The sequence below is a fragment of the Ovis aries genome, chromosome 20 (genome assembly GCF_016772045.2).
Source record: "Ovis aries strain OAR_USU_Benz2616 breed Rambouillet chromosome 20, ARS-UI_Ramb_v3.0, whole genome shotgun sequence".
NCBI lineage: Eukaryota > Metazoa > Chordata > Mammalia > Artiodactyla > Bovidae > Ovis > Ovis aries.
In genome coordinates this window covers 47,676,757-47,796,463 of record NC_056073.1, presented here as the reverse complement: position 1 = coordinate 47,796,463, position 119,707 = coordinate 47,676,757, and the positions used below count along the sequence as shown (strand labels likewise).

The 119,707-nt window shown below is 47.2% G+C and overlaps 1 protein-coding gene, 3 long non-coding RNA genes and 2 other non-coding genes across 7 annotated transcripts; 3 read left to right on the top strand and 3 right to left on the bottom strand.

Annotated features, from left to right (window-relative positions):
* Positions 1 to 16,573: 16,573 nt before the first annotated feature.
* LOC114109530 (uncharacterized) lies at positions 16,574 to 24,350 on the bottom strand. The gene is made up of 2 exons (XR_003586196.3): positions 24,299 to 24,350; positions 16,574 to 17,568 (listed from the first exon to the last, which is right to left on the bottom strand). It is a non-coding gene; the product is annotated as an uncharacterized LOC114109530 (long non-coding RNA).
* A 9,710-nt stretch (positions 24,351 to 34,060) lies between these two features.
* On the top strand, positions 34,061 to 34,132 carry TRNAC-GCA (transfer RNA cysteine (anticodon GCA)). Its single transcript has one exon. It is a non-coding gene; the product is annotated as a tRNA-Cys (tRNA).
* A 23,202-nt stretch (positions 34,133 to 57,334) lies between these two features.
* TRNAY-GUA (transfer RNA tyrosine (anticodon GUA)) lies at positions 57,335 to 57,407 on the top strand. The gene has a single exon. It is a non-coding gene; the product is annotated as a tRNA-Tyr (tRNA).
* A 6,424-nt stretch (positions 57,408 to 63,831) lies between these two features.
* On the bottom strand, positions 63,832 to 72,007 carry LOC121817373 (uncharacterized). Its single transcript, XR_006057241.2, has 2 exons — positions 67,947 to 72,007; positions 63,832 to 64,730 (listed from the first exon to the last, which is right to left on the bottom strand). It is a non-coding gene; the product is annotated as an uncharacterized LOC121817373 (long non-coding RNA).
* Positions 72,008 to 75,668: 3,661 nt separating this feature from the next.
* LY86 (lymphocyte antigen 86) lies at positions 75,669 to 116,763 on the top strand. Of its 2 annotated transcripts, XM_012101335.5 has the most exons (5): positions 75,669 to 75,847; positions 101,765 to 101,851; positions 103,054 to 103,182; positions 112,429 to 112,481; positions 116,373 to 116,763. In XM_012101335.5, exons 1-5 carry the CDS (start codon positions 75,721 to 75,723, stop codon positions 116,454 to 116,456), a joined length of 480 nt encoding a protein of 159 aa, XP_011956725.2. In that variant the 5' UTR covers positions 75,669 to 75,720; the 3' UTR covers positions 116,457 to 116,763. The 2 variants fall into 2 exon arrangements, with proteins under 2 accessions (XP_011956725.2, XP_060259776.1); XM_060403793.1 differs by lacking the exon at positions 112,429 to 112,481.
* On the bottom strand, positions 98,492 to 109,676 carry LOC132658320 (uncharacterized). The gene is made up of 2 exons (XR_009597762.1): positions 104,460 to 109,676; positions 98,492 to 103,819 (listed from the first exon to the last, which is right to left on the bottom strand). It is a non-coding gene; the product is annotated as an uncharacterized LOC132658320 (long non-coding RNA).
* Positions 116,764 to 119,707: the final 2,944 nt, after the last annotated feature.

Here is a 119,707-nt window from a genome sequence, read left to right as displayed (position 1 = left end):
CAGAAGGAAATTAAAAGGTCTAAACATATAAAGTCTCATGAGAACAGAACATAGTTTGAAATATTTAATGAATATATTCAAAGATATTTGAGAAGATGTCTTATTCATAAAACACAATTAGTGCGATTAGAAAGGGATCAGCTAGAGAACAGGGAAAATTCTTATAAAATAGAAATATAATACTTAAAACATGAAGTTTAATAGAAGGGATAAAATATAAAGCCCCAAAACTCCCTTAATGTTTAAAGCAAATGGCAAAGAAATAGCTAATTTGAGGAATAAGATTCATAGATGATTAGTGGCAGAAGTTGTGGAGGTCTACCAGCTAGCCAAGAGAAACTGCAGGAAAAGGGATTAGAGACTATGGACGGAGTAGGGTTTTTTGTGTTTTTTTTAAGAAACAATAGAACATTTCCTTGAACTGAAGAAAGGCAAATCGTCACATCTGATAAGTCTATCGAGTTCTGAGCAGGATGAACTTGAAAATAGCTGCATGACTAGCAGCGGATCCTCTTGAAATCTCAGAAAGCCAATGATACAGAAAAAATCACAGAGGCTTCCAAAGGGAAATGCAAGGGAACCACCCAAACTCTTCATTAGTCACATTAGATTCAGAAGATAATAAATCAATGCTCTAAAAGAAGCAAAAAAACAACAACAACAACAAAAACATTCTGAGCCCATAATTCTATACCCAGGCAAACTAGCAATGCATTTTGAAAGTAAGATAAAAATATTTTCAGACATACAAAGACCCGCTTTAGATACCATTTTGTCTGTCTAAAGTCTTCTGAGTATATTTTCCTATAAAATCAACAGGACCAAAAAGATGACACAGAGTCAGACTGGCCTTTCATCCAGGAGGTCAGTGAAGAGAAGCCCAAGGCTGATGAAGGTATGCAGGTCTGGAAAGCAACAGGCCCAGATTAGGGCACCCTGAAAGAAAGAAAAAGAAAGAAAGAGAAGTCGTTCAGTCATGTCTGGCTCTTTGCAACCCCACGGACTATAGCTGACCAGGCTCCTCCATCCATGGGATTTTCCAGAAAAGAGTACTGGAGTGGGTTGCCGTTTCCTTCTCCAGGGTATCTTCCCAATCCAGGGATCGAACCCAGGTCTCCTGCACTGCAGGCAGACTCTTTAACCTCTGAGCCACCAGGGAAGTGACTATTGGAAACCTGGATACCTATGAAGTTATGGTGGAGACCCCAGATTCTTTTTAAGTAAGAAAAAAAGAACTCCAATTAGAAGCACCCAGTAGACATAAAGAAAAAAAAGTCAGAAGTCCCAAACTGAGGGCAAGAAAAACGTGACTTCATTTTGAACAAAAAGTGTAAGAACAGAAAAATCCGTATGACCTTGAAGCTGAGAACATTCTGTTTCAAGTGCACAGAAAGCAGGACACTGGACCTACAGGGCAGAAAATGCAATCATGAGCTTTCCCCTCATCTCTGAAGTCAACATTTATAGAGTCTTAATAATGTCAGTGCTGCTTATTAGCTTCCCAGTTTTAGAATCCACCGAGAGATAAAGCACACAGATTTAATTCTGATTATAGAATAGAATTGAAATATCAGCTTGGACAAAGTAAAAACACAGCTGCAGCTGAGGGAAGAAGGGAGGAAAAAGGGTGATAAGAGATAGAGGGAAGGGTCATTTCAGTTCAGTCACTCAGTCGTGTCTGACTCCTTGTGACTCCATGGTCTGCAGCAGGCCAGACTTCTCTGTCCCTCACCAGACTGACCCAGACTTGCCCGAGAGTGTCCAGGAGCCTCTGGCAGAGATGTGGGTCGGCGGTGGCCTGGTGCCGGGTTGGGGGCGTGGAGTGCAGCGTGTGCACCCTTTTGAAGGGGGTCTCCGTTATCTTCATTACCTCCACCATAGTTTGGCCTCAGGTCAAACAACAGGAAAGGAACACAGTCCCACCCATCAACAGAAAATTGGATTAAAGATTTACTGAGCACGGCCCCACCCATCAGAACAAGACCCAGTTTCCCCTCAATCAGTCTCTCCCATCAGGAAGCTTCCATAAGCTTCTTATCCTTATCCATCAGACAGAATGAAAACCACAGTCACAGAAAACTAATCAAACTGATCACATGGACCACAGCCTTGTCTAACTCAATGAAACTGTGAGCCATGCTGTGTAGGGCCACCCAAGACGGACGGGTTATGGTGGAGAGTTCTGAAAACATGTGGTCCACTGGAGCAGGGAACGGCAAATGACTTCGGTGTTCCTGCCTTGAGAATCCCAGAAACAGTATGAAGAGGGAGTGGTGGGAGAGCTGAATCAAGAGGTAACGCTGATGAGAGACCTGGTGGTGTTACCAGTGGCTGGGGTGGGGGCCATATTGATCAAAGAGTACAGACTTTCACTTCCAAGATGAGTAGCTTCTGGGGAGCCAGTGCACGGCACAGGAGCTGTGATTAGTACTTGTAGTTTAATCATTTAGTCGTGCCTGACTCTTTGCAACCTCATGGACTGTAGCCTGCCACGCTCCTCTGTCCATGGATTTCCCAGGCAAGGGTCCTGGAGTGGGTTGCCACATCCTTCTCCAGGGCATTTTCACAACCCAGGGATCAAACCCGGGTCTCCTGCATTGCAGGTGGATTCTTTCACCATCTGAGCTACTAAGAAAAGTCCTTAAAACATCCACCTTTTTAAAAGTCTGTATTGAATTTGTTACAATATTGCTTCTGGTTTGTGTTCTGGTGTTTTGGCTGTGGGGCTTATGGGATCTTATCTCTCCGACCAGGGGTCAGACTGACACCCCCTGCGTTGGAAGGCGAAGTCTTAGCCCCTGGACCACCAGGGCAGTTCCTCGATTTTATTTCACACATGCCTGTGTCATTTGGATGAAGATCTAAACTTTTGATATTAAACCTCACCCTTGATATAAATTCGCTTCAACAATGATATAAATTCAAAAGTACCCAAAACCCTACCAGTGTTAACTGCCACACACAAATTTCTACTTAAAAAACAAAAAAAGTTTTCTTATATTTATACATTACCCAAATGCAATTTGGTACTGAACTTATCAGAAACCTTTTCTTCTCCCATAAATGCTGATTTTCTTTTATTTCAGAAGAATTTTGCGTAACCTGTTGTCCTGAAGGAACTACAGGTGAATGTAAGGCATCCTGGCAAATGGTGCTGAAGCCGGGAAGGTTCTTTCGTGAGTCAGCAGCTTATTAGAGTAGCATGAGAGCCTGACCTGCAAGAACAGGGCGGGGAGCCCAGCAAGCTCTGCTCCGTAGAAAGCTGTCTCCCAGGTTCCCAAGCAGTGCAGACCACTTCCTGCTTCCTGCATCTTCCCTGATACGTTTCCAAAGAGTCTATCGAGAAACCAAACTGATGCTATCTGACTTTCCTTCCCATTTTTCTGCTTTGCTGTGCGTTAGAGCTGTGAAAAAGTCATAGCTAGATTTCTCGTGAGCCATCATTACCCAGGCAACTTTTCATCCTTTCTTTCCTTTATTCATTTATTCAGCCAAGCTACTGAGCCCCTGCTGTGTGCCAGACAGTGTGCTAAGTCCTGGGAGTGCAGCAATGAGCAATACACACTGACCTCCTGTGAGCACTGCAGCTGTGCAGGACACCCCCGTGGTTAAGCCTAAGACCGCAAGAGGGAGACCCTCGTGTTCAAGACCCACGCTGTCGCTAATGAGTTGACTGACTTTTAAACTGCTTACCTCACTTCTGTTCTTCGGTGTCCTTGTTCTGAAATGGGAGTATTATTTCTCTCAAGGGATTGTTGTGAGGATTAGATGACACAGATGTAAACAGTTGGTGTGCATTATTTCAGCGAGGGGCAGGGACTGTCTGTTAGGACAGAGTTATACAGCAATGAGCTCGAGAACAGGTCATAAACGGGATCCACAGAGGCCACCTATTTTGGTCTGGGTCAGTCAAAGAAGGCGCCCCAGAGGGAGCAGGATGTAAGAGAAGGATGGACACGCGAGGATGACTATTAGGCAAGAAACGGAGGAGAATGTTCCAGCTGGAGAGAACAGGGCCAAGAGGGTTTCTTAAAATATGAGGCTTTCAATTACATTCATCGTGGTTGCACATGGGCCACGAGTCAAAGACTAGCCAGAAAAAGATGCAGAAACCAAATCAGAGACCTGTAGACATTTTAAAGGTTTATCTTTCTTCTAAGAGCCCTGGGGAACCATGAAAGGGTATTCAACAGGGAAGTATTTTGATCAGATCTGCTTGTAGAAATATCACTCAGGTTGCAATGCAAACTGCAGACAGGAATGAGGAAGAGGCTTGACACGAGGAGACTCCTGAGAAGGCTTATACTGACCTAGAAAAAAAAATGAATAATTGTGGCAGGTACAAAGTGTATTAGTGGAGACACAGGGAGGGAGAAACCGCAGGTCTGGTGAAAGATTTAGTGTGAGGGCGAAGGAACACAAAGGGGTCAGGATGATTCAATTAGGTGGACAAGGACATATTCACTGAGTCAGACAGCACAGTAAGAGGGGCGTGTTTGCGGGGAAAGAAGCGATTTTAAATTTGCACCTCTGGTGTCTGGGGTGCCAGTGAGACAGCCAAGTGAAGCAGGCAATCAAAGATGTGTTCAAAGCCCAACAGAGACCTGAGCTGGAGACAGAGGCACCCTAAGAGCATCAGTCACCAGAGGCTTTTCTTTTCCCTGATGAGATGAGTTGCCAGCAACTTCATGGTCCTGGGACAAAGAGAAAGTCATCTTAAGGCAGATCTTTCCTGTTCAGTGGAGAATATTTTGGTTGGTTCTCTCTTTAGTTAGGTTAGTGTGGACCTCACCATCTTATTAGAGGGGTATAATGCATTCTTTGTGTTTAAATATCTCTTAAAAGTTGCCTACATGATTCAAGAGTATGTGCCTGAGTGGGAAGGGTCTGTATTAGTCAGGATAAGCTAGGTTCTGCTGTGGTAACAAGCAGGGAATAAAGCCAGCAAAGATTCTGTTTCACTCTGGCTGTGTGTCCATTATAGGTCAGCAGAGGGCTCTGCTCTCATGTATCCATAGCAACAGAGCAAGCACATCACTAGCCTTGTCACTGCCCACGACAGGGAAGAGAGAGCTCTGGAGGATCCAGGACCCAAGGACCCACCCCTAGAAGCAACCCCTAGTGACTTCTGCTCACACGCCATTGGTCAAAACTAGTCACATAACCCCACTGGACAGAAAAGGACCAGGGAGTATGACAACGACCTTTGTCTCATAGTGGAGAAGAAGAACCGAGTTGAGTACCATCAACTTTCAGAGGGGAAGAAGGAGGCAAGACACCAGAGATTGAGAAGCATCCACAGAGGGCGAAGGAACTATCAGTGTTCTTCAAAGCCAAAGGAAGGAATGCTCCACGATAGTGAAAGCGGTCAGTACTCCTGAGACGCCTCCTAAGACAAGGAGTGATCTAGCAGCAGACGGTGCTGTGATCTGGGCACAGCGCTTCAGTGGAAGGATGGAGGTGGGCCCCACGTAAGAGGATATGGAAGGTAACAGGGAGATGAGGCAGGAGAGATGGAAAGGCGACCAGTATATTCTGCGTAACCTCAGCTGGGGACTTCCCCGGCAGTCCAGTGGTTAAGACTGCCTGCTCCTGCTATGTGGGGTGAGGGTTCAATCCTTGGTTGGGGAACTGAGATCCTGCATGCTACACCATGCAGTCAAAAAAAAAAAAAAGTGATTATTAAAAAAAAAAAAAAATGACCCCAGCCATCGTATCAATCCTGTAAGCTAAGTGCTCTTTTCTACATTTTAAAGCATAAGAAGTAGAGTAAACCAAGGAAATCCAGCGAGGAGACAGCAGAGCTGAAATTTAAACACACACCACTGCCTTCCCAAGCATCCTTCTCACCCATGCATCTGTAACCACATCAGCACATCCAGTGGCAAATACTGGAAAGGATTCTTCCTACTTCTGATGGAGACAAACACCAAGCAATGAGGTGGAGGTACCGGGCACACGCTCGTCTGTTAGTCAGAAGCGGAGTTAGACGAAAACTGGAAAAAGCAGCGGCTCCCAGCCCCCTCACAGCAAAGTGTGTGTTCGTTGTCGCAGGCCCTGCTCACGAGCCCCTCCAGCACATCTCAGAATTCCTTGGACTCAGACACCCTTTGCTGTGGTGCAAAGAGGCTCCACTGCCAAAAGCATGTAACAGGCTGTGTCTCTTTGAAGAACCAGCTTGAACTGATTGTTCTTCAGCTTTCCACATAAATTACAGAACATGAGGCCTGCAGCTTTGCCCAAAGTTGTCAACAGGTTTTAATTGTCTCTGCTTTTCCGTACACACAGATGGCTGTGCTAAGCTGCTCTGCAGACCCCTGCTGTCTTCACGAAGGAAAATCAGACACCACAAATGGAAATTCTTTAAAAAAAAAAGTTTCGGTAAAACAGAGTCCAAGGTTAACCACCATTGTTTTTCCAGAAGATAAATGCTACATAAAGGAAGATAGGCAAAGTGAAGAAACAGGCATAGGCAAGGCAAGAAAAACTGTAATGAAAACATGGGCATTCACAACACAGGTGCGGAAACTATTAAGAAAAGTAAGAAGCATTTGAAAAGAGCAGGAAGTCCTTTTTATTGGCAGCGTCTATAATGGGACACTGAGTTCAAGTTTCTTTTTCTGAGTTCATTCAGAGAAGCTAGAAGTTCAGCAATTTCACTCATAGGAATCAGTCCTTCAGAAATAACAGGACTAGACTGTATCAGTTCAGTTCAGTTCAGTTCAGTCGCTCAGTCGTGTCTGACTCTTTGTGACCCCATGAATCGCAGCACGCCAGGCCTCCCTGTCCATTACCATCTCCCGGAGTTCACTCAGACTCACATCCATCTAGTCCGTGATGCCATCCAGCCATCTCATCCTCAGTCGTCCCCTTCTCCTCCTGCCCCCAATCCCTCCCAGCATCAGAGTCTTTTCCAGTGAGTCAACTCTTCACATGAGGTGGCCAAAGTACTGGAGCTTCAGCTTTAGCATCATTCCTTCCAAAGAAATCCCAGGGCTGATCTCCTTCAGAATGGACTGGTTGGATCTCCTTCCAGTCCAAGGGACTCTCAAGAGTCTTCTCCAACACCACAGTTCAAAAGCATCAATTCTTCGGCGCTCAGCCTTCTTCACAGTCCAACTCTCACATCCATACATGACCACAGGAAAAACAATAGCCTTGACTAGATGGACCTTAGTCTGCAAAGTAATGTCTCTGCTTTTGAATATACTATCTAGGTTGGTCATAACCTTCCTTCCAAGGAGTAAGCGTCTTTTAATTTCATGGTTGCAGTCACCATCTGCAGTGATTTTGGAGCCCAAAAAATAAAGTCTCACACTGTTTCTACTGTTTCCCCATCTATTTTCCATGAAGTGATGGGACCAGATGCCGTGATCTTCATTTTCTGAATGTTTAGCTTTAAGCCAACTTTTTCACTCTCCTTTTTCACTTTCATCAAGAGGCTCTTCACTTTCTGCCATAAGGGTGGTGTCATCTGCATATCTGAGGTTATTGATATTTCTCCCAGCAATCTTGATTCCAGCTTGTGTTTCTTCCAGCCCAGAGTTTCTCATGATATACTCTGCATAGAAGTTAAATAAGCAGTGTGACAATATACAGCCTTGACGTACTCCTTTTCCTATTTGGAACCAGTCTGTTGTTCCATGTCTAGTTCTAACTGTTGCTTCCTGACCTGCATACAGATTTCTCAAGAGGCAGTCAGGTGGTCTGGTATTCCCATCTCTCTCAGAATTTTCCACAGTTTATTGTGATCCACACAGTCAAAGGCTTTGCCATAGTCAATAAAGCAGATATAGATGTTTTTCTGGAACTCTCTTGCTTTTTCTGTGATCCACTGTATATTTATGCTAAAATGTTACCTTATAGCCTTGTTCATAGTAGCAAGACTTAGGGAGCAAGTTAGTTAACTGTAGTTTACCCACGTGACCAAAGCACCATACAGTTATGAAAGTTAATGATTTAGTAACATAGTGGCTGTGATTTATTAAGTGAGAAAAGTAGAATAGCCAAAAATGATTCAGTCTGTGTACACGAGTCCTACCTATCTGTTCTCTGTGCTTAGCAGGCAGTCTGATAGTTCACTTGTCAAAATGTGAACCGTACTTAGGTCTTAGTGATGGGCTTTCAGGTTATTTTCATTTTCTCCGCTTTATCACTCTCTGTTGTCTGCCTCTTACTCTTTAAGAAAACATATTATCTTTAGAATTGAAAAGATGAAGCCATTTTCATTTTGAAAAAGCAAAAGCATATCATGAGGTGGATGAGAAGAAAGGGATGCCTCCTGCTTGACAGAAACACACGTGCAGCAGCAGCCCTGGTCCACCCGGCAGCCCAGGGCAGAGAAGGGGGGTGAAGGGCACCCCCCAGTGTGGGGGATGGCTCCCATGAGTATTTGTCCTCTGGCGATAAGAACAGCTGCTGTAACCCAGCTCTGTGCACAGAACCTCGCTCGAGAAGAGGCGTAGACTGGCGGATATTGATCACAGCGTTTCACCTGTGGGATAGGGACGTGGACGAGGGATAGGGACGCGGACGTGGGATAGGGATGAGGATAGGGACGTGGACGTGCCACCAGGCGCTCATTTGAAGAATCGTGTGTGACACCTGCAGAAAAGGGAAGAGACCCAACGCTAAGCGAGCCGGGGCTCAAACCCTGCTCTAGATTCCTACCGCTCGAAATTGTAGAACTTATTTAACTCTCTCAGGCTCAGCTTTCTCCTTAGAGAAATGAAAGATGACAAATATACAAAAGAGGTAAAGAAGGTAAAGCATAACACGGTGATAAAACAAGTGGACTGCGTGGCATAGTATATTCAGGTGTCTGGTATATAGTAGGTGCGGGCTTCCCTGGTAGCTCAGCTGATGAAGAATCCACCTGCAATGCAGGAGACCCCGATTCAATTCCTGGGTCAGGAAGATCCCCTGGAGAAAGGATAGGCTACCCACTCCAGTATTCTTGGGTTTCCCTGGTGGCTCAGATGGTAAAGAATCCGCCTGCAGTGTGGGAGACCTGGGATCCCTAGGCTGGAAGACCCCCTGGAGGAGGGCAGGGCAACCCACTCCAGTATTCTTGCCTGGAGAATCCCCATGGACAGAGGTGCCTGGCGGGCTACAGTCCTTGGAGTCGCAAAGAGTCAAACATGACTGAGCAACTAAGCACAGCACATACAGTAGGTGCTCAAATGTCACTATTATTAGCATATTATCCATCATATTGGATAAAATAGTAAGGGAAGGGAAACACAGATTTGTGTCCTGATGCTGGTTTCAGCGATGACTCACTGTGGGACTCTGGGCTCACCACACCTGGACCTGTGCCTGGATCATTTCTCATATCTTTCTCAGCACTGCCCTGAGACCAAAATGGGATGTTCATGAGGATGTACTCTGCATGAATGGAAGGATTGTTTCTGAAACACTTATCATTGTCCTTTAGGAACCAAGATAAAAAGTCTATATAGTCAATCAAAGCTATAGTTTTTCCAGGAGTCATGTACAGATGTGAGAGTTGAACAGTAAAGAAGGGCGAGCACTGAAGAATTTGATGCTTTTGAATTGTGGTGCTGCAGCAGACTCTTGAGAGTCCCTTGGACAGCAAGGAGATCAAACCGGTCGATCTTAAAGGTGATTCGCCCTGACTATTCACTGAAAGGACTGATGCTGAAGCTGAAGCTCCAATACTATGGCCACCTGATGTGAAGAGCTGACTCAGAAAATATGTTGATGCTGGGAAAGATCAAAGGCGGGAGGAGAAGAGGGTAGCAGAGGCTGAGATGGTTGTATGACCTCATCAACTCAATGGACATGAGTCTGAGCAAACTCCAAGAGACGGTGAAGGGCAGGGAAGCCTGGCATGCTGCCGTCCACGGGGTCGCAAAGAGTCAGACATGACTGAACAACAAAAACGAAAAGAACAAAGGTATACTCATTTCTAGTATAGTCTTTCCTACTTCTGGGCAAAGGAGAGTATGAGTTCTGGGGAAGCCATGTTGAGACCAGGCCATCTTAGAAGTTCTCCAAAACAATCATTAATCAGAGCCATTTAAAAAATAAGTAATCCATTCTCACTGCAAAACACCCGAAAGAGATAAAAGAGAAAGCCATCAAAGTCATATTGCTCCCTCTGTCTCCTGCAGGCTCCTAGTTTACCTTCCATGAGGCAACCACTGTAACCAGTTTCTTCTTCCAGAGACACTTCGTATGTCGACACGCATCTACACATACATATACACACTGTACATGCAGGCACACACACACAGGCATACATTTCAACAGGAACATGCTGTGCTCACTGATCGGTGTCTTTTTCTCAACAGTGTATTTCTTGTATCAATATGTAAAGAGCTGCCCCATTCTTTTCAACAACTGTGTAGCATTCCCTAATATGGATATAATACTGCATCCTTTACAATCTTGACCGGATTGTAAATCGTTTCCAACACAGGATGCTCTGCTAGATACATACATGAGGGCAGAGTGGTGGTAAAGTCACTAAGTCATGTCCAACTCTTGCAACCCCCTGGACTTACCCTGCCAGGCTCCTCTGTCCATGGGATTCTCCAGGCAAGAATACTGGATTGGGTTGGCATTTCCTTCTCCAGGGGATCTTCCCAACCCAGGAACTGAACCCGGGTCTCCTGCGTTGCAAGCAGATTCTTTACCGACTGAGCTACGAGGGAAGCCCACATGTGAGTATATTTGAGATAAATACAGAGAAGCTCAAAAGGTAAAAACATTTTACATTTTAAAAGGTATTGCCAAACTGCACTCCATAGAGACTGCACTCAAATTACATTCCCAGCAGCAATGGAGGACAAAGCGTACGTCTGTACTTTGTCGCCAGGGCAGCATGTATTATTAATGCGATAGGGACCCAGAACGATGAGTCATCATGGGTTTAACCGCTATTTCCCTCATAAATAAAATCGAATGCCATTTTGTCTGTTTGAGAACTGTTTCCTTTACTATGATTTCTCCCTCCACGTCTTTTGTCTGTTTTCCTGTTGGGAAATTAGTTTTCCTATGAACTTGAATTTATCAGTCTTTCCTTTATGGCTTTTTTCAGTCTTAGGGAGGATTTCCCTATTTAATTTTTAAAATTTTATATATTTTTCTAAAACGCTTAATTCCCATTTGTAACATCTAAATTTTAATCAATCTGTACATTTCTGTGTATATAATATGAAGAATGGGAATCCAGTTTTTTCCCAGATGATTATCAAGGTGACCCTAAGCCATTTACTCTGTACCCCTATTTGCTCCCCCTATGTCCTGGATGTGTTTGAGCTGCACGTGTGTATAAAAGGGCTTCCTATTCTGTTTTAGTCATCTGTTTTTCTAGCCATGCACCAACATCATATTGTTTTAACTTTTGTAGCTTTAGAATATGTTTTGATATCTGACAGAGATAGTTCCCCCACTTTTTTTTTAATTTAAATTTTTATTTTTACTTTATTTCACTTTTTTTTTTTAAATCAATGTTCCTGGACACTCTTTTTTTTTTTTTTTCACATGATGCTTACAAACAATTTATCTGGTTAAGAGATTGTTAGAAATTGCATTACATTTATGGATTAACATTTATGAAATTGAGTTACTCTGCTCATGAAAAGACCATGCTTTTTTCAAGTAGAGTTCTTTATGAAATGAAGGTAAATAAAAATCAGTCTTTATGTGTCTAGGATGTCATAATCCTAATAGAGAGTTTTATTCAGGCCCATTTATTTCAAAATGATTCTTTGTCTTAGATGCTGTTTCCATTATTATAGAAAAAGATACTCCATCACTTACACAAACTGTCTCCAAATGTCACATTTGCACACCAAGGGCAGAACCAAGACAAAATGAGTCACCCACATGTGGAATGCTTCTCTTTAATAATGCATCAATCTCCAAATGCTCTAAAATTAGGTATGCCTGCCCAACCCAAAACACAGCTTAGTTCCATGCTCTCATCTCTAATACCGGCTGATACATCACTCAACAAGAAAACATCTAAAGTTATTTCATTTGGAACTGCTTCAGAAAATAAGCATTATTGACTAATACCCTACAGTTAACTTTGAAAGATAAATTTCTTTGAGAACTGGTGGTCTCAGAAATTTTCATTATTGAATATTCACACTATCTGGCAATTTAATAGTATAATTTTAACCAATTGCCATCAACTTCCTAGATAAAGAAGGAGATCACCCACTGACTATTAGCTGCTTTTTCTAATGTCACACTGAGGGTCTATCAATGAGTTGAGAGTAAAAGAGGAAACATACGGCGTTATCACACTAGTGAGCTAACTCACCCAGCACGCTTCCCAGAAAATGTTGTTCCTGAAACAGTTTGTTAGTTCTGGGTTCACTGCTTGCTTATCAGCTGTTACCTCCCTGATACAGTTGGCCTTCTGTGTCCATGGGTTCTGCATCTGCAGATTCAAACAACCCTAGATTGAACACTGTTTGATCCGCAGAACTTGGATTATCAGACACAGAACCCACGGATACCAAGGGCCAGCTATAAGACACTTGAGCATCTGTGGCCACTGGCATCCCCAGAGGGTCCTTAAATCAACCCCTGATGGATCCCAAGGGACAGCGGTACACAGTTCCAAGGTGGGCCTGAAGCTAACTAACTAAAGTCCCCAAATTAGGCTCCTATTCTCGCTACTAATCTGTAGTTTGATGTGGCAGAGGGAAAAGGGATGGACATTGTTAGAGATAATAGTCTCCTCAATCTGAAGCCTGTCCCTAAACCCTTTAGCCTTGAACAAGTTATTGAAATATGTGTTTCTGACAATGTGGTCCATGAACCACATGCAACAGAATCTCCTGGGTGTTTTTTTAAAATGTGTATTCCTGGGCCTCATTCCTAACACCACCATGGGGTGGTCAAGTCATCTTCATCAGCAGCAAACTTCTCAGGAGATTCTTATGCATGCATATTGTTACAATTTTTTTTTTGCTCACCTGTAAAATGTCACACAGGTCAAACTTTATCACAGGGCAGTTTTGAGGGTTTCAGATAATTATATGTGCAAAGCACCGGCACAGAGAAGTAACTGAACGACACTGGTTGCCTTCCTCTCCTTTCCTTCTGGTCTATCAAATAATAAGGAAAACTGGAGACAAATATAGTATTCTACTGTAAAGTTTTGCTTTGTTCTTTACTAGGAAAGCATGGGGCTGCTATTCTCTTCTTAGAACTGAATAAATCTTGGGCTTCCCTAGTGGCTCAGACGGTAAAGAAACCACCTGCAATGCGGGAGACCAGAGTTCCGTCCTTGGGTTGAGAAAGTCCTCTGGAGTAGGGAATGGCTGCCCACTCCAATATTATTGCATGGAGATTTCCATGGAAATAAATCTCAGTTACCTAAAACTGTTGCTGCTGCTGCTAAGTCGCTTCAGTCGTGTCCGACTCTGTGCGACCCCATAGCCGGCAGCCCACCAGGCTCCTCCATCCCTGGGACTCTCCAGGCAAGAATACTGGAGTGGGTTGCCATTTCCTTCTCTAATGCATGCAAGTGAAAAGTGAAAGTGAAGTTGCTCAAGTCGTGCCCGACTCTTAGTGACCCCATGGACTGCAGTCTACCAGGCTCCTCCGTCCATGGGGTTTTCCAGGCAAGAGTACTGGAGTGGGGTGCCATTGCCTTTTCCATACCTAAAACTAGAGCTCAGAATTTTTCATGGAAAGCATTTAATTGATGTTATAGATCTAAACTTCTCAGATGGCCACATAATTTTGAAATACTGATAGACAGCAACCTTCAATTTATTGCCTCTTAGCTCTAAGTTCATACTTCATTATCCGCTCTAGGAAAATGGATATGGGCCCCTTAAAATATTTCTCTACCAGATGGCATGATATTAAACTTTGTCAGTAGAGGGCACTGGAGAGAACTTACAGGAGGAACGGCTTTTCTTCCCGGTCTGGAGCGCTTGGTGGCCGAGCTCTGCAGTGGGCACTTTCTCTGGAACCCAACTCGGGTAGTGTGCCTGGCTTCCCAAGTGCATGGACGCCTTTAGCGTGGAATGCAAGCTTCCACTTCCACACAGTGGATTAACAGGAACCTGATTTACCTTTCTACCTTAAACAACTGGACAAAATATATGAGACAGTGGTTTTCAGTCACTGACTGGTAGACATCCCAGAAGAGTAATCTCTGAGAGAAGGGAGACAAATCAATGGCCAGCTTAGTGTTTGCGGTACGCTTGCGGCCAGAGGTACAGAGAAGGGGACCCTCAGAGCCCAGTGGACTTCCTGAGTGGCGGAATAAAGTTCAACATTTGGTGAGTCCAGAGCTGCTAAATTTCTCAGGGCAGGGTACTAGGGGACAGAGAGAGACTCAGGAAATCTTCAGAGAGTCTTCGTAAGCGCCTAACTATTGATGCAGGCATGCATGTGAAATAGCTACTGGTGTCAGAGGGGAAAACACTGAAAAGAAACAGGTGCAACACTCCCCCGGGACAGAAGTTATTTGCACCGCATTGGCTCTGTGAATACGTGTTGCACGGAGTGGAGTCACCTCTGCAGCGGGGCAAAGTGCAAAGGCCATTTTGCTCCCACTCTCTCAGCTCAGGCTGCAAAATCCCACCGACTGGGGGACTTAGGACACATCCATCCCTGAGGCTTCTGTAGGCTGGGAAGTCCAAGACCACGGTGCCAACAGCATCGGTACCCGGTGCGGACTCTCTTCCGGGTCTGCAGACCTTGCCTTCTCACTGGGTCCTCAGGTGGTAGAGAGTGAGTTCTGGTCTCTCCCTTCTTTTTTTGTTTGTTTTTATATTTTTTAATTCACTTTTTTAAAATTATGCCTTTTAATTGAAGAATAATTTCTTTATAAAATTTCGTTGTTTCCTGTCAAACCTCAACATGAATCAGCCATAGGTGTACATATGTCCCCTCCCTCTTGAACTTCCCTCCTACCTCCCTCCCCATCCCACCCCTCTAGGTTGATACAGAGTCCCTGTTTGAGTTCCCTGAGTCATACAGCAAATTCCCGTCGGCTATCTATTTTACATATGGTAATGCAAGTTTCCATGTTACTCTCTCCATACATCTCACCCTCCCCTCCCCTCTCCCGTGTCCATAGTCTGTTCTCTATGTCTGTTTCTCCATTGCTGCCCTGTAAGTCATTCTTCAGTACCGGTTTTCTAGATTCCGTATATATGCGTTAGTATACAATATTTAACTTTCTCTTTCTGACTCACTTCACTCTGTATAATAGGCTCTAGGTTCGTCTACCTCATTAGAACTGATTCAACTGTGTTCCCTTTTTTGGCCGAGTAATAGTCCACTGTGTGTATCTACCACAGCTTCTTTATCCACTCATCTGTCGATGGACATCCAGGTTGCTTCCATGTTCTAGCTTGGAGGACAGTTGCTTTACAATATTGTGCTGGCTTCTGCCATACAACAATGTTCCTTCCCTCTTGAATCTCCCCCTCAACCCCAAACATATGGATTTGAGGGAGACACAGACACAGTCCCGCAGAGCTGCGGCCAGCCCCCTAGGGCACCTCCTTCTGGCTCCCCTTCTTTCTTGCTCCTGCTGCTGGTCCCTCACTCGTGTGCTGAGTGTGTCATTGTTGTCAAGTCACTTAGCCACGTCCAACTCTTTTGTGAGCCCATAAACTGTAACCCGCCAGGCTTCTCTGTGCATGGGATTTCCTAGGCAAGAGTACTGACGTGGGTTACTATTTTCTTCTCCAGGCGGTCTTCCAGACCTGGGGGTTAAACCCACATCTCTTGCTTTGGCAGGTGAATTCTTCACCGTCTGAGCCACCAGGGAAGCCCCTGCTCTGAGTTTACTCCTTGGTAAAGCAGTAGCACAAAGGGGAAATCCAGACAATGAGAAAGAATCCCAGCTAGGAATTTTATATTCCTTATTACATTACTCTAGAAAAAAATCACCATTTTATAGCATGGTAACTAGTAGTATTAGAGAAAGTTATTATGTTACAGTTTTTGTGATAAGCTAATTTGGGGCTAAATGGCAATGTAGAAGCAAAATCTAATGGAAAACACTCTGGCTTTCTTTTTGTTAACATGTGTATCACTGAGCGGTAAGGCTCTATTGCCCACTTGTCCATACCTCCTAATTACAGGAGAGGTAGGCAGTAGCCATTGAACTACCTCCTGAGTGCTGGCCTTGCAAATCGAAACCTATAAAGCAATGATAAATGTTACATTTTGTAACAGGGCAGGACAATAACTGAATTTAAAACAAAACTGACTAAAAAGCTTTTTTTTTTCACATTGCACCAAACCTATAATTCATTAGCACACCATTTCTCACTTCCCATAAGAAACCAAAAATACTGATGATGTATATTACATGTCAGCATTCAACAAAATCATCTAAGAACCATACATTTGAATGTGTGCAGAAATTTTGTATCTTTTCTTGCATGAGAAGGTGCTTTCCCCTTTTGGAGGAGTTATGCTTTAGATGGATTTTGCCAACACTGACTCTGAACTCAACACTTTCTGGGGTGTTTCAGAATTTATGTCCCACTTCACATTTTTCAGCCCCATTATTTCTTTATAAGCTTTGCCACTGGGAAGTAACCAAAAAAAGAAGGAACAAGAAAAAAACATTTATTTTTTTCCTTACCCAAGAATCTTAAAAGTCGAGTAAGAAAAATGAAATGACCAACAATGACTCCCAAGGGGACTCTGAGAAACAGGGAAGATTCATGGGGGTTTCTTAATGCAAGAGCTTTTCCTCTCTGTATTCACAGCCCATGAGGACGTCAGCACCCACGGTCTGGAGGATGCGGGGGTCTGAGCTGTGCTTACACTCCTGTGGAGACAGCTAATGGGATCGGGCATCTGCCCAGAGCCCAGGGGAACACACCATGCCGTCCCCCCTAGTGCAAGCGCCACCAAAGGTTCTCCACACCCCCGCCAACTGGCTTAACTGCCCCGAAACAGGATCCAAGTCAACACTGGTTGAGTGTCAAGGACACGGCAGAATATATTCCATCACTGTTTCCCTGAGAGACGATCCACAAACAAAGATGCGCCCTGCAGGGGAAGATGTCGGGGCAATCGCACTGCAGCGCTGAGAGCACTCTGCACGATGACCGCCGCACTCTGCCTTGACTGAGCCAGCTGCTGTCTGTGCGTGCCCCTGCCCAGATTCTCCTGCTGAAAGCCTGACCTCCCACGTGATGGAATGAGGAGGCGGGGCCTTTGGGGGGCGATCAGGTCGTGAAGGTGGAGCCCTCCTGAACGGAATCAGTGCTGTCAGGGAACAGGCCCTTCTTCCTTGGGAGGACCGAGGAGAAACCTGAGGCCCAGGAGAGCCCCGGTCCAGCTGCGCCGGTACCCTGATCTCAGACTTCCAGCCTCCAGAACGGGGAGCAGCAAGTCTCGGCTGTTTACAAGCTCCCTGGTCTGCGGCGTTTTGTTGTAGCAGCTGGAGCAGATGAAGACGGAGCATGTAACGGCGAGGGCAGAACGAAGACGGACGCTTGGATCACGGAGCATTTGTAATCCAGGGCGGCAAACTGCAAAACAAATCACCCTCGCAGTCTTGTAACAATATAAATCCATTACTGAAGACCATGGGAGCTGAGGAAAAGAGGGAGAGAAGCCAAGAAGGAGTGTGTTACAGCTAGGAAGAGAGGTGTCCAGGCAAGCAGGGTACTGCGAATTTATCACATTGGCCCAGGGACCAGCAGGTGGATGGGAAACGCAGGGCTAAATTTACTTTTAAGAAAAAAATCATTTCCATACAGTTAACCTTTTGTTTAAGCATGATATATAAGTGAAAAAAAAAAACCACACCCAAGACTCCGCTTCATCATGAAAAGCTGCTGGTAGAATAGCCTGAAGAGTGAGCAGTACAAAATCTGTCTCCACGTTCAGGGTTTGGAATTAGATTATACACACAGACATGCGGCCTTTCCCTTTAGCACAAGGGACCTCTTCTCTTTCGCGTTATTCGACCTTAATCTGAAAGTTCTACTGGCCTTTCATGAAAAGAAAAACCAGCCACAGAAGTCATTTGACAGAAGGTTGGCTATTTTCAGTGCTATTGTTATGACAACTCTGACTTCCAAAAGGATTATTAAGAAGGGGGTGGGGGCGGGGAGGGGGGAGGAAGGCCATCTCTGAAATCTACATCAAGTTGTTAAGGCAACAAGAACGAGATTAAATCTAGAAATGTTCGATCTGCCGCCCCCTCCCTCCCCCCTATTAACCACCCCGCATGTTCTCGATGGCCTTGCCAACTACTGAAATAAATCATCACTACATCTCTGCCACCCTGTCCCAGCAATCAAGGAGAAGTGTGGATCTGAAGAATGGGATGCTGTATGGATTTATGCGTAGGTTAGATTAGTATGTCTGTGGGCTCGGGTTCAATTCTGCAAACAGTTCATCACATTTCCCCCTTAAATTCTGTTTGTCAGATTTAACCAAGGAGGTGGTAATCCTTTAACTAGATTGAAAAAAAAAAAAAAAAAGGACATCAGGGGAAACTCTGGTGGCGTTTGTTAGGTTTCAGGAGGCAAAGACTGGAGGAGGGGCAGCCCAAAAGACAGGCAGCACTCACAGAAGCGCAGAGCTGAGAGGTTACGGAATGCATGAGTGTTCATAGAGACGCCCAGGAGAAGGGGAGGATAAGGCTTGAGAAATACCGAAGACATCTGACATCTTGAAGGGCCTTGCTGTGAACGGGGAAATGAGGAGCAGGCAGAGGGGAGCTTTCTTGGGAGGAAAGCAGCATCCGTGAGAAGGGGTGGGGCTGGCTGGAGCAGTGGCAGTTAACCGTCATGTCTGTAGTCGAGGAAACAGCCTCGAAAGGGTGAAGACTCTGACCTGAGGACGGCGCGGAGGGCAGAAAGGGGCCCGTGCCCATGGCAGGAGGATTCTCCGCAGCCGGGGAATGATGGTGATGGGAGCCGGGCTGGAGAGGAAGGAGGCAGGGGAAGGAAGGATGGCGGGAGAAGGAAGTTCAGAGTGAAGAACAGTTTAGGGCTGCAGGCGACGTGTTCTAGTTTAAGATGTGTTCAGCAGGCAGTGTGAAGAAGGCAAGGGCACCCCTTCCAGTGCTCTTGCCCGGAAAATTCCATGGACGCGGGAGCCTGGAAGGCTGCAGTCCATGGGGTCGCTAAGAGTCGGACACGACTGAGTGACTTCACTTTCACTTTTCACTTGCATGCATTGGAGAAGGAAATGGCAACCCACTCCAGTGTTCTTGCCTGGAGAATCCCAGGGACGGGGGAGCCTGGTGGGCTGCCGTCTATGGGGTCACTCAGAGTCAGACACGACTGAAGCGACTTGGCAGCAGCAGCAACAGGCAGTGAGAAATTCAGGTCGGGGGTGGGGGTGGGGGGCTCTCCAAAGAGATGAGGGCTGGAAACTCAAGGGTTATCATGACCCTGGAAGAGATGAGCCCCTGGCCGTGCGACGACGAGAGGAGAGAGAAGGGAGCCTCAGGTCCGACTTCAGCCTCCCATCCCCTCTCTAACTGGTGCTACTGTTGGTCTGGGGACAGCAGGACCTCACCCTGGTGAGCCAACTAGAAGGGGAACAGCTCACCCAAGACCGAGTGTGTCTCCCAAAGGCCGACGCGCTCTGCAGGATTCCAGCAGCCTGCAGGGGGATTTCCAGCAGTTTCCTCCCGGCGACATGGGAGCTAAGAGGTGCTGGAAAAGCCTCTAAGCTCACACACCTGCTGACCCAGTTTCTCTCTGCCTGCCAGAAGCTCTTCCGGCCTCAGGTGACAGGTCTGGAAGCCGCTTAGTAGAATGGATGGTGAGTCACGCGAACACACTTTCACATTAATTCAATTCTCCTCTGTTGGGCTTCTGCAAAACTAGCTTTTTCTTAAAGTGCTACATTTTATTTCACTAACAGGGACTCCGCTGGGTGGAGGAGGATGGCTGGTACCCGGGTGGACTTTCCCTAGAGGGCGGGGCTAGGCTTATAGGAGGCAGACGGAGGAAGGGCCCCTGGGAGCGAAGGTCACGTTTTCTCCAGAGCATTCTGCATTACTGAGGCCACTGGCTCCCACATCTGGGCAGATCACCTTGGGAAGCTCTTTACTTAAACAGATTCCTTAGACCAGCCAGCCCAACTCAATTAGAACCTCAGAAAAGAGCACCCAGGGATTCGATTTTCAACAGTCTCACCAGGCATCCTATCCAAAGACCCTTTCTTCAAGAACCACTGCCTTCAAGCATTCCGCTCATGCTCTGTAAGAAATATCCAGCCATTTTCAATAGTTGCACAAGAAAGAAATTTGCTTGGCAAGGCCTAAGAGAATGGGGGTGAGAGCTTGCTGATCAGAAAAAAAAGAAAAAGTTCTAAAATCATCCTTTGTTTTCGCTGTGATATTTATCTGTAATATCAAACCACACAAAACCTTTGCCTACGACCGCTGTCATTAGCAAAAGAACTTTGGATCAGAAGCGGCTGAGAAACTTCACAGACTGAGATGGTGCTACGGTTTGGCTCTGCAAAATTGATCTTAGCAGTTTTACCAGGGTGCTGCCTCTCAAAACCCTAGTCCATTCCTGACTGAGCTCTGGAGAAACACAAACTCTCAGGCTATGAGCTGTGCCTGCAGAGACTGGGGACCCCACACTGATGAAGAAGAACACACAGCATCCAGGTCAGAGCCGTAGATTCCCTCGAGACACCCAGCAGAAGAGGGCACCTCCTTCCCGCCCATCTCCAAACCCCAGAGATCCAGGATGCTCATGTCCCAGGAAAGAGAAGAGGGTCAACATCTCGGGGAGACCACCTCAGGAAGCAGTTCTCTTCCCTCCAGCAGCGAAACCAAACATCAAAACCCCAAACCAGCCTACTTTCCGGTGCCTCCCTCAGTGGCTGTCTCAACTTTTGTAACTCACAGCCCTCTGCTCCTGATGAAACCTTGGGAGACGCAGTGAAGAGTTTGGGCAGCGAGTGGGGAGATCCAGTGTCAGCTTTTCTTCTCCTCCTCTCTGCCTGTTTCCTCATCTCTGAATGGGAACGAGTGGTCCTGCTCGCTTAGCAAAGAGGGTTTGGAAGATCCGAAGGCTTCAGCAGGTCTGGCAAGGAACAGAGCAAGGGGCTGGAGACCAGGAGAATCTCTGCCCTGTCTTGGGGCTTCACGAGGTCAGCCCACCGCCCCTGCTCTCACTCTGTTCCTTCTCATACCTGTTGGGTTGCCAGGAGAGCTGTGGGCAGCCTTTGACTCTTGGAGACATAAGAAATTTCACAGCTCATCAGCAAAAGATCGTAGAGACCGTGTCTCCTTCCCCTGTCTAACTTTGGGTTTTTTAGATTTGGGTTTGTAGCTGTTAGTCACTCAGTCATGTCTGACTCTTTGCAACCCCATAGACTATAGCCCACCAGGCTCCTCTGTCCATGGGATTCTCCAGGCAAAATACTGGAGTGGGTTGCCATTCCCTTCTCCAGAGAACCTTCCTAACTTGCGTCTTCTGCATTGCAGGCAGATTGTTTTCCACTGAGCCACCATGGAAGTCTGTGTGTTCCAACATTTTGTCTCAGGGAACATAGCACAGATTCAGTTTTTACCAGGGTGAGACCCATCTGAATGTGAGTCTTGCCTTAGAGTGTTAGGGGCAAAGGAGTCAGGATTCCAGGCAAGGTCACCTTTCCCGGGAACACCTGGGAAGCCTCCCCAGGCCCAATGCCACCCCTGCTCAGGTCTGCACGGTGCCTGCTGGCTGGCCTGGTCTCCGCAGTCCTTGGGCTCCAATCACTGGTCCCCACCCTGCAACCAGCTCTGCCTGAGCCCAGCCAGAGTGTCTTCTCCTGCTACACACAGGAGGCAACAGGGCAAGGTCCTTCAGGCAAGCGCCAGCCCTTCCTGTTCACCTTTCTTGATGTCTTTTCCAAGAGACTCCAGCTCTTAGCTTCCAAAAGTGGCTTCTTTCAGATGCACAGTGCTTTCTGCCTTGTGCCCAGGTTCCAGGAGCTGCCACGTCACTTTGCCTGCCCAAATGGATCCTGAGGCTCTGCTCTTCCTTCTGCATACATTGCCAACTTCCATGGAATTCCCACAAGTGGAAGACTAGCCCCATTGCTTCATTTGCATCTCCCCCTGTTTAAAATTTTAAAAATACTGATGGAACTGCCTCTGTGCTACAGACTGACAATCATTCCTTTTTACGTAGAGTGTGCTGAGGACAGGGGAACTCCAGTCCGATGGAGCAAGGCGGTCTTGCCTTTGGCGCTTAACTTGCACACTCTACGTAAAAAGGTCAGAGAAATCAGAGACCCCACACAACAGTGGTGAGCGAGGTACAGGTTACAAAGCGATGAGAAGCCCTAACCTGTTCGAATGCCAAAACCTAAAATTTCACCCCCCTCCCTCAGCATCCTCAGAAGGGAGCATGGTTTGCTCCCTGGGGCCCTTGTTGTGGCTGCTGCATGGAGTAGGCCTTGAATCACAGAGCATCTGTTCTTGCATCTTCTTGCCTCACTGCTGGGATCTGTGGTCACCAGTCCCTGGGCAGATACTGCGACCAGAATGAACCCTTGCAGGCCCTGGCCCTGGCCATCGAGAAACCGCTCCTGCATCACTCATCCCCAGGGTTGGGTGGAAGCCGACAGATGCTCTCTCTCTCTTTACCCCATGCCAAGCTGACTTGGGCTCACAATCTTAGGGCTGTGTTAATACACGCAGACTCAGACACACACGTTTTTCCCAAGACCTGCCTCCCTGCCCCCCAGCTTCCACATCTTTAGAATTTCAGAAGCTGAGACTTTTCCCTTCTAACATTGAAAGCTAACCGCTTCTTGCCCTAGGACAAGTCATATTCCTCTTAGGAAAAGCTCAGCATTCTAATAGGTTTCATCCTGCTTTCCAAGGTAGACAGGTCTTTTACATCAGAGACAAACATCAGAAGGCCTGAAAGGATAGAGTAGAGTTTGGGTGACAGGGTATTAAAGGATGAGCTGGCTGAACTGAAGAAAACGACACCCTAAGATTACAGAGATCTGGCTTTCTGCTTTCCTTTCCTGGACAATTCAACTGAGAACTAGACGGTACCTGGCTATTTCCTGGAATGACGGACTTGGGAGGTTAGACAAAACCGTCTGGTGTCTCCATGTAAGCTACACACCGATGGAAAGGAATCTAAAGATCAAGACCTAGTTTTCCCTCTATTTTCCAAATTCTGAAACTCACACTCTGAAATTCAGTTTGAACATATTAACCTGGGCATCCCAGGCGGCGATAGTAGTAAAGAATCCTCCTACCAAGGCAAGAGACACAAGAGGTCCAGGTTTGGGTTAGGAAGATCCCCTTGAGTAGGGAATGTCAACCCACTCTAGTATTCTTGCCTGGAGAATTCCATGGACAGAGGAGCCTGGTGGGCTACAGTCCATGGGGCTGCAAACGGACAGACACAGCTGAGCACATATTAACCTAAATTCCATTTTCATACCCAAGGAAAGTTTGTTCTGTGAAACCATGGGAAAGAGGAGAGTTCTAATTGGACTTTCCAGAAACAGACCCTGAGATGAGGATTCAGGTGCAGATGACTCTTTGAGAAAGCGCTCCTGCAGGAGGCTGGTAGGGGCTTGGGGGTAGAACCAGGACAGGAAGGGAAGAGGGCAGTTAAGGCAAATGTGGGCAGGGTCCTGCAGGGAGCTTGGGAGCAGGGATCAGTCTGCAAGACGAGGGAGCTGGCGCTTTTATTCTTCTGTACCCACCTGCCCCTCAATGAGGCCACAAATCCCCCCAGCACTTCCTGCTTCCAGACTGTGTGGGCTGGGAAGCACCCTGTAACCAACAGACACACCAGAAAGAGTAGGGGTGATCTGAGCAAAGCCTTGACATCATTTGCCACAAAGAGCAGAGACTCTAGTTGGAGACTCGGCTCCCAACACCCAAAATTAGGCTACTTAACGCTCTGCACCCCTGATTCCTTACCTGTAAAATGGGGAATGTTATCATACCTGCTTTATTGGATTATTGTAAGGATGAAATAGACAACGTAGGAAGAACACATACTCAGCATTGAGAAAGATCAGCTATTGCAATTATTTAGAGGCAAGCATAACAGTAATTCCAACTGGGAATGTGGCTCTGGTTAGGTTTTGCAAAAAAAAAAAAAAAGAAAGAAAGAAAACCAAAAATATGTGTATCCAAAAGTCTCAGAGATCTCTGCCATCTCTCAGCAATTTGGCAATGGAATCTGACTTACCTGGAAATTATAGGTCTCCATTAGGTGAAATGAACATGGACAACCTCTATGAGGAGTTTTAAAAGCACCTTGAAAAGCAGAAACCCACTTGTTTGGATTGCACACAAAGCATTCCTTTAGCTAAAACTCACCTCTGGGTCTGTATGGTGCTTTCTGCCCTGTTCATCTCTCAAACACAATCATAAGGAGAGCTTTTAGTTCCGTAGGTTTGGAGCATCAACGTACTATTAGACTAGCCCACAATGAGCTAAGTTAGGAGCCACGAGGGAGCTGTTTTTGACATCTGAGTAGCACAAAATGTGATTTTTCTCTGGAGAAGAATGTTGAGAATTAGAGAGAATTAGTCATATTTCCAATGGGGATTTTAACAGTTGTGAAATTATGAAGAAGACCTGACTCAACAATTCCTGTATTGCAATATGTCACCTAGCTGTCTTGTTACTTAAAATTACATGATTTAGGAGACAGTGACTTTAAAAAGAACCCTACTGAGTCTGGAAAGAAAAGGCAGATATGCAGACAAAGCAAGGGAAAAGTATGAAACTGCTGAACATTTATGGAGCTAAGTTTAACAATTCTGGGCTCATTTAAGACATTTCTTTCTTAAATAGCACATTGAATAGGCATGTTTATCCTCTCAGTGAGTTATATGTTCAAAATGCACTCATTAAACAGTGTGGTTTTTTTTAAACCTACAATACTGACTCTGAACTGAATTTAACATGTTGCTAAATATTCAAATGGTTCACCCCTTTGACACTCTTTAAAGAGTTAAAGAAAATGAATAGACTCTTACTGGACAAAGATGAGTAAGCCAATTTATGACCACCCTTGTGCTATATTTTTCTAGCTTCTTCACTTTTCTGCTCCTCATTAACTCTCTTAAATGAGCTACAGCTAATGATCAGGTCCTGTCCTTTATACATGAAAATTAGGCCATTAGTGAGCTTGTGACTCTTGAGGTGTTTTCCAGGAGTGGTGAAGAATTTGAACTTTTTCAAGCACACTCTCTAAGTTTCCCTGGTCCTCAGAAAGCACATTTGCAAGATGGTTGGCCAGGGTTAGTGGGAAGTGAAGAGATTCTGGAAGAGATGATTCTAATGAGCTTTGGACTCATTAACACGGCGAGATAATTCAGTAACCTCGCCAAACACAGGCAACACTGAGCGTGTCTGAAGAGATATAACTAGCTCCACTAAATGATAAATACAAAACTAGCTGCGGTGTTAAGCTTTGAAAAACTAAACAAACGGCTGAATAGGATAAGCACTTCACTCACAATCAGAGACTGTAAAGACAGTGAGTGTTCATGCTAAGGAATTATTGCCACCTACCACTAATGACACCACCCTTATGGCAGAAAGTGAAGAGGAGCTAAAAAGCCTCTTGATGAAAGTGAAAGAGGAAAGTGAAAAAGTTGACTTAAAGCTCAACATTCAGAAAACGAAGATCATGGCATCTGGTCCCATCATTTCATGGCAAATAGATGGGGAAACAGTGGCTGACTTTATTTTTCTGGGCTCCAAAATCACTCCAGATGGTGATTGCAGCCATGAAATTCAAAGATGCTTACTTCTTGGAAGGAAATTTATGACCAACCTAGATAGCATATTGAAAAACAGAGACATTACTTTGCCAACAAAGGTCCGTCTAGTCAAGGCTATCGTTTTCCAGTGGTCATGTATGGATGTGAGAGTTGGACTGTGAAGAAAGCTGAGCACCAAAGAATTGATGCTTTTGAACTGTGGTGTTGGAGAAGACTCTTGAGAGTCCCTTGGACTGCAAGGAGATCCAACCAGTCCATTCTAAAGGAGATCGGCCTTGGGTGTTCTTTGGAAGGAATGATGCTAAAGCTGAAACTCCAGTACTTTGGCCACCTGATGCGAAGAGTTGGCTCATTGGAAAAGCCTGATGCTGGAAGGGTTTTGGGGCAGGAGGAGAAAGGGATGACAGAGGATGAGATGGCTGGATGGCATCATGGACTCAATGGACGTGAGTTTGAGTGAACTCGGGGAGTTGGTGATGGGCAGGGAGGCAATTCATGGGGTCGCAAAGAGTCGGACACGACTGAGCAACTGAACTGGACTGAACCACTAATGCTCAATTCCAAAATATATACATGCCTTCTTGGGTGTTTTGCTTCTACCAAGGTAATCCAAGTCAAGTCCACTGAGAGACTCAGGCTTATTCCAGACAAGTAGGAAAGACTGTCCAATTCGACCCAAAGAAATTTGCTCCAGTATGTTGATTTCAGATACTGTTCATTCTTCACACGTTTTCAACAGACTTGTTTGCTGTTGCTGTTGTTTTTTCAAAGAGTTTGTTTCAACAAAACAATTCTTCCCAAATCAACCTATAAATTAAATTTATAAATCAAGTTCAGTCCCAATCAAAATTCCAATAGGATTTTGGATGACCTTGACAAATTCATCTGAAAAGTTATCTGGCAGAACAAAGCAGGGGAATTTGCCCAACCAGATATTGTTTTACCTCAAAGATGAAGTAGTTTGAAAGAAAAAGGGTAATACTGGTATCAGAAAAGACAGAGCAATGAAATAGAATAGGGATCTCAGAAATAAAGCAAAGGAAGTGTGGGAACCCATTCTATGATAGAGATAGGCTTATAAATCTGTAGGGAAGGATGGAATTTTTAGTAACTGATGTCGAGAAAGCTGGTTCACAGCATGAAGAAATATGTCTACCTAATTTGATTGAAAACCTAGATATGAAAAGCAAAACAGCAAAGCAATATTTTTAAAAAATATTGTGACATTAGGATGTGTGGGAGAAGTTCTAACATTCACACTCCAAAGACATAAGGTGAAAAAGATGGTGACGACAAGAAAATTGAAGATTTCTGTTCAGTGTGGAATACCACGAAGTATACTTACAGGGGACAGAATGGGAGAAGAGAAAGGCAACATCTAAAATGAATTGGGGGTAATATCAGTAGTATAGAAGGAATTCCCACAAATTAACAAGAAACATATAAGAAACAATTTTGAAATGCCCAATAAATGTAAACAGGTAATTAGAGAAGGAAACTCAAAAACTAATAAGAATATTAAGAAATATTCAAATTCATTCACCAATAATCAGAGACACATACATTAAAATGAATTCATGCCCATTCTGTTGGCAAAAATGTGGCCATCAAGTGTTAGTATGTTGCCACATAAGAAACTCATGCACTCCTGGTGTGAGCGAATACTGATTTTAGTGTGTTAGACTGGCTACGATGGTGGTTTGGCTGCTCGGTCGTGTCCTGCTATTTTCCACCCCATGGACTGTAGCCCGCCAGGTGCCTCTGTCCGTGGCTTTCCCAGGCAGGAACGCTGGAGGGGGCTGCCAGGGAGCCCGTGCTAGACTGTACTTCCCACGTGTTTGCCACCTCTCCACCCCTTCCACAAGCAGGATATATTTTGTCTCCCCTTGGACTTGGCCATGTGACTCAGTTTGGTCTCACAGTGGCTTCCTGGGCATGTCCCTGCCCCTGACCTTTAAACATGGCCATGAGATCTGGTTTGGCCAACCGGAAAATTTTCCAATAACTCACGCATAATCAAGGGGAAATGCTGACAGCGTCACTGCACATGCTCAGGTGGGGGGATCCACTTTCAAGCTCCTTCACGTGGTGACCAGCAGGGTCAGTTCCTTGTGGGATGTTGGACTGAGGGTCTCAGCTTTTCTCTGGCCGCTGGCCACAAGGGGCCCCCCAGCTCCTTCCACTCAGGGCACGCTCCAGGGCAGCTCATGGCATGGCAACTTGATCCCCTCGGAGCAGCGGGACAGAGAGTGACTACCCACGGCAGCCACTTTTGCACATCCTATTTGTTAGGGACTAGTCTTCACTAGGTCCAGTCCACAAGGGCGTGAGGCCCAGGAGGTGGGTGGGGAGCATCTTAGAAGTGTCCTTCCACGTTGTCGTCAACACCATGACCCGAACAGTATGACTAATTCAAACATGTGTAACAGACTACATAACAGAGGTCCACAACTTGAAAATAAGACCAAGTGGCAAGGAGTACCCATGTACCTTTCAGCATTATGCATTCATTGGTCAAGTGCTGGTTAACTGACAGTAAATAATACTGACAGACAGTTATTTAGGTCACTTTTTTTCTCTTTTAAGTATGTAAATATTAGGGCTTCCTGGTGGCGCAGTGGTAAAGAATCTGCCTGCAATACAGAAGCTGCAGGAGACCTGGGTTCGACCCCTGAGTTGGGAAGATGCCCTGGAGGAGGAAATGGCAACTGACTCCAGTAATCTTGCCTGGGGAATTCCATGGGCAGAGGATCCTGGAGGGCTACAGTGCATGGGATTGCAAAGAGCTGGACATGATTGAAGTGACTTAGCTCGTACATGCAAATATTAAGAAACAGGAAAAATCATGGCTTTTTTTTTTTAGGTGAATAATAATACAGACTCTATTGAGCAAAACAGCTCCAATTCAGATTTCAAGTAAAAAATACTGTGTGCTAAACTTCTTTGATGTAGGTTCAGGTAATTTTAAAATGGGAGAAGACTTTCAACATGTCCTCACTTAACAGGTGGGTGATCAGAGGCCTGGACGGCCAGTGACTCAGCTCAGGCCATGGCAGCCACCTCTGTCTTCGGCCAAGAAACTCTATCCAGCAGATTCTCCTGCCGGAGTATAAAAGTGATCATTCCCGTCTCCAAGGAGCTCCTGGTCTGACCCTAAGTAGGCTGGACTTGGCACAGCCTTCCTCCCTTCCCCAGGAAATTCTCACCAAAGAGCTAATTGCATTAAGATGTTCTGTGTTTAACTTCCGCCTCTGCTAACAAGCAAACTTTCAATGGCAGTCTCCATGTTCTTTCTTGGGCCAGAGCAAGACTCCTTTTATTTTGTTTCAACACTGTTTTCCTAAAGCTCTCTCATCTTTTTCAAGCTCCTCACCACAGTGTAAGTCCATGAAAAATTAACACCCCTATTCAGCGGGGAAGCTTGCTCCTTTTAAAAGAATGTTCTGGCAAACCCAACACCAGGAAATGCCTCTCCAAGCAGATCTGCCTTCGAAAGGCACAGTGTGTTAGGGAAGATTCTCCCTAGAGTGAGCGGGTCGCCAAGGCTCAGGCAATGAGATTAGATTTCCTTTTCCTCTACTGTTCTTAATGGAGTTCTTTTCATACAATCACATATTTTTGATCCATGAGTTTGTAAAATTAAGGTAAACCACTGTAACAATGGACAAGCCATTGTACTTTTTAGAACTCCACAGCCAGTGAAGGAAAGCTGAGGTCTCAAAGTCCAAATTCTACCAACAAAATGGCATTTGCGGGTGCTTAAAAAAAAAAAAAAAAAAAAAGGTTTTTATCAGTAAGACATTTTGTTCTCAGTAAAAAGTTTAAAACATTAGCATCGACTAGAAAGCGTGCAATGGAAGAAGCCGAGGCAAGAGCTCGCCGTGTCATTAAAGTTCTCACCAGAGAGCACGGTTACTGCAGCGTTTAATAAAAATTAAAATTGCACTTCTTAAAAGTTAAAATTATTTTTTTTTAATTTTAGTTCAAAGTACCAGGCTGTTTCTATTCCCAGTCACAAATAACCATTTGGATTAGGATTTTTTGCCGAGGAACAGATTATATAAAGTCATAAGTGTATCATGTTATGAAATAATCCCTATGTACGTGATACGTAAGTAACCCCACTGGACCTCACTTGGTGAGTTTTGGCCCCATGGCTGAATTCAATCACACTTCTCCCTTATCATGCTCGTCCCTCTTTCCTCCCCTATTCTAGGCTTCTTGAAGGTCTCTCATTCCAGATATGAACCTGTTATACCCCAGTCATCTCATAAAATCACAAAACCACCACATGACTCAACAGCTTTAAGGTAGAAGAGGGTGTGGTCTTAGGAGAAACCGGTTGACCACCACGGAAAACCTTGGCGAGAGAATCTGTGTTTCAAATGCCTGCGTGTGTTTCTCTTATTCTTCAGCACTTGAGCCCACTGGACTGTCTCCTCTATTTCTGCTTCCCCTCTGAGATTCAACAGACCAGACAGCTCTTAAAAACCTTAGTTTTCGGAATCAAGCCAGATACTCAGTTTAGGAAATAGCCTGTCATTCCGCAATCCCTACTTTACACTAGCCCATGTTCAGTATTTTGCGTCTCATTATTCAGTTCCCAAAACAACACTCAAATGAAACAGTCAGTTCTTGGTTCTGATACATGGGCTCTTCCTTCAAAGCATTCACAGAGGTCATAATAACTCCCAGACCTTAGAATGAATAGGATAAAACACACTGGAATTTGTAAAGCACCTTCACACATAAATGTGGAATGTTACCTTCTCTCAAGATTTCAGTGACCCACCACTTTCTTCCTTAAGCTTTGCAGGTAGTAAAATGAATGACATAGGACATTAATTTCACAGAGAAATGTGTATGCAGGTCAGGAAGCAACAGTTAGAACTGGACATGGAACAACAGACTGGTTCCAAATAGGAAAAGGAGTGCGTCAAAGCTGTATATTGTCAACCTGATTATTTAACTTATATGCAGAGTACATCATGAAAAACACTGGGCTGGAGGAAGCACAAGCTGGAATCAAGATTACCGGGAGAAATATCAATAACCTCAGATATGCAGATGACACCACCCTTATGGCAGAAAGTGAAGAAGAACTAAAGAGCTTCTTGATGAAAGTGAAACAGGAGAGTGAAAAATTTGGCTTAAAGCTCAACATTCAGAAAACTAAGATCATGGCATCTGGTCCCATCACTTCATGGCAAATAGATGGGGAAACAGTGGAAACAGTGGCTGACTTTATTTTTCTGGGCTCCAAAACCACTGCAGATGGTGTTTGTAGCCATGAAATCAAAAGACACTTACTCCTTGGAAGAAAAGTTATAACCTAGATAGCATATTCAAAAGCAGAGACATTACTTTGCCAACAAAGGTCCATCTAGTCAAGACTATGGTTTTTCCAGTGGTCAGGTATGGATGTGAGAGTTGGTCTATAAAGAAAGCTGAGTGCCAAAGAATTGATGCTTTTGAACTGTGGTGTTGGAGACGACTCTTGAGAGTCCCTTGAACTACAAGGAGATCCAACCAGTCCATCCTATAAGAGATCAGTCCTGGGTGTTCATTGGAAGGACTGATGCTGAAGCTGAAACTCCAATACTTTGGCCACCTGATGCAAAGAGTTTGACTCACTGGAAAAGACCCTGATGCTGGGAAAGATTGAAGGCAGGAAGAGAAGGGGACAACACAGGATGAGATGGTTGGATGGCATCATCAACTCAATGGACATGGGTTTGGGTGGACTCCGGGAGTTGGTGATGGACAGGGAGGCCTGGCGTGCTGTGGCTCATGGGGTTGCAAAGAGTCGGACACAACTGAGCGACTGAACTGAACTGAATATGCATTTTGAAAAGCCTCTCTGATAAGCCCAAAGAGCAATAAGAGAAACTTCAGAAAGTCTCCTCTCCCCCTTTCCAAGGTGGTTTGTTGGCTGAATCAAATCTCTCAGAATCAGATCCACCAATCTTTATTCATCTCATGCCTGTCTCTGCTGCTGCTGCTGCTAAGTCACTTCAGTTGTGTCTGACTCTGTGCGACCCCATAGACAGCAGCCCACCGGACAGCATGTCCTTCTCCAATGCATGCCTCAGTCATTCTACAAAGAATGCATTGACTATCCACTTTGCAAGATGATGCAGAATGTAGGCAGGATGCTAACACAGCTAACACAACCCAGTGCTACCCTAGAAGAGGCGTAGAATCAGAGCCTTAAAGATAACAGTTACACCATGCGATCTTCAAGCAGCAGAAAACGAGAGAAAAAGTCATTTAAAATACAACTTTCAAAAATAATCCGTCAGCCAAAAACTACTCGGGTCCAGATTCATTCTAAGTCACAACAAGACTCAATAGAAACGGGAAGGGAACTGCGCAGCAGGGGGTTCACGGAAGAAAAGCGCATTATAATTGAACCATCTTATCCCTTGGCACACGTAGCAGCCGGTCTGACCACACGTGGAAGACAGTGCTTGATTCTGGTGCCATCTTTTAAGAGGAACAAGTTCAAACTGGAACACATTCTGAATAGGACAAACTATTCTGGAACCTATTTCATATGATAAATGGTTGAAAGAACTGGTGATCTATATCAACCAGTGAGGGAATAAGATAGCTACCTGAAATAACAGGGGTGACTAGCAAGTGGGACTAGAATTATAGAAGAGTGGGCTAGCCCATGAATCAAGGAGAGAACCCTAGTCAAATAAATGCAAATTAAAACAACAGTGAAAGACTATTTCCACATTCCTGTACCTCGGCAAATTGGGAGATACACACACATATATTTATTTTTCAGTGGAAAGGCCTAGTGTTTTGCTGGTAGGAGAGGTGAGAAAAGCTTTTCTCATAGTTTGGAAATAAGAATCAAAAAGCTTTGAAACTGCACGTACTTTTTTAACCAAATGTTTTCATGTCTAAGAATTTACCTTGAGGAAATAACCAGAAATGTCTTCAAAGACTTTTGTAAATGAATGTTCCTCAGGACATTAATTGTGCTCACAGAGAAATGGGAGCAATACCTTGCTGTTGTTCAGTCGCTCAGTCGTGTCTGACTCTTTTCTACCCCATGGACTGCAGCAATACCTAGACACCCAGTAAAAACCCTGGAGTTATCTACACTAATAATTGGGAAGCCCAGGTGGTACTAGTGGTAAAGAACTCGCCTGCCAACGCAGGAGACATAAGAACCAAGGGTTCGGCCCCTGGGTCGGGAAGATCCCCTGGAGGAGGGCCTGGCAACCCACTCCAGTGTTCTTGCCTGGAGAATCCCATGGACAGAGGAGCCTGGCTGGCGACAGTCCATGGGGTCGCAAAGAGTCAGACACGACGGAAGTGACTCAGCAGGCATGCATACACACTAATAGTTACAGTATTTACAATGAGCAGGACACTGCTAAATATTTTTCTCATAACAGTGTAACCCTCTCCATAGCCCTATGAAGGGGACGTTATTATCCACATTTTATAAGTGAGGAACTTCAAGTGCAAAGATGTTGTATTACTTAAGGTCTGACAGACAACACGAGATAGAACAAAAATTCCAAAATTATCAGCCTAGCCCCACCTCTGCGCTCGTAACCACCACACTGAGTGCCTGCAGGCGTGCTAAGTCACTCAGTCGTGTCCAGCTCTTTGCAGTCCTATGGACTGCAGCCAGCCAGGCGCCTCTGTCCATGGGATTCTCCAGGCAGGAACACTGGAGTGGGTTACCATGTCCTTACCCAGGGGATCTTCCTGATAAAATAGATAACTATTAAGGACTTACTGGGCTTCCCTGGTGGTTCAGATGGTAAAGAATCTGCCTGCAATGCAGAGACCTAGGTTTGATCAAGAGACTCTTGGCCAACCAACCAAGAGACTAAAGATTTGCCTGCATCAAATGGAGAGATTGAAAACTAGGAGAGCCCAGCCTCCGATAGAGCAGGAAAGAAAGAAGTTATGTGTGATTAATATCACACACCCGAGTCTATCAGCGGTCCCTGTCTATACTCTCATACAATCCAGAGGAATATTTTCATCAATTATTTTGTAAATGCAAGTTCTTTAGTAACTCTAGCAGTATTTTTAAGAAGGTGGAAATCCTACCTCATCCATTTTTAAAGTGCAGGTGCTTTTCTTTTAATTGGAGCATAGTTGATGGACACTGTGGTGTTAACTTCAGGCGCACGGGAAAGTGAATTAGTTATATGTATACCCACTCTTTTTTAGATTCTTTTCCTATATAGGCCTAAACCAGAGTATTGAGTAGAGTTCCCTGTTCTACACAGTAGGTCTTTATTATCTTTTTGATATACAGTGTGTGTCTTTGTCAACCCCAGTTTATCCCCCTTTTCCCCCTACCTGGGCTTCCCTGCTGGCTCAGTTGGTAGGGTGTCTGCCTGCAGTGCAGGAGACCCAGGTTTGATCCCTGGGTCGGGAAGTTCCCCTGGAAAGGAAATAGCAACCCACTCCAGCATCCTTGCCTGGAGCATCCCCTGGACAGAAGAACCTGGTGGGCTGCAGGCCATGGGGTCGCAGAGTCGGGTACAAGTGAGTGACTAGCACTGAACACAAGGACCTGCTGTGCAGCACAGGAAACTCTGCTCCGAGCTCTGTAATGACCTATATGGGAAGGGACTCTAAAACAGAGTGGCTATTTGGGTGTGTGTAACAGATTCGCCTTGATGTACCACAGAAACTGCTACAACACTGTAAATCAACTACGCGTCAATGAAAAAAATTTTTAAGTCATGGATGTCAAGGAATGGACTAATGTGTTCCAAAATGAAGGGAGAAAGGACTGTGATGAGCTCACTGGCATGGGGTAGGAATCCGTCTCAGCCCCCTTTGGGAGAACTTTGAAGACTTCCCCTGCCCGGCTCCTCTCTGGCCCCTCCTCACCCTGATGCCCACCCCCCAGCTCCTGCAGAGGGAGTGCTCCCAGCCCAGAGGCTCAGCCACAGGAGCCACTAGGAGCTTGCTCACCATCGTCACTTTTCATCTCCTCTTTCAACTTGCATTGTTCCGCAGAATCAGTGGGTAGAAGTTACTAGCAGAAGTATTTTTGTTTTCACACTCCTCACACACACACACACAAATGTTCAGACAAATTCAAAAGTCAGTTATTTTTTCCTTTTCATTTTGGAGCAATTAGGGGAAAATTGGATGGCAGATATAATTACTAAGAGGAAATTCGAAAACAACTTAGGTCACTCTGGAGCACCTTTCAAACGAGGTCAGCCTTTTCACTTCTTTCCCTCTTGATGCTGAAGAGGTCTTTGTTTGCTGGAGAGAAAAACAAAGAAACAGCTTGGATAACAAAGACCACAAGTGCTCTTGCTGCTTCCTCTGTACTGGAAAATATCTTGTCTTAACATTTGACTCACTTGTAAATATAAGCACACATTTTAAACTCAGGCTATTTTTCTCCAAAAATTCCGTTAAGACCTGTACAAAAACACAAATGACCACATGAAAGATTTTATAAATCTCTTTACTAACACCAATCAGAAATTTTAAAAATACATCTGTGGAATTGCTTCAAATACTGCAAAAATGTTTCTTCATCGCAAAATAAATATTATATGAAGTACTCTTCTGTTTACTGAGTAATCCTCCAAAAATCAGCAAGTTTGATGAATAGAGAGGCAGTGAGAACTGGCAAGAACCTGGGGTCACCCTGATCTTTTCATTCCTTTGGCTTGAATAATATCATGATTTGTAGACGGTGATGTTCTGCCAAAGATTTATGTGACTTCCCAGGGGAGCCCTATCTTCCCATGGTTACTCTTGGCTGTGAGGCCCTCATTCCTACTGAATTAGTTGTAAATGTGAACCGTATCACAGTGTCCTACATCCTCTTTCTGTTCTGCCTGAAATTATTCCAGATATAGAAATGGTGCTTTCCTTCATTTTCACAAAAAAAAAAAAAAGAAAGAAAGAAAGAAAGAAAGAAATTCACCAAGCAAGCAATAAAGTGAAAGCCTGGCTCACAACAATATTCAACCCGGCAGACTTTACCCAAAGTTAGGGAAGCTCAAAGAAATTTACATCACAGCAAGGCAAACAACAGAAACCAAACCGAGTATAAGCCTGTTCCCAAACCACTTGCTTATGGAAAGCTCACCAGTCACAACAATACAAGCAAAGCTCCGCCCTCAGCATCCTTCCAGCTTCCCCTGGTCCTCCACCCCTCCTGCCAGCCCTCTCTCACAGCATCGGTACCAAGAATGGTTTATTTCTAGCACAGCACATTTAGCTCTCTCTCTCCTTTTCTCCTGCTAACCCCATGTGATTTATGATGTTATTGTTTAAAGCAAAGGCATTTGCCCCTAACAGGAATACTATTGCTATTAATAAATGTTTTTATGCAACTTTTGTTGTAATACTTTGGCCACCTGATGTGAAGAACTGACTCATTGGAAAAGACCCCGATGCTAGGAAAGATTGAAGGCGGGAGGAGAAAGGGGTGACAGAGGATGAGATGGTTGGATGGCATCACCGACTCAATGGACATGAGTTTGAGCAAGCTCTGGAAGCAGTGATGGACAGGGAAGCCTGGCATGCTGCAGTCCATGGGGTTGCAAAGAGTCAGACACAACTGAGCGACTGAACTGAACTGAACCTCACTGTAATCACAGAATCTTAGGAATCAGTTGGGCCAAGACCCTTGTCTTAAAAGGTGAGAAATACCTAAAAAATAAAGACTAAATAAATGACTTTACCCCAAGGTATTATATCTTAGTAGTAGCAGAGTTAACAGGAAAACCCTACTCTTCTGAATTCTATCTGACGTTTGTCATTACTAAAAACAAATAAAAAACCTTCCAATACTGGCTGATAGTAACCAGTAGGGAAAGCCTAAAATCCTGTTTGTTTTATACATTATAAGAAAGTAGGATGACTAATGAAAAACCAGTCCAAGAGACTTTTCATCATCAAATATTTCTGAGCTCACATTTGTGCTAAACATCAACGCAGGCATGATGGAGCCAAGACTGAGTAAAATGTCTTTGTCTGGCATCTAGTTAGGTGTTTCCTTGGTGGCTCAGATGGTAAAGAATCTGTCTGCAATGCATGAGACCCAGATTCGATCCCTGGGGCATCTAGGTACCCTGTGTCGTGACCCCAAACTACCTCCCCTTACCCTTGGCTATAAATGCCATCTGTATGCTGATGACAGTCTGAATTTAGGTCTTTCCACTCCTGACCTCAGCAGCAAGCTCTGTGTTTGTACACCTAAATGCCTTCTTTAGCCTGCTGTCTGGTTGACTAATCGGCAAAATAGAACTCTCAAACTGTTTCTCAGCCACTCCTTAAATAGTTCTTTCCTTGGGTTCTCTGTCTCAGTAAATAGCATCACAGCTGCCCAGTTGCTCAGGCCCAAAACCCTCAGAATTTTCTTCTATTTGGCTCATTCGATTATAATCTACGCCTACTCTCTCCACTTTTCTCCCTAACTATGTCTGAATCTCTTCCCTTCTGTCTCCACCACAGTCACCCCATCCAAGATCTCCTGACAAAGACTGCTCTAATAATCTTCTCACCAGCTCCCTTCCTCCACTCCTGCCCTCTATGGTCTATTTTCCACAAAGCAGCCAATGGGATTTTTTTAATATAAATCACATCATAATAATCTCCTACTCAAAACCCTTCAGTATCTTCCCACAAGGCTCAGCAGGACCACCAACTTTCCTTCTAGAAGCTACGATCCTCTGCTTGATTGGCCCCTGCCTGTCTCTTTGTGATTAAAGATATCAATCTCTTCCTTTATGGTTTTCATTTTATTTTATGTATTCCTTTACAGCCTTGATTAATAAGTTCTTCCTATTGCAAGAACATATGGACATGCTTTTCAATTTTTCTAATCCAAATGCAGTTGATGTCAGCATATGGTGCGATGAAAGTACTCAACTTCATCTTTTCCGCATAGATGAAAATCACCTCGATCCCATTAACTGGTGTTGACTCCCACTGGAAATCGCATTTCTGTGAATGGGTTCATTTCTGGCTCTCAATTCTGTTTCATTGGTCTGCCCGTCTATTGATCTGAACAAACACTGCATTATATTAATGAGTATAACTTTACAGTAACCTTGGAGTCTGATTTTCTTCTGCAGGGATGTCTTGGTTATTGTTGGATCTTTGCTTTTTCACATACATTTCAGAATTAGTATTGATTATAAATCAGCATTGACTTAAACCATAGTATTGCATTGAATTTACGAATTATATTGGTTGTAAGCTAGTATCTTTACAAATTGGGTCTTCCTATTCATAAACATGGTATACCTCTCAATTTGCTTCTCCTAGTTAATAACTCTCTGTATAGTTTTATAATTTCTCCCATAATCTTTTGACAGATTTATCATTAGAGTTGACTCACTGGAAAAGACCTTGATGTTGTGAAAGGCTGAAGGCAAGAGGAGAAGGGGGTGACAGAGAATGAGATGGTTGGATGGCGTCACTGACTCAATGGACATGAGTCTGAGCAAGCTCTGGGAGCTGGTGAAGGACAGGGAAGCCTGGCGGGCTGCAGGCCATGGGGTTGCAAAGAGTCAGACAAGACTTAGCAACTGAACAAAAACAACAAAATTATTGCCTGACAAGACTTTATAGCTATTAAAAGTATTATCATGTGTCTCTTTCAATTCTGGTTTCCTCGGTGTGTATGCCCAGAAGTGGGATTGCTGGGTCATAAGGTAGTTCTATTTGCAATTTTTTAAGGAATCTCCACACTGTTTTCCATAGTGGCTGTACTAGTTTGCATTCCCACCAACAGTGTAGGAGGGTTCCCTTTTCTCCACACCCTCGCCAGCATTTGAAAGATGTTGTGGGGAGGGAGGTGGGAGGGGGTTCATGTTTGGGAATGCATGTAAGAATTAAAGATTTTAAAATTTAAAAAATAAAAACTTAAAAAAAAAAAAAGTATTATCATTCTAACGTGTCTTCAAGGTGTTTACTGCTGGCTTCTTTATACTGATTTCAAATCTACCCAGTTTTTGACACATTTTCAGATCTCATAATTTGTCCATAGTTGTGTCTTTTGGAATTACGCTGTAAGAAATTCTACTATGTGAAAATAATGCGTGTGCGGTTTCTTTCCTCCTTTTCGGTTCTTCCTGCGTTCTCTTTCTCCTTTCATCCATCTCTTCTCCTCTGGCCGTCTCCGCCCCTCCCTCTTCCCCGCTCCCCGCTCCTTTTCCTGAACCAGCCAGGATCCCCAGAACGAGGTTAAAGACCAGAAGCGCTTACAATAAGCAGTACTGTGTGAAACACGATGCTGAAGGACACTTCTCACATTTCACCATTCCATATCGCATTTGCGGAAGATTTGTGGGAGATCCACTCTATCAGAACAATGGTTTCCGGTTCCCTAATACTTTGGCTTCCCGGATGGCTCAGTGGTAGAGAATCTGCCTGCCAATGCTGGAGACACAGGAGACGCGGGTTCGATCCCTGGGTCGGGAAGACCCCCTGGAGGAGGAAATGGCAACCCACTCCAGTGTTCTTGCCTGGAGAACCCCAGGGACAGAGGAGCCTGGCCGGCTACAGTCCATGGAGTCGCCAAGTCGGACGCAACTGAGTCACCGAGCACTCACGCGACAGTTGATCAAGAAGAGACGTTGGGGGAGTCTGCCGGGCATCTGCGTCTGTGGAGGCAGCCTCAGCGTTTTCCTCAGAAATGAGGAAACACCTTGAGGAGAAACTGCATGCCGACTCATCGTCCACTCCCTGCGGTTCTGCTTTCTCCGCCTTAACGGCCCTTCCGGCCCCAGCAGCTTTGCACTCTGGGCACAAACCGTCCCGCCGTGGCGCGCCTGGAGCGGCCACTGTCTGTCGGCGTCCACTCCCCATGGTGACCGCGCCTGGGCAGCAGGTACTCGGGGGAGAACAGCCGCTGGGGAGGAAGGGCTCGGCGGAGCGCTTCTCTCCTGACTGCTTGGCCCTTCGAATCCTGGCAACCCTGAATCTCTGGGACTCTCAGACTCCTCTACATCATATTTTATCCAGCTTCACAGTTCCTCCCCACACAAGGTTATCCTGATGTAAAATACTTCTTCACTGCCAAAAATGGAAATCTCCTTCAAGGACATTTTTCCCCCTAGAAATGTACCAGGTGGCATATTTTCTGACTTAATGGAAATGTCTTTCTGTTGGCTTTAAGCGTGAAAGATAATTTGACATAGAACACAATTTTTGGTTCACAAACACCTTCTCCTAAAAATTCTGTAGATGTTGCTCCATATTCTCTTTGCATTTAATGTGTCCGAGGAAAACGCTTAGGTGAGTCTGATTTTCGTTCCTTTGTCACAAGTATTAATTAAATTAATGTTTCTGGCAAGACACCAAAAAGAATGGTATCTGTTACAAGGCAATGGCTGCATAGATTTTCCGAGTGGGTAGATAATAAGGAATTTCACAAGTGGGGCCCTCCCACAAACAGGATGGGAAGTTGGGATAAATTGGAAGGAGGACATTTGTGTGTGGGGGGGGGGTGGGGGAGGTGCCTTTGGAGTGTGTGAGTCCACACTCTCTCACCTCAAGTGTGAGTCGTTGGGGGAGCTCAATGGAACCCTCAAAACCACCGAGACGCCACCTATCTTGAGATTAGGCAACACTTTCCACATCGCCTTCCATAAATGTTTGTATATTGACCATGTCTAAAAATTCGTATCATATGGTTTCAACGAAATGAAGCATGCACAGTAAAAATATTTTAAGAAATCATAGCAAAGGGATTATAATGTGCTTGGAGTCTGGGCGATTTTTATTTTTATCTTCATTTACTTCCTTATTTTCCAAAACATGTACATACAAGTTTTTATAATTAGAAATCGTGTTTCTAAATATCTAAATACCAAAAAAATTCTGCCATACACCATGTATGCATGCATCTTTAATATACAATTATGTAAAAAATATTCATATGGCCAAAAAAAAACAACCCCGGACAGAACTTCTCTCCTCAAAAAACGCGATGTTCTCCGGATAGTGATTTCTCCGTATATATCTGTATTTTTATGTAGTGGGGGGCGGGGGAGGGCATCAGGAAAACGCGGGTTCCATGCCTCCGGTGGGTCTACCTGCGCGTCAGGGGGTCTGAGGAGCACCTGCCGCTTTCTCCCCCGCCCCCCTCCAGGTGAGACCCCTTCACCCCGCCCCTCGCCTCCCCCCCTTCCGTTCCCGCGCATCCCACCGCCTCTCCCCTGGACCCCCATGCCGCACTTAGCTGGCCTTTGCTGGCATCCTCGCACACTGCCGCCCACCTGTCGGGCCCCTGCTTTGCGGTCCGGTCATGCCTGCAGCCCGCAGAGCCCGCAGCGCGGGGGTGTGACCCCAGGCCGAGCTCGAGGTGCGCCTGGGGTGCGCTTGGCGCCGTCGAGACTCAACTGACAGGCGCCCCGCTGCCCGCGCCCCTGCCCACCCTCCCTGGCCGCCCGCCTGCCCCCCGGCCTCCGCGCTCCCCAGCTGTGCCGGGACATCAGAGGAGGAAAGGGGGCGAGGAAACGCAGTGGCTCTCCCGGGTCAGCAGCAGCGCGGCGGGGCGGAGGGCGGCGGCCCCTGGCGCGGTCCGGTCCAGGGTCGAGGACCCGCAGTCGACGTCCCGGCGCCCCCACCACTGCCCCCACCCGAGACGCCTTCAGATCCGCAGCCAAGTGAACTGCGAGGAAAAATGCATCCTCGGCCTCCGCTTGTCCGCGGCCCAGATGCTCAGGGTGGGGGCGGGGGCGGGGAGGCGTAGGCCCACCCAACACTTTCTTCTTCAAAGGACCGTGGGAAGCGCTCCCTGCGCCCCAAGACCCTCGAGTGTGTAACTGGGCCCCCGACCAGGGCCTGTTCGCTGGCCACCAATTCCCGCAGCCGGAGCGCACGGCCCCTCGGGGCGCGGGGGTGGCCGGAGCCCGGCGGGTGCTGCAGCCCCCGGGGCCGGGGTGGCGAGGGGGCGCGGGCCCCAGCGCCGCAGGCTTCCGGAGGCCGCCGCTGCTCCTGCCATCTGCGCACCGCGCGGACAGCCGCTGCGTGGGCCCCCGGCGCCGGCCTCCCCCGCGCGCTGCGGGCCGGCTCCACGTCGGGGCTGCGGGGAGGGGCCGCCCGCCGGGCTCGCTGCCCCGCAGCCTCGGCATTTCCAAGTCATTTCCTAAAATCACCCTTTACACTGCTGACCTGCTGCAGGCCGCGCAGCGCCGTGGGATGCGACTCCCTGGCCTCCGTGGGATGCGCCACGTGTCTCCGCCGTTTCGCGGTGGAATCGCGGCGGCGATCGGGGCTGTTTCGGATTTCGGCCGGGCTCGCGCGGCCCCTCCGGGCCCGCAGGGCGCTGGCTCGCGGGCCAACACCGCCATCTGGTGCTCGTGGTCAGCATGTGCGAGCCTTGCCGGGAGACCGGCCGGGTGACGTCAGGGTCCGCGTTTGCTCCGGGGCTGGCTCTGCGGCAGGGCCCGCGTGGCCCGGAGTTTTTACCGCAGTTTGTCTTGTAAACGAGTCATCGTGCCAGAGGCTTCTCCATAGGACCCAGGTTATATATATCGCCACGGAAACTTCCCTCTCTGACTGCAGTCTCTTCTAGGGCTGCTGGATTTGAAACTGAAAGGGACAGAGATGAAAAGCTAACCTTGACTCACAGCTCTGAAGCCCGCTGGTCTCCCAGGCACAGGCCCGTCAGGCCCCCGCGTGGTGACCTTCTCATCGGGCCTGGGCCGAATCGGGTGCCAGACAAGGAAGCAGCTGAGGGTGTCAGCTGGGGCTGGGGTAAGGGGTGGAGAGGAGAAGAGACCACAGGGAATCCTGGTCCCTTGACCCCAAGCAGTTTTTTCCTTCTCGCAGGACTGCGGGACAGGCAGCTCACCTCCTGAAACGCTGGGGGCAGGATCTCCCTCCGGCACATTCTGACCCCTCCACTGCTTTTCCCCTCCTTGCCCCTGACCGGAGCCCCAGCTGACATCCTCCGCTGCTTCATGTCTGGCACCCAGTTTGGCCAAGGCTCAAGGAGAAGGTTTCCCTAATAGCTTCCCTGGTAGCTCAGGTGGTGAAGAATCCGTCTGCAAGGCAGGAGAACCCGGCTCGATTCCTGGGTCAGGAAGATCCCCTGCAGAAGGGAGAGGCTACCCACTCCAGTATTCTTGGGCTTCCCTGGTGGCTCAGCTGGTAAAGAATCTGCCTGAAATGCAGGAGACCTGAGATCGATCCCTGAGTTGTGGAGATCCCCTGGAGAAGGGAAAGGCTACCCACTCCTGTATTCTGGCCTGGAGAGTTCCATGGACTGTATAGGCCACGGGGTTGCCAAGAGTTGAACACGTCTGAGTGACTTGCAGTTTCTAGGTTCTTGAGCTTCCCTGGAGGCTCAGACAGTAAAGAATCCACATACAATGTGGGAGACCCAGGTTTGACCCTAGGTTGGGAAGATCTGCTGGAGAAGGGATAGGCTACCCATTCTAGTATTCTGGCCTGGAGAATTCCTCGGACTGTATAGTCCATTGGGTCTCCAAAGAGTCCAACAAGACTGATCAACTTTCACTTTCATTCAATGAGAAGGTCACCATTCTGGGGACTGATTGGCTGGAGGCGAATTTAGGTGATTGGACTTGGGAGCCCTCCCTGCAGTTCAGTGCTTTCAACATCTGTTGATTCCTGCAGTGCAGACACGCCAAATGTTTCCTTCTGATCTTCAGCTCCTGCCCTTACAGTACTTCACCATGTGAAAAACAAATTCTCCCATCTTCCAGAGGTGAAGTTCCCCGCACAGGGGCTTCCTCCATGTTGCCTCTTTTGCCTTTAAAATATTTATATCATCTCCTATCTTCTCTTTCTCCTGTATGTCAAGGGAGGAAAAAAAGTCCTTTGTCTTTTTCCAAACCAAATATCTACTTTTACCTCTAACATAAAATGCTGAGCCCAAACAAAACAGGAAGGAAAAATAACTCAAAAGAGGAAAAAATCAAGAAGCTGAAGGAAACTTTAAGAAACTATCAATAATATTCTCAGGTGCATGGAAAAAAAAGATATTGCATGCCTGAGAAAATGATGCCACAAGAAAAGGAATGTTAGGAGGAAAGGGGAAAAAAGCCTCTTGGAAATTAAAAAGTACGATTGAAACAATGACATATTCAAAGGAAGAGTTCAAATCAAACTCTAGGGAGGCCCCAGAAAGTTGAACAAAAAGGCGGAAACATACATGATTAAAAAATAGAAACATAGCAACCACATAAGTCGGAGCCAAAATCAGCGCCATGATTTCAAAGGCTCAGTGCAAAATGATAATGTGGGTTCCCTTGTTTGAAAGTGACTAGGATTTTCAAGAGTGTTGAAGCCAGCTTGGGGCAGGTCCAGTGGACACAGTCCTCTGGACCCTTCCCCATTCCTCACAGTTCAGGGATTTCAGGAACCTGTGACGTGGGGAGTCCTGATCAGAATTCTGAACCATGAGAGCACTGCCTGTTAGACTATTTAGGGGTTGGTGGAAGGCAAGAGGGCCGTATGGGCCCTGGGGACCTAAAGCTGAGTTATCCAACACAGTAGCCTTATTGCTGTTCAGTCGCTCAGTCATATCCAACTCTTTGTGAGCCCATAGACTGTAGCCCGCCAGGCTCCTCTGTCCATGGGATTTCCCAGGCAAGAATACTGGAGTGAGTTGCCATTTCCTTTTCCAAGGGATCTCCCCGACCCAGAGGTGGAACCCTTGGCGTCTCCTACAGCTCCTGCGTTAGCAGTCAGGCTCTTTGTCACTAGCGCCACCTTGGGAGCCCTGGTAAGATGCAGTTGCTAGAAAACTATGTCAATGTAGTTTGTGTTGTGTTTCTATGGGATGGCACTGGTCTGAAGAGGTTTAGTACTGAGCCAGTCACTAGCCTGGTTACTTCTATGTTTTGGTCCTTTCTTTCTTATCACAAGGTTTTGGGACAGCAGGCTTGGCCCTGGCTGTATCCTTCAGGGTCCAAGATAGAAAACAGAAATCACGTTAGGTATTCTGAAAGGCTGAAGATTTGATATGGGGAGTTCAGTTGCCAGATTGTTATAAAGACCGGAAGAGCAAAACAGGAAGATGGTGGGTCCTGAAATCCAGAGCTGCAGAAAGCTGCCGCCCCCGCCCCCCACAGGAGCCAGAGCTCAGGTGAGCCCACTCCACTGTTCAGCAACCCCAAGAGCTCATGGTCAAGCTCAGGCCACCCAAGGCCAGAACCTGCCCACCTGGAGATGCTGGTCGTGTTGAAGCCGTTGGCACCGCAGCAGCTGGCAGACACCCTCCACCATCACTGAGCTGGAGTGCCCAATGCTGTTGCTGAGACAGGGCCTGCCAGAAACATAACGGCCTCGATCTTTGCACTCCTCCTAGCTTGCCTGGAAAATCCCATGGACTGAAGAGCCTAGTAGGCTGCAGTCCATGGGGTTGCTAAGAGTCGGACACGACTGAGCAACTTCACTTTCACTTTTCACTTTCATGCATTGGAGAAGGAACTGGCAACCCACTCCAGTGTTCTTGCCTGGAGAATCCCAGGGACGGGGGAGCCTGGTGGGCTGCCGTCTATGGGGTCACCCAGAATCGGACATGACTGAAAGGACTTAGCAGCAGCAGCAGCTTCTGCGGATGCCTCCAACTGTCAGACTGAAGTAGCATTCAGCTAGTAATGCAGTCTGAAAAAGGTAGTTTGCAAGCTTCCAGTCCTGGAGGCGAGAAGGAAAGGAAGGTAGACTAAGGCACAGAGGTCTCCCATAGAATCTCTTCTAGAAGCTGAGACTGGCAAATGTGATGGAATGTACTGGGAGGAAAGTCTTGGCTGAATGGGAATGAATCACTGATGCTGTTGTTGTTCAGGCGATAAGTCATGTCCAACTCTTTGAGACCCCATGGACGGCAGGACACCAGGCTTCCCCGTCCCTCACATCTCCCAGAGTTTGCTCAGATTCGTGTCCATTGAGTTGGTGATGCCATCCAGCCATCTCGTCCTCTGCCACCCACTTCTCCTCCTGCCCTCAATCTTTCCCAGCATCAGGATGTTTTTCAGTGAGTTGGTGCTTAGCATCAGTTGGCCAAAGTACTGGAGTTTCAGCTTCAGCCACAGTCCTTTCAATGAATATTCAGGGTTGATTTCTTTAAGGATTGACTGGTTTGATCTTGCAATCCAAGGGACTCTCCAGAGTCTGAGAGTCTTATTGATAGTGACACAATAGTCTTATTGATAGTGACACGGAAAACTAAGAGAGCAATAACAATGTAAAAATACGTCAACTATAAACTCCAGGAGAAGCAAAAAGTCCTACAATAAAGGAAATATAATCACCATGCTTGACTAGGTTCAACTGTGAATTATGTGTCTGTGGTCAGAATAATATAAATTTCTAATACGAATTTACAACAACAACAACAACAACAAAATATATATATATATATATATATATATAATTGTATTGGAATGGTGGGGCATGTGAAATAGGCAGGTGTGAATTTGAGCTCCAAATCTTCATCCCCCCATGGTAGAAATTCAACACATAGGCTTAAACCTAGGAGAGAAAAGCAAGACGTAGCAGTATAAGGTGGTCGTGTGTGTGTTTGAAGCTTTGTCCTCGAGGAGACAGCTGAATAGTTAGAACAGGGAATGGGGTCTAAATGAGGGTGAGGCAATGGCACTGCCCTTTGGGATGGTACGCTCTTGGGAATTATATCATCTGTTTTCCTTTTAAAAACAAAATGTAGCATGTTTTTGATTTCATATATAAGGAAACCTCCCCACCCCCAACCTTTCACTTCTCATAGAGTATGCATTGTACACACAAAGTTATGGTAATGATGAAAAGAAAATGCAATTACTGTCAGAGTAAAGCAATGCCTGACAGCCCTGAATGGCATGATTTATTTATGGAAGGAAAGTTGACTGGGCAGGAACTAATTATTATCTTTAGCCAGTATTCTTTACCATAAATTCATATCTGCTTAGTCGTACTTGGGGTGAGCAACGGAGCTTCCAAACATGCAGCGTTCTGCTTCAGACTGCCTTGCCATGGCAAGACGGTTAATTAGGTAACTTTGAAATCTATGTCAATTCTTTGACACTAAATTTTATCTGGAGGACGACACTTACCAATCACCAAATGTCTACTTCTTATAATTAGGTAGGTCCGTGTGTCATTCTGGCCAATAGGCTATGTGTGGGAGTGATTCGAGTCCATTCAGAAAGAAAGCATTTAGGAACCAGGGTTCAACCTGCCAGCCCTCTGTCCCCAACCTTGGTGACTGTGGAGAAGAGCATTCCAAGGTGGAGGCAGCATCCTGGGTTGCTGAGTCCACCCGGGCTGGGTGGATTCCCTGAGAGTCACCCCTGCCCCTTAAGTGGCTGAGAAATAAGCTGTTACTGTTTTTACCCCTCGAGGTTTCAGCATGCATGTGTTACTGAAACAGTCCAGTCTAGCTGACACAATGTTCTTTTGATGCACTGTTTATAGTAATCACTTCCTAATCCACCATCATAAATCCATCACCCCGTGTTTTAAGGCATAATTCCAATGGGAGCAATGTGTCTGGGCTGAGTCCCACGCACTCCCCCCTCCCCAGGGCTTCTAGGATGACTGTCTTTAAGGTGGTCTCAGGAGGAAGAGGAGGAGGCAGGTGGTCATGTAATGAATCTTGGGTCTGTGTGACATTAACTCACCAGGGAGGGAACTGGGCCCGGAAAGGAGCATCCCTTGTGTTCTAGCTGACAGCCCACCAAGGAAACAGAACAAGAGACTGAGTCAAACATTTCAATCAATCAATCAATAACGTTAATTCAAAGCCTGCTGAGTTCAGTGTGTTGAGCCAAGCACATCAGACTGAAATGAATGAGAGATATGTTTGTTTCCCCCAACAGAGGAAAGAACTGCTGTGAGAAAGGAATGTTCAATGTTTCTGTAAAACAGCATCTCAACAAATATCCAACAATATACTTCAAATTTCCACACCCCTGTATTTTTAGCTAATTTGTTTCTTGATGCTTCATCTCAGCTAACTACATTGTAACAGTTTGATTGTGGAACCCATGGCTCACCTGTTTCTTTTGGATTTTTTTTTTTTTTTTAGTTTCTGCAGGGTCCACGGTAGAACCTGGTTCTACTGAGCGCTTCCCTGTGGAGTGCAGTTTCATCCTTGTGAGAGCTCATGGAAGGTCAGGGCAGGAGTGGAAATCTTTTTTAAAAAAAATTTTTTAATGTAATTCCAGGAGATGGGGTGTGGGTGAAATGGGGAAAGGGCGTTGAAAGGTACAAATTTGGGGTTATGAAATAAATAAGTCATGGGGATGTGATGCACTGCATGGTGACTAGGGAAAAAAAAAGTAATTCTAGACTTTTGCATTAAAGTTCATGGGCTATTTGGTCTCCACTTCAAATTTATAGTACACTAATTATGATTCATTCAGCATCATAACAGCAGACTGTGGCCCACACACACAGCACCAGACACAGCCAGCTCTGCCCCAAGCTGTTAGAAAAACACCAGCTCTGAGGGAGGGCTCCTTGATGTGAGCACTCCTGACTATTCCTGAGGAAACACTGAATGACTCATCCGCTCCCCTCCAACTCCTCCAGCTCGCCATCCTGTGCTGGGTCCATCTGGCTTCCCAGGGCCAAAATAGCATCCTGAGATGACTGTCCCAGCGCGTACCAGAATGGATAGACAGGATGGCGAAGCCTCTCCAGAGGCCCTCGGATGATCTTCTGGAACAGGAAGCGTCAGCAGTTCTTTTCTGCACCGGCATCCTTTGCTTGACCCTGGGTACCAGAGGTCCTCCGCTCACGCCATCTGCTCTGCCGAGTCCTTCCGGGTGCACTGTTTTCTGGTAACAGTAAACTCTGCCATATGTCCAACAGATGTGGCATTGCTCAGGGACTTCAGCCCGCCTCCCCGAGCGGCCCTCTCCAAGGCTGAGTGGGTCGCCACTAGGCAACATGGTGAAGAGACAGCCCCATGAACAGCATAGCTGCACGGCTTCCCATTCTCACGCTGGCGCCCCGACTGAGGACGCCTACACCCTGGAGCCCCAGGGTCTGTAAGTGCCCAACCTGCACGGACCAGGTGCCAAAGAACGGAACAGGCTCCAGCCTCACGATGTCTGTGCAGAGGGGAGCCCCGGAAACCTGCCTCTTGACTCGGGTATGCTCTGCACTGAGTCGTGTCCGACTCTCCGGGCCCCCATGGCCTGTAGCCCTCCAGGCTCCTCTGTCCCTGGGATTCTCCAGGCAAGCATGCTGGAGCGGGTTGCCATTTCCTTCTCCAGGGGATCTTCCTGACCCAGGAATCAAACCCACGTCTCCTGCATTGGCAGGCAGACTCCTTACCACTGTGCCACTTGGGAAGCCTCTTGACTTCAGTTATTTCAGTTCAGTTCAGTCACTCAGTCGTGTCCAACTCTTTGCAACCCCATGGACTGCAGCACGCCAGGCCTCCCTGTCTATCACCAACTCCTGGAATTTACTCAAACTCATGTCCATCGAGTCGGTGATGCCATCCAACCATCTCACCCTCTGTCCTCCCCTTCTCTCCCACCTCCAATCTTTCCTAGCAACAGGGTCTTTTCCAATGAGACAGCTCTTCACATCAGGTGGCCCAAGTATTAGATTTTCAGAGTCAACATCAGTCCTTCCAATGAACATTCAGGACTGATTTCCTTTAGGACGGACTGGTTGGACCTCCTTGCAGTCCAAGGGACTCTCAAGAGTCTTCTCCAACACCACAGTTCAAAAGCATCAATTCTTCGGCGCTCAGCTTTCTTTATAGTCCAACTCCATCCATACATGACCACTGGAAAAACCATAGCCAGGAGCCCTGTGAGAAGCTGCAGAGCAGCCTAATGGCCACTAGGGGGCTCCCTGTTGGCATCTGCCAGCGCCAGAGGGCTTAGTCCCTGAAGATTTCTGGTAAATTCCACAGAATTTATCAAACTGTTTATTTTCTCCTTCCGCAGATGTTTAGAAAGCAGTAATAATGTGACGATGCCAAGCGAAGAGGAATAGTCATCGTTTAACGTTCATTTGCTTTTGGAAAGGAACTGAACTTACTGTTGGCCACAGTATGCCATTGGGGAGTGGGTGGGAGGCAGCAAGGGGCCTCCCGGAGGGCGAACCTCCCGAGAAAGGCAGGAGGGCAGCCGCTCGACCCCGAACTGGGGAGCCCTGGGCGCCCTCTACTTATAGTATGTATATTTTGAGGACTGGGGTTTTTTTTGTTTTTTTGTTTTTTAGCTGAGAAATTCCCTGGAGGTTTATCCAAGTCAGAGTTTGCATGCACCAGTCTGCTTAATTTGATCTCTGGTTCCCCTGCCTTTTCTAAAACCAGCTTGAACATCTGGAAGTTCACGGTTCCTGTATTGCTGAAGCCTGGCTTGGAGAATTTTGAGCATTACTTTACTTAGCTTGTGAGATGAGTGCAATTGTGCGGTAGTTTGAGCATTCTTTGGCATTGCTTTTCTTTGGAATTGGAATGAAAGCTGACCTTTTCCAGTCCTGTGACCACTGCTGAGTTTTCCAAATTTGCTGGCATATTGAGTGCAGCACTTTCACAGCATCATCTTTTAGGATTTGAAACAGCTCAACTGGAATTCCATCACCTCCACTAGCTTTGTTCGTAGTGATTGATGGTCCTAAGGCCCACTTGACTTCACATTCCAGGATGTCTGGCTCTAGGTGAGGGATGACACCATCGTGATTATCTTGGTCATGAAGATCTTTTTTGTACAGTTCTTCTGTGTATTCTTGCCAACTCTTCTTAATATCTTCTGCTTCTGTTAGGTCCAGACCATTTCTGTCCTTTATCGAGCCCATCTTTCATGAAATGTTCCCTTGGTATCTCTAATTTTCTTGAAGAGATCTCTAGTCTTTCCCATCCTATTGTTTTCCTCTATTTCTTTGCATTGATCACTGAGGAAGGCTTTCTTATCTCTTCTTGCTATTCTTTGGAACTCTGCATTCAGATGCTTATATCTTTCCTTTTCTCCTTTGCTTTTCGCGTCTCTTCTTTTCACAGCTATTTGTAGGCCCTCCCCAGACAGCCATTTTGCTTTTTTGCATTTGTTTTCCATGGGGATGGTCTTGATCCCTGTCTCCTGTACAATGTCACAAACCTCTGTCCATAGTTCATCAGGCACTCTATCTATCAGATCTAGGCCCTTAAATATATTTCTCACTTCCACTGTATAATCATAAGGGATTTGATTTAGGTCATACCTGAATGGTCTAGTGGTTTTCCCTACTTTCTTCAATTTACATCTGAATTTGGCAATAAGGAGTTCATGATCTGAGCCACAGTCAGCTCCCAATCTTGTTTTTGTTGACTGTATAGAGCTTCTCCATCTTTGGCTGCAAAGAATATAATCAATCTGACTTCAGTGTTGACCATCCGGTGATGTCCATGTGTAGAGTCTTCTCTTGTGTTGTTGGAAGAGGGTGTTTGCTATGACCAGTGCATTTTCTTTGCAAAACTCTATTAGTCTTTGCCCTGCTTCATTCCGTATTTCAAGGCCAAATTTGCCTGTTACTCCAGATGTTTCTTGACTTCCTACTTTTGCATTCCAGTCCCCTATAATGAAAAAGCAAGAGAGTTCCAGAAAAAAAAACCATCTATTTCTGCTTTATTGACTATGCCAAAGCCTTTGACTGTATGGATCACAATAAACTGTGGAAAATTCTGAAAGAAATGGGAATACAGACCACCTGACCTGCCTCTTGAGAAACCTATATGCAGGTCAGGAAGCAACAGTTAGAACTGGACATGGAACGACAGACTGGTTCTAAATAGGAAAAGGAGTACGTCAAGGCTGTATATTGTCATCCTGCTTATTTAACTTAGATGCAGAGTACATCATGAGAAACGCTGGGCTGGATGAAGCACAAGCTGGAATCAAGATTGCCAGGAGGATATATCAATAACCTCAGATATGCAGATGACACCACCCTTATGGCAGAAAGTGAAGAGGAACTAAAAAGCCTCTTGATGAAAGTGAAAGAAAAGAGTGAAAAAGTTGGCTTAAAGCTCAACATTCAGAAAACGAAGATCATGGCATCCAGTCCCATCACTTCATGGGAAACAGATAGGGAAACAGTGGAAACAATGTCAGACTTTATTTTTTGGTGCTCCAGAATCACTGCAGATGCTGACTGCAGCCATGAAATTAAAAGACGCTTACTCATTTGAAGAAAAGTTATGACCAACCTAGATAGCATATTGAAAAGCAAAGACATTACTTTGCCAACAAAGGTCTGTCTAGTCAAGGCTATGGTTTTTCCAGTGGTCATGTATGGATGTGAGAGTTGGACTGTGAAGAAAGCTGAGCACTGAAGAATTGATGCTTTTGAAGTGTGGTGTTGGATAAGACTCTTGAGAGTCCCTTGCACTGCAAGGAGATCCAACCAGTCCATTCTGAAGGAGATCAGCCCTGGGATTTCTTTGGAAGGAATGATGCTGAAGCTGAAACTCCAGTACTTTGCCCACCTCATGCTAAGAGTTGACTCATTGGAAAAGACTCTGATGCTGGGAGGGATTGGGGACAGGAGGAGAAGGGGACGACAGAGGATGAGAAGGCTGGACGGCATCACTGACTCGATGGACGTGAGTCTGAGTGAACTCCAGGAGATGGTGATGGACAGGGAGGCCTGGCGTTCTGTGATTCATGGGGTCGCAAAGAGTCGGACACGACTGAGCGACTGAACTGACCTGAACTGAGCTGAGCTGAGCTGAGTCTGCTTAAACCATTCACCTACCAAAGAACATCTGGACTGATTTAAGATTCAGCCTTAAATGAAGTTGCCGTGACCGTTGGTACAGTGTTGTTCATGCTGCTGGCTACTGATGTTGGACATTTTCATGTGCTTCCTATCTAATCCCCTGGGGAAGGAAATGGCAACCCACTCCAGTACTCTTGCCTGGAGAATCCCATAGACAGGGGAGCCTGGCTGGCTACAGTCCACGGGGTCGCCAAGAGTCGGACATGACTGAGCACTCACTATCTAATTGCAAATCCTCTTTGGTGAAGTGACTCTTCTTGTCTTATGCCCATTTTCTAATTGGGTTGTTTGAGTTTTTTTGACTGTTGCATTTTGAGTACAGTCAGGCATGACGGAAACAACTTACCACAGCACGCACGTATTCTTTTTCAGAATAGTTTTTATGGCAAATTCCGTTTCTTTAATCAATTCAGTTCAGTCGCTCTGTCGTGTCTGACTCTTTGCGACCCCATGGACTGCAGCTTGTCAGGCTTCCCTGTCTATCATTAACTCCCGGAATTTACTCAAGCTCACGTCCATTGAGTCAGTGATGCCGTCCAGCAACATCCAACCATCTTATTCTCTGTCATCCCCGTCTCCTCCCTTCAATCTTGCCCAGCACCAGGGTCTTTTCCAATGAGTCAGCTCTTCACATCAGGTGGCCAAAATACTGGGGTTTCAGCTTCGACATCAGTCCTTCCAATGAACACCCAGGACTAATTTCCTTTAGGACAGACTGGTTGGATCTCCTTGCTGTCCAAGGGACTCTCAAGAGTCTTCACCAACACCACACTTCAAAAGCATCAATTCTTCGGCATTCAGCTTTCTTCACAGTCCAACTCTCACATCCATTCATGACCACTGGAAAACCATAGCTTTGACTAGATGGACCTTTGTTGGCAAAGTAATGTCTTTGCTTTTTAATATGCTGTCTAGGTTGGTCATAACTTTCCTTCCAAGGAGTAAACGTCTTTTAATTTCATGGCTGCAGTCACCATCTGCAGTGATTCTGGAGCCCCCCAAAATAAAGTCTGACACTGTTTCCACTGTTTCCCCATCTATTTCCCATGAAGTGATGGGACTGGATGCCATGATCTTTGTTTTCTGAATGTTGAGCTTTAAGCCAACTTTTTCACTCTTTTCTTTCACTTTCATCAAGAGGCTTTTTAGTTCCTCTTCACTTTCTGCCATAAGGGTGGTGTCATCTGCATATCTGAGGTTATTGATATTTCTCCTGGCAATCTTGATTCCAGCTTGTGCTTCATCCAGCCCAGTGTTTCTCATGATGCACTCTGCATATAAGTTAAATAAGAGGGTAACAATATACAGCCTCGACATATTCCTTTCCCAATTTGGAACCAGTCTGTTGTCCATGTCCAGTTCTAACTGTTGCTTCTTGATCTGCATACAGGTTTCTCAGGAGGCAGGTCAGGTGGTCTGGTATTCCCAACTCTTTCAAGGAAATTAGAGATACCAAGGGAACCGTTCATGCAAAGTTGGGCACAATAAAAAACAGAAATGGTATGGACCTAACAGAAGCAGAAGATATTAAGAAGAGGTGGCAAGAATACACAGAAGAACTGTACTAAAAAGTCTTCCCGACCCAGTAATCACGATGATGGGATCACTCACCTAGAGCCAGACATCCTGAAATGCAAAGCCAAGTGGGCCTTAAGAGGCATCATTATGAACAAAGCTAGTGGAGGTGGTGGAATTCCAGTTGAACTATTTCAAATCCTAAAAGATGATGCTGTGAAAGTGCTGCACTCAGTATGCTAAAAAATTGGGAAAACTCAGCTTTTTTAATGGTTATAAGTATATTCAAGTTTTCTATTTTTTCTTGCCTGTGTTTTGGTTGTTCATTACTTTCAGGGAAATTGTGCGTTTCTTTCAAGTTTTCAAATTTACAAGCATAACGTTGTTCATAGCACTCATTTGTTAGCTTTCACATGGTTGGAGGGTCTGTAGCAACAGTCTCCATTTTATTCCTTGTGTTGGTGCTGGGGGTCTTCACTCTTTTTATTTTTGTCAGTCTTGCTAGAGGTTTTTCAATTTCATTGATTTTTTTTCCCAAAGAACCAGTTTTTTCTTTCATAGATTTGCTCTATTGCCCTATTTTCCATTTCTGTTCTTTATTATTTCCCTCATTATTCTTGGGTTTATTTTTCTACTCTTTTTCTGGTTTCTTGCAGTATGTATGTAGATCATTGATTTGAGACGTTTCCCACTTCTCTTGTGAGCACGTCCTGCTATAATTTCCCTCTCAGCGCTGCTTTAGCTGCACCGCACGTTTTTGGTTCCTGGCGTTTCGTTTTAATTCAGTCCTGTATTGTTTCTTAAATTTCCTTTGAGGCATCTCCTTTGACAGTGGCTTATTTGGAAGCATGTTGCTTCATCTCCACGTGTCTAGAGATTTTCCTCTTGTCATTCAGTTATCGGCTTCTAGTTTGATTCTATTAGGGTCAGAAGACACACTCTGTATAATTTCAACTCTTTTAAAATCACAGTCCAGTGGTTAGTACTCTATTAGGTTAGGACTGCCAAGGGCCCAGGCTCAATCCCTGATCAGGAAACTAAGATCCCACAAGCAGTGTGGCTCATCCAAAAATAGAAACAAATTTTCTGAGGTCTGGGTCATGGCCCAGCGTATGATGTACCTTGATGAATATTCTAGGGGAGTTTAAAGTCTATATGTGATCTCTAGTCTGTGGGTAGAGTGCTCCGTGCATGGGGGTCTGTTGGTTGATGGCGTTGACCAGATGTTCCATTTCCCTCCTGATTTTCTGTCCTCTCATTTCGGTCTGCTGCTGAGAAGGTGAAGGCTTCAGCTGTAATTGCAGATGTGTGTTTCTCCGCCCAGCTCTGTCAGTTCTGCCGCGTGTATTTTGAGGTGCTATTTTTGGTGCAGACCCCTTTGAGATCACAATGCCTCCCTGGTGGACTGATCGTTTATCAGTATGCAATGCATTCTTTTTCTCTAGTGCTTTCTTCTTGCTCTGGAGTCCACTTTATCAGAAAGTAATGTAACTACTTGTGATTTCTTTACTAATATTTTTATGATATATTTTTTCCTATCGGTTTAATTTCACCCTACGTCATCAAGTTTGAAGTGATATTTTTGGAAGTAACATATAGATTGGATATATATATATATATATCCTCTACCAGCCTCTGACTTATGGACTGGTGTATTTAGATCATTTACAGTTAAGGTAATTACTGATATGTTAAGTGTTTAAATCTGCCACTTTCGTTGCACTGAGAGCAGGTGGCCCAGTGCATGTCTGTGTGCTAAGTCGCTTCGGGCATGTCTGACTCTGTGCAGTGGCTATGGACCATAACCCACCAGGCTCCTCTGTCCATGGGATTCTCCAGGCAAGCATACTGGAGTGGGTTGCCATGCCCTCCTCCAGGGGATCTTCCTGACCCAGGGATCGAACCTGCATCTCTTATGTCTAACCTGCATTGGCAGGCGGGTTCTTTACCACTGCCACCACCTGGGAAGCCCAGGTGACCCAGAGCCCCCGCCATAAACCACTGCCAGCATAGACTCTCTGATGTGACTCAAGGTCCCCAATAAACAAAGCCGCTTCTATCAGAGAAGCTATTCCAAGGGCATAGAGTTTACCTCCCAGGAGCCAAGGGCAAAGGCCAGACCTTTCTTTCCATAAGCTTCATTCTTTACTCCACAGTTTGCAAATTGAAAAGGATAGTCCATGTACACACCTCTATTTCTACCCTTTCCATTAGTCCCTCTTCCTTCCTGTTGGTCTTTGATGCTCCTTTGTATCATTTTTGTTGAAAGCATTTCCATTTGTTAGCCTTTAAGGGTGGGTCAGTAGCAACATGCTCCTTTGTCTCAGAATGTCATTTCCTCTTCATCCCTGAAGGACAGTATCACCTGATAAAGAATTTGATCGAGTTCTTTTCACTCAGCACTTGAAAAATATGATGCCACTTCCTTCTGGCCTCTGAGGTTTCCAAGGAGAAATCCACTCTTATCTGAACCAAGTTTCCCCCACAGATAACATGCTGTTCATCTCTGACTGCGTCCAAGCTTTTGTCTTTCATTTTCAGAGTTTAATTCTGACGTATCTCCGTATGGATTTCTTTGGGCTTATCTTGTTTGGGGTTCTCTTATCTTCATGGGTCTGTTATTTTTGTGTCTTATGCCAAATGAAAGGAGTTTTCAGGCGTTATTTCTTCAAACCCTCTTTCAGCCCACACTCTTGCTCTTCTTCTCAGACTCCGATGATACAGACGTTGAATCGTTTTTACTACCCCGTAGTCCCTGAAGCTCTGTTCATTTATTTTCTGCCCGTTTTTCTTTCTGTCATTTATATGGGTGAGTTTTATTGTTCTGTGTTCAAGTTCACTGGTTCCTCTGTCAGGGAAGAGTGTTCCCCTACTGCTTAAGGACTCCCAGGGGTCCACTGAGGATGGTGGGTGTCGACACTTGGACCCCTGTTGGGTGTCGGGGAGGGGTCAGCCCTCCCAGGGCTGCCTTCACTGATGGGCTGGGATGGGAAATGCCAGGTCTGGGTGGTATTCTCTTGGTGGAGAGGACATAAGATGTCGACCCCTGTTACTCCTCTAGTCCCAGGACCCCGAACAAATTTGTCTTCTTCCTTTCAGGGTTTTCCTGTAGATTTCCTTGCATTATTCCCAGGGTTCCTAGTTGTGCTTCCATGATAAGGAGCACAGAGAAAAGAGGGTCCAGCTAGTCCTTGAAGTGCCCCCTCCCCAGTCTGGGAAGCCTACAGAGGGCTGAGCAGGGATGCCCCAAAGTCAGCTCGAGGGTCTACAGGTGTGAAGAGCTGCTGTACTTGTGAGATGCAGGGGGCTGTGGCCACGCTTGGAAGAGACGAGGTTGGGAAAAGAGAGGAATTAGACGTGAAACAACAGCCAAAAGTCTTCCCTGGTGGCTCAGACGGTAAAGCGTCTGCCTGTAATGCAGGAGACCTAGGTTCGATCCCTGGGTCAGGAAGATCCCCTGGAGAACGAAATGGCAACCCACTCCAGTACTCTTGCCTGGAAAATCCCATGGACAGAGGGGGCTGGTAGGCTGCAGTCCATGAGGTTGCAAAGAGTCGGACACCACTGAGCAACTTCACCTTCACGCTCAATGGCCAAATAGCACAGTGTGACCTATGGGCTATTGTAATAAAGACGTGAACCATGACAGCATCAGGGAAACTTGGGTCAAGCGGGGGAGAAGGGGCTATCATCATCCGGCTTCACTCTTTACAGACAGGGAAACTGAGGCTCAGGGAGGCCAAAGCTGGGCCTTGGAAATGGGTCTGCCTGTCCCTAGAACTCACTTCCCCATGGGTCCAGACCTCTGATTTTTTATTTTTTTATTTTTTTACACACACCTCTTAGCAATGGAGCTAAATTGGCCTTGCTTCCCGCCTTCAGAACTCTCTCCCTTGTTCAGACTTGGCGGCATCCAAGTGTGGGTACTCATTCGTCAGTCGTGTCCGACTCTTTGCAACCCCATGTCCTATAGCCCACTGGGCTTCTCTTGTCCATGGAATTTTTCAGGCAAGAATGCTGGATGAGCTGTCATTTTCCACCTCCAGGAGGTCTTCCCAACCCAGGGATCAAACCTGCATCTCCTGCCTTGGCGGGCAGGTTCTTTACCTCCAGCGCCACATGGGAAGCCAAAACTCCAAGTATGAGAAAACTCTAAACACTCTCTGGAAGGAGCAGGGATGAAGCATCCTGCGTGAGCAGGACTGGCCAGGCCCCTCCTCTCACCCTGCCCATGTGGACGCATGTCTCTAGTCCTGTATGGGGCCTGGGCTCCTCCCCACTGCCCACCTGCCAGCCTCCCCCTCCCTCAGGGAGGGTCCTCACCTTGGTAAATGCAGGTAGGTAAATGTGGTCGGAGTTGGGAGGCACCTGGATGGCTCAGGGTGAAGAGCGCACTAGACATATGCTACAGGGTTGGGGAGGAAAAAGAGGATGGTCCCGAAAGGTCCTTTGTTTTGTTCCCTGTAGTTCAACCCTGAAAAAGGCTGAAATGCACAGAGACAAATTCTCCTCCGTTCTCATCTCCACTAAGCCCAAACTGAGACATTTATTAGAGCTGAATTTAAAGTTTTTAAAAATCACTTTCATCCTAAAGGGAAAAACTGTGTACCTGGTGTGCCCTGTAATAATGGCTGTAATTAATCCTTTGAAGGTCTGTGCAATGCAGTAGATGGGGCGCCGGCTGCTCCTGGGCTTTGCAGCCTGTGGCTTGAGGACAAAGACTGCAGAATGGAGAGCTCATGGCGCAGCAGGAGACCCAAGGGCCTCCTTCTGTCGGCTCCTCTGTGACACCCTCGCCCGCTGTCTCCCATGGATGTCAGCTCTGGGGGGAAACGTTACAGTTTGAAAATCAACTCTCCCACGCTCGGCTATAAATCTTGTATGGAAAATTGAAGACGAAAACACATTTCTTTTTCATCGGTCTCATTTGTCTAATAAATGCCTCAGGGACTCACAGCTCAATCAATGCTTCCAATCTCCTGAAATTAAATTATCTTCTTTTTGTGAGTGAGATAAAAATGATTGAAGTAGGTGGAATAATTTGGGTCTTACCTTAGCATTATTGACTGAATGGCGTTACCATCAGTGATTTTTCCCCTCCTGTGTTATTTATTTCAAGGATTACCTGAGATTGCTGAATACACACACACACACACACACACACACACACACACACACACACACACACACACATATATGTATCTGGCTTCCCAGGTGGCACTGGGGGTGAGGAACCCTCCTGCCAGTGCAGGACATTTAAGAGATGCAGATTCAACCCCTGGGTCAGGAAAATCCCCTGGAGGAGGGCATGGCAACTCACTCCAGGATTCTTGCCCAGAGAATCCCATGGACAGAGGAGCCTGGCGGGATACGGCCCATAGAGTCGAAAACAGTTGGACACGACTGAAGCGACTTAGCACACACGCATGTATGTGTTATTTCACTAAAGAGTGTGCTTGCAAACCAGCCATGCTCATTAAAGAGAAGGTGCTGCCATCTATCTCTTGGAGCAGAAGTGGAAACTGGAGGCCAGTCATCTTCCTTAAGTGAAAGTGGATTTAATCCCCTCCAATTCAGACGATTCATACTAAACATAGAGCATTCTTACATAAAACATACAAACACCCAATTTAGAACTACAGAAGAAACGCAGAGAAACACCTCCATCCTTTGATAAGAATAGCTTGTCTTGGAATGTTTTAATGCTTTGTGTATTATACAAACGTTTATTTGGTAACCACTACATGCTAGACTGAAGGCCGGTTTTTATGAATAGAAAGATGGATACCAGAGGCCTGATATCCCACAAGCACACATAGAAATAAACACTGTTAACAGAGTGTGTAAATACTATCGTGGGGCTGTATAACTGGGCCCTGAATGGGAGAGTTTGGGATGGGGAAAAGCCTGAAGGACATGTTTTCTAAAGCAGCGCTGCTCAGCAGCAGTTTCTGTGATGATGAAAACGTCCAGTTTCTTCACTAGGATGACAGCCACCAGACACACGTGGCTCTTGAGCACGGGAGATGTTTAGTTTTGTTTAGTTTTCATCAGTTTGAATAGTGGCTCCCATGTTGGCTAGCACAGTTCTGAAGCAATAATTCTCAAACCTTCAGTCTGTATCAGAGCCATCTAAAGACCTTCTCAGACCTGATTTAGCAGGGATAGGGCCCAAGAATTTGCACCATTACAAGCCCAGGTGACTCTGATGCTTCAGGTCCAGGGATCTCACCCTGAGAAGCACTGCTCTAAAGGACACACGTCCTTAGAGGTCAGAATAAGACTGTCTGCCCTTTGCCTGTAGACTTGCTGTGAGGCAAACGAAGTTAGCCATGACCGTCATCAGAAGTGCTTCAGCAATGTCTTCAGGTGGTCAGAATTTGTAAAACTTGTAAAACCCGGGTTGGTTAAGACCTCCATCGTCTACTTTGGCAAACTCTCCATCACATTCCCCCCTTCTGTCCAGTGTGTGGAGGGACCAATTGTATTTGTGGGGTGATGTTAAAGGCAGATTGAATTGGACATTCATTTTGTTGATTGCTGCTGCTGCTGCTGCTGCTAAGTCGCTTCAGTTGTATCCAACTCTGTGCGACCCCATAGACGGCAGCCCACCAGGCTCCTCCGTCACTCGGATTCTCCAGGCAAGAACACTGGAGTGGGTTGCCATTTCCTTCTCCAATGCATGAAAGTGAAAAGTGAAAAGTGAAAGTGAAGTTGCTCGGTCGTGTCTGACTCTTAGTGACCCCATGGACTGCAGCCTACCAGGCTCCTCCATCCATGGGATTTTGGTTGACTAACTGGGACATATTTTTGTGGTTTCCAGCCACTAGCATGTATGGAGTTACTGCACGCAGCTCTCATGTAGGAATTGTGTCCAGGAATTCTCCCACCAGCCCTCTGCTTACCTGTCAGCACTGAGTAGATTAGAGCCTGGAGGCCGTTGCCTTATAGATACTCCATAGCATCAGACAGAAGTATGTAGGTCATGGTGGAGAAACAAGGTTTGAAATGGAATCTGTGGGAATTGTTTCTTATCATCAGATGTTTAAAATTATAAGTGGGAGCTTCAGTAGTCAAAATGGAAACACTTGCCTATAGAAATCTGTTTGGTGATTCAGCTAATATACTTATTCACAAGACATCCCCTTTTTGCTTATTTAATTTCTTTTGATAAAGAGAAAGATGTTTTCACTAAAGCTTGAAAAGACTGTTTTACCACTGAATTTGCAAGAGGTTTTGAAATATATCAAAAAACAAGTGAAAAATTTCAGAGACCTAATTTGGATATAGAAAAGAGGCATTTATTTTGGTCATCACTCAATTTACTTATCAAAAAAACAAGAGAAAAATCCAGCAAAAAATTAATGGAATATAAAACAAAAGCCATAAGTTGAATAATGTAGTAATCAGTAAGAATTATTCTGATATTGAGAAGTAAATTCTACCAATTTTGCTTCTTTACATTAAACCAAAAATAGTAATTCATTCAGAGGAAGTAATGTATTTTGAGTGGAAATAAAGAGTAGACTCTTTGGATTGTTTGATAATCTGATTAATAAAAAGGAGTCCATTCTACAAGGAAAATGGGAAAATATTTAACTCTTACTGGTTTGACACAAACCACAGATAGTGGAATTGACAACAATAACCTAAAACTCATAAGAAGCCACTAAACCAAGGCCTCGGTGACAAAATGATTTATGAGTGTTTCCAATGCAAAGATTTTTTTTTTTTAGAGATTAATCAGTGTATTAAAAAAAAAAAAAAGTCCTTCAAAGAGTCCTTGAAAATCTACTGTATAGCCCAGGGAACTACATTCAATGTCTTTTGATAACATGTACAATAACTGGAAAAAGAATATATCTATATATATACAAATATAACTGAATTATTTTGCTGTACACCTGAAACATTGTAAGTAACTATGTTTCAGTATGGAGAAAGAAATACCGCAACCCCTGCAGTATTCTTGCCTGGAGAATCCCATGGCCAGAAGAGCCTGGTGGGCTGCAGTCTGAGGGGGTCGCAAAGAGTCGGACACAACTTCTGACTCTTATTGAAGCATATACTTCAATTATTGAAGCATATACCTCAATAATTTTTTTAAAGAGCCTGGTGGGCTGCAGTCCGAGGGGGTCACAAAGAGTCGGACACAACTTCTGACTCTTATTGAAGCATATACTTCAATTATTGAAGCATATACTTCAATAATTTTTTTAAAAGTCTCCCTCTGAAGCTATTCTTCAAAAAAATAAACAAACAAATAAAATAAAACTGAAAACTCTTTGTTGCATGAATGAAACTCAATAGATGTTTTCCCAAATTTGACAATAGCCCTAAAACTTAACCAATAACAAAATGAGAAGCCACATAATCATTTTTTGCAAACTAGCAATAGTTCAGAAAAACCTGACCAACATCAATCAACAATGCTGGAGGAAAGACTATATTATCTTTCTAGCCTCTTTGTAGAAAAATACGACAAAGTTGCCATCTGAAGAGAGCGAACGTCACAAAAATCTAGGAGGAACAAGCACTTGTAGAGGAAAGGCAAGTATTAAGAGTTAATTAAAATGTTATTTTTACAAATTTTGCAAAGTCTTGCTATTTGTTGACATTTAAAATTTAATGATTTTATTATTTTAATTGAGTGATTTTAAATTTAATGATATATCATTTCTTCTGTCACTTGAATATTTAATGTAAAGATTCATTTTTATGTACAATTTTACTAATTTTTTCTTAAAGAAGACCTGGAACTTGTGAGTTTTAGGCTCCACAAAGCCTGAATATATTCCTGTCCTTCTCCAAGTATTCATGAAGTGAGTTGGAAAAGACCTCTAAGCACATGGACCTGGGGACTATTTTCTCTACTCTCGCACCCCCAGCGCCCAGCACATGGACCTGGGGACTATTTTCTCTACTCTCGCACCCCCAGCGCCCAGCACACGCTGCTGCTGCTGCTTGATCACTTGGTTGTGTCAGACGCTTTGTGACCCCAGGGGCCGTAGGCCGCCAGGCTCCTCTGTCCATGGGATTCTCCAGGCAAGAATGCTGGAGTGGGTTGCCATGTCCTTCTCCAGGGGATCTTCCCGAGCCAGGGATCGAACCCGAGTCTCCAGTGTCTCCTGCATTGGCAGGTGGGTTCTTTACCACTGAGCCACCAAGGAAGCCCCCCTAGCACATAGTAGGCATTTAATAAAAACGTGTTAAAGGACAAATGAAGAGTGAAGCTAGGAGCAAAAACGGTAAGTAATTATCCTAGCCAGAGCGATAGCATCAGGAGGGGAGATGGAACCCACAGAAGGCAGAGCACACCCTGACGCTTGTCACTGGGGTGGGGAAGTCGCAGGATGGATGTCAGAGGAGAGAGACGACCAGGGCGAGGAAACTGGGACAAGTTTATGGAAACGCGGCTCCGAAGCAGAGGGAAGGAGAGAAGGCGGCTGGGGAAGGATGGGTCGGACCAGGGATGCAGGTGGGAACCCACGTGACCTGCTTGAAAGGGGCAAACCAGTTGGTGAGAGCAGGAAGCCTGGACAGGAGAGTTTGAAGGGCAAGCTTGGAGCTGCTTTGGGATAATTAGCCAGGAAAGCCACCCAACCAGAGCTTGGTTCCACCCTGAGGAGAGAAAAGACAGCACAATGGGTCTGTCCTTGGGGAGACATGTGTGTGTGGGGTTCAGAATGCCTCGTCCCCACAGCGGGAGGAGGTCTGGGAAAGAGAGACCCCCAGCAAGGAGACCAGACCAGAGATGATTCCACCAGCTCAGGAAGCTGGGCGCAGAGTCCAGGGCTGGGGAGACGGAGTGAAAACAGGAAAGGAGGTGCAGGACCGAGACACAGCACAAAAAATAAGGGCTAGTTGGTTTGTCTGTTTGGGGCAGCGATTTGTCTGTTTTTAACATTTATTGAACGCCTACTATATAGCAGAGGCTTTTTCACAGACCACTTCATTGACTCCTCAAACCCTCCTGCGATAAGAGAGACTCTCGTGCCCCAGACACAGGTTAGGGAAGCAGGGCTCAGGAAGAGACGACCCTCCGTGCCAGGCAGGCAGGATCCAAGGTGGGCATCTCCGAATCTGTCCTCCTCAGGCTCGTGATCCTTGCAGACCCCAGTGGCCACAGGGCACGGGGAGAGGGCAAGTGAAGAACAGCTTCTGACTTTGCCCCCTGGAGGCTGAAGGCCATCTGTCAGAGAGCTGGGTGGTGGCAGGCGGGAAGATCCAGGCAGAACCTTCTGGAGGCATGTTTCTACTTGAACAGCTGGAGGACAGCTTCTTTGTCCTTGTTCTCCCAGCCTGACAAGTATTTTGAGCCCTGAGACTTTGAGAGAATCACTCTGCAGCTGTCCCTGACATTTTAAAATCTGTTTCCAGTTTGAATGAAGTGGAATCTTCGATCTTGGATGTGAAAGTTGTTGCAAAAAAAAAATAATAATAATTGCAGAAAGCAGTTTATTTCAGCTTTTCTTCCTTGTTGCAACTGACCTTCTAAATAAAATATGTGATACAGGCAGGCTTCCCTGCCCCCCGTGAGGAAAGTCTGGGGGTCAGATCTAGAGCCAGCCAGGGCTGGGGGGCCCTGTATCTGCCTCCCAGAAAGGGCTGTGCTCTGCCTTTCTGCCCTTGGCTGAGCCATGCACACAAAGGAGGTTAAGCTGATAAGATGTGAGTACTTGCATGTATGTGTTTTCCAGTTTCTCCAACTGTCTGAAGCTTCATCCTTGGGGAAATTTTCAACACTGGTGTATTCTCAAGAGAGATTATTTCTCCTGTTTGGGAAAGGAGAAACTATTTATGTATTTCCACAATTTACATTGCAACAAAGACATGTGGATTTATTTAAATATTTCCTGGCAGGGCAGCTTTGACATGCTATACTAATCTGCAAAGACAGCTCATTACAGCTGCATAAAAACATCCCCTGCTTACCCGCGGCGGGGGGGGGGGGGGGGGCGGCGCGGGGGTGGAAAAAAAACACATTTACACAAAAATCAAAAAAGCTGATCACTTTAAAAGTTGCTCTTGCCATGGAAAATGTGAAAATTAAAGAAACACAAAATGGTTACATCAGAACAGGAAGCTCACTGAAGACCCTATAGATATTCTTCATGGTTTGAGGAAATGATATTAAAAATGAAAGTAATGATCCCCACTTGCACCAGCTAGTTGAACAGCACCTTTACATTTTCTTTTTAAATGAATCGAGTGCTATGTAGTTGCTGTGAAAGACACAAATGCAAGGGAAAGACACTTCTAGGATCTCCCTCCTTCGCTGCCTGTCACAGATTATTGGACCACCGTGATGTTTGCATATATAACTTTCAGCATAAGATTGATAGTATATATTCCAAGGATACAGTGTTCACTTCTTGCTCAAACAATGCGAGCTTCTTGACCCTGTCTCCCTAGCTTCATCATAAACCGCCTCCGTGTGGAGCGTCCATCGGGACTATCACATCGTCCTCTTGGGCCTTGGGGCACGAGGAATCAAGGCCAGCACACTGACGCTTATCCTGCTCATTACACTGTGAGTGACCAAAGCCTTTGTCTCTGACCCCAAGTTTCGCATCTTGTGCCCACACCCATGAAGCAGTAACAGGTAAGCCCCTCAGCTTCCAGGGAAGGTAAAGTCAGTGAATCTCCACATTTCTTAACAATTGTTTAAGAAAAAAGTCAGTGCATTACGAAGTTTATAACGTGTAGAAATTAAATGAGTATGATAGAATAAGCAATGAGAGAGATTAAATGGAAATGTATTTACTGCAAGTTTCTGTGGATGCGTGCTATAACAGAGCAACGCTGTTCTAACAAACATATACCATAAACCAGAAATGCAGGCCGTATATGTAACCTTAAATTCTCTAGCTGCCACATTGGAGACATGAAAAAGAGGAAGTTAATGGTAGTGTTTTATTTAACTCAGCATCTTCAAAATACTATCATTTCAACATTCAATCAACATAAAAAAATTCAGTTATGTATTTTACATTCTTTTCTTATACTAATTCTTTGAAAATGAGTGTGTATTTAAACCACCAGCATCATCTGTTCATTTTAGCCCCATTTCAAATGCTAACATAGCTACAGACTAACCTATTGGACAGCACAGCTCTAAAACCACCACTGACAACATAAAACAAGGATGGACGGCTGAAAAGTGGATAGAGATAAAATGGAATGCTAAAGAAATACTGTATTAACCCAGAAGAAGTCAGGAAAGAGAAAAACAGGCTTAGAGGCGATGGCACAAATGACCCATTTGGATATGGCACACCAATTCTTCACCTCCAGGATGCAGGAAAGGTGAGCACGGACAGGTCGTGTGAAGAATTTTGGTCCTAAATATGCCATTGACAATCTTTGGGGATTTAGACGAGAGACCTCATCCTTCTCAAATTGCATATATTTCTTTATCATGTAGCGTATCTGTTTATGGCAGCAATAAATGTTACATTTCAGAAAGTGGATTTGGATGTTAGCCCCAGATTTGAGTCTGGACTCTGCCCTCATGTGACTTTGGGCAAATTGCTTAATGGTCCTAAAGTTCAGTTCTTTCTTCTCCATAATGGATATTATATAATGCCTACCTTAAATCCATGTAAAACACAGTGTCCATCATTTTAGAAGCCTTCGAGAATATTAAGTTGTTTTATTATTATTATTAAGCCAACTAGGACTGTGAACTATGGGTTAGACACCATTCAAGGCAGCGATGACTCAAGGGTGAATGGCAAAGTCTCTTTCTTCCATAGAGAAGCCAGACATCTACCTGACTGCCTACTAACATGGCTATTATGAGGCTAAAGTAGGAACACAGAGAGAAGCATTAAGGTTAGAAAGACGTGTTCCTTGTATCAGTGTTCATACCATGACGCATAATCTTTTTCTTTGACAAAATACAGTATCCAGGGAGCCTGGAATAATCATGAATAAAGTTCTGTTCCGGTCATTATTTCAAAAAATCAACAAACTTTATTCTACAAGAGAATGAGGAGCAAATTATTCTCCTTTAAGACTCCCCTGGTGGCTCAGATGGTAAAGAATCTGCCTGCAAACCAGGAGACCTGGGTTCAATCCCTGGGTCAAGAAGATCCCCTGGAGAAGGAAACGGCAACCCACTCCAGTGTTCTTGCCTGGAGAGTTCCATGGACGGAGGAGCCTGGGGGCTACAGTCCATGGGGTTGCAAAGAGTCAGACACAAATGAGTGACTACCGCTTTCACTTAACTTAAAAGAGCAGTTTCTATTTGTTCACCAAGAAGCTCCAATCTTCTGAATCTTACTGTTGGGAACTAGTATTTTATTGATATTTTTCTTCTCTAGCATCCTTTTACAAAAGTATTGTGGTCATTCATGTACCTGACCTAGCCCCTAGTTTATACAGTGAGAGTTATTCCATAGAGAAGATTACCAGGTTTTTGATGCCAAATATATGGAGAAGGCAATGGCATCCCACTCCAGTACTCTTGCCTGAAAAATCCCATGGACAGAGGAGTCTGGAAGGCTGCAGTCCATGGGGTTGCTGAGGGTCAGACATGACTGAGCAACTTCACTTTCACCTTTCACTTTCATGCATTGCAGAAGGAAATGGAAACCCACTCCAGTGTTCTTGCCAGGAGTATCCCAGGGACGGAGGAGCCTGGTGGGCTGCCGTCTATGGGGTCGCACAGAGTCAGACACGACTGAAGCGACTTAGCAGCAGCAGCAGCATATAACAAGCACTTTTTCATACCAACTCAATTTAGTTTTGTTTTCAAGCCTGAAACGTGGATTTAGCAAGATTCCTTGAATAGATGAGAGTCTGGGACTTTCGAGGGTCCTACAGTGGTGGGTGGTGGGGCCAGAATGTGGATGAAAGCCAGCCTGTTTGCACCCGCCCCTTGTACATATTCCTCTCCTGGCGGGTGCTTCGGAGAAGTTGCACAATAGTATTTCCCATTTGTTCAGAGTATGAGGGGTCGGTCGCACATCTTCAGTTGCTCTTACCAAATATTCGGAGACTCTCCAAGCAGATCATATGCTCCAAGCTGCAGTAGCAATGGCGGCAGCAACGGTCTGGGGTCACGAGTTCACTGTCAACAGTGGCAGCCGGGACGATACTCGTGAAGCATTCTCCTTTTCCCACGTGACTTTTAAGTTGTGTGTGTGGGTTCTAAGTCGCTTCAGTTGTGTCCGACTCTTTGCAACCTTATGGGCTATAGCCCACCAGGCTGCTCTGTCCATGGGATTCTGCAGGCAAGAATGCTGGAGTGGGTTGCCATGCCCTCCTCCAGGGGACTCTTCCTGACCCAGGGATCAAACCCACATCTCTTACGTCTCCTGCACTGGGACGCGGGTTCTTTGCCTCTAGCACCTCCTGGGAAACCTGACTTCCAGTCTAATCATCTACAATCACAATGAAATTATTCAGGTTAATATAATATCGTATATCAAGAATTCTTATTTGTTTTTCTATAGTACAAGCACTAAATATTTCTATATTTTCTTAAGTCTGTATTGTCCTCTGGGTAAACCTAAGTCTTGAACAAATCTCACGGCAGGGTCTTCCTTACCTGCACCAGCTCGTACAACCATTTACCCCAAAGATAAAGAGCACTGGGCAAAAAAGGAGGTAACAGTAAATGTTTGTTGATCGGATTTTCAGGAAGATCTAAATTCAGTAGCCTGTTACCTTCTGTTTCTCTTGTGCAAATCTGACATCATCATAGAAAAAGAGGCACTAGACACACAGGAGAATTTACAAAGGAATAAATAAATACACATGACCGATAATAATCACACCAAAAGTGTTTCACCGCACTAGTGCTGAAATAAATATAAATAAATTGAAGAGGAAACCAATATTTATCTACTGAATCAACAAAAACCATTTAAAAATAATAAAATCTGGTTGTTGAGGGGATTGTTATACTGTTTCTGGAAAACTGTGTGATAGGATGTATCAAAAGCCTTAAAATCTGGTGATTCTTCACCCTTGCCGTGCCCCTGAAATACAGTAAGTCAACCATAATCCAATAGAAAATATACATATTAAGAAAAAAATCTGGTGATTCTTTTCACGAAGCATTTCACTTTTAGGCATTTACCCTGAGGAAATAATCATGGCAGCACAAAAATATAGAAAGAAGAGAACATTCACTATAGCAGCATCTCCCATTATTTTGCTGTTAACTATAGTCGAAATGTCTAAAATATAAACTGATTAAGTAAATCATGATCAGTCCACGCGGCAGAATACTATACAGTTACTGAAACTCATGTCATGGAAGGGATTGTAAATGACCAGTGTAAATACTGTAGTATGTTACAGTGTGTGCAGTTTGTATAGTGTGATTGTGTGTGAGTACCAAAAGAACACTTCACAAAATGTCAGTAGTGCTTATCTCTGGATGTTGAGATTTTGGGTGATGATTTTTCTTCTTTGTCCAGCAGCTTCCCTGCCCCATCTCCCTGCAGGGGAGGGTTATCTCCAAAGTCTTTCAATTAGGATGTATTAATTTAAGAATGAGAAGAGAAAAAGAAACTGTGATGCATTTTTGAGAAACACTGACATCACACTTTAACTTCTTGGGGAGCCCAGACTCTCAGGCAAGGGCGAGCTCTTGCTTTGCCCTACCTGGGAGATGACTCAACAAGTCCAGAAGTCCAGTCTCCAAAGCCAAAAAGATGAGCTTATTGGGTCACACCCATCCTCTGTATTTCATCCATTCAGTCTAAAGTGTTTTACCGAGTACCTGCTCTGTGCTAGGCACTAGGGGTACAACAGTCAGGAGGACAAGAGGGAAAGAGAAAGGAGAAAGGATGCGAAGGAGGGAGGGAAGAAGAAAGCCTTCTAATGTACTATGAGGGACTCTGACCTCAGCGACGTGGTGGCCAGGAGCAGCGCTGTGAACCAGCCCTCAGGTACACAAGCTTGTTCTGGAGGGAGTTGCCAGGGGTGGCACAGCTTCCTTCAGAGCTCAGGCCCTAAGGTGAGAAAGAGGTACAAGCATCCAGTCCAAGGTAACAGGACGGGCTGGAGATGCTGGCTCAGGAGGGAGCAGGGTTGCTATAGAGACAGAGAGAGGGCTGGGCCAGCAGGGGTTGGAGCAGAAGAGACCAGACCACAGTTGAATCTTGTGGCCACATTCTGGGGCCCACTGAAGGGCTCTGGATCTGAGAGCATCCGGGGGATTCTAGGAGACCCCGAGGAGTCCCATCCTGGGCGGCAGCGGGCAGACTAGAGCAGAAAAAGACCCTCATGCAGTCACAAGGAAATCACCCAGTGATGCACAGACTATTTTTAAGTGACTTCATCTTTGACTCCCTACCAGGGAGTCTCCGATCTTAAGGTTCAAAAGCTCGAACAAAGGAAAGACCATCTTTTTGAGCGTGAAGTGACAATGTGGGGCGGTGGCTTTGCAACACAATTAAATTCTAGGTGAGCAGCGGCCACAGCTGTGGAAAGCACCGTTTTGCCTGGAAAGTACAAAGTGCCTTTTTCCCGCTTTATTCATCAATAACCCTACAATTGGAGCTGACACATCCAAGCTTCAAAGCGAAAGCAAAGAGCTCAGTTTGTGAATATTAAGCGGCTTGCTGAGAGATGGTCTGACCCTTAGGTGTCAGCGGCGTCCAGTGGTGACAGAAAAGGGGCCTAACGTTCATTAGACCCCTTCAGGGCTGGGCGGCTCACTGGCCAGCTGAGGGCTCTCTCTTCCGAATTCTCAAGGGCCTGTTTTCCATTTCTAGTGGGGAAGAGAGTTCTTCTAATGAGAAGGTATTTATGTCCATCCATTTAATCACCTGCCATGGGATGCAGGGCCTGGCTTTGGCTGAAAAGAAACGTCTGCAAACCAGATTACTGAGAAACTCTTGAACCTGGCACACAGCACTTCTCCCCAACTCTGCTTTCCTCTAAAAATGTAAGTATTAATTTTTTTAAATAAAAGGTGGAGTCTCCTGGGGGTGGATCTCTCAGAGGCCCAAGAGGCTGTGGGAAGACTACTGAAGACCCTCGCTGGCTGGCACCAACCCTATGAGACTCACATGTTACCCACACTACAAACAGTAGATGTGAAAATAGTTAAAGAGCGAAACCTCACCGCTCAGCCCTGGAGTGGCGGGGGGTTGGGGGGGGGGCACTAAATGGGGTCACTCATGAAGTAGCACGGCTTCCTGCCATCTGCACGGGCAAGGAGCTGTTGTTCTGGTTGCACTCAATCCAGAAGACGAGAGTGAGAGGAGATCACACCTGTCCCCTCCCTCCGCAGGGTGGCAGAGACCAGGGTCAGCCCACAGAGGAAGGGAGCAAAGTGGCAGCACTCTAGGAGGGGAACTGTCGCCTAGTATCACAAATTCAGAGAGCAGCCACCGTCGAGTGCGGTGGGCCGTTGCGGAATGCAGAAGACACACTGGCGTGGGAGACAGAGTCCTGAGTAGTCAGAGCTGTTGGCCCGCTGTCGGCACGTGAAGTATATTGATGGCTCACGCTGGCCTGAAGCCCCATCCACGCACCGCAGAAGGGCTGTGTGCGCCCGGGCGTGAACCCCTGTCCTGTCCGCAGTGCGCGCACATGCACACACACACATATGCATTCCTGGAGTGTTTAAGTCTCCACGAAACCTGTGAGGGTCACGGGGTGGCGAGGAAGCCCCTTAGAATCCAGTCCCCGCAGCAAGAACTCCAGCATCCAATCCGTCCTGAGAGACCCTTAGCCCACCTGCCGCCGGCCGCTTGCTCCGCCCCCAGCGGCTCGCCCCGCCTGCCGCCGGCCGCTTGCTCCGCCCCCAGCGGCTCGCCCCGCCTGCTGCCGGCCGCTTGCTCCGCCCCCAGCGGCGGCGTGTCAGCGGCTCCGTCCTGGCTCTCTGGCCCCACTCCCTTCTCTCTCCCTTCCCTCACGCTCTGCAGCAGAGCCTGGCCACCTGCCGTCACCTTACCTTCTCCTGTGGGGCGGTGTCGCCCTCCTCCACTTCCATCTTTGGACTCCTGCCCTCAGGCTCCCGCTCATCCTTACAGTCTCTCCTGAAACACCAGAGTTTTCTTAAGAGCGCGCACCGACCACCACCCTGATGAGAACATTCTTACCGGACAAGAAAAGAAAGCCGCCATCGCCAAGCGAGCCTCTGTGGAAAGAAAGCAGCTGGCGACAGGAAGGAAGACGGTTATTTAAAAGAAGAAGGGAAATCTGAACGCGACAGAACAGTGCGGTGACTTCAGCAGGGCGTGGTCAGGGCCTCGAAGTCAACACCAGAGCTTGAGGATATATTCAGTCACTATTTACATACACATACTATTTACATGCACGTAACTATTTACATGCACACAACAATACATACATGTAACATAGTTACATACACATAAGGACAGAGGATGAGATGCTTGGATGGCATCACCAACTTGATGGACATGAGTTTGAGTAAGCTCCAGGAGCTGGTGATGGACAGGGAGGCCTGGCGTGCTGCAGTCCATGGCGTCGCAGAGTCAGTCACGACTGAGCAACTGAATTGAACTGAACTGAACCATCTCTCGGGGCTTCCCGGGAGGTAATAGTGGAAAAGAACCCACACCCAGTACAGGAGACAGACATGGGTTCGATCCCTGGGTTGGAAAGATCCCCTAGAGAAGGAAATGGCAGCCCACTCCAGTATTCCGGGCTGGAGAATCCCATGGACAGAGGAGCCTGGAGGGCTACAGCCTATAGGGTCGCAAAGAGTCAGACGGGATTGAAGCGACTTAACCACAGGCCCACAATCGTCTTTCAAATAAGGATACAAACTGACCCTAATTTTATTTTATAATTAATATATAATTATTTTAATATACTGAGGAGCAGGACCTTCTCAGGGAATTTTTTGGCTGCCTTCATGAAGCTTCTGGTTAAAGGACTCAACACGCTCTGCTTTGACTGGACCAGGCAAGCTGTAGCTGATGACTTCAGGCAAGCCCTAGTTCTTGGGCAGCAGGACTCCTTAGAGCAAGTGGCTGGCTACTCCTCATCCTTTTACAGATGTGCTCCGTTTTACACAAAATGTTGCCTATCATTTAGCACAGAACATTTTATTAAGAACTTAGATGAGTTTTTAAACAAATTGTACACTCTGCAATAGACCAAGTCCTCTGGTCTAGAGCAGAGCTTCTCACACTGTGGTCCCCAGACCAGCAGCGATGACCTCCCCTGGGCTTGTCAGAAACGCAAGCCCTCAGCCCCACTGCAGACCTCTAGGACTGGGAACTTGGTGTGAAGGAGCCCTCCAAGTGAGGCTGACCCCCTCCTAAGTCCTAGAACCACTGCTCCAGACCCACCCCACCTCCAGAGCCTCTCAACAGTCCATACTGAATATTTCTAGATGCCACGGTGTGCGCTTAGTCTCTCAGTCGTGTCCAATTCTTTGCAACCCCGTGGACGGTAGCCCATCAGGCTCCTCTGTCCATGGGATTTCCCAGGCAAGAGTATTGGAGCGGGTTGCCTTGTCCTTCTCCAGGGGATCTTCCCGACCCAGGGATTGAATCTGCGTTTCCTGCGTTGGCAGGCCGATTCTCTACCACTGCGCCACCTGGAAAGCCCCTAGATGTCAAAACAGCCTCTGAATGATGACTCTTTTCATGGCAAGGTCCTTTTGATTTACGAAAGTCTGCAGCCCAGTCCTCAGATGAGCTGGCCTCCCTCTTGGGGCTGCTCATGGGGCATCTCTCCTGCAGGCCTCTCCTGGTCTTCCACCTGGTGGGTGGGGCTGCTCTCAGGGGTGGAGGGGCGTGGCCTCAGCTGCTCTTTACCCTGACTGTTCAGAGCCCTCTCAAAGAGGAGCCCTCAGCAGTCCCTAGAGAAAGGCTCCACGTCCCTGTCCTGGAGTCACTGCTGGTCGCAGGCTCCCAGGGCCCACAGCTCTCGCCTTATGCTCTCACCTCAACTCTTCACAGCGCGCCGCCCTCCTGCCCACCCGGACACCCTGCAGAGTGTAGAAGTTTACCCCCCCACCCACCCCGCTCCTCTCCTCTGGGGCTCAGATTTCCCCTTGGGTTTCACAAAAAGCCAGTGGTTCTTCAATTTGAACGGGTGTCAGACCCGCCTGATGGGCTTATTAAGACACAGTGCCGGCCCCGCCCAGGAGTTTCCGATTCAGCGGGTTCTCAGCCTGCAGTGGAAGAATTTACATTTCTAACAAGCTGATGCTGTGGTCTAGGAATCCTACTTTGAACATCTCTGTTGAAAACCAACATCATTGAACCTAAAAAACAAACAACAACAACAACAAAAACAGTCCCCAAACGACCACACCCTTTCATATCCCAAGAAATCCAAAATATCCTTCAATTAAGTCAACTTATTTCACTGGTAATTAAGTTCCACTTACTGCGAAAAAAGAAGTTTTGAAGTTACTTTAATTCTTCTTTGAGCCATCAGGAGAAATAGTCAATTTACTCCATGTGCTCAGAGAAATGCTTTTCCTCCCAGGGGAAATAGTGTTCTCTGCAGCTTCTACAATCTGCTGGCCCCAGCCCTGACTCTGGTCCCCTTAAGCTAAGGAGGAGCTGGGGTTGGGCTGGGGACCAGGGGTGAGAAGCTTCACTGTCACAATGCAGGACGACGGAGGATGGGGGACAGGGAGAGAGACTCTCGGCTTTGAATAAGAAGCGGGAGGTGACATCGGTAACCCTGCTGCTGACCCGAACCATCAGGCCCCTGGCTTCCTAGGGAAGCCCTGACTTCTCCTCCTCTCCCCGTCCTTCCCACTAAGCTGAGCCCAGAAACAGAACCCAGCTCAATTCTCAGGGCTCTTGCCTGCATCTCCTCTCCAGAGACCGCAGCAGCTGCCCCCAAGGACACAGCCCTGCTCCCCCAGCTGAAGTCCGAATCCCGGAGTGGAAGCCAGAGCGAAGTGCCAACAGGGCAAGAGCCTCATTGCAGACCTCAGAGGTCCTTCTGCAGCCCCCGAAGGCCAGACCCCCGGTCCATAACCCACATCAGAGCCCCCTTGGGACAGTAGGCCAGTGATGGAAAACACATAGAGGCCAGTGGCTTCTCTCTCCTGAGTTCACTGCTCTACCTGGGGGCGGGGTTCCAGGGAGGGTGGGTCTGTACTCTGGGCAAGGCTGCACAGAGGGGCCGCTTATAAGGAAGGGAGGGCTGTGGGGAGGGCGGGGCTTCAAGGAGGGCGGGGCTTCAAGGAGGGCGGTTTGCTGCTGCTGCTGCTGCTAAGTCACTTCAGTCGTGTCTGACTCTGTGCTACCCCATAGACGGCAGCCTGGTACAGGCCCAGCCAAAAGGTCACGTGTTACTTGCTGCCCCTTCTCTTTGAGAACAGAAAGTCAAACATCACCCACCCCAGACCTAGACTAGCCTCGCCTGTTGATTCAAGCTCCAAAGGTTCAGGGAACCGCATTCAAAGGCCACTGCTAGAGGCCTTTGGACTTCCCTGGTGACTCAGTAAAGAATCTGAACACTGCCTGCAATGCAGGAGACCGAGGTTCGATCCCTAGGTGGGGAGGATCCCCTGGAGAAGGAAATGGCAACCCACTCCAGTATTCTTGCCTGGAGAATCCCATGGACAGAGGAACCTGGTGGGTTATCCAAGTTCCTGGGGTCTCAACCAGTTGGACACCGCTTAGAGGCTAAATTACTGCCAACTGCCTTTTGCTTCTCACAGTGGTTCCCCAGGGGCATAAAATAGAAGAAGTGAAACTGATCATGTCACCGCTTGATAAGGGGGGAGGAAGCACATGGACGGCGCTGTTTATTGGGCCCTGTTATCGTGCAGGTCACACACAGGATCTCCGCGCCATGAAAGGGTTCGCAGCTGCCCTCCTCATCTGGACTCTGCTGTCTCCCCGGAGAGCTGATGGGGAGGCCTGGCCCACGCACACGGCCTGCAGGAACGGGAATCTGCAAGTGCTCTACCAGAGCTGCGGTAAGTGCTTTCTGAACGTCGGTTTCTGTTTACAGGGAAGGCAAGGCCCACACATTAAGATGCTTGAGCACTTTATGGGAGTGGAGGAAGGGCAGGGAGACAGCGAATGAATGGGTAGGTGTGGACCATGGGAAGCCCTGGGCAGGAGAAGCGGTCTGGCGGGAGAGAGCTGGAGAACATGACCAGAGGGCCGGAAAAGCACAGTGACTCTAGATCAGAAGGGAAAGAAGATCTGCCTGCAATGCGGAAGACCTGGGTTCGATTCTGGGTCAGAGAAGAGAGGTGGCTGCCCACTCCAGTCTTTTTGCCTGGAGAAGTCCATGGACAGAGGGTCCAGACCAGTCTCAGGATCGCATGTTGAATGAAGAGGAGAGGGACTGGCTCACGACGTCGTGACCTTGTGAAACATGACGTCTTGGCGGTAGACAGGGGGCAAAATGCTGCTCAGACTACAGGCGGTGGAAAGCAGATGCCCTTTAAGTATCCAAGCTGGCCCCACAATATGCCGAGGAGGGGCATCAATGTTACACTGAGCAGAAGCTGGGCCCTACGACTGGCACCCAAGGAGCTGCCTCACAGATGTGCAGACGTGACTCTTTTAAAAAGAGGGAACATAGAAGACTGAAATACACACACACATGCACGCACACACACACACACACACGCACACGCAAATTTTGTTTACTGTGGAAGAGAAGGAAAGTCTGGGTGCTGGAAGTGTTCATCGCCTTCCTCTTGCTCTTCCCTTGGGGATGGGATGCTTTCTGCTGGCATCTGTTCATTTTCAGGGCAGGATGGGAAGCAAAAGTTGAGATGAATGCACCACTCGGGATTTGTTTTTCCAGTTCACCCTCCCATAAACGGTGGCTGGTCCACCCCTCACACCAGCCTGCAGCCTGTGTCCAAGCCTGGCAACCACCTTTCCCACCGCTGCCAGGAGCAGATGCTCCAGGGAAAGGGACCGTGTCACTGCTGCCTGGGGAGCACCCCTCCCTCTGAAGGGGCAGGTGCTCGGTGGAGTCAGTGAGTGCTGGTCACAGCCTTGCTCTAAGCACTCAGTGGAAGGAACGGGGGAGACACAGTTCTGGTCCAAGAGCGGCAGGAGGAGGAGCCAAGCAACAGGGTAAACGCCCCGTGGGAAGGGCTGGACTAGAGACGGTGTCCTGCACCGGGGATGTGATGATGGCTGGAGAGGGTGAGGCCGAGTCTAAGCCACCAGGGAACCTGTCCTCAAGCTTGAGTTCAACCATGTAGGATGATGAGAATAGTGATTACAGCATCTCATGTTCATAAAGGGTACATGTGTTAGGTGTCACACTAAGTACTTTCTAAGCGTTATTTTTATTTACAGATGTGTAAACTGAGGGTGCATGCTAAGTCACTTCAGTTGTGTCTGACTCTTTGCCACCCCATGGACTGTAGCCCGCCAGGCTCCTATGTCCATGGGATTCTCTAGACAAGAACACAGGAGGGGGTCGCCATGCCCTCCTCCGGGGGATCTTCCAACCCAGGGATCGAACCCAGGTCTCCCGCACTGCAGGCAGATTCTTTACCATCTGAGCCACCAGGGAAGCCTGAGAATACTACAGTGGGCTGCCATCCCCTCCTCTGGGGGATCTCCCAGGACCAGGGATGAAACCCTGCGCCAGATACGATGAGCAGTGAAACAGCAACAGACTGAGGGTGAGCAACATTAGATAACTTTTCTGAGGCCACCAGGCATTAAGTAAATACCTGTGGAGTTAAAATGCATTGATTCCAGGCCCACTCTGAGTCAACTGGCGTCTAGAATGTTGTCAGAAGGCAAATGGCGTAGGGGTAGGAGCGGGAAGGAGCATTTAGGCCGAGGACCATGTGAGTGAAGGCTGGGGAGCAGGTTTAGCCTCGGGGGCTGGGGAAGGGCTGGGACACAGGGAAGGGTGAGCGATTAGATGGGAAGGGTGGGCAGAGTCCAGGGGTGATGGGTGACTTTAATGTGTCAGTGTGATCAGGGCCTGCGATGCCCAGATGGCTGGTTAAACATCATGTCCAGGGTGTCTCTAAGATGTTTCCAGAGGAGATGAGCGCTGGCATGGTGGACTGAGAAAAGCAGATGGTCCTGGTGCGGGCAGGCAGCTCCCAACCTGTGAGGCTGGACGTCCGCACAAAGGCGGGGCAGGGAGCACTCACTCTCTGCCTGACTGTGAGGCTGGGGTGCCCATCTCCCACCTGCAGTGCCCCCACCCCGGGTCTCAGGCCTTCGGTCCACACCACTGGCCTTCCTGGGGCTCCGGCTCACAGACGGCAGACTCTGAACATCTCAGGCTCCATCATCACACGAGCCTACACCGTGTAACAAGTCTCTTTCTAGGACAGATACAGGTATGTGTCGTGATCACCAACAGGTCATGACCTGTGCGGGGGATGGAAAAGAATCTCCAGGCAGGATGAAAGGAGAATAAAGTTTATTAAAGTGGGAGACACTCTTAGAACAGCGGGCTGGCTCCAGGGAGAGCCAACCCTTTCAAGAGCTAGTAGCCAATGTTTATAGCCTCTAAAAGAGAAAAAATTCCTACTGGGAGGGTGGCATTAGGTGATGGGTTAAGATGCTATAAGGTGACTAACAGGGTAGAAATTTTACCTAATATGGAGTCAGGGAACTGGCCACTGGCCGGAGGCTCATGGTAGCAGTTGCTGTGGGTTCGGTCAGTTCCAGAGATGTTTGTCCTGTGACCTTGGTGCAGGACTCCACACAGAGGGCATAGGTTCAATCTCTGGTCTGGGAACTAAGATCCTCTATGATGCATGGTGCAGCAAAAGAAAAAAATATCAATAATCCAGGAAGGAATTGCTGGGAGCCTACATTAGCATCATTTCAACATCCTTAATGTCAGAGGGAGGCTTTGGTGTACACTGGGGTCAGCAGAGACGAAAGTGGTGTCCTGGGAGCTCCTCCAGAGATGGGTCTCCCTCCCATCTTGCCAGCCATCGAGCTGTGGGGGACCGAATGGCTGCACGCCCTCCCTGATGGAGATGCCCCCTCAGCTACTGCATTTGCTGCAGGACAGCCTCTCAAGGCGCCCCACCAGTGAGGCACGTAAAGACTGTGTGCTGTGATGCTGGATCCAGGCCTGGGCTTTAGACGGCCTTGGGCACAGGGGGCTCCTGGAATCCCGGTACAGGTGTGTTCACATCACGATCATCCATGGATGTGGTAGAATCAGCAATCCAGGATTCGCTGTTTTCCGGGTTTAGCGCTTCCTTTCCCCCTTCTCTGCCCGTTTTATAATCTCAGTGGGAAGGGGAGATCATAGGCTAGAAACTGTTCTGAACAATATAAAAATCCTCAAGGTGAAAGAAGGAACTTCACAAGCAGTTACTGGGCGCCAGGCTTAGACCAGGAAGTGAGCAGAAGTGTCTAAAAAAGCAGAAGTCCTGCTCCATCCAAATGGTGGTGCTGCCACAGAGAAGGGGGTGACAGTCTTTACAAAAGCGAAAGGGGGAATTAAAGCAGTCGGGGGCCTTTCTTCTGTTAAATCCTAGGGCAGTTTCCAGGGCTAGAAAAAACCCAGGGGCCCCACCTCGCATACCTGCCCAAACGTCCACCAGTGCGGTTATATCTGCTTCTGTCACAGAAAGACGGAGGTGGGTCACGAGAGTGCAGGTGATGAGAAGATGAACTAGAGATTGGGGGAAGCAGAGCCGGGAGGGGAATCATGAAGCCAGCACGTGGGGGCAGGGATGTCGGGAAACTTACAATAGGGGAGGCCGCGTGAGGCCTAAGAGCTTGGGGTCTGGGGCCTGCAAACCTCACTCCAGCCCCTGGGCAATCCTGTTTCCTCTTGGTGATAGTCGAGGGTGTGTGAGTTTCTTGCGGTGGTGGTAACAAGATACCACTTGACGCTTAGCGACTTTAAAGGATTCTTAAATCCTGAAGAGTTTTGGAGGCCAGGAGTCCAAAGTCAGTTTTGCTGGGTCCAAGGAGACCCTCCCTCAAACTCCCCAGGGAAGGAGACTTTCCTCGCCTCTTCCAGCGTCTGCATCCCTGGCTCACAGCCCCTTCCTGCATTTCCAAAGCCAGCAGCACAGCGCCTGGCCTCTGTGGTCACATCCCTTCCTTCTTCCGTGTCCTGTCTCCCTCAGCCTCCCTCTTGGGAGGCCCCCTGAGATTAGGATGATCTCAGTCTCAGGATCCTTAGCTTCGTCACTTCTGCACAGTCTTCTGTGCCACCTGAGGGAACACTCACAGACCCTGGGGACGGAGACATGGATCTTTGGGAACCATTCTCCAGCCCACTGCACTGGGGACAAGAATCTTATCAGCATCTCAGGGCTGTGTGAGAATCAAGTGAAATGTGTTGAGCATATACTAAGCGCTCAATAAATCTTTGCTGCTGGTGACTTGAGAGATACTTCACAGCCACTAGGGATATATTTGACTACAAGCTTCCTAGAAGTTGGGACTTCCCTGGTGGTTCAGACAGTCAAGAATCTGCCTGCAATATGGGAGACCTGGGTTCAATCCCTAGGTCAGAAAGATCCCCAGGAGAATGGAATGGCAACCCACTCCAGTATTCTTGCCTGGGAAATCCCATGGACAGAAGAGTCTGGAAGGCTACAGTCCATGGGGTTGCAAGGAGCTGGATACGAATGAGCAACTAACGTTACACCGTTTACAAAATCAAACCAGTTTTTAAGGAGATATCCAGCTTTTCTTGACCCTGGGATAAGCCGTGAGGAACTTCTCCCTAGCATAGATGTTACCCTGGACAGCATTTCCACAGGCAAAGCCACAGTGACTCACGCCTAGCGCCCCTCAGTGTGGACCAAGGGCTCATCACCAAAATGCAGCTGGGAATGATTTTGCAAAGGGCTGCAGTGCAACCTTCTCTGAGAGTGCACTTGCAGGTCTGGGGTGCTCGAGGGGAAGCTGGGTGCCCATAGGAATGAGTGAGTTGCATGTGGTCCAGGACTCATTCCATCCGAAAATGTCACTGTGGGCCATTGCTGCTGTTACTGCTGTGATGGGGTTTTGGTAAGAGTTGGAGAGCAGCTGTATTTTCTGACCACAGCCTTGAGTGTAGATCCTAGTGTGTCAGTTAACATGCCTGGACATCAACCAAGCAAAGAGGAGGATCAGAAAAAGTAAGAGACGTGCACACTGGTGGGGAACAGGTGCTCCCCTCCAGACCTCAACCCCAAACAATGGTTCGGGAGAGGAGGTTAGCTGAAAGAAAAGGGCCACCTGCCCAGGAACTGTGTGCCATCTGGCTGGGTGTTGGTTCTTTCTCTGGGAAGCCTCGTGATGCTCCAGGACTTCCCTCTAGGATGTAGAGTAGCTGAGTGAGCATCTCGGGAGCCCTCTGCAGTCTTCCAGGGACCAAGTGTGTCCATCTGGGATCTGGGTGCAGCCACGGGGGTCATTCCTGCGCAGCAGGCAAAGGGCAAGCTGGCATTGTGAGGGACCTGCCTCCTTGCAAGGGACTCAACAAGGCTGAACTGTGCCTCGGCGTCTTCTTGAGAGTCTGCGCCAGTTTCCTCCACCGAGCTTCTCCATCTCTGGAACAGAACCAGGCCGGAGGGTTGGGGGGCGGGGGGCGGCAGTGGCGGTAACCAGCCAATGGCCGGGAGGAGGAAGAAAAAGATCCGGGGCCCATAAGGCGCTGCTTCCAAGACTCCAGTTCAGTTCAGTTCAGTCGCTTAGTCATGGCTGACTGTTTGTGACCCCATGAATTGCAGCACACCAGGCCTCCCTGTCCATCACCAACTCCCAGAGTTCACTGAAACTCACATCTACCGAGTCGGTGATGCCATCCAGCCATCTCATCCTCTGTCATCCTCTTCTCCTCCTGCCCCCAGTCCCTCCCAGCATCAGAGTCTTTTCCAATGAGTCAACTCTTTGCATCAGGTGGCCAAAGTACTGGAATTTTAGCTTTAGCATCATTCCTTCCAAAGAGCACCCAGGACGAATCTCCTTCAGAATGGACTGGTTGCATCTCCTTGCAGTCCCAGGGACTCTCAAGAGTCTTCTCCAACACCACAGTTCAAAAGCATCAATTCTTCGGCACTCAGCTTTCTTCATAGTCCAACTCTCACATCCATACATGACCACTGGAAAAACCGTAGCCTTGACTAGACGGACCTTTGTTGGCAAAGTAATGTCTCTGCTTTTCAATATGCTATCTAGGTTGGTCATAACTTTCCTTCCAAAGAGTAAGCGTCTTTTAATTTCATGGTTGCAGTCACCATCTGCAGTGATTTTGAAGCCCAGAAAAATAATGTCTGACACTGTTTCCACTGTTTCCACTGGTCCCCATGAAGTGATGGGACTGGATGCCATGATCTTCATTTTCTGAATGTTGAGCTTTCAGCCAACTTTTTCACTCTCCACTTTCACTTTCATCAAGAGGCTTTTTAGTTCCTCTTCACTTTCTGTCATAAGGGTGGTGTCATCTGCATATCTGAGGTGATTGATATTTCTCCCGGCAATCTTGATTCTAGCTTGTGCTTCTTCCAGCCCAGCATTTCTCATGATGTACTCTGCATCTAAGTTCAATAAGCAGGGTGACAATATACAGCCTTGACGTACTCCTTTTCCTATTTGGAACCAGTCTGTTGTTCCATGTCTAGTTCTAACTGTTGCTTCCTGACCTGCATATAGGTTTCACAAGAGAAATCCAAGCCTCCGGAGGGGGGGGGGGCTTAACCCTGCTGCCGGGAGCACAGTGAGGTCAATGCGGGTTCACCCGGCTGCCGGGGGACCACAGTGAGGTTAGCCGACTCCCCTGAGTAAGGCCTGGTGTCTCTCCTCTGGCCGGATGGGCGTTGTGTGAGCCCCAGGAGAAATCTGGAGACGCGCGATCAGGTTCGCCCTTAGCATCCTTTCCCATAGCTGGGGCCTTTCTATTCGGGGGGCCTCTGTGTCTTTTAGTGTTCAATTCTATTAAGAGGTTTTCCTGGTGGTTCAGTCAATAAAGAATCCACCTGCAGTGAAAGAGATGAGGGTTTGATCCCTGGGTCAGGAAGATCCCCTAGAGAAGGAAATGGCAACCCACTCCAGTATTCTTGCCTGGAGAATTCCATGGAGAGAGGAGCCTGGCCACAGTGCTTGAGGTCACAAGAGTTCCACACAGTTGTAGCAACTAAGCCGCCACCATGTTCTATTAAAGTATCCCTTTAAACAATTAAACTCTATTTGCATAATTAATAAACCAAAGCTTTGTAGATTTAAAAAATTGGTTTTATCACAGGCATACATCCTTGGGTCGCAAACTTACTAATAGAATTGTCTTAAGCAGGTAAACAAATACAACAGATTTCCTTAAATGCTTTAAAATCTTCAAAATCAGACAAGCGCAGGTTATCACAGTGATTGTTCACTTACTAGGACCCTTTTCTTAAACTAGTGTCAAGCTATTAGTTGTTCAGTCGCTCAGTCATGTCCAGCTCTTTGCAACCCTGTGGACTACAGCACACCTAGCTTCCCTGTCCTTCACCATCTCCCAGAGCTTCCTCAAACTCATGTCTATTGAGTCCGTGATGCCATCCAACCATCTCTACTGTGCATTTTACTTAATCATCTCTACACTGATATTTATTCTTCCTTGTATTCTTACTTTTTTTGGAGTTATAGCAATAAAAGTGTAAAAGTGTTAGTCACTCAGTTATGTCCAACTCTTTGCGACCCCATGGACTGTAAGCCCGCCAGGCTCCCCATCCATGGAATTCTCCAGGCTTGAATACTGGAATGGGTAGCCAATCTCTTCTCCAGGGGATCTTCACCACCCAGGGATCGAACCCAGGTCCCCCGCATTGCAGGTAGATTCTTTACCATCTGAGCCACGAGGGAAGCCCAATTATAGCAATACCTAGGTCAGTATTTTCCTAGGGTATGTTCCAGACCAAACATAAAGCCTATCATTCAGACTAGCCAGGACAAAGGTTTTACGTTACCAATCAATTGATTCTGGGCCTGGTGGCTGGCCAGCAAGTTGACGTCTCTGCACTTGAACTTGACCTATTACATCCTGAAGACCTTTCAGCCCCTTCCTGTCTCAGGGTTCCCTGCGTCCTGCTGCTTTTCAGCCGCTGATGTGTGTTTCTCTGGGTCATTGTGAAGTCACCGTAGCATCATTATGCATCGACCTGGCCTGTCAGCATCGCTGGAAACATACACCCACCACCCTAATGTCAGAAATACAGTGAGGGGGTCATTTAGCAGCCACGATGGATTTTATCTTCTGCACAGCTGAGGATCACCTTAACATATTTAGCAAACTTATTCTCTTAGAACATAGCACTGGGTTATCTTTTTACCTTGTGTTTGCTGATGCTGGTTTGACTCTCATCCAGCTTTCAATCCAATTTTTATATAAGACCACTTAAACTGATCAATCCTTCTGTTCTAATTTTTTCCAAGCCCTTGTGTTCATATATATATTTATACACGTTATATATTTTTTCATATATTTTTTCCCTGGCTTATTCATGATGCTTTGTCTTCACTCCTACCTACTTACAAAGATAGAAACAAATCCCGCGGTTCTCTCTAGCCTATCCAAACTGGTGGAAACGTTCTGGATCCCCAAAGAACTAAGAACAAGGCTTCATGCCCATCCAGTGTCTGTGATGTGATGCAGCTTCCTTCTCGTCCTTGCTCAGGTTGCCTCACCCAGACAGGCCTGCGAAGTGACTCTGAAAGACAGAATCCCCAGGGATGTCATCTTCAGGAGCCCCACACAGCGGGCACTGCCTTTCTTCCTGGTCCCAGCATCTGCCTGGTGTCACCCCAGTCCGCAGAAGGAAGCAAGTCCCTGGTGGCCCCCGCCCATCTGCCCCCTCCGGGTCAGAGATGGTATTACAGCCACCCACCCTCCTCATCGGCTAGCAGTGGTTTTGCAGCTCCAAGGCCAGCACAGAGGACTTGCTCTCCCCGACTGCGGTCTCCAGAGGCTGTGTAGCTGCAGGCGGAGTGGAAGGAGCTCGCTCCAGCCTGGGCGGGGTTCCTAGAGCAGCTGCCAGGTTCGGCTGAGGCATCCGTCCCTGACGGGGCCCTTGTGGCCATCTACTGTGGTCCTGGATGTTACTTGGCCTTGAAAGGAGCCTGGCAGCCAGGGTCTGTCCATGATGACCTATTTCTCCCCAAGCCTGGTGCTCTGCAGGCATGTAGGGAGGGGTCAGCATCCTTCCACCCCCACCTCCACGCCCCCAGCAGGCGATGGGGCAGACAGGAGACCTCTTAGAGAACTGGGAAATGTTCTGGCCAGACAGGACCCCAGGGCTTCATTCCAAGTGTCTCCTCATCCAGAACAGGAAACTCGGAGCCAGGGAAGCAGCGTGTCCCAACCACTAGCCACAGAGTAGCGTGGCCGCCGCTCCGTCCCTGGGCCCTTCCGGGCAGCCCTGCCTCCTGTCTCCTGCATGAACACCACGGTGTGAACGCACCCGATCTCAGATCAAGGATGCCACCTAGACTGTGGCCAGACCCTCTCCTTCCTACTCACACCCCCGATCCTCTTTCTAGGCAGGCCTTCTCTGAAAGCGATGTGCCCACATCCCTTCCTGCCAGGCCGGGGCAAAATAAGACCCTCTGTGTCTGCAAGACCTAAGCGGGCTCATTTGACAAAACTGAGAGGACCATTTAGTTCCATAAACGTTCTAGCACGGCCAACTGTACATAGAAGTGACATGGTTCCACAGAACAGTGAAGGCAAAGCTTGTTTAGGAGGAAAGCTGCCGCCTTCTGTGGCATGAGCCCCATCAAGGGTTCTAGCAGTACTTAGGAAACAGATGACCATCCCAGAGGACAATGATGAAAACAGGACAGGTCACTCGGACCCCTGAAGCCCCACAGCTTGATGCCAGCAGCCGGCTTCCTCTGGTCCCTTCTCCATGTGTACAAAAGCTTGCTGAGAGCAGCCAGCTTCTGCCATCAAGGAAAATGCCCAAGTCCCACCTGCCTCCCCCCGGATCCGCAGGCTCAGGTCTAGATCCTGGATGGTGCCTATTCTGGAAACACAGCACTGGAGCCCTGGTTCTCTGGCATCTAAATTCCAGTCTGACCGGCACAGAGCTGCTGGAATCCAAGCCAGATGGAGAGTGGACAGGAAGATCCTCTTCCAGGGTGCACAGCTTTTCTGCCTCACAGTTAGCTTCGGTTTTAACTAAACGAAAGAGCAATTCTTGTGAAGGTGAATATGCACATTTCAAAAAAAATCCCCGAGGAGAACAGAGCATTGCCAGTGACTCTTGGTTTATTTGAAGCAGCGGTTGAGCAGCAAGTATCGTGTCCAGTCGTGTCTGAGGTTTTAGAGCCAATTGCCAAAACAAGGAGCAGGAGGCACCTGTGCAAATGCTGCTGATTCCCAGGGTCTCAGGGACGCCGCCTTCCTGGGGGAGCAGACCTTCAGGAAGGCAGTGAGGGAGAAGCCAGAGAGCGGAGACCACTGTTCCCTTCCTGCCTGACTCGTCATCGCCTTGCCTCTCACCTGCTCCAGAGCCCAAGTCAGATGTTCAAACACCTTCATGGAAAAGGCAGGTTGTGAAGGAAGGGGGTCAGTTGTAACACACAATAAAAGTTGCGAGGAATAGAGCTTCTCATCTCAAGAAGGAAACTACTGTTCCACTCCTTTTGATTGCCAGGAGGGATTTGGAAACCTAAGACATCCAACCTTCTCCTTTTTTGAAAGAAAATCTCCTAATCTAGAAGCACAGCCTCCTGATTTATGAACATGGCAACTAGCCTAAGTGTTCTTTAACATTGTGAAGGGCAACGAAACAGTTCTGAAAGCTAGGGGTAAATCAGGCCCTAGCAATTTACAGCCTCTGCTATAGAGAGAGGAGATGTTAGTCTGGTCACACCTTTTTATTTATTTATTTATTTTTATTTTTTGGATACCTAGTCCTGAAGGCCTCCCCTTCCTGGATGCAGAACATCTCAAAAACAAAAGCATCTTACTGTCCAGTTTTACCATCACTATCCTCTATGGCTAAGTGATATCACCACGGGAATCCCCAAGAATTACAAATATGTAAGTTAGGCATGTGTGTGTGTGCTCAGGCACGTCCGACTCTTTCGCAACTCTGTGGACTATAGCCCGCCAGGCTCATCTGTCTGTGGGGTTTCCCAGGCAAGAATATGGAAGTGGGTTGTCATTTCCTCCTCTGGGGGATCTTCCCAACCTAGGGATTAGACCCACGTTTCTTGCGTCTCCTGCATTGGCAGGCAGATCCTTCACCCCTAGTGCAAAGCCCCCAAGGTAAGAAATCCACTTACTCAATTTGGAGTGTTCTTGCTAGCCCAAGAGTTGAGTGTTCAAGCGTGTCCAGGTCATGCTATTTCCATTAGCACCCCAGCACCTGACATTGCTAGTTAGATTTTGATCCAAATCTGTTGAATTGTTTCTTGCTACCTACAGTCATCACTAAAATGTGTATTTCTATTAAAAAAGGCAAGAAAGCAGGAGGCCTGAATCTGAAGGACTCTGAAGATAAAACTGTTTCTTTGCTTTTATCTTTGAGTCCACATTTAGCACCATATATGGCGTCAATAGTCTCTACAAATTAGAGGAGCAGGTTTAAGTTATAGGGTTTCCTGAGAAATGACCAGTGACACAAGGAGTCAAGTGCAAATTTATTTGAGAAATGATTCTTGGAAGAACCAAAAGAGAGTGAAGAAGTGAGTCAGGGAAGAAAAGGAAGCCGATCCAGGTGGCCACTGCGGGCAGCTGAAGCCCAGTCCTTCTGGGGCTCCGGGGAGACCCGTGAGACGTGCCTCGGGGTGGTCAGATCTGAAGGGAGAGTGAGCTGGAGGGTTGTTCTTGCAGCTGCTGTGTGCCGTGGTGGCTCAGGGCACGTCGCTTCTCCAGCGCGTCTGGCTTGACTGTGTACAGAGCAAACTCCCTCCCACACCCAGAGAAAGCCCTCAGGCAGAGCCATGGAATTTTCAGGAAGACTTTGGAGAGAATAAATGGTCTGCTACAGTGTCCTTGTGCACTGAAACCCCTCCCATACACAAAAGCATCCATAAATGGGACACTGGTGAGAGAGACCAAGATAGCCCATAAAAAATGACCAGCGCATCCTGGAACGGGCACGCTGCGGCCTCCACAGGATGGAAAACTGTCTTGCTATAAAATCTGTGGGTAAAATGTGGCGCAGATCTTTCTACATACACAGCTGAGCTTGCCTGAAAGAACGGGAGCTCTCTGGGAGCCAAAACGGAGAGAAAGCACAGACGCAGAGCGGAAAGAGGGCGCCGAGGTTGTGTCTGGCTCAGGCCCTGTGTCGGTCTCCACGAGCCAGAACACGGCTTCAGCAGCTGTGTGTGCGTCTGGTAACCACAGCCTGTGCTGTGCAAAGTGGGAATTGATCCCATCGTGAAGCCAAGACCTGCCAAGAGTGATAGCCCCAATAAACAGTGATGAGAAAAAAAGAAAGTTTTCAGACTCTGTGTGGCCTCTGGAGGAAATAACTCTTCTTCGAGAACAAGGAGTTCCAGACCTGATATCAACACAGTTTTGAGGCTCAAGTGTATAGTCCCTTCATGATCCAGGAAATCCAAAATCTAGAAATCACATTAAAGTGGGCCTTACCTGGGAATACCTGAGACACGTTGGCAGAAGAACACGTCCGTTTGCTCCAGAGGAACACCTTCTCTCAATTTAACTTTCACGCGATTTCTGAAGCTTCGGCTTTCAATCCAAAATGTAAAACCACAAGGAAATAAACCACCATAAGGGAAAGGCAGCAGAAAAACAAAACGCAGAATTCTACCCCTGAATACATCAGATTTGGAAAATGTGAGATACAGACTGTAGAAGAGAGAACACGTGATTCGTTTAAAGAAGTGAAAGAGAATCTAAAACAAGAGAGAGGAAAAAACAAACGTCAAAAAAAATCTGAAAGATTTTAAAAAGAATCAAACAGAAGCCCTTGAAGTATTTAACTGTTGAAATAAAAAGCCTCATGGCTAGGTTAGAACACAGATTTAAAAATTGCTTGGAGAGCGGGATCTTCCCTGGTGGTCCCGTGGCTAAGATTCTGTGATGCCAGTGCAGGTCTGATCTCTGGTCAGGGAACTAGGTCCTGAAGGCCACAGCTATGAGTCACCTGCCGTAACTTAAAAAAAGAGAGAGAGAGAATCCTGCTTGTCGCAACAAAGATCCCGTGTGTTGCTAACTTAGAGAGAACTAATGAACTGGACAAAAGAGCTGGAGATATTATTCAAAATGCATCACAGAGAAATAAAGAGATAGAAGCTTTAGCTACAAAACAAAATAGAAAAATAGGAAAAAGGCAATTTCTGAAGAAAAATACTGGAATTTTCTAGAATTAATGAAAGACCTAGACCACCAAATTCACTGCACGCAGATTCCATGTGGGATTCATAAAAAGAATACCGCAAGTAGACCCACTGGAATAAAATCACAAGTTAACAAAGGAAAAAAAAATTATTGGTGTAAGGAGAAAGAAAAATCACATAGCAAGAAATTTTATTTAGAGTGATAGCAGATTTTAATATGGCAACATCAGTATACTCAGAAGAGAAAACAGCAATCAACCTTGACTTCTGTATTTAGGTAACTACCATGCCAAAACAAGAGGGAATTAAAGACTTTTTGGACAAACAAAATCTAGAGTTTGCCACTAAAAAACTCTCAGTAGTGAAACTTTCTAAGGGACACTTCAGAAAGAAGTAAAATGATCCCAGAAATGAGTTCTGAATTGCAAGATGGGCTGGGGCTAAAGAATTGATAAATTTAAATAAGCAATGAATGTAAGGATGATAAAAATATCTAATGTGAAATAAGAATGCATTTGTTTCCTATTGTTGCATAATAAATTACCCTAAAATTTAGCAGCTTAAAACAACAAACATTATCTCACAGTTTTTAATGGCTGATTTTATATATATATATATATATATATATATATATATATATATATAATCACAACTTGTTTATCCCTCCATCCACCAGTGGACATTTAAGATGTCTCCATGTCTGGACTATTGTAAGTGATGCTGCTATGAACAGGGTGGAACAGATCGCTTTTCCCAGTTAGCGTTTGTGTTTCCTTTGGATGTACTCCCAGAAGCAGAATTGCTAAATCATATGGTAGTTCTATTTTTAATTTTTTGAGGGTCTGCCAGTTTGCATTATGAAAATCAGCTCCCTGTTCTTTAAAGAAATGCACCTAAAATAGTGATCTACAGTGAGCATCCCATTGAATGGTGAAACGTTGGAAGCATTCTCTTTAAAACCAAGAACCGGGCAAATGAGAGTGCCCACCACCACCGCTTCTGTTCACCGTGGTGCTGAAGGCCGTCACCAGCACAGCAAATACAGCGTCTAAGGGTCTGAAGGGAGGATACCAAATAGTATTGCAGGCATGCCGCATGACAGCATAGAAACGTCTCGCCTAAAATGTATGGAATTAATGACAGTGAAGCAGCAGTTTATTTTGAAATCAATGTATTGCATTATTCCAAGAGGTAGCCAGTATGTGCAGCTGTGGTGAATTCACTTTCACGGCTGTAGAACATATCATTTGTGCACAGACCACAATTATATACGTTCTCCTTCCAATAGATATTTAGGTTGCTTCCAGGTTTTCACAGTTACAAACTATTGTGAGCATCTATTATTTATGTCTCCTTTTCTCAGAAAAAACTTTCTAGCCCAGGACTTTTCTTTCCGTTTTTCCGAGCCTTAAGGCTGGGCAAAGGTAGCAGCATTTCTCTGGTTTCGCCAGTTTTGTTGGGTAATGTTTCCATACAGTAACGGTTTTTAAATACTATGTTCTGAAAACACACGAGCAGATGGCAAGAAAAGGCTGAACGATATCCAAATGGTTCCAGCGATGGCGTGAAGGAGACGGGTAAGGTGTTGAGTCAGGCCTGCCTGAAGCTTTACTTTGATCAGCTCACGGGCGGCCCTGAACTTGTGTGCAGCCCAGTGGGAGTAAGAAGGCTGTGGTTACTCAGCAGGTGCACGGCTCTCATTTATCAGTCTGAAGTCAGCTTTCCCATCTTATTTTTCATTTCAGTTTGCCATCTTCCAACAGAATTCTTTTCATATTTTTAGCAAAAGTATTTTTAATCCTCTAAACAGGAGGAAAATATAATAGGATTGTGTTGGTCCAGGAAGCAGAGAAATGATTCCTCTTTTCAATTAAGAATTTATTTTGCTGGCAGAGGGTCCAAACCAAAGGCAGCTGGTTCTTCTCTCCTCTGGCATCTGGCAGTGAGTGCTTGCAGACCTGGGTCATTCATGCCGCAAGATCCTACTCCTGGGTGGTCCATGCCCTGCAGACGAGAAACTTCTCCCTCTTTCCCATCAGGGAGAGCTCTAGTGCAGAGCTGGAATGTCCAGCAGACTCCTTCTGGCTTCATCGCATAAAGTGAGAGATGCAGCGGGGGAAAGTGGTTTATAGTTCTAAGAATGAGGAATTTTGTTTCCCTGATCAGTTCAAGACATCCTGGTAGAAACTCCTGTTAGGTAACCTCTCCACCTTGTCAGGAGAAGATTTTTGAGAGTCCTTTGGGCAGCAAGGAGGTCAAATCAATCAATCCTAAGGGAAATCAACCCTGAATGATTGGAAGGACTGATGCTGAAGTTGAAGCTCCAATACTTTGGCCTCCTCATGTGAAGAACTGACTCTTTAGAAAAGACCCTGATGCTGGGAAAGACTGCAGGCAGGAGAAGGGGATGGCAGAGGATGAGATGTTTAGACAGCATCACTGACTCAATGGGCATGAATCTGAGCAAACTCAGGGAGATAGTGAGGGACAGGGAAGCCTGGTGTGCAGCAGCCCATGGGGTCGCTGAGAGCAGGACACGACTGAGCGACTGAACAACATCAGACACCTCCTCAGGGAAGCTCCACGGTCTCTTTAGGAAGAGTCAGCTGCATGTCCCGGAGACGCTGGAGATACTGTGTCTCTAATTCTCAGATAAAGGATGAGCCTGTGGTCCCCCTTGAACACTTCCTTCCTCACTCCAGGGCCGTTGTGGGACACTCATGCTCATTCTAAATCAGGGTGGCCGGGCTCAGAAACAGTGTCACTCTCCGTCCCCTTTGCTGAATGCTAACCGTGAAGAGGAAGGTCTTTACACGAGTTATGTACTGAACGTGTCTCCTCAGAATTCATATGCTGAGGCTCTAGACCCCGATGTGATGGGGGTGTGTGTGTTCTCAGTCGTGTCTGCCTCTCTGCAACCCCATGGACTGTAGCCTGCCAGGCTCGTCTGTCCGTGGGATTCTCCCAGGCAAGAATACTGGAGTGGGCTGCCATTTCTTCCTCCAGAGGATCTTCCCCACCCATGTCTTCCGCACTGGCAGGTGGATTCTTTATCACTGTGCGACTGAGGGAGCCCGTAAGGTGATGGTATTTGGCGGTAACTCGGGTTAGATGAGGTCAGGAGAGTGGGGACCCATGATGGGATTAGTGTCCTTCTAAGAGGAAGAGAGCAGAGTGGATGCTCTCTCTGCCTCTGCTGGGTGAGGACACACGGAGAAGTCTGCAAACCCGGAAGAGGGCTCCCACCAGGCACCAAATCGGCTGGCGTCCTGACCTTGGACTCCCAGCCCCCAGAACTTTGAGAAATAAGCATTTGTTTGCCATTTCAGCCACCCAGCCTGTGGGATTTTGTTATGACAGCCCATCAGACTGAGACAGACCATCAGCTCCGTCAGCAGTCTTGCTTCTCAGGGAAAGTGTAAATTGATGTTTCGTCGTGTGGCTCGGCTCGGGGATTGGAGGCAGCAGTGGACAATTTCTTAGCAAGTGGGGGAGAGCAGTACTCGAGGGAGAAGAAATATTTAATAAATTGATCTCATACTAGAAGCACAGGAGAAATGAGTCTTAAGAATTCTGCCGGCCTCCGTGTGATAGAGTGTGGCCAAAGCCGCCTTAGGGGGTCTTGAAGACAGCGATGGGAAGGAGACAGGGGAGGCTGAGCAAGGAAACCCCCATCGCGGCCGGCCACCCAAGCCACCCTCCCCGACACCCGTTAACAGCAATGAGCCACTGCTGCACTCCCAACTCACTCAGGATTCGACCTTCCTGGGAACAGTCACCTCATGTCAGGGAGGGAGTTTTGCCTGAACCTGGAAGGCTGAGTGGGCATAGAAGTTGTCGACCCCATATTGACCACAAGCCCCTCTCCTGATTTCTCTCAGGGAACAAGCTTCTCCCAGGAGAACCTGCCTACCATGCTGGAGGGAATGTAAAAGGCACAGCCACTCTGGAAAACAGGCTGTTTCTTGTAAAACTGGACGTATGCTTTCCATAGAACCCAGGAACCTCAGTCCTGGGTATGTATCCCAGAGAAATGCAGACTATGTTCACACAAAAACCTGTGTGTGAGAGATCATGACAGCTTTCTTCGTAATGGCCCCAAACTGGACAGATGTCCTTCCACATGAAGGACAGGTACATAGCTAGGCTGTGAAATATCCACACTGCAGAAAAAACAGCTCCTGAGATACACAGCCATCTGAATGGGTCTCCAGGGCCACTTGGAGAAAGAAAAAATCCCACCTTAAAAGGCTGCATATGTGCTGATCATTTTATAATGTCTAAAAATATTGAATCACTATGATGTATGCAGAAAACTAATATAATACAATATTGTAAGTCCACTATACTCGATTGAAAATAAATGTGAACATATTTTTATATCTTAATATATATATGACAAGAACACTTACATATTGTATGGTTCCACATATGTAACTTTCTCAAGATGACAGAATTATGTTGCTGAAGCAGTGATTTGTGGTTGCTGGGGTGGGAAAGGGGAGCTGGGGTCAGGAGTGATTGTCAAGGTGCAGAACGAGGAAGGTTCTTCATGTCTGTGTCTTGACTGTAGTGGTGGAAGTTGAAGCTATGAATAGCAACCCCACCACTAAGACTGACTTTAACTTGCGAAGGGATCAGGCCAGGTAACGTGGGGTGAGTGTATGGCAGACACGGCTTGCACACAAAAGATCGTGTGACTCTATGTTGACTATAAAATAAGAGATTCAGAGTACACGTGTATCTTTTATTGAGTTTATGTTTTGGCCATGTAATGTCATAACTAGGTGATGGAAGCATTATACTCCAGGTGAAAGCGGAAGCCTTTTCGGGTTCACCTGTGTGTCCCCAAGGCCGTGTATCAGGTCCTCAGTAAAATGAACGCGGAGTTGAGCTGCATTCCCCATCCCTCAGCCACTAATGTGCACTGTCCGTGGTGAGACAAGTTCACGTTTGCTTGTACTCTCATGGTGAGATTTTATGTGGCACCGTGATACCCCCAGCTCTTCCCAGGTGGCACTAATCGTAAAGAATCCGCCTGCCAATGTAGGAGACACAAGAGATGCAGGTTCGGTCCCTGAAGTGGGAGGATCCCCTGGAGGAGGAAATGGCAACCCACTTCAGTATTCTTACCTGGGAAATCTCATGGACAGAGGAGCCTGGTGGGCCCCAGTCCATTGGGCCACAGAGTTGGACACGATTGAGTAGCTGAGCTCAATGTATGTGATACCCCCACGGTAACACGCAATAAAACTGCGTTTAGCGTTTGTCGTCCACCTGCTCTTGGGATGCAAAAGATCAATCATAAGAGCTTCAAATGGGTCGTTACTTCCCTTGAGACATTTGGCAAGGTGTTTTCAATGAAAGTTCATCTTCATTGCTTTTTAATCTCTTTTTGGCCTCAAGTGTTTATAACATAAAAAACCACCTCCTCCTAAGCTCTTGGAAGTCAGGCTCCGGTTATCCCTGGGGAATGGAATTCAGAGGCCAAAAGAGAGTACAGATTCACACCCTTTATCTGTCAGTAATGAGTTCCAAAGAATCCCGTTTCTTTTGCAGTTAGAAGTAAACAAGATAAAGGATATGGAATTTTGAACTTGGCAGCCAAAACCTACCTTCACACTCAAAAATGCGTTCGCCCAGCTTCCAGGTGGGCTGCGGGACGGAGGCGTCCTTGCCCTCAGTGTTACAAGCGGCAGCCGCTCCGCTTGTAACTGTGACGGTGTTCATTGCGTTTCGTTGTGTCTGCAATTAGGAACCATGTTTAAGCATTTTTGAACACCCAGTCTATGTATCCAGGCTTCCCTGGTGGCTCAGATGGTTAAGAGTCTTCCTGCAACGTGGAAGACCCGGGTTCAGTCCCTGGATCAAGAAGATCTCCTGGAGAAGGGAATGGCTACCCACTCTAGTATTCTTGCCTAGAGGATTATATGGACAGAGGATCCTGGCAGGCTACGCAGACCATGGGGTCATGAAGAGTCGGACATGGCTGAGTGACTAACTTTCACACTTTTACTTTTCTACATAACCATGCTGAAGAAACGAAAATCCAGATCACATAGCCGTCTTTGGCTGTGTGAGTCAATTCCCAGTGAAATGCTGACCAAGGAGACTGGAACGGGGGCAGAACTGCTATTATTTGAAATACAATGGCCCATTGGGGAGCTCTGCCACGCTATTCCACAGTAATAAGATTTGACAGGTGGGGGAAAAGGAGAGACCAGGAAATAACAGAACAACTAGCTAGGATGCATTTACCACCTCGTAAGTCATTTCTTTCTCTTCAAAGGCAGGAAAAGAGGATGGGGCAAGGGGGAAAGGAGCACACCGCAGCACGTCAAGGACAGAAAAGAGGAAATTAATTTTGTGTTGCCATGGTAACGGATTTCCAGCCACGGCATCTCACGGAAGCCTTCCCGTCATCTTTTTTTTTTTTTCCTTTTCCAAGGATCCACAATGACCCTTGAATGTTATCATAGGAATCACACAAGAAAATTAAAACACCCCATCAAAACACAGCCATATAAGAAGGCAGACTTTCAGATCCACGCACAACCAGGCCTGTATGGCGAACAGAGCACAAGCTTGCAAAACTAGTGACCACCCAGCCTAAAGGAAGAAGTCAGACGCAAGATCTGTTTATTTCGTTTTATTTGCAGAAGAATTCTGAAAGGCAGCAGAGGTCCGTCTGCTAATATTTGGCCTGAGACTAGATTTTCATCCACGCTCAGAAACTCCATCCTAAGCGCCAAAGCAAATACCTCTGTTATGATGATAATAAAGTTAATATGTGCTAACACCTTTCCGAAGAGTCTTCCAAGTGCAGGGGAAATTAGTCACTGGCTTCAAAACTCAGGCTTCCCAAGTGACTGCTGGCACCCACCAGAGCTGACATGAGAGTCCAGCTTCCCTCCTGCTCTCATTCAACGGCTTGACCTTGCCCCTTTTCCGTTTATTTATCCAACCAGCTGAGATACGTGGTTTGTGGACTTGTCCACTGTGATCAAACCAGTCCATCCTAAAGGAAATCAACCCTGAATATTCACTGGAAGGACAGATGCTAAAGCCGAAGCTCCGATATTTTGGCCACCTGATGCGAAGAGCCGACTCTTTGGAAAAGACCCTGATGCTGGGGAACATTGAAGGCAAAAGGAGAAGGGGACCACAGAGGTTTAGATGGTTGGGTGGCATCACCAACTCAATGGACATGAGTTTGAGCAAACTCTGGGAGATGGTGAAAGATAGGGAAGCCTGGTGTGCTGCAGGCGACTGGGTCACAAAGAGTCAGGCATGACTTAGCGACTGAACCACAGCCAACAGGCAGAGCTATGGAATTTGGAGAATGGGACCAGCAGCATGAGGCTTGTCCCCTCCTGTGCCCCTCAAACCGCCCAACCAGCAGCGCAGAGGCTTCAGGGAGCAGAGTGACTGCCGTGGACTCGAGCACTTGGGGACACGCGTGTGCCTGAGACATATCAGCGGGGAGCCCAGCCCGGTGCACCCATCGGGCCCCATCAGGCCCCACCGACCTCAGAGAGGAATCGCACTTCCCGAGGCTGTGCCACTGGGTTTTGTTTTCTTGCCCTGGTTCCAGCTGAGAGCCCAACGCAGGCCAGAAACGCCCCAGGCCAGCCCATCCTCTCCCGGATGACCGCCTGAGTCCAGCCCCTCCCGGGAGAACACAGGCCATCAACAGACCTTAAGGCCCCAGAATGGCTCTGGAGCTGAGCTGTGTAAAGCCCCTGCACACGCTAAGCCGCACCTGTCTTCCTAAGTCTCTTCCACTCCAACGAAGGAGCACGAACCAGTTCCGGGATGCGTGTGACCAGCACTGCCCTTATCGAGAAGGCAGATGCTCCTGGCTGCTTCCCTCACCCTTCTCCCTGGGGATTTGGTGTCCGCTGCTTGGAGGAGGCTGCCTTCCAGGCACACCTGTCCCCCGGGCTTGGGGGCACGGGGCAGCTTGGGGGGCGTTACAGTCACCCACGGTAACTGCTGCCCTCTCTCGGGCGGGCGCCGTACAGGAGGACCGAGCAGACAGAACAGAGGGGGAGCTTAGAGGCTAAGGAAGAAACAAATTCGATAGGAGATCGTATGTCTCACCCTGAAGCTTCTTGTCTTTTCTCGGCTCTTTCGCTGCTGTACAGTGAAGTGTCAGGAAGAAATAGTTATCTCTGCCCTTGAAGCCCAGGAACACCTCTCATCAACTCCCCAGTTTTATTCTTTCAGAAGATCCAAATTCAGATAATCCCATTTTTATGTGGTCAAAATTACCCAGGGCAAGTGTCCGAGGATAAACCCCCCACCCTGGTCTCCAGTCAACTCTCACACCATATTAAGGAGACCTGCTTTAAAAATGCAGCCCACTTTCTTCATTTTGGTATCTGATTCTGTAGACGTTTGTCTGGCAACTGAGAAAGCAACTCTTCAAAGCAGTGGGTCCTCACCAGGTGAGTTCATTCCCAAGAGGATATTTAGTAAAATCCGTAACCTTTTTTTGTTGAACTTGGGGCTGGGATGCTACTGGGGTCTAGTAGGTTAGAGGTATAGCTAATATCCTACAGAGCACAGGAAAAAACAAAAAAAAAAAAAGAAGGATTTCCCTCAAAAAGGATTTCTGACCCAAAACGTCCATAGTGACAAAGTTGAGAAATCTGGCTTTCAAGTTCTCAATAAGTTTACTGTATATAATAAGTTTACTGTTTGTTGTATATTCATTCAACAAACTACTACTTGGAACCTAGTATAATCTTTTTCTTATGAATGTCTTTGTTTTCTTATTTAATTTATTTTGTTTTTTGGCCATGCCAAGTGGCGTGTGGGATATTAGTTCCCTGACCAGGAACTGAACCTGTGCACCCAGCAGTGGAAGCAAGAAGCTTTAGCCCCTGGACACCAGGGGAGTCCCACATAGTATATTCTTAGCACGTGATGCTGGGCTCTGAGGCTGAGCAGCTTGCCTTGAAGCATCTAGTAGAGGAAAGGCAGAGGTTTACAAGAAAATAAAAAATATTTTTTACAGAGCATGCTAAGTGCCCGAGTGAAAATATCAGTCAATAGAGGAAAGGCCATAAGTGTGTGAGGGTGGGCTTGGGGGACAGGGGAACAGATGTTATTTTCCCTGAGCCAACTGCAAACTGCATGCTCACTCTAAAGTATAAAATTCATTCTCAAAAAAAAAATTAAATAAAATTCACTCTCAAATATAAAATTGAAATAACTGCTAGGAAAGATCACCAAAGCCCTAAGCACTTTTTAACCAGTCTATCTTTCTGTTTTATAGTCACATCCTCAGAGAGAAGCAACCCACTGCTTTCTTTGTGACTTTGTTCCTTATTAAAATGATTTTCTTCACAATAGTATTTTTCCAGGACCAGGGAGATGTTTTATTTCCTTCTTCTGGCCTCACTTTATTCTCTCCAGCTATGCCTTTAAAATATTGATCAACACAGTGTGATTCTGTGCCTGATAATTAGCTAATCGACACATGCTTATCCCCTTTTATCTTTCCTCAAATCGCAACTTAAATTTGTTCACAATCTTGAGGACGCACTTTTCTAAGCCTCTGTTGGTCTGCCTCTTTTCTAATACCGAGGGCCAAATATGTAGCAGGAAAAACTGTCTCTTAAGCCCTGCTCCCATATTCCAAACTGAAATAAATGCCAGGAGGGCACAAACATGCTGATGAACAAGTAAAATGGGCATCAGAGAAAATGGCTTATCCCTCCAGGAAATTAGTGACCAGATCATAGGAGTTTCATCAAATAAAAGTGCAGCTAGATTAGATTTGCAGGGCTGAATAGCCTAGTGATCATTTCCACCGCATATACCACAGACAATTATGCGTCTTCCAGGTCAGCAGTGTGGATGATTAAACTGTCTGGAATGCTCCCACCAACAAATGTGAGCTCATAGCTAAGATGAAATTGAAACCAGTTATGAAATAGAACTGCCAGATGCCACAGGCCCGCACACAGAGTATCCCAGGCATCGCACTAATCAGGTCATTAACATCCACCTTCGAGGCTCTGCTTTTGTGCATGCCTCTATGCAGTAGTGGGTGGCAACTTTTTATTTGTTTGTTTTTAAGTCTGAGTTTGAATCCTGACTCTGCCATTTTCTAGGTCTTAAACCTGGATAAGTCAACACCGCCTCTCTGAGTCTTAATTTTCCCATCTGTGAAATGAGGATGACCAGGCCTGTCTCTCAAGATTGTCATTCATTCCATCAGTCCAGGTCCAGTCAGAAATTCAGAAATCCCATCAGTTATTTCAACAGAAAATTGAGTACAGGCTATTGGTTAAGCAGTTGTTCAGTTTAGTTCAGTTGTTCAGTCATGTCTGACTCTTTGCGACCCCATAGACTGCTGCCCACCAGGCCTCCCGTCCATCACCAAATCCCAAAGTCTACTCAAACTCATGTCCATTGAGTCAGTGATGGCATCCAACCATCTCATCCTCTGTTGCCCTCTTCTTCTCCTGCCCTCAATCTTTCCCAGCATCAAGGTCTTTTCAGATGAGTTAGCTCTTCGCATCAGGTGGCCAAATTATTGGAGTTTCAGCTTCAGCATCAGTCCTTCCAATGAATATTCAGGACTGATCTCCTTTAGGATGGACTGGTTGGATCTCCTTGCAGTCCAAGGGACTTTCAGGCAACTTCTCCAACATCACAGTTCAAAGGCATCAGTTCTTCGGCGCTCAGCTTTCTTTATAGTCCAGCTCTCATAAGCAGTTGTTAGAGAACCAGAAAAGCAAAAAAAAAAAAACCACCAATGAGGAAGAAGCTACCCTCCAAGGGCCGTGAGCAGAGGACAGAGGTGAACGTTGTCAGAATGTAGAAGTTTGACAGCAGAGCCCTTGAAGGGCTGAGATGCAGGCAGCCTAGGAAGAGGTGCCACCCTCTGAGTTACCATGGCCACAGAAGCTCTGGGGCCGGCAGAGCTGAGCCTCCGCTGGTTCTAGGAAGGTACAAAAGAGAGCTGGACTCTGGAACCAGCTGCCGCAGCCAGGCAATAGGCCTTCAGCTGGGGACACAGTCGAGCATCAGCAGGAGTGGAAGGAGAAGTCCTCCCGCTCAGCCTGCCTCTTTCTGGCGCATCTCTGGCAGGTGTCAAAGTAGAAATGTGAATGCAAAAAGCCCCCAGCTTCTCACAGCAGAGCCCTGGAGGCTAATTTGAAGCTGAGAGGAAATAGCTTAATACATAACCCATTCGTCCATGCATTGTGCGCATTTATGCAGCGCTTACTTCGTGTTTGACCTCAAGGCTCTGCGCTAGGCGCGGAGAATTAGGTGGAAACCCGGCGAAGTGCATGGCTCAGCGATTCTTGTAACGCAGACCCTCACTTAAAATCAGCTGTCTCCTCTGGGGCCCAGAAGGAAACATAAGGAAAAAGGAAATGGAAAACAAAACAACACAAAAGAAAGAAAACTCTGGCTCCTGCCCTTCGGGAGGTCTGCGTTTAGGTTAATTATCGTGAGGCAAGTCAAACGTCAAGGCACAAAGCCACACATGCTTGTACGCCTTAAACAGTACTTGAGACACAACAGTTTGAAGAGCTCAGAGAAGCAGAAGAATACATGGGGGACTGTCAGGAAAATCTGGAGCAGGGCGTGGCAACCCACTCCAGGATTCTTGCCCGGAGAACCCTACGCGCAGAAGAGCTGGGTGGGCTACGGTCCATGGGGTCGCAGAGTCAGACAAGGCTGAAGCGACTTAGCACGGCACAGGGAAACCTTCACCAGAAAAAAAGTGGGAATGAGCAACTTTAGTTTGTAGACAATGGCCTGAACCGGTAAGACCAGGAGACTTAGGAGAAAGGGCCTGGAGCTTGCTAGAAAACTTGCCACCAAGACCTCTGAGAATGGAGCATGGACTCTGATGTGGGAAACGGAACTTGGGGCCAGCAGAACATTTCTTGATTCTCTCTAACGAGCCACTGGGATGTTCGGAATGAGCAGAAATTATACGTAAAAAAATATTGTTTTTGTAGCTTTTCCATTTAACACAATACCTTTCAGATAGTGGAATATTTGGAAACAATTGCTGTGTTGAATGGGATGGGGTGGGATGGAGTGATAAAGGCAGGTCTCAACTTTGAAAAGCTGCACCTATTTTCTCTTGTTTGAAATATAGTACGACATGCTTTGTGAAGTATTTCAGGCAATCAATTTTAAGGACAAAAGTTCAGGAAATAAAAGCAAGCAATAATCAGAGTTTTAACAAGTAAAGATAAAACCCACCCAGGATTTTCCTGGTGGTTCGGTGGTTAAGATTCTGCACTTCCACTGCAGGGGCCTCGAGTTCGAGCCCTGGTTGGGGAACTAAGATCTCATGTGCTGAGTGGTGCAACCAAAAAGTTAGAAAAAAAAAGATGAAACCCATCCATCAGGACCCTGCACTCATTTCTCAGCCTGAGACCTGCCATCAGAGTGAACACGGCATCCAGTTTGCAGAGACGGGGAGGGGCGGTTGAAAGCATCATGGACTTCGGCGAGAAGAGTGCTGGGCAATGTGCTGCCAAGTCCATTTCAGTGACTCACGTGGAAAAAAGGCACAGGATGGGTGTGAGTCTTGAGCGTGCGCTTGCAAACCATGTGGTGTCCTCACATCTAACCCGTCGCTTTCTTCTTGGCAGATCCATTGCAAGATTTTGGCTTTTCTGTCGACCAGTGTTCCAGACAATTAAAACCAAATATCAACGTTAGATTTGGAATGGTTCTGAGTAAGTAAACATTATTGACATAATATAAAACATGGCACAACCTCTCTGTGGCCCAGACACCCAGTTATTCGTATTTACTGTAGTGGCTGAGCCGCTGCACCTCGTCATTCTCTGGAATTAACTATTTCCATTTCCATTTCTCTCTCTGGGTAATATCCAGATAGAGCAGAACTCTCATTTAAAGCTGTTCTTTTGTGAAAAGAGACCCTAGACACTCATTTGGATGCTATAAACACCTGGAATCAGTATATCCAACAACAACAACAAAAAAAAATATTTTGAACCTAAGTATCAATGTTTGATCAAAAGAAGGCTTTTTTGCTTAGTTGTCTCAGCCACAAACAAGTCTGGTACCAGCAGCACGGTTTATCTTTGCATTATTTCATTCCACAAATAACTCATCTAAGCTCCTAAACCCGGACACGGGCAAAGACGTGAGTTATCTTCTCCCTCCACCAAGTCACCGAGCCAGAATGCTTTCAGATTGCTTATTTTTATTTTTACGTGGCCATGTCATCACAGTTGATCATCACATTGCTATAGCTGCTAGGCTCTCTCCTTTCTCACAGCTTCCTCAAAACCAGAGCAGACGGATTTAATAAATTGAGCACGTGGACTCTTTCCAGAGAAATGGAGGGAACATTCCCGGATGCCGAGAACGCACAGGCATCTTGGCATTTCCAGGCCTTGCACAGGGTCTGGGCTCCAGGAATGCTGTAGGGAGAAAAAGAGGACTAGAAGGAAGGGAGTAAACAGGATCTAAACAGGGAGGAAAGGAAAAAAAGGCAGAGTCGGGAGCCGGCCATGCAGAGCGGCCAGAAGCTTCCTGTGTGATAATGGGCACCAGCGGCGGGGGTTACAGGCTGGACCGCAGCCCACCACTCTTGAGGGAGGCACCTGGGACCAAGTAGCTGAGAAGCTGTAGGAGCCAGGTGCCCGGGTTCCACAGCATCAGGGCACGGGTGCAGGTCAGCTAGCTGCTCCAGGCAGGTAAATTCTGTGAAAGGGCTGTCTTTCATCCACAGACTTGTCCTAGTCGCATTGCCCAAACGCTGTTTCACCAAAACAGAAAGCTGTTCGCCATACAGCGCAGACTTCTGGCGATGAAAGGTCCTTCAGCTCAGGCTTTTACGACTTCTGAACACTCTGATGCTCAGCGAAACCCACACTAATAGGGAAGCTGGTCTCCTCTTTGCCCCCAGGAGAGGACATCGAGCAGCTGTTTCTGGACGTCGCGCTCTTCAGTAAAGGACTGTCCATCCTGAACTTCTCCTACCCCATCTGTGAAGTGGATCTACCCAAGTTTTCTTTCTGTGGAAGAAGGAAAGGAGGTAGGTGTTGGGCCGGCTGACGGCCGGCTGGGGCCCAGAGAGAGGTGGACAGGAGCTTGCAGCCACCATCACGACGTCCAGACCAGCGTCTAGGGTCCCCCTCCCCTGCGGATAAGCTTAGCCTCATGGATCGTCACATGTTGTGTAAAAATGACCACACGGCCCATCGCACAGGACCTGCCTTACAGGGCGAGTGTGGACATCAAATGAAATGCGTTTATCGGGTGTTTGCAAAGAGAAAATTGTTGTTAGTGTTAGCAGTGGCACCTTGTGAAAAATAACCAGTACAGTAAGTAAGCTACATGAAAACATTAGATATGGACTTAATTTTAAAGGCATTGCAAAGCTTGGAAGTAAGATAAACATGACCCCGACACCTTTTGCAAGCTGATGAGTCCTTAATTCAAAGAAATAATTGCTCCCTGGTTCATCTTTTGTGTCAGTCCGATCTTACCTATGGCAAGTGTTTGTCCAAAGGGGGAATACATCATAATCAGATGAATTTCAATACACAGCAGAGAAGATCCCCTGAGAGCTGTTTTTCAGGTCTGACATGACATCGCCCAGGAGGCAGGTGTCATTCCTAACAGCAACTGGAATTGTAGGGCTTCTGCGACAAAGTTCACTGATCTCACACCTGCAAGTAAGACAAAGCGGGAAGCTTAGTGTGCGTTGGGGCTGGGCACCCCTCCCCCACCCTCCCTTTCGCAAACGTGGGCGTTTCCTGTCTGTCCTGGTTCACACTGAACACGTGAGCCTGGCCATTCCCCGAGATTATTGATTGCAAAGGCCTCTCAGTCTCACTGTCTCTAGCTGCTCACAGTCAGTCCTAACAGCTCTATCTAGGTCAGCAATTCACATTTCATCAGCCAGAGTTCTGCTGCCTCACTGTCTCCGTTTCTAAGTGCTGCTTTTTGTGGGTCTAAGAAAAGAAGGAAATTGCCTAGATTTGGAAAAAGTACCCCGAACACTTTCTGCAAAATGCCTTACACCTCACACAGCTGTAGTAGAAGCAAGACAAAACACCTTCCAGGCAGAGGCCACCTTGACGCGTCCCGCCGGTGATCCACGCCGAGGACCGGCCAGCCTCTGTCAGCAGCCCTGCAGCCCCACCTGGGGCCTCCCTTTGTGACTGTTCTGCATTCACGGCACACGTTAGTAACAAAAGCAGTCCCAGGGACTGAGCCACTGATTTCTGCTCTGAAAGAAGGGGAGCAAGTGGCTGTGTCTGAGGCCTTAGTTTTAAAATACATCTTCTCTGGGGTAGCATTCCCTACCTGTTTGCACATCCGTGGTTTCTGGGCCATTGTAGACCTCCGATAGTGGCCCTGTGGTGTAACGGTTAGCACTCTGGACTTTGAATCCAGCAATCTCAGTGGGACCTACTTATCTCTGGGCTTCCCGGGTGGCTCAGCAGTAAAGAATCCACCTGCCAGTGCAGGAGAGCAAGGAGATTCAGATTCGATCTCTGGGTCGGGAAGATGCCCCGGAGAAGGGCATGGCAACCCACTCCAGTCTTCTCACCTGGTAAACCTCATGGACAGAGGAGCCTGGCGGGCTACTGTCCATGGAGTCGCAAAGAGTTGGACCCGACTGAGCAACTAAACAACATCAAGACTTCCTGCGTCTCGAAGCTGCTTCGCTTTTTCGGGCTTTCGTCCTGCGGGTCCCTGGGCCTTTGCTCTGAGTCTCCTCCCACACAGGGTGGGAAGCCAGGCTCACACAGAGCCAGACCTTTGCCATCCCTTATGGCTATGTGACTTCAGGCAGAATTACTCAGTGTGTCTGAGCCTCAGTTTCCACATAGAGACCTCATGGGATTCTTAGTAAGGATAAATTGGACAATTATACAAAGTCCTTAGGACAGAGTCTGGCACACAGGACTCAGTAAGTGATAAATGGCAGCAACTGCCCGCAGGTGATGAGGGATTTCTCAAGCAAGGGCTCTGAGCCCCTGAAGTCATCAATCTCAGAGTGGAAGTCTGCATTTTAACAAGGCCTGGAGAGGCGGCAGAGCCTCGGGGGCTTAGAAGTTTAAGACCTTTTTTCCTTGGAGGTAGCAGGAACCTGACTCAGGTCCAGGTTGTATATCCTCTGCTGGCTGAGAGAGCAAAGCCCCCACAGCCCCCTTCCACCTCTGGGGAGAGACCCCCGCCTGCAGTTCTCATGAAACTGGAATTTGGAAGCACCAGCAGCTCAGCCTTCAGCCTTTCTTCTCGTCATGTTTGGTTCTTTGCATACTTCAAGCAGCTGCGGGTTTCCTGCTTGCAGTGACTGGGCAGCTGCCGCTGCTGCAAATTCATGAAGAATCAACAAAAAACAGTGGTTTATTACTGCATTGGCAGGAAACATCCTCCCTTGAACTGCAAAAAAATAAAATAAAATAGAAACAATGATCACCTTAGACTTTTTTTTTTTTTTACAAAGAGAAGGAAAGGAAGGAAGAAAGAAAAGACAGAAAGAAGGGAAGGAAGGAAGGAAGAAAAGAAGAAAGAGAAAGACATATTGCCTGTTAAGGAATTCTGTAGCCCTGGGAGCTTCCCTCCATCCTCAGAATTAAGCCTCTTGTAAATGAGCCAAGAATGTGTTGAACTTGTCCTTTGAAATCCATCAGTTCTTTTTGTTGAGCCCAAAATATTGAGATTAATAATGACATAGGACCTAGGTCCGGATAGTCAAAGCTATGGTTTATCTAGTAGTTATGCACTGAGAGTTGGACCATAAAGAATCTGAGCATCAAAGAATTGATGTTTTCAAATTGGGGTGCTAGAGAAGAGTCTTGAGAGTCCCTTGAACTACAAGGAGATCAAACCAGTCCATCCTAAAGGAGATCAGTCCTGAATATTCATTGGAAGGACCGATGCTGAAGCTGAAGCTCCAATACTTTGGCCACCTGATGCGAAGAACTGACTTCTTGGAAAAGACCCTGATGCTGGGAAAGACTGAAGGCAGGAGGAAAAGGGGATGACAGAGGATGTGATGGTTGGATAGCATCACCGACTCATCGAACATGAACTTGAGTAAACTCTGGGAGACAGTGAAGGATAGGGAAGCCTGGCGTACTGCAGTCCATGGGTTGGCAGAGAGTCGGACATGACTTAGCAACTGAACAGCAACAAAGGGCCAAAGTGTTTTTAATTCTCTAAGGTAATACGGGATCCTTTACAAATTCTCAGCCTGTTGTGGAGTTTCATTAACTCTAATTGAAGTGAAGTCAGTCAGTCATGTCTGACTCTTTGCGACCCCATGGACTGTAGCCTACAAGGCTCCTCTATCCACGGAATTCTCCAGGCAAGAGTACTGGAGGGGGTTGCCATCTCCTTCTCCAAGGGATCCTCCCGACCCAGGGATCGAACCCGGGTCTACTGCATCACAGGCAGATGCTTTCCCGTCTGAGCCGCCAGGGAAGCCAGTACTCACAATTCTGTGTAATCATCATGTAGGAAGCTGTTTGAGACGGTGGACTGGCAGCTCTCCTGGGGACCCCGTGGGTTGCTGGTGTTTGCATTTTAGCAGACGTCCTGAGAGCTCTGATGTGCAGGAACACCTGAGACCCCCAGTCTGAGGAAGACCACCCTCTGTGCCGTCTGTTTCCTGACTTTTGGTCACACTGCCCTTCCCTGCAGCTGCCCCAGGTCTCTGAGGATCAGCTCAGTTTCTTCCTTTCTTCCCATCACCATTTTCTTCGCTTCTCCTTCTGGCAATGCAATCAGCCCACCGATTCACAAGCTGTATTTTGAGAGTTATATTAAGTGTTTATCCACAGAAATCCAAAAATAGGTTGGTAAGGGAAAAAAAAAATTAAATCCTCCTTCCCTTCTTGCTGCCAGAAGTTATGCTCTTACAGAGAAAACCTGGGCGGCAAAGGCAGAAAGCTCTTGTAGGAGGAAGGAAGTTGGAGGAAATCATTTCACCTCCTGGGCCATCCATGGCTCCATCGGTGGCCCTGTCCAGTCCAGGAGCCACTGGTCACGTGTGGCCCCTGATGATCAGAAACGGGGCCCATCCAGGTGAGGTGGGCTCGGAGTGCAGAGTTTGCACCAAATTTTGAAGACTTTGTACAAAACATAGGTTGAAAAAAAATTTTTTTAATCTCATTGATGCTTTCTACATTGATAATCTCTTGAAATTATAGTCTTTTTTTAAAATTTTGTTGAAAAAATCTTTCAAGCAGAGATGATTCACCAAACTTCAAGATACAATTATTATTGGCATATTTTAATTCACGCATGTTTCACTTTCAATATGATCATAAAAGATGCCATTTTTGAAAAGGATTTTGAAAGCCTTGATCAGTTTTTTCAAGTTTAACTTAACTTTGATATGCATGTCATTGTCTTATAGGCATCATCGGGGTTTTTTCCCCCTTTAATTGTTAGCTGGTCTCATTCTCCCAGATAAATATTCATTGTCAATGGCTTTAAGTTCTTTAACACTTTTTTTGCCTTTAGAGACCTAGATTTTTTAAAAAATTAAATTCAAAATTTGTATTTTGTATGCAATGTATTAAGTATATTTTCTATTGCCAAAAAAAAAAAAAATGTTTGTGCTGAAGTCTAGCTGCTTTACAATCTTGTGTTAGTCTCTGCCACACAGCAAAGTGGACCAGCTACGCACGCATACATGTCCCCTCTTTTTCGGATTTTCTTCCCATTTAAGCCACCACAGAATGCTGAGTAGAGTTCCCTGTGCTCCGCAGTAGGTTCTCATTCATTATCTGTTTTAGACATAATGTCCATAGGCACATATGTCAGCGCCAATCTCTCAGTTCATCATTCCACCCTCTTTTCCCTCCTTGGTGTCCGTTCGTTTGTTCTCTACGTCTGTGTCTTTATTTCTGCTTTGCAAATAGGCTCATTGAAATTATAATAATTTCAATATCGGGGTTAATATGCATGTATTATTAAATTAATTTCACTTGTTTCTTTTTCCTTTTTAAAAATAATGCAAATTACAAATGTGGCTCATATTATATTTCCGGTAGATAGTGCTGACCTAAAACCGCAATGTCCAATACGATAGCCACTCGTCACGGGGGGGGCTATTGAAATCACTTATATTTAAATTAAATTAAACACTTAGCCACACTAGCCACCTTTCAAGTTCTCAATGGCCACGTGTGGGTGGCGGCTGCTTTATCTCATGATGCCAATGCAGGGTAGTCATGCTTTTGTGGAATGTTGTGCTAAGCATCCCTGACCTGGTAGGCTCTGTATCACTCTGCATTTTTCTTAACCACCTGTCCTGAGTTGAGTTGGAATTTGTGTTGGAAATTTCACTGTCTAGCCCAGGTGCTTTCTCTTTTGTTGAATACCTAGAGTATGCGGGTGTCGTGGTTCCAAAGAGGTCTTTGCTGGAGCCCAAGAATCCGCCTGCAATGCAGGAGGCCTGGGTTCAACCCCTGGATAGGGAAGATCCCCTGGAGAAAGGAAGGGCTACCCACTCCAGTATTCTGGCCTGGAGAATTCCAAGGACTGTATAGTCCATGGAGTTGCAAAGAGTCAGACACAACTGAGCTACTTTCACTTCACTTCACTTCAAATATATGTAAGCCACCACTCTTGGCCTTTCTCAGGCCGACCACCCAGTCTCCTCTCTGAACCTGAGATCAGTGTATCAGTGCCCTACTGCTGCTGTGACCCTAGCTTGCCACGCAAAGGTGTTCTCTTACAATTCTGAACACCAGAAGCCTGAAACCAGAGTCAGGAGGGCTGTGTTCCTTCGGGAGAATTTCAAGGATGGATAAAGGTCCATTTCCTTGAGGTTTTTAGTTTCTGGAGGCTGCTGGCTTTCCTTGACTTATAGCCACAACCCTCCTCTCTGATTCCATCCTCACATCCCCTTCTTCTTCTGCTCTTCTCCAGCTTATGAGGACCCTTGTAGTTACACTGGACTCACCCAGACAATCCAAGATAATCTCCCCATCTCAAAATCCTTCATATGATATCTCAAAATCCTAATTTTGCATCTGCAAAATCCCCTTTGCTTTGTAAAGTATCTACGGGCTCTAAAAATCAGGACATGGACATCTTGTAGGGGGAGGGGTGGGCATTAGTAGCCTGTACAGCCTCCAAACGGAGAACCAGCACAGCTTGTCTGACCTGTGCATACTATGACCTCGTGAAGAGGCCATGTTATTGCGCATCATCAGAAGAAAACTCAAACTCTGTATGTTTCCAATGAAAAGGCCCTCCAAGAAGTTCTGACAACTTCGCCAGTGATACAGCTACTCGTGTAGCTGGGGTGAGATGTGGGTTTCTCTGTTCAGTTCAGTTCAGTCACTCAGTCGTGTCCGACTCTTTGCGACCCCATGAATCGCAGCATGCCAGGCCTCCCTGTCCATCACCAGCTCCTGGAGTTCACTCAGACTCACATCCATCGAGTCGGTAATGCCATCCAGCCATCTCATCCTCTGTTGTCCCCTTTTCCTCCTGCTCCCAATCCCTCCCAGCATCAGAGTCTTTTCCAGTGAGTCAACTCTTCGCATCAGGTGGGCAAAGTATTGGAGTTTCAGATTTAGCATCAGTCCTTCCAAAGAACACCCAGGACTGATCTCCTTTAGAATGGACTGGTTGGATCTCCTTGCAGTCCAAGGGACTCTCAAGCATCTTCTCCAACACCACAGTTCAAAAGCATCAATTCTTTGGCACTCAGCTTTCTTCACAGCCCAACTCTCACATCCATACATGACCACTGGAAAAACCATAGCCTTGACTAGACAGACCTTTGCTGGCAAAGTAATGTCTCTGCTTTTGAATATGCTATCTATGTTGGTCATAACTTTCCTTCCAAGGAGTGAGAGTGAAAGTGAAGTCGCTCAGTCGTGTCCAACTCTTTGCGACCCCATGGACTGTAGCCTACCAAGCTCCTCTGTCCATGGGATTTTCCAGGCAATAGTACTGGAGTGGATTGCCATTTCCTTCTCCAGAGGATCTTCCCAACCCAGGGATCGAACCCGGCTCTCCCGCATTGTAGACAGACGCTTTACCGTCTGAGCCACGAAAGAAGTCTCTCTCTTACTTCCAAAGAGCAAGCATCTTTTAATTTCATGGCCACAACCACCATCTGCAGAGATTTTGGAGTTTCTCTGTTAGGGGATCCTATTACTGCTCAGAAAAGGTTTGCCTTGCCTTTCTGGACTGTTCCTGTTGCCCTTTCCCAGACCCCATAAAGCTCCCACCAGCCAGGTCCCCTGCCCAGAGGAGAAACTATCTGGCTAGAAGCGGGGGACACAACCCCTGTGTCTGTCGGAACCATTCTTGGCAGAGAAAGAGGCCAAGATTGTCAACGAGTCCTTATAGGAGTTTGTCACTGAGAGGAGGCCCACGTGATATTAGGGCAGAAAGACCAGGATAACAGGCACATCTCTGAATGCCTGGAGAAGGGGCTTGGTGGGACCCTACTCAGCCCTAGAAGGCTGCATTTTATAAACGCCCCATTGCAAGTACACAGTGAATGCGTCTAAGTTTAAATAACATTAGATCACTCTCTTAGTGAAAGGGCAGCCGTCTGGTCCATGACTCTTTGGGAGCTGTTATTTCCACACTTAAAAATCCATTTCCTCTCTAAAAAGACACTGTGTGCCAATCACACAAATATCTGGGTCCCCCCAAAAAAAGCCAGTTGGCAGAAACGACTTCAAGTATTCAGAAGCAGGAGGGTGAAAATTTTAATATACTCTGTATTAAAAACTGATCAAGATTCCCAAAGAAGGAGAGAAAGAAGTGGGTACAGATATACCGTGGCTCTTTTTATAGCCCTGGAGTGTGAGGATGTTAATTAAAGGAATCTCAGAACCCGAGATGATCTGGAAAAGGAAGGAGCAAGAATTTAATTTTAGGTGTTGTTTCATCAGGTTAAAAAAAAAAAAAAAATTTCACGAGTTACTTGCAGCAATTCTCAGGAACTTCATGGGCCCACAGAAAAGCTCCAGTTGAAACTGCAAAGTGAATTCATGGCAATCTCTCACCCTGCAAAGGTTGCTCATAGTGAAGCACAAATCAGCAGATCTCGGAGCATTAAATGAGCGTAACAAAGTGCTAGATAGCATTTGTTTGGTATGCTTCAAAAAACAACCCTCATCCATTTTTTTAAATGGAAGCTAAAAAAAGAAAAAAAAAAAAAAGACACCAGTAGAACTTACCAGTTGTTCACACTGGCTCAGGAAGAAGGTTCCCAAACCCAGCCTTGGTGTGTTTCTCCGCATCCCCCCGGAACCTTCGAGTCCCTCTCCTTCACATTGGGAAGTAAGGGGAGAAACGTGCAGGAAAGACCTGCTGGCTCCCCCCTTCCCGGGGCCCCGCTCTCCACGAGCTCACACACGGGCTCCTGGCCCCTCTGCGCCCTTCAGGAGAGGCCTTCCTACTTCTGTGCTGCACGGGCAGGTGCTGAGTCACGGGGTAGTTAAGCAGCTCGTCCACCAACACTTAGTGAGGAGGAGAGCTGGGCCCTGCCTCCAAGGCCCAGCCATTTGCACTGTGTCACCTTAAAACACCAAATTGAAGTGGGTATAAAACACGTCCGAGGGAATCCAAGCAGAATCCAGCCACACCTGCGGGGAGGGGCACACTCACGGGTGTGCTGGGACTCTGCTCCTCCGTCAGCTGGGACCCGTTCCCCGAGGGACTCTAAGTGGTTCGTGGTCCTGGCAGCCATGGTTCTTGAGCTGCAGGCAGCAGAAACCTGCTCCTGACATCAGCAGCAAAGGGATTTTCTTGAAAGGCTGCTGAGAAGTCACAGAATCAGCAAGAAGCCTTGGGGAGATCTTGTCATGCAAACGTCCCACACCGACCACTGTCTCAAACACAGCATCTCCATTCGTAACTTTAGCAAATCTTCCCAAACGTCGTTATCAGTGCTTTATATGGATTAACTCTATTCATTCCTCGCAGCTCTGTTGCTGTCCTTACTATACCCGTCTTAAAAACGAGGGTGCTGAGCCCAAAGGGATCATAACTGTCCAAGGTGGACCAGTTGCGGGAAGTTGTCTTAGGAGTTAACCTTGAGCATCCCAGGGCCAGCCTACCCTCTGAACCCTCATTCTGCCTGGCTCTCTCATGCCCTGCCTGTCTCTGGCTCCTTGCTACGGCCTGGATTCTGTCTTACTCAGGGATTTATGTACCACAGTCAGAGAACTTTTGCTTCCATCACTGGATCCCCAGGGCACGATAAGCACAGATAATAGAGCGAGTCAATTCTGTTTTCAATGATTGAATGACGTGATGCTCGTTTTGTCTGTTTTTCCAGAGCAGATTTATTACGCCGGCCCTCTCAATAATCCTGGATTTGAAATTCCCGAGGTAAGGGTTTGGTTTGCTGTTTTATTTTGCTCCTTAATTCTTGTATTGAGCAGTTTCTTAAAGAAGGAGGTGGAGGGGGGTGGAGACAGCAGAGGAGGAGGAGAGGAAATTAAACTGAAACCTTCAAGTTTTCGCATCACCTTTCACTGAGAAGACCCTTTCTGGGTGAAGCTGTTACTTCATCATGAGCACTTGCTAATTAAAGCTTGATGCACGGGTTTTGGCGTTTGGGTGTTTAACATTTTTGTCCAGCGGGACCCTGGGGCACCTTTTGTGGAGGCAGCGCCCCTAGGGAGGGGCTCTAGGGCCCTGTCCTGCTTGAGGACTCTGCCCAGGGCCCTCCGCATGGCCAGACTGTTAGAGGCGAGGCAGGCAGCCACAGGTGGGCTGGCCGTTCAGAGAAGGGAAGAGAGAGAGCCCAGAAAGTGCTAAGCTCCCCGGTTACTGTGCTTGCTCAGTACTCACAAGCTCCCACCCCGTAAATAAAATGTCCACGCCTTGCACCTTCACTGTTTTTCCAACAATTCCTTTTTATTTAAAATACCATTACTTTATGAAACAGCTGAACTCCAGCGACTCAGACATAGTGATCCATTCTCAATAGATACTCCCGAGAGCATCCTTCAGAAAAACGTCAAGAGAATCACAGAAATGTAATCGGTTTCATTTTTCGGTTTTCAATTTCATCCTTTTCATCTTCCAAAGCCTGAGCATGACTCTAGAAGAGGACCTCCTTCTCCATAAAGAATCTCTTGAACTTGTTTCATCCCCCGGGACGTGTTCCCTTTCTGTCCCAGCCTCTGCATTCCTCCACTTCAAGCCGCCAAGTCTCCAGACCACCTCGGTCTCTCTCCGGCAGCTGGGGCAGGTCCGGCTTCCCAGAGTCTTCTCCTCGAGCCTTTCAGGGCAACATGCAAGTTGTGCAGACTCGCTTCCCTTCTAGGATGTGAGACCGAATTTCTCCCACAAAGTTTTTGCTTTAAATCTTTGCTATTTGAATTCTTTTTCTTTCTCCATTTTTTTCTGCAGATCCTTCCCACGCACCCCCAATTCATCAACTCGAAATTTGCAAGCAATTAATTTTTGTTCTGCATTATTGATTTTTAAAAAAGCAGTTACTCTTAGCAACTGCAATGAAATAGAAAGAACTTAAAAGCCATAGGATCGCTTTGAAAGAAATGAAGCCCAGACGTAACGAGGTTTATTGCATCCACGTAGGCTACGTGGGTGAATGCATTACCCACATCCATGGCCCACTAACAGTGTTCCTTGAGATGTTGCCCAGTGTGAGGCTAAGACACTGGTTAGGTTGCCTGCCCCCGCCTGCCTGTTCAAGCATCCACAGAAGCTCTCTGTGCGGTCCTCCTACCTCTTCATTTTCTGGGCCCGTGGAGCAGGAACCTGGTCAGTCCTGACCCCCGAGCCAGGCCTGCAGGGGACAGAACCAGAGCGGACATGTGTGACCCATCATGTGAGCCACAAAGGCAGCTGGAGGCCTTAATTCCAACCTGGGCTCCCTTGCTGGCCCAAGATCAGCCCAGCCCACCCAGGTGCCCCTGGCCGGCCGCCAGCCTGCAGGCTGCAGAGACGCTGCTCCCTAACGTGGGACAGAAATGGTGTGCAGACTTTTGGTTTTAGAAGACCTTCCCCAGGTCCTCCTCCTCCCACCAAACCCCTCCGAGGTGGGCTCTGTGCTAATTCCACCCCCTGCTAGACTGAAAACTTCCCACCCAGCCGCCAGTCTTCAGTGTACCGGTGTTATTTTCTTTTTATCACAATCAGTCCTTGGCCCCACTGAAGTCCCGCCTGCAGCGGGCATCTGTCTGTGGCGGCTGCTTTCTGACTTAGAGACTCTTTGAGCTTCCTGCTTGGCTGCCAACTTGCAGGTATGGCCTGAACCGTGTAAGTGCCAAGGGTGCAACTACAGTCTCCTACCTGGCAAATCCAAAAAGCGGAAAGGCCCCTGGTCTGTGCCTCATCCCTTCTTCCTGCCCACAGATGGGCACAGCTGCCTGAACATCTCCACCCCTTACAGCAGAGTAGGTATTAATATATCTTGTGATTCAGAAATCCCGAACCCCTTCCTTCAAATACTGCATCTTTTGTTAGGCTTCTAAAGCATGGATGAAAGATTCAGTTGGGTTACAATAATTTTGTGTGGCTTGTTCTTAAAGGCACAGGAACAGTGAAAAGTAGATGATGGTGATGACGATGATGATAGTGAGGAGGAAATCCACTCAGGTGCACGTGTGAGCTGGTCTTTATGCAGACCTAATTCTCTGACTTTTACACCGTGACTGAAATCCCTAACACTGCTTCTGAAGTCGTAGCTGCTGCTATTTGAGCAGACCTCGGGAGCCTAGACCATCATAGAGTCTTTAAGGTTAAGGGTGCCTAAGGTTGCCTTCAGCAGCCCTCACACCCCAGACCCCGTCAGTGCTGGGGAACCCACTCGCTTCTGGGCCTCTGCTAATTGCTAGAAAGTTCTTCTCTCTTAGCCTGAGACCAGTCATGTACCATCCATCCTGTGGTCTGATCTGGCCCTGCCCTCCAGGCTGATACAGATTAAACACCCTCCCTTTCTTGGATGGGGACTTCCCTGGTGGCTCAGATGGTAAAGAATCTGCCTGCAGGGCAGGAGACCTGGATTTGATCCCTGGGTCGGGAAGATTCCTGGAGGAAAGAAAGGCAGCTCATTCCAGAATTTTTGCCTGGAGAATCCCCATGGACAGAGGAGCCTGGTGGGCTTTAGTCCATGGGATTGCAAAGAGTTGGACACAACTGAGCAACTAATACACACTTTCCCTTGGGTGACTGGCTCCTCAGAGATAGGCCAGGAGTTCCAGGAGCTTCCTCCGCCCTCCACCACGCAGAGCCTTTCTCCTCGGGACAGAGTGTCCGCAGCCGCGGGCCGTGGGGCGGGCAGGGCTTCGGCCACGAGCGCTGCAGATGTGGCTCCTGCCCGGGACCTCTCTGCTGCGCCACACACAGCCTGGCTGGCCTTTCCTGACCGCAGGCAGAGGGGCTCCTCTGTGGCTGGCCGTGGCCAGAAAGGATCCTGAAAGGCAGGAACACGTTCTCGAGTGGCGCGATCGGGTTCCGTGCCATTGAGTTTTGCCCCCAGCTGTCTCCTCCACCTCCGCACACAGCACTCCGCCTTTCCTGTTGCTCAGGCCAGCATCCCTGGGGTCAGCCTTCACCCCTCTCTTCTCCACCCACGTGGGTCTCCTCGGCAAACCATCTCGGCTCGTCTTTGCAAATCCAGCCAGAATGCCCACCTCTCCCCCGACTCCCCCAGCTGCTCCGAACCGTCCCCACCTCTCACCTGGCTCTTGCAGCGCCTCCTACCTGGTCCACCGCTTCCTCCGCATCTCCCCCCATCTCCTTCCAACGAGGGACCCTGCCGACAGCCACGTTGGGACAGGCCACCCCCCGGAGTGGAGGCCGGCGCCACCCTCCACGGGCCGAGGGGCTGTCCCCTGCCTCCTCCCCCCTCCTCCTACAGGCCTCTCCTGGGAGTCCCGTCTGCCTCCTCAAATGCGGGGCCCCCAGCCTCCAGGGGAATGGCGAGCTCCCGCACTTCCTTCAGGTCTTGGCCCTGAGGTCACCTGCTCAGGGGACCTGCCTTGAGCACGCCAGCCCCACCACCCCATCGGTCCACTCCCTGCGGGAGCACCGTCTGGAGCACCAGCATCTCAGGCTTAGCCAGCCATCCTGGGGGCCCTCTGCTCTCTGGGCCAGCCTGGGGGCCAGCGGGGAGGGCATGGTTCCTCCTGCTGACCTAACCCCCAGGGTGGAGAGCAGAGGCTGCATGTGACGGGCTCAGTGAGCGCCCGCTGCAAGGCGATGGCTCTGCAGGTCTCACAGCTGCTGCTTCCCTGTGCCCCTCAGGGAGACTACCAGGTCCTGCTGGAGCTCTACAACCAAGACCACGCCACTGTGGCCTGCGCCAATGCCACCGTCCTCTATTCCTGAGAGTCTCGAAGTGCAGTCAGCTGTCTTGTGATGACAGCAGCTCCTCCCACGAACCCTGCTGAGAGGGAGGACCAGTGGACCACAGAGCAAGCCTCCTGGAAGGTGCTAGCGCTGTCAGCCGCAAGACCACAGGTCCCCTACTCCATGGATGCAGTGAAGGCCCCGGAGTATCCGCCTCCCAGGAGCTCCTGGGGGTCAACCCAGCAGTCTTGAGGGACCGTCCCTCATCCCTAAGTGCTCTCCTGACAAAGCTCACCTCTTTCCAGCTCCCGGGAGCCCAGGATCAAATAAAAAAACTGGCCCAAAAGGAGTGCCTCGTGGTTTGTTTAAGAATCCTGGTTCGGGCCTGTAGCTGTAGCGTGAGCTCCTCTGCACACAGAGCCATGGGCTGCCACAGCGTAAGTGATGCTGAGAGATGCAGGAAGGTGACGGCACGCCTGCAAGGGCAGACCTGGGGATGAGCCGTCCCTTCTTCCGGGAAGCGCCACACTCTGGACATGAGGCCCAGAAGCTGATGAAACCTCAGTGCAGACATCACAGTCTCCACTGAACTAACCTCTTGATAACTTCATCCCGGAGTGTGGCTGTCCTGGCCCCAGCCCACCTCAGCTCTCCTGAGTGTGCTCCTTAATTCACCCCGAGTCACTGCTGGCCACTCACATACCAGGCTCTCTGCTCAGCACTTAGGCTACTCCAGGGGGTAAAAGACAGCTTGTCTCTGCCCCCATGGAGCCTGCAGGCCCCCGAAATTAAAAATCCACGTCCCCCACATTCGTGCACATGCAGAGCCGCCCCCTTCAATGCCCCCCATAAACAACGGGGTTGCCTGCTGTTGCCAGAGCCCACGGGGGGCCCCAATGTCTCCTGTCCCTGGATGTGCAGAATCCCCCGGGGGCCCCGCCCTCCTTCCACACCCTCCTGCTCCCCCGCTTCTGTTTCCAGCACCCCCCGGGCCCACGTCTGTTCCTCTTGCTCCTGCGAAGGGGTGGAGCTGGGACACTGGGGTTGACCGTGTGTTTACAGGTCTTTTACAGCCACAGAGGTGCCACTGTGCTAGCGATGAAAAGAGGGAAGAAATGCATAGTTTTAAAATGTCCGTTGCTATTAATTACCGTCTGTCCGCAGTTGAACTACCCGGAATAGCAGGCCATAAATGCCTGGTGACTCAAAACCTTAAACCCAGCATCTGAGGTTTCCTGGGTTGTGGGGAGACAAAATTACAGCAGTGTTCTTGCTGACGCCGAAAACGCTCCAGGGCAAAGGCTCGCCGTGGCCATGCCCGGCTCGGGGCACAGCTCAGGGCAGGGCACACACGTGGCCGGGGGCGGGGGGACCAGTTGTGGATCCAGACGGTAGACTGTACTGCTGGTCCTTCTCCATTGCTCCCAGCCAGACATTCCCCACTCCCTTTCCAGAAACAACCCCACATCCAGTAGGGGACCTGGGTGGAGTCCGAGAATTCACAGGTTCCACAGACGGCTTAGGACAGCTGTCGCCGCCTTCCAAAGACGGGGACAGGAAGAAGAAGCAGAGCACATCTCATCTGCTGCTAGTCAGCTGCTCCTTTTTCTATTCTTTGCTCTCTTCTTAAAATTCATTGACTCTGTGTGTGTGTGTGTGTGTGTGTGTGTGTGTGTGTGTGTGTGTGTGTGTGAAAGAGAGAGAGAGGGGGAGAGGAAGAGGGAGAGAGCGCGAGCCAGAGAGGCAGGGAGAGAAAGAGTTTTCGAGGCTGTAGGTTTAGTTAAACAGAGACTTACACACACACGTGGGCTGACCCTGCCTTGGCTGAGCACACAGGAGCTCGCAGCAGTTGGACTAAGTGTTTCTCAGCCCCCAGATATGTCTGCCCTTACATTTCACTGAGTTTCACTCCTGCAGTTGAGAAAGTTTGTCCCTGTTTATGACTCTCCTATTAAAAAGTACAAACCGTTCTGGTAGGAGAAATGCCAGAATAACGAGGGTGAAGCTTGGAGTTGCCAACACAGGAAGCGGGAGGTATTAGGGGGCAGGTGGGCAACCCACGGCAAGCTCTTAGGCTGGTCACCCATGTGTGCCCAGGGGGCAGGTTTGGGGGTGGGGCCCTGCCAAAGAACTTAATTACTTCTTATCAATGATTTGCCACTGTTTCAAAATCACCAAGTATTCTAAAAATTTCTCCTAAATAAACTTCTCTGGAAAAAAAAAAAAAAAATCCCTGATTTAAGATTATGCTAGGATGCCTCCAAATCAAGGGACTCAAGTGGAAATAATCGAGCTCCAGTCATTTTGATGTCCGAAGGCCCTTCCTTATATTTTAAGGGCACTTCTCTGTGTGTGTGTGTGTGTGTGTGTGTGTGTGTTTTAAGGAAACTCTGGTGCCCAAGGAGAGCTTCCACAGGCGAGGTTCAGGCAGAAAGCTGAAGATCCATTGGGTCAGTGTGATCGCCCTGCTTGCAATGTTTGCAAGGAACGGAGACCAGCTCCATCTGGTTACACGCAGGGGCTCAGCGCTCACTGCTGAGGTCATGCGGTTCAGGCTTCAGCCACGGTTCTCTAGCAAGCTTCACGCGGTAATCAGCATGCCACCTCTATTTCTCTGCAGTTCTTTTACCTCTGGCCTCCCTGAGTATCGGCTTCACCCTCCGACAGCCCTTCCTATAATAGTAAATAGTTTCACACTTGTCCAAAGTAAGGATGAGGGCGGCCTTTCTTCCTACCACCGGCATTCACTCTGAGTGCAATGCTTTGGATCACGTGACCACTCCTGGCCAATCACCTTGCCCCGGTGCTGATTGGCTTGCCTGTGTCACATGACCCACCCCCGGAGCTGGATTGGCATTAGTCCCACTGGAACCACACCATCCCCTAAGCGGACACTGGGGAGGCTAGAGAGTATACAGAGAGCAAAGAGTTGTGGAAGAAGCATCTAGAATTAGGCCATCTTTTCAGCTGTTAACTGGGCAAGGGCCTCAGTTTCTCAAACCCTCTGTTTGTTCATGTGCACACGTCAACAGTAATAATACCTGCCTTACTCACAGAAATACCTTGAGAGTAAATGAAAGAACAGTGCCAGGCGTGTAGCTCAATGAATGTGAGTTATTATTCTGTTCAGGAGGTGCATGAGTCAGTTCAGAATGCTATGATAAAAATACCATAAGCTGGGTGCCTTACAGACAACAGACATTTACTTCTCACATTTTTCTCATTTATTTCTGGAGCTCAGAAAGACCAAGACCAAGCTGCTGGTAAATTCGATGTCTGGTGAGAGCCCG

Bases quoted from the DNA above. Each gene is read 5' to 3' on its own strand.
- LY86 (XM_060403793.1), top strand. From the start codon at position 75,721: ATGAAAGGGTTCGCAGCTGCCCTCCTCATCTGGACTCTGCTGTCTCCC. The intron at 75,848-101,764 runs GTAAGTGCTTTC...TCTTCTTGGCAG, and splicing joins AGTGCTCTACCAGAGCTGCG to ATCCATTGCAAGATTTTGGC. The intron at 103,183-116,372 runs GTAGGTGTTGGG...TGTGCCCCTCAG, and splicing joins CTGTGGAAGAAGGAAAGGAG to GGAGACTACCAGGTCCTGCT.